This window comes from Pongo pygmaeus, chromosome 19, assembly GCF_028885625.2.
Source record: "Pongo pygmaeus isolate AG05252 chromosome 19, NHGRI_mPonPyg2-v2.0_pri, whole genome shotgun sequence".
NCBI lineage: Eukaryota > Metazoa > Chordata > Mammalia > Primates > Hominidae > Pongo > Pongo pygmaeus.
In genome coordinates this window covers 51,859,422-52,000,882 of record NC_072392.2, presented here as the reverse complement: position 1 = coordinate 52,000,882, position 141,461 = coordinate 51,859,422, and the positions used below count along the sequence as shown (strand labels likewise).

General features: G+C 44.4%; 7 protein-coding genes and 3 pseudogenes across 14 annotated transcripts; all 10 read left to right on the top strand.

The window, feature by feature from the left end:
* Nucleotides 1–15,975: 15,975 nt before the first annotated feature.
* On the top strand, nucleotides 15,976–21,236 carry CCL23 (C-C motif chemokine ligand 23). 2 transcript variants are annotated; one of them, XM_054455866.1, is made up of 4 exons: nucleotides 15,976–16,126; nucleotides 19,904–19,963; nucleotides 20,438–20,552; nucleotides 20,987–21,236. In XM_054455866.1, the coding sequence occupies exons 1-4, from the start codon at nucleotides 16,051–16,053 to the stop codon at nucleotides 21,096–21,098; spliced, it is 363 nt and encodes a 120-aa protein (XP_054311841.1). In that variant the 5' UTR covers nucleotides 15,976–16,050; the 3' UTR covers nucleotides 21,099–21,236. The 2 variants fall into 2 exon arrangements, with proteins under 2 accessions (XP_054311841.1, XP_054311840.1); XM_054455865.1 differs by having other exon boundaries at nucleotides 20,387–20,552.
* An 11,329-nt stretch (nucleotides 21,237–32,565) lies between these two features.
* CCL15 (C-C motif chemokine ligand 15) lies at nucleotides 32,566–37,461 on the top strand. 3 transcript variants are annotated; one of them, XM_054455863.2, is made up of 5 exons: nucleotides 32,566–32,820; nucleotides 34,973–35,032; nucleotides 35,507–35,618; nucleotides 36,037–36,176; nucleotides 36,970–37,458. In XM_054455863.2, exons 1-4 carry the CDS (start codon nucleotides 32,745–32,747, stop codon nucleotides 36,128–36,130), a joined length of 342 nt encoding a protein of 113 aa, XP_054311838.1. In that variant the 5' UTR covers nucleotides 32,566–32,744; the 3' UTR covers nucleotides 36,131–36,176; nucleotides 36,970–37,458. The 3 variants fall into 3 exon arrangements, with proteins under 3 accessions (XP_054311838.1, XP_054311837.1, XP_054311835.1); XM_054455862.2 differs by having other exon boundaries at nucleotides 32,567–32,820; nucleotides 36,916–37,461; XM_054455860.2 differs by lacking the exon at nucleotides 36,970–37,458 and having other exon boundaries at nucleotides 32,578–32,820; nucleotides 36,037–36,270.
* Nucleotides 37,462–47,402: 9,941 nt separating this feature from the next.
* On the top strand, nucleotides 47,403–50,216 carry CCL14 (C-C motif chemokine ligand 14). The gene is made up of 4 exons (XM_063655424.1): nucleotides 47,403–47,481; nucleotides 48,255–48,302; nucleotides 49,566–49,680; nucleotides 50,129–50,216. The coding sequence occupies exons 1-4, from the start codon at nucleotides 47,403–47,405 to the stop codon at nucleotides 50,214–50,216; spliced, it is 330 nt and encodes a 109-aa protein (XP_063511494.1).
* Nucleotides 49,566–56,685, top strand: CCL16 (C-C motif chemokine ligand 16). Of its 2 annotated transcripts, none has more exons than XM_054455858.2 (6): nucleotides 49,566–49,680; nucleotides 50,129–50,498; nucleotides 51,672–51,794; nucleotides 52,468–52,689; nucleotides 55,773–55,893; nucleotides 56,378–56,685. In XM_054455858.2, the coding sequence occupies exons 4-6, from the start codon at nucleotides 52,614–52,616 to the stop codon at nucleotides 56,541–56,543; spliced, it is 363 nt and encodes a 120-aa protein (XP_054311833.1). In that variant the 5' UTR covers nucleotides 49,566–49,680; nucleotides 50,129–50,498; nucleotides 51,672–51,794; nucleotides 52,468–52,613; the 3' UTR covers nucleotides 56,544–56,685. The 2 variants fall into 2 exon arrangements, with proteins under 2 accessions (XP_054311833.1, XP_054311834.1); XM_054455859.2 differs by lacking the exon at nucleotides 49,566–49,680 and adding an exon at nucleotides 49,706–49,786 and having other exon boundaries at nucleotides 51,672–51,786.
* Nucleotides 56,686–90,005: 33,320 nt separating this feature from the next.
* Nucleotides 90,006–99,240, top strand: LYZL6 (lysozyme like 6). Its single transcript, XM_054455857.1, has 5 exons — nucleotides 90,006–90,279; nucleotides 94,386–94,612; nucleotides 95,847–96,005; nucleotides 96,929–97,007; nucleotides 98,893–99,240. The coding sequence occupies exons 2-5, from the start codon at nucleotides 94,474–94,476 to the stop codon at nucleotides 98,960–98,962; spliced, it is 447 nt and encodes a 148-aa protein (XP_054311832.1). The 5' UTR covers nucleotides 90,006–90,279; nucleotides 94,386–94,473; the 3' UTR covers nucleotides 98,963–99,240.
* Nucleotides 99,241–102,916: 3,676 nt separating this feature from the next.
* RDM1 (RAD52 motif containing 1) lies at nucleotides 102,917–115,675 on the top strand. Of its 4 annotated transcripts, XM_054455854.1 has the most exons (7): nucleotides 102,981–103,132; nucleotides 103,510–103,689; nucleotides 108,160–108,282; nucleotides 109,018–109,186; nucleotides 111,115–111,213; nucleotides 113,482–113,567; nucleotides 115,305–115,675. In XM_054455854.1, exons 1-7 carry the CDS (start codon nucleotides 103,037–103,039, stop codon nucleotides 115,404–115,406), a joined length of 855 nt encoding a protein of 284 aa, XP_054311829.1. In that variant the 5' UTR covers nucleotides 102,981–103,036; the 3' UTR covers nucleotides 115,407–115,675. The 4 variants fall into 4 exon arrangements, 2 of the variants coding, with proteins under 2 accessions (XP_054311830.1, XP_054311829.1); XM_054455855.1 differs by lacking the exon at nucleotides 111,115–111,213 and having other exon boundaries at nucleotides 102,917–103,132; nucleotides 115,305–115,668; XR_010124499.1 differs by lacking the exons at nucleotides 109,018–109,186; nucleotides 115,305–115,675 and having other exon boundaries at nucleotides 102,991–103,132; nucleotides 113,482–113,565.
* A 61-nt stretch (nucleotides 115,676–115,736) lies between these two features.
* Nucleotides 115,737–116,722, top strand: LOC129017562 (leucine-rich repeat-containing protein 37B-like; annotated as a pseudogene).
* An 847-nt stretch (nucleotides 116,723–117,569) lies between these two features.
* Nucleotides 117,570–119,535, top strand: LOC129016526 (leucine-rich repeat-containing protein 37A3-like). The gene has a single exon (XM_054455853.2). It carries the CDS (start codon nucleotides 117,586–117,588, stop codon nucleotides 118,174–118,176), a length of 591 nt encoding a protein of 196 aa, XP_054311828.1. The 5' UTR covers nucleotides 117,570–117,585; the 3' UTR covers nucleotides 118,177–119,535.
* A 356-nt stretch (nucleotides 119,536–119,891) lies between these two features.
* Nucleotides 119,892–121,138, top strand: LOC129017561 (leucine-rich repeat-containing protein 37A2-like; annotated as a pseudogene).
* A 2,516-nt stretch (nucleotides 121,139–123,654) lies between these two features.
* Nucleotides 123,655–132,020, top strand: LOC129017560 (leucine-rich repeat-containing protein 37A2-like; annotated as a pseudogene).
* Nucleotides 132,021–141,461: the final 9,441 nt, after the last annotated feature.

Sequence of the window (141,461 nt, the reverse complement as noted above, 5' to 3'; positions counted from 1 at the left end):
GAAGAGCTTACACAAGAGAAATGGCAGATTCCAGTGGCTGTAGGTAATTTAGTGTTTTGGCTTTAGGTGTGTTTCTTATGTGAGTGAAAGGCATTGCCTCCCATTCTTGGTGCACAGAGTAGCATGTCTGAGTCTCCTAGAGCATGGCTTAGCCCTACTTCCACCTTCTTCTTTCCAGATATGAATGACAACATCAGTAGGTGCTGCTACATTACCTGGAGGATCCCATGCAAGTCTGTGATACATTATTATCTGTCTAATTCATGAAGTGTGTCCCAAGCCCACCATCCTGTGAGTTTCACTCCATTAATCAGATTCAATGGGATGGTGACTGTTGAAAGAAGCACCAACCGTCAGAGCACCTGCCAGGTGTTGCAGACACAGGGAGAGGCAGTGGAGGGCCATCCTGGGGGCTTTCTGGCCTGGGCTGGAGTCTTCCAGGTGGAAGCAGTTCCCAGTAAATGAAGCAGCATGGTGGGGAAGGGAAGGAGAAGGCTGAAAGGAGGCTGCTAGAAGTGGGGTGGGGTGGACTTGGGAGTCCAAGTGAATGGAATCAGTGCTGCATTGCCCAATAGGCAACCGGCAGGTGCTTAGGGAATCAACAAATAATGCTTTTGAAAGAATACAATATTTGCAACATCATACATATACACAATGATCAAAGTGGCTGTTATTTAAAAAAATCAAAAGTCGCTTATACATTCTTATCATTAGTTTTCAGTTAGTATTGGGTATTTGAAATTACATGCTGAAACACAGAATAACCCTTTTAGAGCCTAGGACCTCTCAGGTCTTGCTCTGACCCTGGTTGGAGCTCATCCCTCGGGAAGGAGACAAAAGCCCCCAAATTGATCAGAGACTGGAAGAAAGATGGGATGATCCCTCCTCAGCTTTTGCATTCCTCCATTTTTGATCCTTCTACCTCTTGACTCATAATTTAGACACAAGTAAATGTCTCGCCTGCTTGGGTTTGAGGCAAACGTTAGTTCAGGGTTAATTGGATGAGCTGAAACACTCAGAGCATGGAGAGAAAGGCTCTAGTCATGGCCAACCGCTAATCCCACAGCCCCAGCCACTGCATGGTAGCTGTCCTGCCTTGAGATTAATCCCCAATGATAGTTTTTTCCTGATCTCCTCCACTGTGCTGAATTCCATTCTATTCTGAAGCTTTGCTCTCACACCCTGTCTTTGGGGTATGTGGAGGCTCAGGGACCCAGTGAGCTGTTGGTAGCAATATTAGACATTGACTTGTGAACATGTTACTTGAGCTTTGGAGAAAGTAAAGAAGGATGTTGGAAGAAAGCTGTATTGGACCCAGCTGAATCACTGGACTCCAGCAAGTCAGGCTGGAGAGGAGGGAGTTCGCACGTGAAGCAAAAAGCTTAGAAGGACCCACGAGGTGGGGACTAGGGCCCCTATATATGGACTTTGGGTGGCCTTGAAATAATATGCAGCATATTAGATATTGATCATTCTGCTCCTTGAAAGTTAGATTGTATGGCCAAACCCCAAACCCAAATATGGATTTCTTACTTCTAGGCATTTGTCTGTCATGGTTCTTTCTATCCATGGAGTTTGCAATCTCCACTTTCTCTTCTGCTTTCTCTCTCCTGCTTTCTCTGTCTGCTTTTCAAGATTTCTGTCAAATGCTACATCTTCTCCAAAACCCCACTATCCTCCCAGACCAAAGTGGAGCATCTCTACCTCTTCTGACACACCACAGCCTGTGACACCCTCATTCCACATTTATTAGGCACTGCTCCCAGTGCCAAATACTGGGGTAACCTAGACATGTACCATCCCAGCCCTCAGGAGCTTACCTTCTAGGGGGTGGAATGGGAAAGGGGGAAATGATCCTCAAGCGAACAAGTATACAAAGTAATTTCCAATGGTAACCAATGCTTTGAAAGACCTTAAACAGGCTATGGTATGTGGGTTCTTTAGGAAAGGTCAGAGAGGCCTCTCTAAGCAGGTGACAGTTAATCTGAGCCCTACAAGATGAGGAAGATTCAGCCATAAAACAAGCCAGAGGTAGGAAAGCATCCAGGCAGAGAAACCAGAAAAGGCAAAGGCCCTGGGGTTGTTGTGTTCTCCAAATGAAAGAAGGCCAGTGTGACTGGAAGGTCAGAGAGAACAGTAGACCTGTCAGAGCCTTGTAAGCCAAAGGTTGTCAGTAGACGGGCATGGCCCGATTTGGGTTTTAGAAAGAGTACTCTGGCTTCAGGACAGAGAACGGGTTTGAGGGGAGCAAGAATGGAAGCAGGGGGACCAATTAGGAGACCATTGCAATAGTCCAGGTGAAAGACTGAACTAAGGCAGGGGCACTGAGAATGGAGAGGAAGCAATAGATTGCAGATAATCTTTAGAAAGAACCAACTTATTAATGGACGCATGAGTGCAGGGGGCAGAGGGGTGCGGCTCACTTGTCCTCCGTCCCTCATTGCCTGGTATGGCAGACACTCAGGGCTATTTTGTAAATTTCAATCCCAACTGCAGTTAGCTCAGGGGCAGAGCCTGTGCAGTATTCCTCTCCATGTGTCCAGGCAGTCACCATATTCTTTCTAGCTCCCTGGGTTGCCTCATCTCTAACAGGGTCCTGCTCCCTCAGATCCTGCCTGGCTGCCAAGGGAGAAGTATAGATCATAAAATTCAACCTCATCCCTCCCCTCCAGATCCTGAGGCTTGCCTTTTACCCTATGGCTCTGTGAAAAGCAGAAGCAATAATCCAACCACATGTCTTCTTAACAAGGAAGTATTTTACTTTTAAATGGAAGTGCGCAGTTATTAAAGGGTCAAAGACCAATTCAAGGCAGGGATGGGCTGGGTAAGTTAGGGACTCTATTCTTTGAATCTTCAGAGGCCTAAATACAGGAAATGTCAGGGTAAAGAAAAGAACAGGAAAGAAAAGGTTGGTAGGAATTTGACAGGTCTGTTTGTGACTGCTTAAGATGATGCTAAGGCCTTTTTGGAAATAACATTTAAAATTCTAAGGAAATTGAACACTTAAACAAAGGATTTTTAGCAAAGCAATTTTACTTTTGCGCAGAGGGGTGTTTCTCCTTGGCCAGTCACCATGAGAGCACACTTGAATAAAGGGCACGAAAGCCTTTATTTCTGACGCAAGTCTTGCTTTTGTATTTTTTCCATTGGCCAGGATCGGGTTGTACGCTTTAAACTAATTCTTGTTGGCTAAATATTTGAACTTTTTTGTTTCAGATAAGGTGGGCATGTAAGGGAGAGAGGGGAAAGGGGAAGGGATGTCTGTAATGAGCTGGAGAGTTACTCTTTTTTTTTTAATAAGGAAAGGAATGTGAGCTGGTACTGCTAACACCTGGTATTGTGGCATGTCTGGGCATGTAACAAAGGCAGAAAGGAAGAAAAAAAGACAAAAAGGAAAAAGGGGTGGGGAGGTACTATTAAAGAATAAAGGATTGATTAGGTTATTTGAAGAGAAATTGATTAGGCTATATTGAAGAGAAACTTCATCATATCTTATAGCCTGAAGCTGACCTGGCCATGCTTTAAAGGAAATGAATCCAAAGAAGGGCTTTGGATTTAAAGGAAATGAACCCAGAGAAGCCTCAAAGGGGGCTTCTCTATCTAGTGCATTCCCAGGAGCAGCCCTAGATGAGGCCACACTGCAGACCACCGCTAAGCTTTTGGCATGAGTCTCACACTCCCAGGAAGAGAGACAGATGCCTCATGATAGGCATAAATCACAGCCCCTGCGTATAGCTGATAGCTTGAACGAGGACAACTTTGGGAGGAAATTATATAGCAGCTTTCATTTTGGTCTCCCGTTGTGTCTTTAATTTTGAGGGCTGGTTCTTCCTCTGCCCCTGTATAAAACTCAAGGCAGGGCCCATGATTTTTCTAGTTGCTCTCAACTAATACCAACCAGTCCCTGATATGTGCTAGTACCTCCTGCCTCAGGACCTTTGCACAAACTACTTCCCTTACCTTTGTCTCCCTTTTCCTCACTTGTCAACTTAGCAAACATTGCTCATTTTATAATTATCAGCTTAAATGCTACTTTCTCAGAGAGGCATTCTCTGGGCCCCCAATATATTCTTTTCCATGGTGTTGCTTATCACCGTGTATAAGTATGTTTATTTGTGTGATTATTTAATTTTGTCTCCAGGAGGAAAGGAACATAATCTTTTTGGCTCTTTGTGTGATACTCTTGGTGCTGAGCAGAATGCCCAGCACATGGTAGATGCTCAGTAAATTTATATTAAATGGATGGACGGATGGATGGATGGATGGATGGATGGATGGACGGATGGATGGATGAGAGGTGGATGGGTGGATGAACAGATGGATGGAGGGACAGATGGATGGATGGATGGGAGATAGATGGATGGATGGACAGATGTATGGATAGATGATGAACGGACAGATGGATGGATGGATATTCTAACAGGAAGCTCCCATTGATTTTACCTTTTGCCTCAAGTTCCAATATGGCTCGGCACAGCACTGTTACTGATCCTGTCTTTATCTAAATGTTTTTGTGTTTTGTTCATTGTGATTTTTTCAGTAGCAATTTTGATTTTTTAAATAGTTCACTAAAATATTACTTATTTTTATTACTGAACTTTTTGGTGTCCCCTTGGGTTTTCAACACAAGGCTAGTGCCTCATTTACCACAATCTGGTCCTGACCTGCCCATAGTAAGCACTTAATAAATGATAATGATTGTTAAAAATAATCACTGTTGTAACAAGAAGAGCAAGATATAATAAGACAATCACAGGCTTTAGAGTCAGGCAAACTTGGGCTCCAACCACTGACCTTGGGGAACTTGGGTTCCAACTGCTGACCTCGGGGGTGAAAAAAGCCAGCAGGGCCTGACAAGAGGAGGAAGGCTGGGTACTTCCCAAGGGAGAGGAAGACTTCTGGACACCTATCGGATGTGCAGACACAGAGAGAAGCTGAGCGCATTTTGGCCTGGGCTGAGCCTTCAAAGAGATGGAGGAGGTGGTTCCAGTGGGTAGAGAGGGGCCAAGTCTGGGACAAAGAAGGAGAAAGAGGGAACTGCCTGAAAGGACTGCATGAATCACAGTGGAGGACACTGGCTCAGGTGTGTATAGGGTCCTGGGGAATAGGGAGCAACCCCTCGGAAAGGAGACTTGCCCAAAGCCAGAAGTCTCCAGGATTCCATAGGGAAGGTAGGAACTTGTACAGAGTCTCAACTCCTCAGCCTCTTGAGCCTTATCTTCATCATCCAAAGGGTGCAGTACATTAGTGACAACTCCACAGGCCTGAAGCCATGACTACACAGGACCCAGTGCAAAATGAAAGTGTGGGGCCCCTTGTTAAAAAACTACTGACTCCTAAACAATGACAGCAGCAGAGCCTGAAACCAAGAGCAAGGCCCTGTGTAATTGCACGGGTCACACGCCCATGATGCCAGCCGTGATCTAGAGCTCACAGCACAGTAGCCACACTGCATTTGAGGTATCCCAGTTCAGGACGCAGCAGGAGCAGAGCCTGAGGCTCCTACCCCATCCCCTCACCTCTGCCAGCCCTTGGGAATTTCTCTGCCCAGGATTTAACCCCAGGCCCACTTTCTCTCAGCTCTCGCTCATTGTGCCAAATTATGACTCCCAGCCCTCTGGGGGCCCAAGGAAGCCATGGGCTCCAGGTCTCAGTGTAGATTTGGTATCAGAGCCTTGGAGAAAACACCAAGGGCCATTCCATGAAAATTGTGCTGGACACGGCAAGAACTTGAGTGGTTTCTTTGGGCCCTGACAGTAGGGACCTCAGAACTGAAGGAGAGGAGAGTCAGAACCATGAGCACGAAGCCAGAAAGAGCCCCAGGAGTGGGGAATGAAAGATTCTTTATACTTTGAGTCTTGTGTGACAGAAAGCTCTCTCAAAATTTCCTCGAGCAAAACCAGGAATAGTTTATTAGCTCATAAATTCAGAACGGATGGCAGGCGTACAGCTCAGGGAAAACCAGCCTCAGGGCATGCAATTCCACAGGATCCTGGTATCAATGGCATTGCTCTTCTGAAGGCAGACCACAGAACCTTCACTTCCTGAAGAAGCTGCTGCTTTTCTGTCATTAGAATCTGAAAAATCCCTGGGAAGGACCCCAATTGTCTGACTGGGGAGGTAGGTGCTCATCTATTGCAAAGGAGGAGGTACTGTGATGGGCAAGAGCCTCACAGAACCTAATAGCTACATGGGCAGTTCCTCAAAGAAGAGGGCATCTTTCCAGAAGAAAGGAAGGTGCTGAAAAAAACAAACACATGCCCCCTACTTTACTTAAAAAGAAAATACTTGATCACAGAACTTGTCTTAAAGTATTGATAGCCATGCTAAATGTTAATCATACCCTTGAGCATTTATCCTAGAGAATGAAGACTTACATTCACACAAATAAAACAGTACATGAATGTTTATTGCAGCATTATTTATAATAGCCCAAAACTGGAAACACCCAGATGTCCTTCAGTGGATAAATGATTAAACAAACTCTGGTTCAACCATATCATGGAATACTATTCAGCAATAAAAAGAATGAACTATTGGCACATGCAACACCTGAATGAATCTCCAGAGAATTCAGCTGAGTGAAAAAAGCCAATCCCAAGAGGTGACATACCATATGATTCCATTTACATAACATTCATAAAATGACAAGATTATAAACATGGAGAACAGATTCGTGGTTGCCAATAATTGAGGAAGGGGTGGGGTGGGCGGGGGGGAGATAAGTGTAGCCATACAAGGGTTATGTGAGGGAGCCTTGTGGTGAAGGAACTGTTCTGTATATTGACGGTATCAATGTCAATATCCTCTACTATATTGTACTATCATTTTGCAACATGTCGCTTTTGGGAGAAACTGGTGTCAAAGTCAAATAAAATATAGAGATGAATCTCTAAATTTAAAATGTCTTATTTGGGATGCAAGAATTGCAATTCAAGACATACACACTGTCTGGATAGTCTTTAGTATGTCCAAAGACCGAAGAGTAAGCTAGAGGTTTTATTAAAAAGAGAAAATTTACATATTGTTTTGCAAGAAAGTTCATTGGCACTAGTAAAGTTTTAGGAAACTAGCAAGTTGTGATTGGTGAGTGATAGCAGTGGGTAAGACTAGTCTTAGAACCACAGCAGGCTGTTTCAGTAACTATTAGATAAAATGGGTTTCAGGATAGCACAGGCTGAAACTTCAGCAGCCAGGTTTGCAGAGGACTACATTCTTGGAGCAATGTTATATGCCCCAGACAGGCTTGCATGCAGAGAATTACATTATTAGACCAATATTGGTGTGTTTTTTTGGTTTTTTTTTTTTTTTTTTGAGACAGTCTCGCTCTGTCGCTCAGGCTGGAGTGCAGTGGTGTGATCTCGGCTCGCTGTAACCTCCGCCTCCCAGATTCAAGCAATTCTCCTGCCTCAGCCTCCTGAGTAGCTGGGATTACAGGCACACACCACCACGCCCAGCTAATTTTTGTATTTTTAGTAGAGACGGGATTTCACCATGTCTATTGGGCTGGTCTCAAATTCCTGACCTCGTGATCCACCCTCCTTGGCCTCCCAAAGTGCTGGGATTACAGGCGTGGGCCACCGTGCCCGGCCTAGACCAATGTTATATGCCCTCAGTGCTTTCTTCCCCTGGCATCTCAACTCTGTTTTAGTTGGGTATAACCAGAATGACCCAATTGTATGGTCAACTTTTACACTGGGTAAAGAGTACACTACCCAGGATCTCTCTGTATTATTTCTTACAATTGCATGTGAATCTACAATTACCTCAAAATAAAAAAGTCCAGTTTAAAAACATTAATGATCATGCTTATGTGTACATTATTTGTATACTATAAACACATCCAAAATTTGCCTCAATTTGATCATTTCCATGCCTTTGTCTTAAATAGTGAGGTCTAGTATTAGAGAGACCTTGGTTCAAATGCCAGCTTTGCCCTTTACTACCCATGTGGGTATATAGCAAATACTAGCAAATTACTTTATTGCTGTATGTCTCCATAGCCTCATCTGGAAAAAGAGCTAATGACTGTACCTGTTTCACAAGGTTGTAGTTAAGATTTAATTATATAATAATTGTAAAACATAAAACAGTAAGTAGCCCATATCTCATTGCAACTATTTACTATTCTTATTTGCAGTTGTAGCTGACTAGGATCTTCTTCCTCCCTTCCCTGCCTTTTGAAGCAGTATACAGTCTCTGTCCTATTTCTGAGACCTGCATAAAATGCTATCCCTTTCAGAAATGTTTCTCTTCATCCCAGTCCAAAGGGATGTATCTGGACCTCCCTTGAAATCCCCAATGGGCACAAAGGCTCCACAGCTCTGGATGGCAGAAACTTCCTCAATCCTCTATCCCTACCCTAACTAGAATAAAGCATCTTTACTAAGATTTATGTAGTCCTTCTGTAACAAGTACCTAGTTTAATTAAAAGCAACAAGCCTCAGCCGGGCACAGTGGCTCACACCTGTTATCCTAGCACTTTGGGAGGTGGAGGTGGGAGGATCACTTCAGCCCAAGAGTTCAAAACCAGCCGGGGCAACATAGCAGGACCCCATTTCTACAAAAAAAAAAAAAATTTAAGTTAGCCAGGCATGGTGGTGCATGCCTGTAGTACGGCCTACTTGGGAAGCTAAGGTGGGAGGAGCACTTGAGCCTGGGAGGTCAAGGCGGCAGTGAGCAATGATTGTGCCACTGCACTCCAGCCTGGAGAACAAAGGAAGACCCTGTTTCAAAAAAATTTTAAAAATAAAGCAACAAGCCTCTTCTTAAATAAGGAACTATTACTTTTGCATTCAGCAAATTTATAAAAAAGATAAATCTATCCTTATGGCCCAAAAGGAGGATTATCAGTTAGCTTTTGCTGCATCATAAATCACCACAAAATGTAGTGACTTAAAATAGCAAACAGCTATTCTCACAATTCTGTAGGTTGGATGGGTAGTTCTCCTTGTCTGAGCCAGCTCAGCCAGGGTTTGAAGGCCTAGGATAACCTCTCAGCTGGGACAGCTGGGATGTCTGGGGACCTTTCTCTCCTTGTGGTTTCTCCTCCTTTGGGAGGCTAGCATAGGCTGGCACACGTGGTGGTATAAAAGTTCTCAGCAGCGAAATATTAATAATGCAAGTATCAATGCACCAGCACTTTTCTGGTCTCTGTTTTCATCACATTTTCTATTGTCTCATTGTCCAAAGACAGTCACATAGCAAAGACCAGATTCAGTAGGGGAAGGGACTTCCCAAGGGTATGCACACTGGGTGGCAGGAATTATTGCACCCATTTTTGCAAACAGTCTATCAAAGGAAGGACTTAGTTAAATATTTAAACCAAGATCTAATTTCAGATAACCAGTGTGAGTTAGGAGAAACGTTTGGCACAAAACTGAAACCAATTCATTTGACTTGGTATCACCAAATACACATACAGTGGCTGGTATACAGGAATGGTCAGAAGATATTTAAGGGACTCCATCTCTGTGCAACCCTAGAGCAGTTTCAATTGCATGGCATACCGTGGACTTTAGCTACAGGCCTCTTTAAGGAGATATTGTTTGGATTGGTTTTGTTTCTCTAAAAAGGACCTGGGCCCAGTCTTACACAAGAAACAAGAAGATGAGTTGGCATGCTCTGTTATTCCCCTTATCACTTAAGAAGAAAGTTTTTCTCATGTAATAGGCCATTTAAGATCATGCACAAGGATTCCCAGGCAAGATGCCTGAATAGGAACAGCTCTGGTCTGCAGCTCCCGGTGAGACCAACCCAGAAGGCAGGTGATTTCCGCATTTCCAACTGAGGTACCCAGTTCATCTCATTGGGACTGGTTAGACAGTGGGTGTAGCCCATGGAGGGTGAACAGGAGCAGGGTGGGGCATTTCCTCACCCTGGAAGCACAATACAGTCTTACAAGCCTACTCTGGACCAAGCAGCTGACCCCTTCTTCCAACCCCCTTCTCACTATCTCTTTTGCCTAATAAAGATGGAGGGCTATGTAAAGCTCAGGGCCCTTGTCCACTAGAGGCAAAGTGGCCCCTGACCCCTTCTTCCAAATATACTCTTTTATCTCTTGTCTTTTATTCCCACGTTCACCCCCTTTGTTCAATCCCCTAGGTCTGTATAAATTACACAAGGGGTCAGGGAACTCCCTCCCCTAGCCAAGGGAAGCCATGAGGGACTGTGCTGTGAGGGATGGTGCTATCTGGCCCAGATACTATGCTTTTCCCATGGTCTTCACAACCCACAGACCAGGAGATTCCCATGGGTGCCTACACCACTAGGGCCCTGGGTTTCAAGCACAAAACTGGGCGGCCATTTGGGTAGACACTGAGCAAGCTGCAGGAGTTTTTTTGTACCCCAGTGGCACCTGGAACACCAGCAAGACAGAACAGTTCACTCCCCTAGAAAGGGGGCTGAAGCCAAAGAGCCAAGTGGCCTCGCTCAGCGAATCCCACCCCCACAGAGCCCAACAAGCTAAAATCCACTGGCTTGAAATTCTCGCTGCCAGCACAGCAGTCTGAAGTCTACCTGGGACATGCAAGCTTGGTGGGGGGAGGGGTCCCCACCACTACTGAGGCTTGAGTAGGCAGTTTTCCCCTCACAGTGTAAACAAAGCCACCTGGAAGTTCGAACAGGAAGCAGAACCCACCTCAGTGCGGCAAAGCCACTGCAGTCAGACTGCCTCTCTAGATTCCTCCTCTCTGGGCAGGGCGTTTCTGAAAAAAAGGCAGCAGCCACAGTCAGGGACTTATAGATAAAAGTCCCATCTCCCTGGGACAGAGCACCTGGGGGAAGGGGTGGCTGTGGGCACAGCTTCAGCAAACTTAAACATTCCTGCCTGCCAGCTCTGAAGAGAGCAGCAGATCTCCCAGCACAGCACTCAAGCTCTGCTAAGGGACAGACTGCCGCCTCAAGTGGGTCCCTGTCCCCCATGCCTCCTGACTGGAAGACACCTCCCAGCAGGGGTCAACAGACACCTCATACGGGAGAGCTCTGGCTGGCATCTGGCGGGTACCCCTCTTGGATGAAGCTTTCAGAGGAGGGAGTGGGCAGCAATCTTTGCTGTTCTGCAGCCTCCACCAGTGATACCCAGGCAAACAGGGTCTGGAGGGGACCTAAAGCAAACTCCAGCAGACCTGCAGAAGAATGGCCTGACTGTTAGAAGGAAAACTAACAAACAGAAAGCAATAGCATCAACATCAACAAAAAAGATGCCCACACAAAAACCCCATCCGAAGGTCACCAACATCAAAGACCAAAGGTAGATAAATCCATGAAAATGAAGAAAAACCTTCGCAAAAAGGCTGAAAATTCCAAAAACCAGAATGCCTCTTCTCCTCCAAAGGATCACAACTCCTCGCCAGCAAGGGAACAAAACTGGATGGAGAATGAGTTTGATGAATTGACAGAAGTAGGCTTCAGAAGGTGGGTACTAACAAACTCCTCCAAGCTAAAGGAGCATGTTCTAACCCAAAGCAAGGAAGCTAAGAACCTTGATAAAATGTTACAGGAACTGCTAACTAGAATAGCCAGTTTAGAGCAGAGCATAAATGACCTGATAGAGCTGAAAAACACAGCATGAGAACTTCGTGAAGCATACACAAGTATCAATAGCCGAATTGATCAAGCAGAAGAAAGGATATCAGAGACTGAAGATCAACTTAATGAAATAAAACGTGAAGAAAAGATTAGAGAAAAGAGAATGAAAAGGAATGAACAAAGCCTCCAAGAAATATGGTACTATGTGAAAAGACCAAACCTACATTTGATTTGTGTACCTGAAGTGACGGGGAGAATGGAATCAAGTTGGAAAACACACTTCAGGGTATTATCCAGGAGAACTTCCCCAACCTAGCAAGACAGGCCAACATTCAAATTCAGGAAATACAGAGAACACCACAAAGATACTCCTCAAGAAAAGCAACCCCAAGACACAAAATCCTCAGATTCTCCAAGGTTGAAATGGAAGAAAAAATGTTAAGGGCAGCCAGAGAGAAAGGTCTGGTTACCCACAAAGGGAAGCTCATCAGACTAACAGTGGATCTCCCTGCAGAAACCCTACAAGCTAGAAGAGAGTGGGGGCCAATTCAACATTCTTAAAGAAAAGAATTTTCAACCCAGAATTTCATATCCAGCCAAATTAAGCTTCATAAGTGAAGGAGAAATAAAATCCTTTACAGACAAGCAAGCCTGCCTTACAAGAGGTCCCGAAGGAAGCACTAAATATGGAAAGGAAAAACTTGTACCAGTCACCGCAAAAACATACCAAAATGTAAAGATGATTGACACTATGAAGAAACTACATCAACTAATGGGCAAAATAACCAGCTAAAAATATAATGACAGAATCAAATTCACACACAACAATATTAGCCTTAAATGTAAACAGGCTAAATGCCCCAATTAAAAGACACAGACTGGCAAATTGGATAAAAGAGTCAAGACCCATCAGTGTGCTGTATTCAGAAGATCCATCTTAAGTGCAAAGACACACGTAGGCTCAAAATAAAGGATGGAGGAACACTTACCAAGCAAATAGAAAGCAAAGAAAAGCAGGGGTTGCAATCCTAGTCTCTGATAAATAGACTTTAAACCAACAAAGATAAAAAATGACAAAGAAAGACATTACATAATGGTAAAGGGATCAATGCAACAAGAAGAGCTAACTATCCTAAATATATATGCACCCAAAACAGGAGCACCCAGATTTATAAAGCAAGTCCTTAGAGACCTACAAAGAGACATAGACTCCCACACAATAATAGTGGAAGACTTAAACACCTCACTGTCAATATTAGACAGATCAACTTGACAGAAAATTAATAAGGATATTAAGGACTTGAACTCAGCTCTGGGCCAAGCAGACCTAATAGATATCTACAGAACTCTCCACCCTGACAGAATATACATTCTTCTCAGCACCACATAGCACTTATTCTAAAATAGAACACACAATTGGAAGTAAAACACTCCTCAGCAAGTGCAAAAGAACAGAAATCATAACAGTCTCTCAGACCACAGTGCAATCAAATTAGAACTCAGGATTAAGAAACTCACTCAAAACTGCACAACTACATGGAAACTGAACAACCTGCTCCTGAATGACTACTGAGTAAATAACAAAATTAAGGCAGAAATAAATAACTTCTTTGAAACCAATGGGAACAAAGACACAATGTACCAGAATCTCTGGGACACAGCTAAAGTAGTGTTTAGAGGGAAATTTATAGCACTAAATGCCCACATCAGAAAGTGGGAAAGATCCAAAATTGACACCTTAACATCACAATTAAAAGAACTAGAGAAGCAAGAGCAAACAAATTCAAAAGCTAGCAGAAGACAAGAAATAACTAAGATCAGAGCAGAACTGAAGGAGATAGAGACACGAAAAACCCTGCAAAAAATCAATGAATCCAGGTGCTGGTTTTTTGAAAAGATTAACAAAATAGATAGACTGCTAGCCAGACTAATAAAGAAGAAAAGAGAGAAGAATCAAATAGACACAATAAAAAATGATAAAGGGGATATCACCATTGATCCCACAGAAATACAAATTGCCATCAGAGAATACGATAAACACCTCTATGCAAATAAACCAGAAAATCTAGAAGAAATGGATGAATTCCTAGACACATACACCCTCCCAAGACTAAACCAGGAAGAAGTTGAATCCCTGAATAGACGTTATTGGTAACAAGTTCTGAAATTGAGGCAGTAATTGATAGCCTACCAACCAAAAAAAGCGCAGGACCAGACGGATTCACAGCCGAATTCTACCAGAGGTACAAAGAAGAGCTGGTACCATTCCTTCTGAAATTATTCCAATCAATAGAAAAAGAGGGACTCCTCCCTAACTCATTTTATGAGGCCAGCATCATCCTGATACTAAAACCTGGCAGAGACACAACAACAACAACAAAAAAAAGGAAATTTCAGGCCAATATCCCTGATGAACATCAATGCAAAAATCCTCAATAAAATACTGGCAAACCAAATTCAGCAGCACATTAAAAAGCGTATCCATGGCTTCATCCCTGGGATGCAAGGCTGATTCAACATATGCAAGTCAATAAATGTAATCCATCACATAAATAGAACCAGTGACAAAAACCACGATTATCTCAATAGATGCAGAAAAGTTCTTCGATAAAATTCAACAACACTTCATGCTAAAAACACTCAATAAACTAGCATTGATGGAACATATCTCAAAATAATAAGAGCTATTTATGACAAACCCACAGCCAAAGTCATACTGAATGGGCAAAAGCTGAAAACATTCCCTGTCAAGAAATGACAATATGTTGTGTAATCAACGTACCGATTGGTGAATATTGTGAAATCTATTCCTTATTTTCTTTCACTAAAAAAATATGCATCTAATACTGTGTCAGACACCTCTGTACACCACTTCCATTCTATCAGCTTCATCTCTGACTCTAGCCACCACTACAGCAGCCAGTTGCACACAGGCTCTGCCCAGCTCAAGATGGTATAATCTGACAGCACCTCACCTTGTCCATCATGCACACCCCTCTTTTCCTGCACTGGGGATTCTCTGATGCTGAGGTATAAGAAGCACGTAAGGATCTGCTCAATACTCAGGCACGTACAACCTGGAAGTCTGGACAAGTACTTCCTACCACACCTGAGTTTATGTCAATGAAGTGACTTTTGGAAAGCCTTAGGGATGAGGGCTTGTTGCCATGGGAGCCAACCATGAGAGGATTGGAAATTTCAGCCTCTACCCCCAAACTCCAGGGAGGGGAGAGAGGCTGGAGATTGATTTGATCACTAATGGTTAATGATTTAATCAATCATGCTTATGTAATAAATCTTCCATAAAAAACTAAGAGAATAGGGTTTAGAGAGTTTCCAGGTTGGTGAACTTGGAACAGTGTTCAGTGGAGGCACTGAGAGGATGGCACACCTGGAGAGGACACAGAAGCTCCAAACCCACTCCCCATGCCTTGCCCTATGCATCTCACTGACCTGGCTGTTCCTGAGTTGTATGCTTTATAATATAACCCTGTAAGTAAACTGTTCTTCTGAGTTCTGAGAGCTACTTTAGTAATTATGGAATCTGAGGAGGGGGTCTTGGGAAATTCTGATGTGTAGCCAAGTCAAACAGAAGTTGTGGGTAACCTGGGGACCCACTATTTGAGATCGGCATCTGAAATGTTGCCAGTCTCACGGGACCGAGCCCTTAACCTGTGTGGTCTATGCTAACACCAGGTAGTCTCAGAAGTGAAGCATTGAGAATAGTAGTAGAGAATAAATGGGAGTTTTCTTTTGAAGGAATAATAAGATTCTGGCTATATTTTTGAAAGTAGGGCCAAAAATACTTATTAATGAATTAGATATGGGGTATGAGATAAAGAGAGGAGTCAAGGATATCTCCAGACACTGGACGAGGAATATTCCTTTCCAGAGACTAAGCGCAGGGCTGAGAAGGAAGGCAGGCTACCCCCACAAGGGGACATTTTAGCTCCCATGTGCTCATCCTTGCCTTACACTCTCCCCATTATATTCTAGAGTAGCTCAGCTTATGCTAGACGATCATGTTGTGCAAGTACACATCATGGGCTGTACATCACGGGATGTCGTATGAGCTGTGTTTACTGGCAGAGATAACAGCTCTACAAGTTGAAGTGTTCTCTCTGGTGGTCCCCATGTGTACAGGCTATTTGAGCATCTGAAGGTGGTTAGCTCCTGAGGAAAAAAACTCCACTGCTTAGAGGATGAATGAATCCCTCAGAGGGAAGGATCCATCATAAAGTATTTGCTCTCTCTACCTGTACTTATTGGGACAACTCGGGAAGTCCACAAGGACAGTCGAAGTCATCTTTGTCGTCTACTTCCTGTTGCATTCTCAGCCTTGTTTCCTTTTTAGAAACAGCCTGTTAACTATCATAAGTCAAAAAACAGCATTCTGACCTCTGCCCTGTAACTTCCTCATCCTCCTTTTCTTATAAATGCAAGGGCAGAACTGGCATCCCGGGAAGCCAGGAAGCAGTGAGCCCAGGAGTCCTTGGCCAGCCCTGCCTGCCCACCAGGAGGATGAAGGTCTCCGTGGCTGCCCTCTCCTGCCTCATGCTTGTTACTGCCCTTGGATCCCAGGCCCGGGTCACAAATGGTGAGTCCAGTGAGCTTTCTCTCAGATGACCAGGTTCACGGTAACTCAAGCTCTGCGGCAGAGACACATTGCCCTCCTGTAACTACTCTCCATCCCAGACATGGTCATGGTACTCATTTAAAAGCAGCGCCAGAGTATAGACCTGGTTCTCTCTGCAGGCTTTGGACCCTGGGAGGGGAATATACACATATGGCTGGTCCAATGTGGGGCCAATTATTTCCCTTTTCACAGCAAAAATTATTTGCTACCTTCCCTTAGCAGACATAGGACTATTAAGTGCTAGATTAAAAGAAGTGTAGTAAAATTACAAATTTGTAGAAAGAAGCATAGAATTGTATGATGCTAAAACTGTTACATACCATCTAGCAGTATCTATAATATCATTTTGGAGAAGAAATGGAACCAGCCACACAAATGACTCAACCAAGGTCACCTAACCATCGTATTTTTTTAACAAATGCACTTCTAGTACTTCCTATGTACAGAGCAGGCACTGTTCTAAGTGTCTTACAGATATTAACACATCAATTCCACCTAACAACCCTGTGGGATACATATTAGATTTCAAAAAAATGCAAAGTTGTTACTTTTGTAGGGAAAAAACAAAACATCAATTTTTATATAGTTTTTCATATTATTATTATTGACATTTTACAAATGAGAAAACTGAGGCACAGAACCTTAGATAACTTGGTAGATCACACAACCATTAAGTGGTGGAATTAAAATATGAGCTAATTAGGAAGTAGTTATGGAAAGACAAGGCCATTTAAGATCTTTTTTTACCTTACCCAAACCATATTGAGCATATTAAAATATACCCACGTCTCATTACATATAATTCATTTAACGTAACCATATAAGAAATAAGTTGAAAACACTGGAAAACAATTGGGGGACTAATTTGGCAGCTGAATTGTTATTGCCAAGTCTTTATGTTTCAAAATGTTAAGTAAATATCAACTTTAAAGCCAGCTTTAAAATTATTAATAGTATATTTAATATAATTGTTATATTAAATGCATATTTAATGTAGTTATTAAATTATATTGAAAGTATATTTAATATCATTATTAAATTATATTAAGATATTTAATATAGTCATTAAATTATATTAAAAGTATATTATTTTTTAAATATATGAAAAGTACACTTATATTAAAAGACACATGCACATGTATCTTTATTGCAGCACTAATCACAATAGCAAAGACTTGAAACCAACCCAAATGCCCATCAATGATAGACTGGATAAAGAAAATGTGGCACATATACACCATGGAGTACTATGCAGCCATAAAAAAGAAACAAATTCATGTCCTTTGCAGGAACATAGATAAAGCCGGAAACCATCATCCTCAGCAAACTAACACAGGAACAGAAAGCCAGGCACCACATGTTCTCACTCGTAAGTGGGAGTTGAACACTGAGAATGCATGGACACAGGGAGGGGAACATCACACACTGGGGCCTGTCGGGGGGTGGAGGGTAAAAGGAGGGAGAGCATTAGGACAAATACCTGGTGCGTGCAGAAGCCCTAGATGATGGGTTGATGGGTACAGCAGACCACCATGGCACATGTATACCTATGTAACGAACCTGCGCATTCAGCACACGTATCCCAGAACTTGTAAAATAAAATTTAATTTAATTTAATTTTTAAAAAAGAAAAAGTCTATTTAATAGTTATGACATTATATTTAAAATATATTTAATAGTTATTAAATTATATTAAAAGTAAATATTTATTTTATTTTATTTTATTTTGAGATGGAGTCTCATTCTGTGGCCCAGGCTGGGGCACAGTGGCACAATCTCGGCTCACTGCAACCTCTACCTCCCGGGTTCAAACGATTCTCCTGCCTCAGCCTCCCTAGTAGCTGCGATTACAGGCACATGCCACCATGCCTAGCTAATTTTTGTATTTTTTTTTTAATTTTGTATTTTTTTTTTGTATTTTTATTTTGTATGTTGGCCAGGCTGGTCTCAAACTCCTGACCTCAAGTGATCCGCCCGCCTTGGCCTCCCAGAGTGCTGGGATTACAGGCGTGAGCCACCGCACCCGGCCAAATTTTAAGGCTAGCTTTATTCTGTGATATAGTCAATTGTGGAAATAAACTAACTTTAAGGATTAAAATTAAAAAGAAAGGAAAAACGCTTAAAGCTTATTTTCACTTGCCTAACAAGCATAAGGCAGCTCCACAATCCCATTTCCAAAGCACTTGGCGCTAGATGAATTTTGGAATGCAGAATTTCTCAGGTTTTAAAAAGTTAATATGATATGATGCAGCAATTCTATTTCTGGGTATATATCCAAAATAATTCAAAGCAGGTACATGAAGAGATTTTTGTACACCCATATCCATAACAGCATTATTGATGACGATAGCCAAAAAGTAGAAGCAAACTAAGTGCCCATCAAAAGATTGGTAGATAAACAAAGTGTGGTTCATACATACAATGGAATCTATTCATAAAAAATGATGAGTTCACGTCCTTTGTAGGGACATGGATGAAATTGGAAATCATCATTGTCAGTAAACTATCACAAGAACAAAAAACCAAACACCGCATATTCTCACTCATAGGTGGGAATTGAACAATGAGAACACATGGACGCAGGAAGGGGAACATCACACTCTGGGGACTGTTGTGGGGTGGGGGGAGGGGGGAGGGATAGCATTGGGAGATATACCTAATGCTAGATGACGAGTTGGTGGGTGCAGCGCACCAGCATGGCACATGTATATATATGTAACTTACCTGCACATTGCGCACATGTACCATAAAACCTAAAGTATAATAATAATAATAATAATAATAATAATAAAAGAAAAAAAAAAAGTAAGGAGATTCCCTTGAATGTTGAAGTAAGAAAAAGTAAAAATTTAAGTAAGGAGATTCTGATACATGCTACAACATGGATAAACATCAAGGACATTATGCTAAGTGAAATAAACCAGTCACAAAAGGACAAATAGTGTGTGATTCCACTCACATGAGGTACTTAGAGTATCAAATCCACAGAGACACGACACAGATAGTGGTTGTCAGCAATTAAGGGGAGGAAGAATGGGGAGTTGTTGTTCAATGAATACAGAGTTTCAGTTTCACAAAATGAATGAACAGCCATGAAAATTGCATAGTTATTTGAATGTATTTGATGCTATTGAACTGTATACTTAAAATACTTCAAATGGCAAATTTTATGTTTTATATATATATATCTATATAACCACGATTTAAAAATGATTTAGTAAAAAACTTAAACATATATTGATGGTACTTATCCCTGATGAGGCCTGGGAACAGTATTTTAATCAAACACAGCAATCTCCTGTAACAAACACATGAATATTTCTACTAACTGGGATGAATAATGACCATAATAGCATCACTTCACTTAAAGGGATACTGTGCCACCATATGCGCTGATGAACACCTCTCTGTTTCCAGAGCCCTGTGGATTCCAGAAATGTGTAGAGAGACTTGTAGACTGTGTCACATCATGTAGACATTCCATTAACTGAACCATGTTAGTATTTCAGAGTCAACACAGTGTTTTCATGTCTACATTTTCAAAAGGTCCCTGAAAAATCTCAGGGCCCTAAAGGAATAAATGGGCCAGGAGTCAGGCCTAGAGCCCAGACAGGTGGTGGTGGTCCAGCTTCAGAGCCTTTCTGCCTCAGGAGGAGGATGAGCAATGGGGTGGGTGGAGATGCTGAAACAATGCTGCCGCCCAGTGATTTCCTTCCCTGTCCTGTCTGTTTCTTCCAGATGCAGAGACAGAGTTCATGATGTCAAAGTTTCCACTGGAAAATCCAGTACTTCTGGACAGTAAGTGATCAGATATGGCATATATTTAAAAGCAGCCAGCAGGTGCAGGTCTGCACTATGGGATCCATTGTCCCTGTTTACAGAATGGGAGGAGAATGAGAGTGTCCTGAGGGTGGTGAACATCTCCAAGGAAGATCAGGATGGGTTATGGGAACCCCTCCATAGATGCCTTCTCTGTTCCCCTCTGGCTGCCCCAAGAGTCTGCTCCTTTGGGGCAGAAGGTGCTCTCTGAGGCCTGCAGGTGTCTGCAGATGCCTTCCCTTTCTGGGGGAAATGCTCTTGGTCCTGCTGTGGCCCACCCTGAGTGCCCTCAGACACACAGCTCAACTGTGGTGAGGGTCTGAAGCAGGGAGATGCCAGCAAGTGCTGGCCACAGAGGAGGAAACATCTCTTCTGAGCCATGTGCCTTCTCACCCTCCACAGTGCTCCGGAGGAGAAAGGTTGGTCCTCAAACAACCCTTTCTCTTGCTGCAGGATTTCACGCTACTAGCGCTGACTGCTGCATCTCCTACACCCCACGAAGCATCCCGTGTTCACTCCTGAAGAGTTACTTTGAAACGAACAGCGAGTGCTCCAAGCCGGGTGTCATGTAGGTGCCAAGCTCACCAAACATGTGTTGAGGGAGAAGGACTCTGTAGCATCTTGCAGGGAGGACCTGATAGACGGGTGTCCATCAGGGCCCACCCCCTGGATCCTGCCAGGTATGGGGCAGCTGTGTCCTTATGAGGATCCTGCAGGGCATCAGGGATGAGACACTCCCAGGGGAAAAAGGGTGGGGAAGGAAGAAGAAAGCAGGCACAAGTCTGCCCAAGGATGCTCCCATGAGTCACTAGGGAGTTCCACAGACTGAGGGGGGTCTCAAGAGGACACTGGCCCTGAGCTGCCATCAGCAGAGAATGAAAAAAAAGAAAAAATAACTGTCTATATTGACTGGGAAATCTGAGGGGCAGGGAGGATGGGGACCCCTGTCCCCATGTGCTGGACACACCTCAGTTTGTAACCTTTCTCCCCCTTGTTCCCTAGCTTCCTCACCAAGAAGGGGCGACGTTTCTGTGCCAGCCCCAGTGATAAGCAAGTTCAGGTTTGCATGAGAATGCTGAAGCTGGACACACGGATCAAGGCGAGGAAGAATTGAACTTGTCAAGGCAAAGGGACACAAGTTGCCAGCCACCAACTTTCTTGCCTCAACTACCTTCCTGAACTATTTTTAAAGAAGCATTTATTCTTGTGTTCTGGATTTAGAGCAATTCATCTAATAAAGAGTTTCTCACTTTTTTTGTGTGATCGGGTCTCTGTCACCCAGGCTGGAGTGCACTGGTACATCTTGGCTCACTGCAGCCTAACCTCCTGGGCTCAAGTAACCCACCTACCTCAGCCCCACAAGTAGCTGTGAAACAGGATGTTAGGACAGAGAAAAGAGACATACAGGGTGGGGAAGCTCGACAGCAACATAGGTTTTTTGGACAGAGAAACCTGTGGAGGGGGAGTACCAGCAAGTGCTGGAACCCCCGTCCTGCGTACAGACTGGGGCAATTATAGGTCTGGATAGGGGAGGTGGGACAGTGTGGCTAGCTGCCTGGCAGGATGTAATAAGGGAGGCATTTCCTGCAGTCAGGCAGTGTGGCCTGGGATCTGCTTGGCAAAATGCTTTTCATGGCCTGAGCCCCCATGGAAGTTTCCTCCCTGATCAGGGTGTACAAAATGGCAGGGGTTTACTTGATGGCACCACTTGGGTTAACACAGGAGAGTTCCCTGACTCCCTCACAGGACTTGTGACAGGGGTGTGGCTCATTTGCAAGGCTGCTGCACATTCAAATCCCCTATGGGAGGGGGAACATGCAGTCAGGCAGGTGCAGGAGCCAGGGCGAGCTCTTTTGGGCTCCATCCCCATGGTAGCATCTAGGGGTGTGTTACAATTAATGCTCTTTAGCAGTTGCTTTTCGTGGATGGCTATTCCACTCAGTGGAGAGTCAGGGTGACAGCCTTTTATATTCTGCTGTCTTGATATCCATCTTTGTATGGCATCTAGGAAGAATCAGGTCACATCAACTTGAAGGATGGTGAAGGTGGGGATTTTACTGAGTGATGGAGTTGGCTCTCAGAGGAATGGATGCAGGGCTGGAAAGGGGATGGAGTGGGAAGATCATCTTCCCCTGGAGTTCAGCCATCCCCGCGGCTTATCTACTCTCCGACCGTCCTCAGCCGAGCTCCTCCTGACATTCAGATGCTCCTTTTCTTCTCTCCTCTGCCATGCCATTTTGCTGCTCTGCTGCTCTTCTGTTCCTCTGCTTGTAGAGCTTGGGGTTTATATGGGCACAGGATAGGGGTGTGGCAGGCCAGAGCGGTCTTGGAAAAGGCAACATTTGGGCATGAAAATAGGAATGCTTGCTCCCACTTAGGGCCATGGATTTCCAGGCTTCAGGGCAGGCCTTTGTTGGGGAACTGCCCTCTTCTACCCAGTATTTCCTTGCCTGTATCTGTATCATTTCCCCCCTCTAAGAGGTCCATCTAATTGCCAATAGAATATGGACAATGACCAATCTTAGCTACTTCCTGCTGACAGGGGGCATTGTTTTGGGGAAAACAGAAGTCAGATTCCGCCCAGAGGTGTATCTGAGGGTCCCTGGGGAAAGGGAGTCATCATCCAAGGCTCCAGTTGCCTGACCATTTGCAATTTGATGACCTCAAACTTGAGAGAAAAAAACAAGTTTTATAAGGTGTTAAGTATGCATGGGTTAAACATGTGTATTATACAAGGAAATAATCTAGTGCCAAAGATTACAGAAATAGGAAATGTAATATACTCACAACATTGTACCCTGAGCTGTTTCACCCTGGTGAAAGAAATTAAGACTTGTATGGGTGTGGTTAAATTTTAGAAGAGAGATAACTGTTCTTGCCACATCTGTAGGAGTTAACAGATGCACGTTAGGAATTCTGGGGTTTGTGGGTTTGCATGGTGGCCCTTAAAGCTTCTGCCTCTTTCTTGTGTCTCCCTATCTATACTGTAAAAGACCAAGGTGGCCACTTTCAGGAGGTCTCCTAAAGTACTCCCTGATGCCAGGGCCCATTTCTGCAACTTCCCTCTGATATCAGGGGCTGCCTGAGTAATACATTTATCATTTAGGATTAGTTGTCCCTTGACAGAATTGGGACACAGAGACCTATGCTTTACAAAGGCCCCTCTTAGCCTCCCCAAGAAGGCAGTGCGATTTTCATTAAATCCCTGATCTATCATGGATATCTTGATATAGTGGAGAGGCTTACTTCTAGTCCTACATAAGCTCTCTATTATGCACACCTGAAACTCTCCTCTTCCTTTCCCCCATCTTGTCATTGGGATCCCATTTAGAGACTTTCATTGATACTGCTTCTCTTCCAGTTGGATAATATTCACCCCCTTTCCTGGGTGCTACATATGATACAAACCTCATCCCCAGATCTCTCTGTCACTTGCAGAGTGGCCTGCTTCTCAGTGTTAGTCAGGGTTTGGTTCAAAGTAACATGACATCTTCTTAGGAGAGTTCAAATACTTGGATTAAGTTCTGGAAAGCCTCTATATATCTTTCAGGGTCATCTGAAAACTTGCCAAGATCCCCCTCAATTTGCTTCAAGTTCTGTAGAGAGAAGGGCACCTAGACTTTACTGGGGCAAATTCACCAGGCATCTGTTGGAGGGGAAAGAATGAGACTGGGGCTTGTCTAGGGTGAGAATTTCTAGGAGGCGGCAAGTGAGAGACTGAAGCTGGATAGGGAGGATGGGGTGGACATGGAGGAGCAGGGCTGGAGGGAGCTGGCTCCTCTGCTGGGGATGCCTCTGGGATTTGTTTGTTTAGTTCCCTGGGATTGCCCCTTGCAGCCTCTCCCGAGATGGCAAACCAGTCTGGATTAACTCTGCATTGTCAGCAAAGGTCTGGATTGCCCTGCAAGGTATAGAAAGCCTGCACATATGGGGCCTCAGAGCATTTGCCCTCACGTTTACAGAAAAGCTCCAACTGCTGGATGATATCGAAATGAATGGTTTCTTCCTGAGGCCAAGCCAGTCCTTCATAATTTGCCCAAACCTTTGTGCAGAGGGCTAAGAGCCATTTCCTCCAGAGTCTGAGGGTCAAAGCAGTCCCAGTGGTTCAGGATACACTCTAGAGAATAAGCCGGGGGTGGTGAAGACAGCTGATCCCCCATTCTGAAAGACAAGAAATAGAGGTGACCCTCATTTCCTTCCCTTCTTTTAGTGATAACTCAGGGTTTGATGGAGAGAAAGCAGGCATCCCCCTTTTCTGTCTTTTTGTCCCCATGTCCCAGTGACCTTGGCAGATGCCACCCATGGGTGCCGAAGCAGCTTTTACTCATGTTAACAGGGGGGCCTGGGGGGGTGAGAGTATCCACTCTTACACATTATGCCCTATTTCCCTTGCTGCCAACAACCTTTGAGTTCCCTGGGCCTCATCTATGTCATGGAGCATGGCCTCCTTTCATGAAGCAAGGTTTTAGCAGGAATTGGACCTTCCCATTTACATTGTGCCCGTTGCCAGGCTTTGGATCCCTCAGATCTGGTTTTCCTTTCTAGGGCCTCAGCCTGAAGCCTGGAATTGAGTTTCAGACAAAAAAGGTGTTTCAGACAAAAAAGGTATTTCAGGGGCTGCATGAATCTGTTTAGATCAAGTCTCAAAGGGGCCCTGCCGAATTTGCAGCTATCGGCCAGCAGTGGTCGCTCCTCTGTTATTTTCTCTATTAAAAGCAGAGTGCTGGGGAAAGGAACCCTCTCACTTAGAAAAGAAAAAGGAAACAGCTTATACTACTAAAAAAGAGGGAAGGAACTTCTTGCTCTGTGCAAATGGGTCCCTTTATTGTATTCCGCCCCTGGTTCAGACCAGTAAGGACCCCTCAACCATGGGAGGAGAGGCTCTGCTGGTGCAGTGAGTGGGAGGCACTGGCCAGCCAGCTGCACTAGGGCCCCAGCGGCAGCCAAGGTTTTCTCCCGCCCCTCGTGGCCACTGAGTGCAGCTCATGTGCCGAGCTGGGAGGAGAGGGGAGAAGGCGGGGAGGGGAGAAGGCGGGGAGGGGAGAAGGCGGGGAGGGGAGAAGGCGGGGAGGGGAGAAGGCGGGGAGGGGAGAAGGCGGGGAGGGGAGAAGGAAGGGAGTCACTCATGCACTGCACACACCTGCGGCTGGGGATGGCACCTCTAAGAAGAAACAGAAACTCCATTGTTGTGAATTGCACCTCTGATGGCTGAACCAAGCATACCTTGTTCTTAGTAACATCTCGGTAGTTGCAGCAAAGCCTTAAATACTATAAAAGAAGAGATAGGAGCCATTTCAAGCCGTGAAAGAAGATACCACAGCAAAGTCTGGGGGTCTTGGCCTACAGAGTTCAGTCTTGGAGCCTTCCAGCAACAAAAGATGCCTTCTGTTGCCCCAGGACTTTATTCCATCCCATGCAACAGCTAGACCTCCATGAAGAGAAACAGAGCCAATATTCCTTTCACCCAAAGGAAAAAGAGAGGTGGCAGAATCTTGGAAAAGAGGCAGATCCGACAGTTCTAAATCTGTACTCATCCTTGTGCTGGATCCCAGACGAGCCCCCAGATGAAATGGGAGAGTTCCCTGACCCCCTCACGGGACTTGCGACAGGGGTGTGGCTCATTTGCTCCACTGTCACACACTTTACCCCTTACAAGTTGGAGAAACACACAGATGGGAAGGTGCAGGAGCTGGGGCAAGCACTTTTGTGCTCTGGCCCCATGGTGGCATCCAAGGGTGTGTTACAATTAATACTCTTTTAGCAGTTGCTGTCTGCAGACGGCTATTTCGTCTCAGTGGAGAGTCAGGGTGACAGCCTTTTATACCCTGCCCTCTTGGTACCCAGGTCCTCGTCTGGCATCCTGGAAGAATCTGGTCATCGTTCAAGACCTGAACGATGGTGAATGTGGAGGTTTTATTGAGTTATGGATGTGGCTCTTATGGGATGAATGGGGAGCTGGAGAATGGATGGAGTGGGAAGATGATCTTCCCTTGGAGTTCAGCCATCCCGTGGCTGATCTCCTCTTCAGCTGTCCCCAGCCGAACTTTTCCTGACATTCAGACGCTCCTTCTCATCTCTCCTTCTCTGCCACTGCCGTTCTTCTGTTCCTCTGCTCATGGAGTTTGCAGTTTAAGAGGTAAAGAGGCAGAACTGTTGGATCTGCCTCTTTTCCAAGATCCTGCCACCTCTATCTTTCCTTTGGGTGAAAGTAATATTGGCTCTCTTTCCCTTCATGGAGGTCTAGCTGTCGTATGGACACAGGATAGGAGCATGGCAGGCCAGAGTAGTCTTGGAAAAGGCAACATTTGGGTGCAAAAACAGGAATGCCTGTTCCAATTTAGGGCTGTGGGTTCCCAGGCTTGAGGGTGGGGCATTTGCCAGAGAACTGCCCTCTTCTACCCAGTATTTCTCTGCCTCCTGTCCATATCAGCTGGGACTACAGGTACATGCCACCATACTCCACTAATTCTTATTTGTTGAAGAGACAGGATCTGATTATGTTGCCCAGGCTGGTGTTGATCTCTTAGGCTCAAGCGATCCTCCTGCCTCAGCCTCCCAAAGTGCTGGTATTACAGGTGTGAGCCACCATGCCCAGCCTTTACTTGAATTTTAAGAGGAAAAAGAAACTAAAGGAATTACTGAACTTTGGATAAGCATTATCTTCAAAACAAGAGACATCATAATACAATTTTTACAAAGCTAAAAATATTACTCATCCAATTTAGATTGAATATGCATCAAAGATGTGTTTAACTCATTAGTGAGAGAACTATTAAAATAATTCAAAGATCCTTTGAGTAACAGAGATTTGTGTAGTTTACTGGGGATGACGTTCTGAAATAAGTTTGTTAAATTAGAGCACACATTAATATCCTGTGGATAGGGCAATAAAAAAATCTGTAACCTGTAGGATTATCTTTTTTAATAGACAGAAATCTTTTGCATCTGGCTACACACAAGTTTACAATTTAACATGTACTTTCTCAGAATATGGGGCCTGATCAGTGATAAACAGAAATCAATCAAAAGTTCATTCCCCTACAGATTTAAGGAATCCCGGGTTGGGCCTGTTAGTCAACATTGTAATATGACCTTGAAAACCATGCAGTCATCCTTTTACCTATTTCTTTTTTTTTTGAGATAGAGTCTTGCTCTGTCACCCAGGCTGGAGTGCAGTGGTGCAATCTCAGCTCACTGCAACCTCCGCCTCCTGGGTTCAAGCAATTCTCCTGCCTCAGCCTCCCTAGTAGCTGGGATTACAGGCGCATGCCGCCATGCCCAGCTAATTTTCGTATTTTTAGTAAAGACGGGGTTTCACCGTGTTGGCCAGGCTGGTCTCAAACTCCTGACCTCGTGATCCGCCCGCCTCGGCCTCCCAAAGTGCTGGGATTACAGGTGTGAGCCACTGCGCCTGGACCCTTTTATCTATTTCTAAGTTTTTTATTAGATATAAATTTAGTTAGCAGGGGAAGTTATTCGAGTTACTGGTGGCAAATCTGTACAGGTCTGCAGCAAACTCAATTCTTCCCTCCTCAGGAAAAAGAATTCAAATGAGGGGCCTAAGTGAGAAGAGACTGAGGCAAGTGTTAGAGCAGGAGTGAAAGTTTATTAAGAAGCTTTACAGGCCGGGCATGGTGGCTCATACCTGTAATCCCAGAACTTTGGGAGGCCTAGGTGGGAGAATCACTTGAAGTCAGGAGTTCGAGACCAGCCTGTTCAACATGGTGAAACACCATCTCTAATAAAAATTAGCTGGGTGTAGTGACAGGTGCCTGTAACCCAAGCTACTTGGGAGGCTGAGACAGGAGAATTGCTTGAGCCCAGGAGGCAGAGGTTGCAGTGAGCCGAGACCACGCCACTGCACTCCAGCCTGGGTGACAGAGTAAGACTCCATCTCAAAAAAAAAAAAAAAGAGAGAAGAAGGTTTAGAGCAGGAATAAAAAGAAAGTAAAGTACGTTTGGAAGAGGGCCAAGCAGACATTTTGGAGGTCAAGTGTGGGGTGTGACCATTTGAATCGGGGTTTTACATGTTGGCATACTTCTGGGGTCTTGGGTCCCTTCTCCCCTGATTCTTCCCTTGGGGTAGGAAGCACTAGCGCAATGCCCTGCTTGGGAGGGGAGCATGTGCAGTGTGTTTACGGAGTTGTATGCATGCTCACTTGAGGTGTTCTTCCCTTTACTGATGGAATACCCCCAGAAGGTCCTAGATGAGTTAAACTCCATTTTGCCTCCTGATGTACATGCATGAGCTCACTCGCCCAACTCCTGGGATCTTACCAGGAAGATGCTGATGACCAGTTTCAGATTTTTTTCTGTCTATAGGCACATTGCCTTTCCCTGGTGCTGGCTGCAACCAATTATTATTCTGAGAGACAGTTAACAACCCCCTGACCATCGCCTGATGGTCGCCTGACATTCCTGGTTGGGAGGAGCCTCTCCTGCCCTGTTTATGTATGACTAGCTACCTACAGTAACAATTTCTAAGAGATTTCACCTCTAAACTTAAAGAACATTAAGAAAAACATTTAAAGATGTAGTTAATATTAATTTTATATACATCTCTATTAAAGTGTATAAATTTATATGTATAATTAGTACACCTTGGAAAACTGTCTCATAAAATTCAAAAGACAGCACTGAATTCTAAACAATTCTAAACAACAACAAAACATTTTTTATTTGAAAAAAAAGTTTAAGCTCTATGCTTACTTTTAGTGTGATTTGTCTAAGAAATCAATAGGAGAAAACTGATCAATAACCAAATAACTTTTATAACACTAAATCACAACTGTGTTAGAAAAATGCCCTGAGAAGATGATAAAAGCTTAGAATTATTATAACCTAAAGAAAGTAAACACAAATTCGTATTACATCTTATCTCCTCCCTACTAAAAGAGATAATCTTGAAGTTTTAACTACAGTTTAGGAAACAGTGTTTTGGCTGGGTGTGGTGGCTCACATCTGTAATCCCAGTACTTTGGGAGGCTGAGGTGGGAGGATCACTTGAGCCCAGGAGTTGGAGGTTACAGTGAGCTATGATCAAGCCACTGCATCCAAGTCTGGGTAACAGAGCAAGACCTAGCTCAAGAAAAAAATTTTAAAAATAAAAATAAAAACTGTATTTTATCATTTGCCCAGATAACACAACATTGTCACTTACTTAATATTTAACCCATGATAACCTCGTGTAGATTCTTATTTTCCAGCAATTTTTAATTGACCTTGTTAAATCAACTTTAGCCTAAAACTGCCTTCTCACTTATTTTAAGTTCAGCCTAATCTGTACATAGTGAACTATAACCTCAATAGAGGTGTAAACAGGCTGTAACCTACTTTTGTGCCGATCACTGAGTTTTGGCCAATCAAAGGGGGCCACCTATTCAAACCATGTTTGAATAAGGTAAATACCCAGCTGTAATAAATTCAGCTGTTTCTGTACCTCACTTTCATTTTCTGTGATCACTTTTCTTTTTCTGTCTATAAATCTTCTACCACGTGACTGTGTTGGAGTCTCTGTGAACCTACCTGGCTCAAGAGGCTGCCTTATTCACCAATTGTTCTTTGCTCAGTTAAACTCTGTTAAATTTAATTTGGCTAAGGTTTTTAGCAACCTTTTTTCTTATTAACCAAGAGAGTAATACTTGTCTTCCTTTCATCATCATCATTCTGCATTTGTACTTGCAGACTCACACCATTTGTTTTATGGTAATGAAACCAACTTTGCAAAAATTATAACAGTGAGAAAATTATGACAATGGGAAGATCTGATCTAGCCCACTGCCTTCTTGCCTTTAGCTTTCAAGCTGCCAGACATTTAGTTTATAGTTTAGATGATTAGCCCTTCCCCAAAACTCAACCACTTTTGTAAAGCTAATGAGAGACTACCAGGCTAGGAGGATAGAGGAGCCTGAATTTTGCTAAGGTGAAAATGTAGACATAAATGATTGCCAGCCATTATTGTGGAGGTCACAAGATATGCAACTTCCCCAATTTCTCCTGCAGATAACATCACTATTGTAGAACCTAAGATTGGCCTTCTGAGATATCTTTTCAGGTTTTTTTTGCATTGAGACACTGATGATGGCTCCACCTGGACCCACCAACAGCTCCTGTGGCACCACCCAGAAGCCATTCACCCTACAGGAGGTGAATTTCCCACACCTCTATGATTGCACCCCCCAAGCAGTCAGCAGCAAGCAACCTTTGCCTAGCCACATTCATCCCCTCCCCCAAACTACCTTTCAAAAACCTTTAACCTGTGAGCCTTCAATGAGATTGATCTGAGTAATAACTCTTTACTGCAATGAGATGGTTTTTGTGCAGCAGGTACAGTAACTATCTTATCGTTGGAGACATTCTTCAAGGACCTTGTAACTGTACACCTGGAAGTTTGTTAAGGGGGTAAATCTCATGTTATGTGGCTGATTTGTTTTGTTTTGACACAGGGTCTCACTCTGTCACCCAGGCTGGAGTACAGTGGCGTGATCATAGGTCACTGCAGCCTGCAGCATGCCCAAGCACAAGAAATCCTCCTGCCTCAGCCTCTCAAGTAACTGGGACTGCAGGCACGTGCCACCAAGCCTGGCTTTTTTTTTTTTTTGGAGAAACGAGGTCTCACTATGTTGCTTAGGCTGGTCTGGAACTCCTGAGCTCAAGCTTAAGTGCTGGGATTACAGGCATGAGCCACTGCACCTGGCCATGTTTTTTTTTAATGTTTCTCACACACACACACACACACACACACACACACACACACACAGCCTGTTGTATGGGGGCAGGGGAATGAGGAGAGCCATTAAATAAATAAGCATTTAAAATAGAATGTGACTGGTGCTATCGTAGATTTAAGTACCAGATAGATGCTGTGGAAACACTGAAAAGGGACACCTGGCCCAGCCTCGTGGGAGCGAGAGCCAAGAAGTCTTTCTGGCAGAGCTGACTGCTGAGTAGAGTTAATGGGTTGCTAGGAATTAGTATTGCACAGGGCCAATTTATCCATTAGGCATTTAGTATTGGGGTCCTGAAAAAAAATTCACTCCAAAAGAAAAAAGTATAAAATCTAAATTAATAGGTGCATCACTATTTAAACTTAATATGCATTTAAATGCCATTACATTAGAAAATAGAGGGGTTGTGCATATAAGGAGAACCCTATTCTGAAGGACTTTCTACACTCACAAACCTTGGAGTTGACTCAAGTCCATGAGAAGCCACTGGCAGATTCTGTTTGAAAAATCACAGCCAAGTTCGCAGATTAGAGACTTCCCTCTGGCGGTCACCCTTTATCATAGGCTTTGGAGGCACTTGAAGGTCCAAGATGGGGTGGTTAGAACTTGACGTGGCATCATCAGTGCCTGGGAAGGTCTTCTAGCCTCTAATCTTGAGACTTTCCACTTCTCCATTTTGGTGGCCAGCTTGACTCGTTCTTACCTTTGAAGTCCCTTTGTTTGGGAGGCCGAGGCAGGTGGATCACCTGAGGTCAGGAGTTTGAGACCAGCCTGACTAATATGGTGAACACCCCCGTCTCTACTAAAAATACAAAATAAGCTGAGTGTAGTGGCACATGCCTGTAATCCCAGCTACTCGGGAGGCTGAGGCAGGAGAATCACTTGAACCCGGGAGGTGGAGTTTGCAGTGAGCGAGATTGCACCACTGCACTCCAGCCTGGGCAACAAGAGCAAAACTCCATCTCAAAAAAAAAAAAAAAAATCCCTGTTTTATAGTAGGTAGTTATTCAGACATGAGCAGGGCAGGAGAGCCCCCTGCCCCACCAGGAATGTCAGACAACCATCAGGTGATGGTCAGGCAGTTGTTACACTGTCTCTCTAAAATAGTAATTGGTCAAAGCCAGCACCACAAAGGCAGTCTCCCAATAGATAGAAATATCTCAAACTGGTGATCAACAGTTTCCCAATAAGATCTCAGGAGTCAGGCAAGTAGGCTCAAATATGTGCACTAAGAGGCAAAATGGCGGAGTTCAACTGGTATGTGACCTAGGAACACTTGACTGGTCAAGAAGGAATGCCTCAAGTGGGCAAGCGTACAACTCCAGTAAACACACTGTGCATGCAGCCCCTCCCAAGTGGTGGCAGACCACTGCGCATGCAGAATGCCAGCATATAAAACCCCAATCCAAAGGTCAAACCCTCTCTCAAGTCACCTGCTTGGCACTTTTCCAAGTGTTCTTTACTTTCATTCCTGCTCTAAATCTTGTCTCGGTCTCTCACTCTGCCTTATACCCCTCAGTTGAATTCTTTCTTCTGAGGAGGCAAGAATTGAGGCTGCTGCAGACTGATATGGATTCACCACTGCTGACACCTCCTGGTTGGAACTACAGGAATAGAACTGGAAAGGGAAAAAAGGGCAGCATTCACCACATCCCAATCCTGAATCCAAGAGTCTAAGATAGTCCCCCACTCCTATCCCAGGCTTAGAGGATTAGATTAATCTCCTGGAGAGAAGACTCTTCCTTGAAACATTTCTTTCTATCTGCCTGTAGCTATTGGGATAATTCAGGAAATCCACAGGAACAGTTCAAGTCATCCTTTTCCTCTACTTTCTGTTGCACTCTCAGCCTTGTTCTCTTTTTGGAAACTGCATGGTAACTATTATATAGTTAAAGAAGAGCATTCTGACCTCTGCCCTGGGACTTCCTGGATCCTCCTCTTCTTATAAATACAAGGGCAGAGCTGGTATCCTGGGGAGCCAGGAAGCAGTGAGCCCAGGAGTCCTCGGCCAGCCCTGCCTGCCCACCAGGAGGATGAAGGTCTCCGTGGCTGCCCTCTCCTGCCTCATGCTTGTTGCTGTCCTTGGATCCCAGGCCCGGTTCACAAATGGTGAGTCCAGTGAGCTTTCTCCCAGGTGACCAGGTCCATGGTAACTCAAGCTCTGGGACGGAGACACGTTGTGACTACTCTCTAGCCCAGACATGGTTATGGAACTTATTTAAAAAGCACCAGCAGAGTAGAGACCTGGCTCTGTCTGCAGCCTTTGGACCCTGGGGGGGAAATGTACACAGATGACTGGTCCCATTTGGGGCCAATTATTTCCCTTTTCACAGCAAAAATTATCTGATTCTTTCCCTTAGCTGATATTTTAGCTGGAACAAAAGAACTGTAATTAAATTGTAAATTTGTAAAAAGAATCATACAATTTTATGGTGCTAGAACTGCTATCTACCATCTGGTGTAAAACTATGATTTGGGAGTGGAAAAGGAACCAGCCAGGTAATTCACCCAAGATCACCGTCTCACTTGTTCCTATGGAATCTTAATTTGCGGAGGTGAATGTCAACACAAAGAGGCCAATGACATTGAAAAAAGAATGTATTATTTACATTTCCCAAGAGAAGGAGGTACACCGTGCCACACAGGGCCCCAAGGGAAGCATCCAGGGCAGGAGTCACGGGCAGGGGTCACAAACAGGAGGGAAGGGACAACCTATGCCAGAACCTTTATTGGGGTTTCTGGGGGGAAAGCAAGGCAGCACAGAGCATACACTTTAGGGCTGAGTAGTCTGAATAAGCCTTTCAGGCTTTGGGATATAGGGATAGTCTCTAGCTGTCTAGTACTCATCCTTAGGATGATTTAGAACAGTGGAAATACTGGATTGGTGTGTGAGAGTTAGCAAAGGAGGTGGCTGGGCATATGGGCTCAGGATTTTTTGATTTGTATATGAAAGGTCTAAACCCTTTGCTATCTCTATGAATTGGTTAGCCGTGCAACGGTCAGTCTCTCCCAAGCTGTCAAGATTTTTTTTTTTTTTTTGAGATGGAGTTTCGCTCTGTCTCCCAGGCTGGAGTGCAGTGGTGCGATCTCGGACCACTGCAAGCTCTGCCTCCCAGGTTCACGCCATTCTCCTGCCTCAGCCTCCTGAGTAGCTGGGACTACAGGTGCCTGCCACCACGCCTGGCTGATTTTTTGTATTTTTAGTAGAGATGGGGTTTCACCATGTTAGCCAGGATGGTCTCAATCTCCTGATCTCGTGATCTGCCCACCTTGGCCTCCCAAAGTGCTGGGATTACAGGCCTGAGCCACCACGCCTGGCCGCATTTTTCTATTTAGCATAATACAGGTATGCAATCCCTTATCAAAATCCTATCAGGCTAGATGTATTTTGGAATACAGAATTTCTCTGGTTTTCAAAAGGTAATACACGCTAGGCATGGTGGCTCACCTATAATCCCAGCACTTTGGGAGGCTGAGCTAGAAGAATTGCTTGACCCCAGGAGTTCAAGACCAGCCTGGGCATCACGGCAAGAACTCATCACTACAAAAAGTTAAACTATTAGCTAGGCATTGTGGCTCGCACCTGTAGTCCCAGCTTCTCAGGAGGCTGAGGCAGGAGGATCACTTGAGCCCAGGACCTCGAGGCTGCAGTGAGTTATGATCATACCGCTGTGCCCCAGCCTGGTTGACAGAACAAGACCCTGTCTCAGCTAAAAAAAAAAAAAAAAGTAATACATACCTAGATGGTACTTGTCCTTGGTGGGGCCAAGGAAGACTATTTCAATCAAACACAGCAATTTTTCTGTAGCAAACACATGACTATTTCTGCTAACTGGGATGAATAAAGACCATAATAGACTCACTTCACTTAAGGGGATACTGTGCCACCATAAGCGCTGATAAAACCTCTCTGTTTCCAGAGCCCTATAATAAAAAATTATTCCAGAAATGTGTAGAAAAACTTGTAGACTGTGTCACATCATGTAGACATTCCATTAACTGAACCATGTTAGGTTCAGTTGCTTTTAGTATTTCAGAGTCAATACAAAGATTTCATGTCTACATTTTCAAAGGTCTCTGAAAAGTCTCAGGGCCCTAATGGAATAAATGGGCCAGCAGGCAGGCCTAGAACCCAGACAGGTGGTGGTGGTCCAGCTTCAGAGCCTCTCTGCCTCAGGAGGATGAGCAATGGGGTGGGTGGAGATGCTGAAACATACTGCTGCCGCCCAGTGATTTCCTTCCCTGTCGTGTTATCTTTCAGATGCAGAGACAGAGTTAATGCTGTCAAAGCTTCCATTGGAAAATCCAGTAGTTCTGAACAGTAAGTGATCAGATACGGCATACATTTAAAAGCAGCCAGCAGGTGCAGGTCTGCACTATGGGATCCATTGTCCCTGTTTACAGAATGGGAGGAGAATGAGAGTGTCCTGAGGGTGGTGAACATCTCCAAGGAAGATCAGGACAGGGTAGGCGGACCCTCTCCATAGATGCCTTCTCTGTTCCCCTCTGGCTGCCCCAAGAGCCTGCTCCTTTGGAGAAGAAGATGCTCTCTGAGGCCTGCAGGTGTCTGCAGATGCTTTCCCCTTCTGGGAGAAATTTTTCTGGTCCTGCTGTGGCCCACCCTGAGTGCCCTCAGACCCATGGCAAAACCCTGGGGAGGGTCTGAAGCAGGGAGAGGCCAGCAAGTGCTGGCCGAGGAGGAGAAACATGTCTTCAGAGGCTTGTGCCTTCTCACGCTCCACAGTGCTTTCGAGGAGAAAGATTGGCCCTCAAATGACCCTTTCTCTTGCTGCAGGCTTTCACCTTGCTGCTGACTGCTGCATCTCCTACGTCTCACAAAGCATCCCGTGTTCACTCATGGAAAGTTATTTTGAAACGAGCAGCGAGTGCTCCAAGCCAGGTGTCATGTAAGTGCCAAGCTCACCAACCATGTGTTGGGGAAGAAGCAGCCCACAGCATCTTGCAGGGAGGGCACGACGGATGGGCGTCCATCGGGTTCCAACCTCTGGATCCTGCCAGATATGGGGCAGCTGTGTCCTTATGAGGATTCTGCAGGGCATCAGGGATGAGACATTCCCAGTGGAGAGGAGATAGGGAGGGAAGAAGAAAGCAGGCACAAGGCTTCCCAAGGACACTTCCGTGAGTCATTAAGGAGTCCCACAGGCTGAGAGGGTCTCAGAAGGACACTGTCCCTGAGCTGCCATCAGCAGAGAAAGGAAAAAACAGGCTGTGTTGACTGGGAAATCTGAGGAGCAGGGCGGATGGGGCCCCTGTCTCCATCTGCCCACACCTCAGTTTGTAATCTTTCTCTCCCTTGTTCCCCAGATTCCTCACCAAGAAGGGGCGGCAAGTCTGTGCCAAACCCAGTGGTCCGGGAGTTCAGGATTGCATGAAAAAGCTGAAGCCCTACTCAATATAATAATAAAGAGACAAAAGAGGCCAGCCACCCACCTCCAACACCTCCTGTGAGTTTTTTTGGCCTGAAATACTTTAAAAATATATATTGTTGTGTCTGGTAATGAAAGTAATGCATCTAATAAAGAGTATTCAAATTTTTAACTTTGCTTGAGTTTTAAGAGGAAATAAACTAATATAAAACTGAAGCAACTGCTGAGCCCCAACATGATTAAATACAAATTCACCTTATATCTCATCTTCTCCCTTCTACTGAAATAGCTAATCTTCAAAGGGTTGGCTACAATTTCAAGAAAGTTTATTTTACTCCATCATTTGCCCAGTTCACACAATTTTCTAGTTTACTTAACATTTGATCCATTATAATCCCATAACAATTCTTATTTTTCCCATAATTTCCTTTTGATATTTTTCTATTAACCCAAAGAGAAATGCTTTTTGTTTCCTTATCATTCTATATTTGCACTTGCATATTTACACCATCTGTTTCGTGGTAACTACTTCATTCTTCGAGACAGTCTTCAAGGACCTTCTAACTTCCTATTCCAACTTGCAGAAATGCTTTCTGGACCTGCCAAAATAATAATAATAATAATAATAATAATAAGTCATACTGGGATTTCTTCTCATCACACACCTGAGTTCATTCCACCATGACAGGTAGCCCACAACTTCCTTTTCCTCTTCCTTCCTTCCTAAAAGGGTTTATTTTTCATTTTGCTAGAATATCTTTGAACTGCCTTCTGCTTTAAAAGATGACAAAAGCAAACACTCTCCTTTGCTCTATAGGTGCCAGGGCAGGCATCCCCAACTCAGGCTTGGCCAATCTATGCTCCCTTTCAGAGATCTGAGCCTGGAACAAGTGTTGCAGAGAAGCAGAAAAAGAGAGGACTCCATCCAGGTGACACTGGTGGTGGCAACAGCTTCCAGATTCTGGAAGCAGCAGTGCCAGCACACGTACCCCATGACCAGTGCTAGAGGTCAGCAATGCTAGCTGCAGTGCCCAGCAGCAGTGGCAGCATTCACACCAGTTGACTCTTCTGGCATGATTTTGGATGTGGCATTGGAGTTGGTCTCTCTAGGATTCTACCTCCGCCTCCCAGATTCAAGCAATTCTCCTGCCTCAGCCTCCCTACTAGCTGGGATTATGTGCCTGCCACCACACCTGGCTAATTTCTGTATTTTTAGTAGAGACAGGGTTTCGCCATGTTGGCCAGGCTGGTCTCAAACTCTTAACCTCAGATGATCCACCCACCTCGGCCTCCCAAAGTACTGGGATCACAGGCATGAGCCACTGCACTCAGCCTCTACCTACTTTTCAAGCCTTCCTGATACTACCCAAAATCTTTGCAGTAAAGTCCTTTTTGCTTAATCAACCAGAGTCAGTTTGTATAGCTTTCCAACAAAAAACTCCAACTGATATGAGCAATAAACTTTCTGGGACTTTGAAGGTCTGAAAACTTTGGTCTTTAAGTTTGAAAATGGTTCAACTGAATATGAAAGTTCATGTTGAAAATAATTTTCTCTCAGAACAATGTAGACATTCTTCAATTGTCTTCTAGCATCTCAGACAGGGCCAAAATTCCAAAGCCAGTTGATTTCTTATTCCTTAGTAAGAAAAAAATTTTTAGACCCTCTGGGAATTTTTAGAATTTTTTTCTTTTTCTATTGTCTTTATTTTTATAATTTCAACATTTATTTTGGATTCAGGGGTTACATGTGCAGGTTTGTTGCCTGGGTATATTGCATGAAGTTTGGGGTACAATTGATCCCATCACCCAGGTACTGAGCATAGTACCCAATAGTTTTTCAACCCTTGCCCCCTTCTCTCCCTCCCTCCTGTAGTAGTCCCCAGTGTCTATTGTTGCCATCTTTATGTCCATGTGTAACCAATGTTTAGCTCCCACTTATAAGTGAAAACATGTGGGATTTGGTTTTCTGTTCCTGCATTAATTCAGTTAAGATAATGGCCTCCGACTTCATCCATATTGCTCCAAAGGAATGATTTCATTCTTTTTGTGGCTACATAGGAAGTAGCTCATGGTGTATCTGTACCACATTTTTTTATCCAGTCCACATTGATGGGCACCTAGGTTGATTCCATGTCTTTGCTATTGTGAATAGTGCTCTGATGAACATACAAGGGCATGTGTCTTTTTCTGTGCAATGATTTTTATTAATATATACCCAGTAATGGGATTGCTGGGTTGAATGGTAGTTCTGTTTTAGGTTATTTGAGAAATCACCAAACTGCTTTTCACAGTGGCTGAACTAATTTACATTCCCACCAACTGTGTATATCTGTTCCCTTTTTCTCTGCAGCCTCACCAGCATGTTATTTTTTTGACTTTTTACTAATAGCCATTCTGACTGGTGTGAGACGGTAACTCATTTTGGGTTTGATTTGCATTTCTCTGATGATTAGTGATGTTGAGCATTTTTTCATGTGTTTGCTGGCTGCTTATATGTCTACTTTTGAGGAACGTATGTTCATGTCTTTTGCCCATTTTTTAATGGGGTTATTTGTTTTTGGCTGTTCAACTGTTTAAGGCACTTATAGATTCTGGATATTAGACCTTTGTTGGATGCATAGTTTGCAAATATTTTTTTCCCATTCTGTAGGTTTTCCGTTTACTCTGCTGATGAGTTTCTTTTGCTGTACAGAAGCTCTTGAGTTTAATTGAGCACTTGTCAATTTTTGTTTTTATTGCAATTGCTTTTGGGGATTTAGTCATAAATTATTTGCCAAGGCCAATGTCCAAAATGGTGTTTCCTAGGTTTTCTTCTAAGATTCTTATAGTTTGAGGTCTTATATTTGAATTTTGAATCCATCTTGAGTTATTTTGTGTATCTGGTGAAAAATAGGGGTCCAGTTTCATTCTTATGCACATGGCTAGCCAGCTATCCCAGCACCATTTATTAAACAGGGAGTCCTTACCCCTTTGCTTATTTTTATTGACTCTGTCAAAGATCAGATGACTGTAGGTGTGCAGCTTTATTTCTGGATTTTCTATTCTGTTCTACTAGTCTATGTATCTGTTTTTGTACCAATACCATGCTATTTTGTTTACTGTAGCCTTGTAGTATACTTTGAAGTCTGGTAATATGATGCCTCTAGCTTTGCTTTTTGTTTAGGATTGATTTGACTATTTGGGCTCTTTTTATTGGTTCCGTATGAATTTTAGAATAGTTTTTCTAGTTCTATGAAAAGTGACATTGGTAGTTTGATAGAAACAGCATTGAATCTGTAGATTGCCTGGACAATACAGCCATTATAATGATATTGATTCTTCCAGTTCATGAGCATGGAATGTTTTTCCATTTTTTCATGTCATCTATGATTTCTTTCAGCAGTGTTTTGTAATTTTCATTGTAGAGATCTTTCACCTCCTTGGTTACATGTATTTCTAGGTTTGTGTGTGTGTGTGTGTGTGTGTATGGCTATTGTAAATGAGATTGCATTCTTGATTTGGCACTCAGCTTGAATGCTATTGGTGTATAAAAATGCTACTGGTTTTTGCACATTGATTTTGTGTCCTGAAACTTTACTGAAGTTGTTTATCAGTTCCAGGAGACTTTTGGCAGAGGCTTTAGGATTTTCATATCATTGGTGAGGTTGTCAGCTTAATGTCTGGCAGACAGAGTAAGGGGATAGGGATGGGGTTAGGTTTTCTTGTCCTTGACCGGAAGTTATCCAGGGCACTTCTCAATTCTCCCTCTGGCCCACTGTCCCCTCCGAGAGGTTCCCATAGCAAATATCCTTTTTTATTTTGAGAACTGTGCTTGTAGCTTTATCCTGGGGCAAATGCCCTACCTGACTATCCTGAATGGGAACTAGCAAGGTCATAGCTTATTCACTCAATGCAAATGTCTTCTCCCAGTGCCCACTGACTCTGATCTTCACATTATCCAGGGTTCTGTTGGGAAAATCCTCTTTTTCTATGATCTTCACCTTCACCTATATGAGGATACGTGTTTTTTCAGCCTTCTTGTGATCTGCTATCAAGCTGACCCATGTTCTTTTTTTGTTCTTTCTTTTTTTTGAGATGCAGTCTTGCTCTGTTGCCCAGGCTGAAGTGTAGTGGCGTGATCTTGGTTCACTGTAACCTCCAACTCCCGGGTTCAAGCAATTCTCCTGCCTCAGCCTCCTGAGTAGCTGGGATTACAGGTGCCTGCCACTATGCCTGGTTAATTTTTGTAGTTTTTATAGAGATGGGGTTTCACCATGTTGACCAGGCTGGTCTCAAACTCCCGACCTCAAGTGATCTACCTGCCTCGGCCTCCCAAAGTGCTGGGATTGCAGGTGTGAGCCACCGCACCTGGCCCCATGTTCTTTATATAAAACAGAAATGTCTAACCTTATGGTAGACCAATGTCATATTTTCTGACTCCTTACTGCTACTATGAGTTCTATTTATTTTTCTATTTCTTCTGTCATTTCAACAGGATTTACAGAGATGAAAAAGACAAACATAGATGCTCAGAGTTCTGGCTTACTTTGTTTTGTTTATTGAGACAGGGTCTCACTCTGTCACCCAGTCTGGGGTGCAGTGGCACAATCTTGGGTCATTCACCTTGGCTCAACCTTCTGGGCTTAAGTGATTCTCCCACCTCAGCCCCTTGAGTAGCTGGGACTACAGGTGTGCACCACCCCACACCCAGCTAATTTTGTTTATTTTTTGTAGAGACATGGTCTCACTTGTTGCCCAGGCTGGTCTTGAACTCCTGGGCTCAAGTAATCCTCCTGCCTCGGCTTCCCAAAGTGTTGGGATTACAGGTGTGAGCCACCACACCTGGCCTCTGGCATACATTTTGATCCAGTTATGATCTTTTAAGTCGCTCTCACTGCTCCACTGAATGCTGTTGAATTCAGAAGCTTTGAGTTGAAAGCAGCTCACTGGTACCTAAATATATAACTAGGGGAGGCAATCCGGAAGCTTCTGGATTCTCCATGGAGATTTTGTCTCAGAGCCTTAGAAAAGAATTTAAACAGCTATTCAATTAAAAATTGTCCTAGACCTAAGTAGGATTCATGTGGTTTCAATGGTTCTCTCTGACAGGTCAGGTTTTTAGCTTAGAAGGATGAAATGAGGAGGGAGAGTGTCTGGGCAGTGTGGATGCCAAAGGGCCACTTATGAAGGTGTTGTGTCATGACAATGGCAACTCAACAGAAATGAGGGATGAAAACCAAGACTTTCCATTCTTCTTTTCTCTCTCTTTTTTTTTTTTTTTTTTAGATGGAGTCTCATTCTGTCACCCAGGCTGGAGTGCAGGGGTGCAATCTCGGATCACTGCAACCTCCACCTCCTGGGTTCAAGTGATTCTCCTGCCTCAGCCTCCCGAGTAGCTGGGATTACAGGGACCCACCACCACACCCAGCAGATTTTTGTATTTTTAGTAGAGATGGGGTTTTTCCATGTTGGCTGGGCTGGTCTCAAACTCCTGGCCTCAAATGATCTGCCTGCCTCAGCCTCCCAAAGTTCTGGGATTATGGGCATGAGCCACCCACCAGACCCAGCCCAAGATTTTCCATTCTAACCAAGCATCTAGCCACTCACAGAAGGTCTTTGAGGTCTTGAAGGGGACAAAAACATGTTATGTGCAGGTTAATTGCATAATACATACTCTGTTCTCGCAGTTCCTCAGAAACAGCATGTTCTTTTTTGCTTTCTTGCTTTGTGTGGTGCCCTCTGCCAGGCATGCCCTCCTCTCAACTCTGCCCAGCAAAACTCAACCCTTAGATTAGATGCTTAGATGCTACCATAAAACCTTCCCCCTTCATCCCAGCCAGAAGGACCCACCTCCATTTCTCTGGAATCTTGAAACATACATTTATTGCCGCTCAAAAAGATTTTTATTGAGTGGCTACTTTAGGTTATGCATTGTGCTAGGCATTAGGAAAACCATGAAAACCAAACAAAGTAGACTATTGCCCTTCAAGAATATGTCAGTCCAGGGCCGGGCACAGTATCTCACGCCTGTAATCCTAGCACTTTGGGAGGCTGTGATGGGCAGATCACCTGAGGTCAGGAGTTCAAGATCAGCCTGGCCAACATGGTGAAACCCCGTCTGTACTAAAAACACAAAAATTAGCCAGACGTGGTGGTGCACACCTGTAATCCCAGCTACTCGGGAAGCTGAGGCAGGAGACTTGCTTGAACCTGAAAGGCAGAGGTTGCAGTGAGCCGAGATCATGCCACTGCACTCCAGCCTAGGTGACAGAGTGAGACTCTGTCTCAAAAAAAATAAAAATAAAAAAGAATATGTCAGTTTATAGAGAAGACTGAAAATAAGAATAAGAATGATGCTTGGGTGCAAAAAGTCATATCTAATTCATTGCTAAGTCTCCAAATTTTTATGCAACATTGGAGCAAAAAGAGAAGGACATTTATACTAGAGGCAACCAACCTGGGACTCAAGTATCTCCAGGCCCTAGTTGGACTGGCCAGTGACTGAAGTGACCAACATAAGATTGAAGCACAGCATTTAGAAAGCTGTGTGATAGATAGGGCTTCTGAAACTTTAGCATGCATAAAAGTCACCAAGAAGGCTTGTGAAAACACAGATTGTGGGCTCCCACCCCTAGAAATCTGGTTCAGTAGGACAGGGGTAGGGCCAAAGAATCAGCATGTTTAACAAGTTTCCAGGTAACGCTGATGCTGCAGAATGCAGTGGAAATTTGAACAGGACTTTGTAACTTCACCATTGTTTGCAGTATTCTGAAAGGCACATATTTCTTTAGTAATCAAAAAATAAAAGAGTTGAAAAATGCGTCTTCATTGTCTTTTCAAGGATGTGTAACAAAATGGGCCAGCTCTTCACTTGTGTTGATATTTGATTTTTTTATTTTGCTCATCAAAGCTGTTTAATTATAAAAGAAATATAAAATTGGAAAAAGTTTTAAACATGGTTAAATAGTCTGATAATCAATTTGGAATTTTTAAAAGTAAAAATCTTAAGCTGGGTGCAGTGGCTCATGCCTATAATCCCAGCACTTTGGGAGGCCTAAGTGGGCAGATCCCTTGAGGCCAGGAGTTTGAGACCAGCCTGGCCAACATAGCAAAAACCTCCTCTCTACTAAAAATACAAAAATAAGCCAGGTGTGATGATGCGCACTTGTAGTCCCAGTTACTTGGAAGGCTGAGGTGGAAGGATCACTTGAACCCGAGAGGTCAAGGCTGCAGTGAGGCAAGATCACACCACTGTACTCCAGCCTGGAGTGACAGTGACAGAGTGAAACCCTGTCTCAAAAAATATATATATATATGGGAAATTGTAAAAAACAGCTAGAAAAAAAAGTGCATAAAAGTCATCTTAAAAAATCTAAATAGAGGGCTGGGCAAGGTGGCTCATGCCTGTAATCCCAGCACTTTGGGAAGCCAGGAGTTCAAGACCAGCCTGGCGAACATGGTGAAACCCCGTCTCTACTAAAATACAAAAATTAGCCAGGTGTGGTGGCAGGTGCCTGTAATCCCAGCTACTCGGGAGGCTGAGGCAGAAGAATCACTTGAACATGGAAGGCGGAGGTTGCGGTGAGCCGAGATCACACCACTGCACTCCAGTCTGGGCAACAAAGCAAAACTCTGTCTCAAAGAAAAGAAAAAAAATCTAAACAGAGCTTCACAGAAATCATCAAGACATAAAATAGGAAATAGAAACATCCATATTTTTATTCTTTTTAGAACCAGAGACAAGATTTAAAAGTAATATAACTCATCCCCTCAACTGAGGGCTCAACCAGGGCCAGGGCAGAGAAGATGATGCACATGGTTGAGGCCAGTGGGACCAGAGGCCAGAATACAGCCAGTGTGGCCAGGAGATTTGTTACATACAGGGAACTCAGCAAATAAGAACATACATTGAGGTTAATGGGAGCAGGAGTCCCCATTGTTAGAGGAGGGAGGGAAACATAGAAACGGGAAAGACTGAAATAACTCTGTGGTGTTTACTTGGAATTGGACATAATGGTATAAACTTTTGTTTTTTCATATAGCTAGAAAGAGGATATAGAAATTGCTAATAATAGGCTGAGCGCAGTGGCTCACGCCTGTAATCCCAGCACTTTGGGAGGCCAAGGCGGGTGGATCACCTGAGGTCAGAAGTTCAAGACCAGCCTGGCCAACATGGCGAAACCCCATCTCTAAAAATACAAAAATTACCTGGGCATGGTGACCTGTACCTGTAGTCCCAGCTACTCCGGAGGGTGAGGCAGGAGGATCATTTGAACCCCAGAGGTAGAGGTTGCAGTGAGCTGAGATTGCACCATCTCACTCCTGGGTGACAGACTAAGACTCCATCTTAAAAAAAAAAAACAAAAACAAAAACAAAAAGAAATTGCTAATAATATATGAAATAGATATACTTGAAATAGACATAAATTTAAATACATACTTATACACATATGCTTACATATATTTCCAAGTTCTAGCCACTGAAAGCTCAGATCTCAAAGTGACGCCATTCCCATAGCAATGAACAAACCAAGAACTCAGATTTTGGTTTCTCAAAATCATTTTTCAGTAAAAGAAACTGAGACTCATGGAAGAAATGGCTAATGCCAGAGCTGGGCCAAGGAAAGTACAAGATGAGTCTGGAACATCTATTTGTGCCAAAAAGTAAGAAAACAAGATTAAAGAATAAACCCTAAAACTTTCTAGAAAGGGGAAACACCAGATCACCACAAACGAGTTTCAGAAGAAACATATTCTTATATTCCATTGTAGAATTCTATACCCAACAAAAATATCAATCAAGTATGAAGGCTAAATAATGACTTCTTCAGACAAGCATGAACTCAGAAGGTTTATGTCCTACAGATCCTTCCTGTACTATTCAATTTTTTAAACCAATATATGTATGTGTTACTTTGAAAAACATTTTAAATTTTTTAAAATAGGCTCTTCATACTCAACAGGGGGCAACGGAAGGACATTTAAGGTCTCTAATTATGTTGCCATCAAATTTCATTCTTCTGGTTGTATTGCAATTCTGCTTTACTTTTTTTAGTCCCTCTTTGAGTTCTGAGACCTCTGGGATCAGGGTCATCTTCATTCCCTCCCTCCAAGCCTAGCCCAGGACTTGGTATATGATACCATGTCAAAGAAGTGATGTGGTCACAAAACCTATTCCTTTCTCTTCCTAAGCATACAGATGATGTTTATTTTCCATCCCTTTGTCATTATGTTGGAGCCAGGTTACTTGATGCTGGCCATGGAATGTGGGTGAAAGTAATTTGTACCATTTTCAGAATTGATCCACAAAAATCTCCCAGTCCCCCTCTGCCTCTCCCTTTTTGTATCAAGCTTGGAGGCCTTGTGCTGAAAATGGTGGCGTCTAAGGTAGAAAAAGGCCTAGTTCCTGAATGAGCACATGGAGGATCCCAACACACACACCATCATCCCACTACTGACCCACACTGGACTGTAACATGAGCAAGAAATAAACTTTTATTTAATTAGTCTGCTGGATTGTTGATGACAGCAGTTGGCATATACAGACTAATGTAGATAGGAACTCAATACTTGCTGGAAAAGTACAGGAACTTCCTGTAAGGCTGCTAGAAACAACTTGGCAAGTTGGCTAGTTTCCACAAAAACAAGAAGTAAGCATTATTTCTTTCCAACTCACTTTTCCCATAAACAACTTGTTTCCTGAGATTGTTCCTAATAACAATCGTTATCATTTAACTTGAAGTGTTTACATAATGTTGTTATTGATGATAAGAAATATAGAAAATTTTTAATCAATGACTGTCTCCACAACTAACCATGAGATTTCAGCCATTTCCTATAAGATGCACATATGTAGACCTGGCTCAATTTGTTTATTCATCCTTCTTTTAAAATGTATATTCATAAAGCACCTGGTATACACTAGGTTCTGTGTGAATGGGCAAAGATAAATAATAGATGTTCTCCATCCTGATGATTCAGATGAGGAGAGGAGATTAAATAACCATCTAACCACATCAGCAAGCAGAATGGGGGATGTGCCTCCAAGAACAGCATGGTGAGGGCACTAAGCTGAGAGCCTGCAGAGATGAGATCTGTCCTGCATCCAAATCACTGTGTGAACATGAGCAAGTCACTGGTCCTTCCTGATTCCCAGCTTCCATTCAGTAAATGGCCAGTTTAGACGAATCAAATGGCAAATACATAGCATGCAAGCTGCACTGCAACAGAAACTGCACGTCGGTCACAGCGTATCTTCCCAATGTGCCTGGACATGACCTCAGAATCATTTTCAACACAGAGCTCCAGTCCACCACTAATCAATGAAACCTACTAGCTATCCCTGAATTAGACATTTTCTGAGGTTCACACCAAGCTTCTTTGTAGCAAAAGTCAGAGAAACCAGGAGAAGGTCCCAAAGAGATCCACTATCTGATTTCAGAAAGGACTAAGACTAAAGGCTTTATAGAAAACCCATAAGCTTTTACAGAGCTCCATTGGGAGTCCCATGTTTCTTTATGGCATAATGGGTGAGAACACAGACTTGGAAGCCAGACCACCTGAATTTGAACCCCAGTTCCATTTACCAACTTTCAAAAGCTTAGGCTTTGATTCTGAGCCTGTTTCCTCAACTGCTGTTCTAAAGATTAAATAGGCTAATATTCATAAGGCATCTGGGACAGTGGCCTGTGTGTATAGCAACCATTATATAAGTGAATTATCTACTGAGCACCACAGCACTTCTTCACCCCATGGTGTGGTGACCAGAGTGGAGATGAGACTGAGAACTGCAGGTTCTGCTTCAAGTTTAAGTTAGGATTTCCCAGCCTTGACCAATGAGACCTGACTTGGAGGAGTCCAGGCCTCATTCCATTACCCCAAACACCCTCTAGTCTCTAGATGAACAGATCCTGAATGTCCAGGCCCCATGTGGTCTGTTCTAAGGCCTGGGATGGAATTGGATACAGGACACATCCAGCCTTGAGATCTTTTGCTAAGTGTGAGACAGTGCCCCCAGCCCTGTGCTCATGTTCATGCCTAGGGAAAGGCTTATATCAAAAGAGCTGAACTTCTTCCCACTGGGGATGGCAGACCATTTCCTCCCTTAAACCTTGGCTCTCCCTGCTTCCTTCAGGCCACCGACAACACATGTGCAGGATATGAAATCACTGAGGCATCACTGCTTTCCTACTTCCCTTCCAAATCTCAGCTCCCTTATTTTAAAAAATATTTGGCCTCAATGATCATTTCTCAACAATTCCTCACCGCAGGAGCCTCTGAAGCACCCACCAGGCCAGCTCTCCTCCAGCAACAGCTTCCCACAGCATGAAGGTCTCCGTGGCTGCCATTCCCTTCTTCCTCCTCATCACTATCGCCCTAGGGACAAAGACTGAATCCTCCTCGCATGAGTGCAATGCCTTGTCTTCCTTCCAACCTAGTCCCTGCAGGGAAATAAGCAGGAGTAGGGTTGGGGCTGGGGGAAGACCAGGAGCAGGGACTCTAAAAGGAGGGCTGGTATCTTCTTGAAATTGTGTGTATAGCAACCTTTATATAAATGAATTATCTACTGAGCACCACAGCAGTTCACCCCATGGTGTGGTGAGCAGGATGGAGATGAGACTTAGGACCGTAGGTTCTGCTTAAGAGTTTAAGTTGGGATCTCCCAGCCTTGACCAATGAGACTTGACTTGGGAGACTCCAGGCTTCATTCCACTACCCCAAATCCCCTCTAGTTTCCAGATAAACAGATCCTGAACCTCCAGGCCTCACATGGCCTTCATCTCTTATCATTGCCCCCCAGGACCAGTCCCCCCTTGCCCTCAAGGACATGGAGTGAGACCAGCCTGCCTCTCTACTCCCTCAATTTCTCTCTCTTTGCCACTAAGCAAGAGTGGCCCACCCCATTTGGGGGATATTTCCTCAGGGAGATTAGGAGCAGTGTCTTGAGCCCCTCAAGGGCATTTTTCTATTGGCCTCCTGAGGTTTGGGCCCAGCCTGCTTCCAGCATCACCTGTGCCCAGTGAGTGCAGCATTGCTTGGGTATGGGCTGGGGGGAAACACGACAGTGTGGGCTCCATCCTAGGCCCCCTTTTCTCAGCTGATTTCTTAGAATAAGCTGCCTTTAGAGATAACCAAAACTATTTATCACTCTTGCATTTTACCTACTCTCCTTTTCAGAAACTGGGGGGAAACACAAGGTTGTTAAAATACAGCTAAAGTTGGTAGGTATGTGCACAGTTTGACTTGCCCTCTCCGATGTCATTTGTCAGCTCAGAGGAACAAGGTGGGAGAGTATAGGAGCTCTGACTGGGTCTCAGGAAACAGGAGCCCCTTATGCCGTTCTTTGGATCATAAGGATGCTGTCTGGAATGGAGCTGGAAAACAGGACCAGGTGTTTCTACCCAGACATCTGGCCACCCTAAGTGACCTCTGAGGCCATTGTGATGCACACCCATGATTCTATTCAACAGGGTCACATAACATGCACACACCTGATTTCTCCACTCCATAACCACAACATGCGCCTGTTTGTACAGGGCTCTCGGCCTACAATGTCCTTCCTGCTACCTCTATAATTCAAGCTTGGGGTGACTGCTGTCACCTCCTTGCTTCTCCTATAAGAGCCATGAAACTTCTCAATCAGAAAATAGATGAAAAATCACCCAATCCAGTGATTTTTAAAACTTTTTAGACCACAAAACCTTTTCTTCAAGCAAAATCTTCCACAGAGGCCCAATATGTAAAACAGAAAAAATGCAGCAGGGCCTCTGCAATAGTCCCTGAGGCCCCCAGAGCTCCAGGGAGCTCAGTGTAAAAACCACTGATGCAGTCCAAGGGCCTCATTTACAGAGGAGGGAACAGGGGGAAAGTAAAATGGCCACAGTACACAGGAAGCACAGGCAAGGTTAGGTTAGGATTTTGGTGTCCTGACTCTGTGGCCATTGTCCTTGGGGCTTGCTGTGGGCATCCTGCTCTCTCTGCAGGTTGTCAGTTCAATGGGGACATGGGCAGGGTGGAGCACTAGGAGGGGCTGGGTCTGCATTCCCAAATGGCATGTCTCCAAATCCCTATTGGAATTTCTTCCAAATATTCCTCCTATTTGGAGCACCTTTCCTGAATAAGGCATGAAGGCTGCATGATATTGGCCAAGTCCCTAGCCTTCTCTGCCAGTCGGCCCCCAGAGATGGTGTAAGAAGATCTGAGTGTGCTGTTCTTCAACCCTGGAGTTGAAAGTCATCCACCAGTCTTTCCAAGAGGGGTTTAAGAAAAGGAGGAAGGGTGATCGCTGATGAGGGAGGAGAAAAAGAAGAGCCTGGGAGTACTATGGAGAAGGAGAAGAGAAGATGAGAAAAGCCTACTCTCCTGTCCAAGTTCTGCGGGGCTGTCTCCTCCTTCCTTCCCTCCTCCATGCCCTCAGCTTGCAGGAGCAGCCAACGGTATGGCCTTTAACAAGGGGCCCCTCCTGAGCATCTGATACTCTCTCTTCAGGGGGACCTTACCACCCCTCAGAGTGCTGTTTCACCTACACTACCTACAAGATCCCGCGTCAGCGGATTATGGATTACTATGAGACCAACAGCCAGTGCTCCAAGCCCGGAATTGTGTAGGTGGCACACACACATCACACTGTGGGGAGAGGGAGCCAGCAGGGCCTCCTGGAGGGAAGCAGGGAGTGGTGGTGGAATGGGGACCCCCAGAGTACCTCCCAGGTGTGACTAAATGGGGAGAGGCAGCTGAGGGGCAATCTGGGCACTTTCTGGCTGGAGCCTGCAGGAGCCATGGGGAACCTGACCCCATGGATGGGGAGGTGACAGAGAAGGGAGAAGAAGGCAAAAGGACACTTCCTCAGGGGGACACAGAGACTAGATGGGTCTAGGGGTCCTAGGAACCCAAGAGTATGTCTCAGAAGGAGACTGGCTCTAAGCTGCCTCTATGGAAGAACAGAAAAGCAGTCTAGGTCAGGCGGGGAATTTAGGAGGGAGGGAAGACAGGCTCTCTCTTCCGGCCCCTGGGCCCCTCGGTTTGTGATCCTTCTCCCTCTTGCTCCACAGCTTCATCACCAAAAGGGGCCATTCCATCTGTACCAACCCCAGTGATGAGTGGGTCCAGGACTATATCAAGGACTTGGAGGAGAATTGAGTGACCCAGAGGGGGTGGCGAAGGCACAGCTCAGAGACCTAAAGAGAAGATGCCAAGGCCCCCCCCTCCACCCACCCCTAACTCTCAGCCCCAGTCACCCTCTTGGAGCTTCCCTGCCTTGAATTAAAGACCACTCATGCCCTTCCCTGGCCTCATTCCTTTATACTGGATTTACTCATTGGCCATGCACTGAGGAGACCAGGGAGTCCAGCCTGGGTGTGGCACCCTTGGCATCAAGCCTCGCTCTGCAGAAGTTTCGCTGGAGACTGGTACAAAAAATAGGTCAGGCCCGCAATGCAGGTAGTGAGAAGCAGAAAGTGAGAAAGAAAAGCAGTGTAAAGACTGTCTCCTCCTCAACCACATCAGTAGCAGACCCCATTTTCTTAATGCTTTCTATACTCCAAGCACTCTGCTAGGCAGTCTGTATGCATTATCTTATTTAAGCTTCATGACAAGTGTAAAAGCTAGGAATCATCATTTGATTTTTTAGGTAACACTTCACAAAGGGCTCTCTATAGCATTCAAACTCCATAGTCCTTTCTTTCTGTGCTGTTTCCAAGGCCTTTCTTCACTGCTGTCTGGAATAGGAATGATTCATGAAGACATTTTACCCAATCCCTCCTCTTCGCTTACATACACCAGATTATACTATATTGTTTTACTAATTTTTTTATCCCCTAGAAGGCTTAGCAGAGAGCCTGGCCCATACCAGGTGTTCAGGAAATGGATGGATGGATGGATGAAGGAAGGGAGGAATGGGTGGATGGAAGGATGAAGGGAGGGAGGGATGGAGAGAGGGAGGGATGGAGGACGGTAAGGAGGGAGGGATGAAGGGAGGGAGGGAGGGAGGAATGGATGGATGGATGGATGGATGGATGGATGGATGGATGGATGGATGGAGAGAAATAGGGAGGGAGGGAGGGAGGGACAGATGGAATAAGACAGGAATCAAGAGGAGGTCTATGCTCCAAGAATAAGCTCTCAAACCCATCTTCAGGGCCCAAGGAGGAGCTCTGTGTGCTTTGAATAAGAGCTTGCCCAGAGTAGGGATTATGACCACCCTTTCCTGGCCTCCAGCTTTCCACAGATAAGGGCTTGTGAGCCACAGTAAGGGCCATATGGGGGCCTGCATGCCAAAGTTACAACCAGGCTTCTCAGGCCTTGTCACCTCCATAAAGAGAGGTCAAGAGGATGCCCCATATACGTACCTCACAAAAAGCCACAGCTTCACCACAGGTGAAGCCTTGAACCCACCAGGACCAACTGCATTATATGGTTAACCTATCTATGAGCAGTCATGCCAAGCAGAAAGCCCCATAAGGATCTGCACAGTCCCTGTTTCTGCCCCTGCCTCCCACTGCCCTCAACGCCTGAAACACATCACCTATGCCTCTAAAGCTCGCTGTCCATCAACAGCAAAATCCCTTATATCTTTGATCTCTTCTCTAAATGCAGCTTTCAATGTGGAAAAGGGTCCTGAGGCACCTGAAGAGAGAGGAGGCTGTGGGACAGGTCCAGCCAGAGCCCAGGCCAGAGGGGCGGAAGCTGGAGTTCTGGAGCACAGACGCAGGTTGTCAGGTGCACAGAGTTGGAGTGTCCCCTGCTGGTCATGGTTGGCCACGGGGGCACCCAGGAGGGATCAGCGGGCTGGCTACACCTAAAAATCAGTCCAAAGTCTGAGGTCCAAAGAGATGAATAAAAACATTGACAAATAAGTCAAATGGTCCAGCAACAAATGGGGACCCAAGGATCAGGCACATTTTTTTTTTTTTTTTTGGAGTATTAGCATACGCTGTGACATGAAAGAGTGTGAGTTCAATCATGTGGCCTTGGACTGGGAGGGGGCATATCCTTCTTAGAGGCAACTAAGCCCTACGCTTGCCTCAGTCTGGGCTCTGTAATCCTGCTTTGTGCTCATTCTCCCCAAGACTGATCACCTGGGGGAAGCTGGGATGGTTCAACCCTGCCTGTCCTTCCCCAACATACAGATGGTGGCAGGTAACATGGTGAAATCAAACAGATCTGGTTTTTCATCCTGCCTATCCACCCAGGTGACCTTGGACAATTTATTTAGCCTCTAAGCCTCAGTAGTCCCAGGGAAGTAATAATCACTACTTCACTATTTTAAGGATTATATAAGACAGGGCATATAAGGTAGCTGACACACGTTTGCCCATTTCTTCACGTGAATTCAGATTCTACTGAATTCAATTCTGCACCAAGTCCCATCCTCTGCTGCCCTCTGTTTCAGCAAACACTGAGGCCTGTTGTTTCTCCTCCTCTACCGGCTCTGATGTGGTCAAGGTCCAGAGAGCTGAGTAGTTGGCAAGCGGACCACCAGCAGCAGACAACATCTTCATTCGGCTCTCCCTGAAGCTGTACTGCCCTGCTGAGAGGATGAAGGTCTCCGAGGCTGCCCTGTCTCTCCTTGTCCTCATCCTTATCATTACTTCTGCTTCTTGCAGCCAGCCAAGTGAGTCCACTTGTCTCTGTAGGGCAGGAACGAGAAAGGGGGATGGAGCAGCTGGCAGGGAGGTGGTGCCAAGGGCGCTGTGGGGTCTCTGGCCTCATAAGACCCTGTGGGCTCTCCCCACCTTCATGCATAGCTCCTGACCTCCAATTCTCTCCTTTGTAAGTAGAGCTGGGGTTGGTCCGGATCTTTCTGGGGTAAGTAGTTCCAGGAAACTGGGTCACCATTTCCTCAGGAGTCCCAAGCGTGGTGAGCAGGAATGATCATTCAGGAGGAGAGGCCAAGAAAGCAGCAGAAAATGCAACAAGAAGTGCATGCAATGAAAGGGATGGGGAGGCACGCGGATGAGAAAGAAAAGTGGCAGGTGCCCTGGAAGAATGAGTGGCGAGAGGAAGGAAGGTTCAAACAATCATGTGGGTCCAAGCCCAGGAACTGGGAGTCTGAACCGAGACACCCCTTCCTCAACATGGCTGGCACAGGTTCCTGGGACTATCAGACAACCAAAATGAGTCCCAGTGGAATGGCTGCTTGGGAATCTATGGTCTCCTTCTCCATCCCCCAGCCTATGACTAAATAAAATCTGCAGAAAAGAGGAAAGGGGTTGAAAGGTTTTAGAGCTGTGGGGAAAGGGAGAATTGGGGCCTATGGAGGATGGGGTTTGTTTTGCCCCTCCATATCTCCACCCTCTATCATCGTTTATGAGGACCTGGTGATGGGTGTGGGGGCACAAAGACGTGTACCTGCCCTAGGCTGCCCCAGCCATTCTTTTCTCTTTTGTTTTTTTTGTTTGTTTGTTTGCTTGTTGTTTTGTTTTGTTTTGTTTGTGATGGAGTTTCGCTCTTGTTGCCCAGGCTGGAGTGCGGTGGCGCGATCTCAGCTCACCACAACCTCCGCCTCCTGGGTTCAAGTGATTCTCCTGCCTCAGTCTCCTGAGTAGCTGGGATCACAGACACACACCACCACACCCAGCTAATTTTTGTATTTTTAGTAGAGACGGGGTTTCACCATGTTGGTCAGGCTGGTCTCGAACTCCTGGCCTCGTGATCTGCCCAACTTGGCCTCCCAAAGTGCTAGGATTACAGGTATGAGCCACCATGCCTGGCCTCTTTTCTCTCTTAAGGTCACCCTGGCATGTAGTCTGGCCTGACTGCCTGTGTAAACACAAAGGAGCAAGGGTCAAGTGCACCATGTAATCTGCCCACATACTCTCAGGATGACCCTGGTCTTTGTAAACTTTGCTTTGAGGACCAGTGATATGAGCATCACTTATAGAGGGACTGTGTGGGAGGGGAAAACAATACTCTTTGGGAGAGTCAATGAGGCCAGTGCAGTGGGTTCAGGCTTCAAGAAAGAGAAAATGGCCGACCCAAAGCATGGATCAGCAAGATGGTGCTCTCAAGATGTCCCAAGCTTTGCCACTCACTGGAGGCAAAGGGGTGAAGCTACAAAAAGATTTGCACGCTGAAGGTTTGGGGGCTGGGAGAGATCTCTGGACTGACCTCTTGTGTAGTATCCCCAGTTGATGGGTAGTCAGGACAGCTCAAAGGAAACACAGCGACAATAACCAATCAAGTCCAGTATCCTGCATACATCAAAGAGATGGGGGGGCAGGGAGGGAAGAGCCATTTCCAAGGCAAGAAGAGCAGTCATTACTACCATTGGCTCTTAATTATAATAAGCACTGATTGAGCCTTTCTGTGTGCCAGGCTCTGAGTTAAGGGCTTTCCAATCATTTTCTTACCGAATTCTAACCATGATCCTAGGATACAAGTATCATTTACCCCCACTTAATAGATTAGGAAACTGAAACCTAGGGAGATTAAGAAATTTGCCCATGATTCAAGTCAAAATTCAAATCAAGTAAAAATTCCAACCCAAGCTGTCTGACCCCAAAGCCTAAATCATATACCTTTTCCTCCTGCTCTAACTTCTGTCTCTAATGGCTCTACTCTCTCACTCTTCCCCCTAACCTCCGTCTCTCCGATACCTCTAAGATAGAGTCCAAATTCCTCAGTAGCTCAGCACGTGTGTGACCAGACCCTTCTCTCTCTCTAGTTTCATCTCTGCCCATTCATTCCTTCCTGCCTTGCATGCCAGCCACCCAAAATGCCCAGCACTCCCAAGACACACTGAGCTTCCCCTACCTTCAGGCTTTCCTGCATTTCTTTCTTCCAGATTCTACCAGTCCTTTGTGTGTCTAAACCCTTTTTTTTTTCTTTTGAGATGGAGTCACTCTTTCGCCCAGGCTGGGGTGCAGTGGCGCAATCTTGGCTCACCGCAACCTCTGACTCCCGGTTTTAAGTGATTCTCCTGCCTCAGCCTCCTGAATAGCTGGGATTACAGGCATGCGCCACCATGCCTGGCTAATTTTTGTTAGTAGAGACAAGGTTTCACCATGTTGGCCAGGCTGGTCTCAAACTTCTGACCTCAGGTGATCCGCCCACCTCAGCCTCCCAAAGTGCTGGGATTACAGGCACGAGCCACCACATCCAGCTGTGTGTCTAAATCCTACTCATCCTTTACGAATCAATGCAGGCCTCACTTGCTTTGAGACTTCTTCCTCAACCACCAAGAATGGGTTAGGGGCCCCTCATTCTGTTCCCATAGCACCTTATGCCAAAGTCTGTTCTATCCTGGACCACATTCTATGGTAGTGTTTGTTTAACTTTTCAATTTCTCTTTCAACCCTGACTAGTCTGTAAGTTACTTAAGGGTAGTGACTGTATCTTCCTCATGTTTTTACCCCCATAGAGCCCAGCATATAATACTAGCTCAACATATGTTTGCCAGATCAAGTCACTAATAAACAAAAGAGTGAGCCAGCTTCCTCCTGGTCCCTTGGCAAGTGTGAATAACCAAGTCATTTGTAGTTGACACTCAACTCAGAAGCTAAGGGTTCTAAATGTATGTCCCCCAAAGGGATTCATCTCTTGCACTTTCTCCATTACCAGTCAAGCTATCATTGGTCTCCTCTAACAGACGGCTTTGCTGTCAGAGGAGTGAAACACAAATGGTGGGAGACAGAGGTGGGCAGCTGTGGTGTCCCCTCTGCTTCCCTGGCTCAGCTTGCAATGTGATTCCTTCAGAAGTTCCTGAGTGGGTAAACACCCCAGCCACCTGCTGCCTGAAGTATTATGAGAAAGTGTTGCCAAGGAGACTGCTGGTGGGATACAGAAAGGCCCTCAACTGTCACCTGCCAGCAATCATGTAAGCACATCCTTGTAGATATTTCTGTGGAGAGGGACAGGGAGCCCAGGGGCAGGAATGAGATACATGGGACCAAGAGGTCTCCATGCTAGAAGCAGCGGAGTAATGGCTAAGGTCTCCATGCTAGAAGCAGTGGAGTAATGGCTAAGGTCTCCATGCTAGAAGCAGTGGAGTAGTGGCTAAGGGTTTGGCCTTTGGCTCTCAGGGGCCTGGGATTAATTCCTAATTTTGCCACTTTTAGCTATGTGGTCCATTATGAAACCCAAGCTTGAGGGTCAAGGCTGAGTAGAGAAGGGACTGAGAGAAGGGATGGTAAGGTGGTTCTGAGGCCAGAGAGAGAGTCTGTCTGAGGGAACCCACTCAGGAGAGGCCCAGGGAAGCTTTAAAGAACATAAGGTGAGCTCCATGTGAACCAGAGGTGGGGGTGTGCACCGGACCCCTGACCGAATCTGCAGCCCATGACGGTCTAATTCTGCCTCTGCAGCTTCGTCACCAAAAGGAACCGAGAAGTCTGCACCAACCCCAATGACGACTGGGTCCAAGAGTACATCAAGGATCCCAACCTACCTTTGCTGCCCACCAGGAATTTGTCCACAGTTAAAATTATTACAGCAAAGAATGGTCAACCCCAGCTCCTCAACTCCCAGTGATGACCAGGCTTTAGTGGAAGCCCTTGTTTACAGAAGAGAGTGGTAAACCTATGAAAACAGGGGAAGCCTTATTAGGCTGAAACTAGCCAGTCACATTGAGAGAAACAGAACAATGATCAAAATAAAGGAGAAGTATTTCGAATATTTTCTCAATCTTAGGAGGAAATACCAAAGTTAAGGGACGTGGGCAGAGGTACACTCTTTTATTTTTATATTTATATTTTTATTTTTTTGAGATAGGGTCTTACTCTGTCACCCAGGCTGGAGTGCAGTGGTGTGATCTTGGCTCACTTGATCTTGGCTCACTGTAACCTCCACCTCCCAGGCTCAAGTGATCCTCCCACCCCAGCCTCCCGAGTAGCTGGGACTACAGGCTTGCACCACCACACCTGGCTAATTTTTGTATTTTTGGTAGAGACGGGATTCTACCATGTTGCCCAGGCTGGTCTCAAACTCCTGTGTCCAAGCAATCCACCTGCCTCAGCCTTCCAAAAGTGCTGGGATTACAGGCGTGAGCCACCACATCCGGCCAGTGCACTCTTAATACACAGAAAAATATCTTTCACATCCTTCTCCTGCTCTCTTTCAATTCCTCACTTCACACCAGTACACAAGCCATTCTAAATACTTAGCCGGTTTCCAGCCTGCCAGATGATTTCTGCCCTCTGGGTCTTGACCCAATAAGAGCCCCATAGAACTCTTGATTTTTCCTGTCCATCTTTATGGATTTTTCTGGATCTGTATTTTCTTCAATTATTCTTTCATTTTATAATACAACTTTTTCATAGGAAGTTGGGATGGGAATATTCACATTAATCATTTTTGCAGAGGCTTTGCTAGATCCTCTCATATTTTGTCTTCCTCAGGGTGGCATGGGTACAGAGAGTGCCTGATTGGGGAAAAAAAAAAAGAGAGAGAGAGAAAAGAAGAAGAAGAGAAACAAATCTCTACTTCCCATGTTAAGCTTTGCAGGACAGGGAAAGAAAGGGTATGAGACACGGCTAGGGGTAAACTCTTAGTCTAAAACCCAAGCATGCAATAAATAAAACTCCCTCATTTGACAGCTTGATTCCTAACTTCCTACTTTTTTTCTGCTAGGGTGAAAGAAGCTTAATCTCAGTTTTTTTCAGGGGCTTCTCCACATTTCTTGAGACTTTTGTCAAGATTGGGGGCCATTTATATTCAATCTCCCCCCTCTGTCTCCAGCTCAACAGCAGACAGCTGACTCAGCTCCCTTGCATTCAACATTCTCCCAAAACGCTGTTGTGAAGACAAAACAAAAGCCAGGTAATTAAGACCGGATGGTTAAGAGAAACAAATAAATGCGGTGAAGTGTCAAGCTGAAAACGCGCCAATGAATTGGATTCTGGTAAACTGACTCATAACTGCCCCCCAGTGGCCATGTTGTTAAAACCCGAGCCTCCTCCCTTGGCCGGCGCTGTGGCTCAGGCCTGTAATCCCAGCACTTTGGGAGGCCGAGGCGGGCAGATCACGAGGTGAGGAGATCGAGACCATCCTGGCTAACACGGTGAAACCCCGTCTCTACTAAAAATACAAAAAAATTAGCCGGGCGTGGTGGCGGGCGCCTGTAGTCCCAGCTACTTGGGAGGCTGAGGCAGGAGAATGGCATGAACCCGGGAGGCGGAGCTTGCAGTGAGCCGAGATGGCGCCACTGCACTCCAGCCTGGGCGACAGAGCGAGACTGTCTCAAAAAACCAACAAAAAAAAAAAAAAAAAAAAAAAAAAAACGAGCTGCCTCCCCGGCCCAAGCTCGTCTTCCCAGGATGGCCATCTCATCTAGCTGGCCAATCAGACTCTCAGAGAGATTTGAAATTTGGACCTGAGAAACTCAGTCTGGTTGCTGCTAGAGCAGAAGTGAGTTTCTGGCAGTGTCCCAAGGAAAGAGGTCTATGAACTTCTGTCCTGAGGTTCCTGGAACTGCCTCACTTCCTGCCCCAGCTCCAGGCTGGGAGCTTCAGCTGGTCTTTCAGTTCCATGAGATGTCCCAGCATCTTTCCTTTAAAAAAATTTCTAGGCCAGGCGCGATGGCTCATACTTGTAATCCCAGCTCTTTGGGAGGCCAAGGCGGGCAGATCACTTGAGGCCAGGAGTCTGAGACCAGCCTGGACAACATGGCCCATCTCTACTAAAAATACAAAAATTAGCTGAGCATGGTGGTGCTCGCCTGTAATCCCAACCACTCAGGTGGCTGAGGCATGAAAATCGCTTGAACCCAGGAGGCAGAGGTTGCAGTGAGCTGAGATCATGCCACTACACTCCAGCCTGGGCAACAGAGCGAGACTCCATCTCAATTAAAAAAAAAAAAAAAATCCTAAAGGGCCATGGTGGCAATTTAGCACCTCAGGAATAACTTATTTGTTTAGGTGAGTTCTTGGTGGGGGATGGGGGATGTATGTGTGTTAAAATAGACATAACAGGGGCTGGGCAAGGTGGCTAACGCCTGTAATCCCAGCACTTCCAGAGTCTGAGGTGGGCGGATCACTTGAGGCCAGGAGTTCGAGACCAGCCTGGGCAACATGGCGAAACCCCACTTCTACCAAAAATACAAAAAAAAAAAATTAGCCGAGCATGGTGGCCTGCGCCTATGGTCCCAGCTGCTCAGGAGGCTGAGGCAGGAGGATCGCTTGAGCTGGGGAGTCAGCTGAGATCGTGCCACTGCACTCCAGCCTGGGTGACAGAATGAGACCCTGTCTCAAAAAACGTGTGTGTGTGTGTGTGTGTGTGTGTGTGTGTGTACACACATAACACGGCCACGCACAGTGGCTTATGCCTGTAAACCCAGCACTTTGGGAGGCTGAAGCAGGAGGATTATTTGAGTCCAGGAATTTGAGATCAGCCTGGGCAGTATGGTGAGATCTTATGTATTTTTTATCTCTACAAAAAACAAGACAATTAGCCGGGCATGGTGGTGTGTGCCTATGGTCACAGCTACTCAGAAGGCTGAGATAGGAGGATTGCTTGAGCCCAGGAGGTTGAGGCTGCACTGCAGTGAGCCATAATATCACCACTGCACTCCAGGCTGGATGACAGAGCAAGACTCTGCCTAAAAATACATATATATATAGACAAAATTTACCATTCTAAACATTTTTATGTGTAGAATCCTGCATTCACTTTGTTAGGCAAACATCACCACTATCCATCTCCAGACTTTTTTCATCATCCCAACCTGAGACTCTGTATCCATTAAATGCTAACTCACCATTCTCTCCTCCCCCAGCCTCTGGTAACCACTATTCTTCTTTCTGTCACTATGAATTTGACAGCTCTAGGTATTTCACGTAAGTGGAATCACATAGCATTTGTCCTTTTGTGACTGGCTTATTTCACCAGCATAGTGTCGTCAAGGTTCATCCAAGTTATAACATGCTTCAGAACGTCATTCCTGTTAGTCATTAGGCTAACATTCCATCGTATGTATCTGCCACATTTTGTTCATCCAGCTATCTGCTGATGGAAGTGTGGGTATCTCTCTTTTCTTGCTAGCCAGAGTTTGCAAATCTTGGTTTCTGTTACTTGCACCAAAAGCACCTGAGCTTGGGCAACAACCCATCAATCACCCGGCCATTGACTCAGAGGAGCCCCATGTGCTTGCTGTTCTTGCTCCTTCACAAGGGCAGTGCTACCTGCTTTGGTCCCTCCCTGGACTGTGAGTCCCTGCTCATTGATTCAGGAATTTCTCTCCACCCTCCTTGCTATCAGGGGTTACAGCTAAATATGATCAAACTCCTTCCTCCAGGAGCTCCCAGCCTGGGGATGACAGAATTACTAACATACAATGTAGTCAGGCCCAGACCTTTGCTTGCAGAGGCCAAAGCAAACATGGGTGTGGGAGTGAGGCCTAGGTTGACAGAAAAGTCAGAACAACATCAGATGCGGCAAGAAGTTTCAAAGTCCTTAGCCAGCACCAGGGTCAAAGCCAGGGAGTCAGAGTTCAAAGGCCTAAAAAACAGAACAAGGCTGAAAACAGGAAGCTCAGGGCCGGGGTTCTGGCAAGCTGGAACAGAATGTCGTTGTCTTGTGCTTTGTTTTGTTTTGTTTTTAAATTCAGGAGCACTGAGGTGTCAGTCTGAAACTGACTAATCGAGACTCTATATACACAAAGTCAAATCCCTACCTAGCACATAATAAAAAGCTTGCCAGAAACTCCTGATGGTTCAGAACTAGAAGAGCTTTTCTCACATGCATTCAGTTGCTTTTCAAGAAGGATATTCCTAGTCTTTTCAAGGTAGGCAGATAGATGGCTGACCTTAAAAACACACAAATACAGAAAGGACTTCGGTCATTCTGATATACAGAGTTTTCCAGCTGTGGTCATCCTAAAGCAAATAAACCTTTTCTTGAACAACTTGTATGACTGATCATTTGCCTTGTAGAATACAGGTGGCTGGGTACATGGGGGAACCAACTGGAACAGGAAGGGAAGAAAATGAGAGACAACTCTGGATAGTACAAAGAGCATTTTACTGGGAGTCACAGAGGACGGCTCACATGTCCTCTTTCTACACAGCCGTCTTAGACACCATGAGTCCTTGAAGCAGATGACCAGATGTCCTGCGGCTGGTTTCAGCAGGCCTGTTTGAAATATTATTAGTCTTTCTCGGATGGGCCGCATGAACACATATTTCTCGGATGGGCACATGAGAGCATATATGTGCTTGCACATGTGAGAGCAACTATTGAGAGTCATCAGCAGCCTGAGCTGGCACTTGGGGACACAGCTGATGCAACAGTTTAAAAGCACTGTCTCCAAGCCAGGTGCAGTGGTGCATGCCTATAGTCCCAGTAACTCAGGAGGCTGAGGCAGGAGGATCACTTGAGCCCAGGAGTTCGAGGCTGTCATGTGCCATGATTGTGCCTGTGAATAGCCACTGCACTCCAGCCTGGGCGACATAGCAAGAAGACCCCATATCTTTTATTAAAAAAAAAAAAAGTATTATCTCCAAACTCAAACTCTGACAGGCCATCTATGTTTGAGTCCCAACTCTGTCACTCACTGTGAGGTCTTGGGTAACTACTAATCCTCCTAAGCTTTGGTTTCCTCATCTATAAAATAGATTAATTATAATACCTACCCCCCAGTGTTGAAAGGACGAAAAGGCAATGTGAGAGAGTGCTTAGAAGATAAGTGCTCAATAGGCCTTATTGTTCCAGTATCTGACTTTTCTCTAGGACCATAGAACGTAAGACAGAAAGGAGCTTTCTGTCATTGTGAAGATAAGGGAATTAAAGCCCAGAGATGGAAATCGATTTAGCGAAGGTCATGCTACAAATTACAGCAGATCTGGCACTAGAACTGGAAGCTATACTTTAAAAAGAAGAAATCTCTGATCTACACAAGCCTGAGGCTGGTATGAATATGTGAAAGATTGGGGTCATCTGACTAAAGAAGCAATAGTTCAAAGCCTGAGACCTCCTTTTGCATGACCTGGTCTCCCTGGAGAGCCTGGCCTCCATTCATGTATCTTTGATTCCCGCCAAGGAGACTTTGAAGAAGGAATGGGCAAATGCAGAAAGGGACCTCAAATCTCTCCAGAGCCTGGTATTTATGAGCAATAGCCTTAACCTTTCTGAGCCCAGTTTCCTCTTCTGCAAAATGAAGCTGATACCTTACAGGGCTGCTGTGACAACTGCCAGCTTCTGGTACAGGATCTGGAACAAACATCATAATAAAATGGAAAACAGTATTAATCTCTTAGCAGCTAAAGCAGGAATTCATATCATGGAGGAAATAACCTTTGTTAAGAAAATGAATTGGCAACCCTGGTTAAGGAAGGACACTCCCCCAGGACATGGAGCTGAGACTTCACAGGAAGGGCTGAAGTTGTTCCAAGCAAACCAGGAGAAACAGCTTTGCCCCTGAGAGCCAGAGGGGAGGGAGATAGAGGGCTGGAGAAGGGGATAGAGGCTGTGCAATGAGCAGCAGGACTGCCCTCCTTCCTGGAGTCCTCAAAAGTGCCATCAATTATTTTGCTTCCTGGCCATCGCAGTGGCTCTTGTTTGTAACCCCAGCACTTTGAGAGGCCGAGGTGGGAGGATCACCTGAGGTCAGGAGCTTGAGACCATCCTGGCCAACATGGTGAAATCCCATCTCTACTAAAAATACAAAAATTAGCTGCGCGTGGTGGTGCATGCCTGTAATTCCAGCTACTTAGGAGGCTGAGGCAGGAGAACCCTTGAACCCAGGTGGCGGAGCTTGCAGCAAGCTGAGATCATGCCACCGCACTCCAGCCTGGGTGACAGAGCGAGACTCCATCTCGGAAAAAAAAAAAAAAATGGAGATGGAAACACCAGCAATTACAGGTTATTGGGAGAATTACACTGGTTAACATAAGTAAAGTGCCTAGTATTGGGCCTGGCTCACAGCAGAGATTGAGTACTTATGGGTTCCCTTGCCAGAGAAACGCTGCTTCTGTCTTGCAAGTTCTTGCTGGAAGAGGCAAGACAGAGTCAGATGACACTTATCGGTTCCCACAACTACAACACAAAAGCTGATGGAAAAAGAATCATGTAATGAGCAAAAGAATCAAGAAATCACTTGAATCAAGAAACAGTTATTTCCACCCCTAGCACACACTGAGAACTTCCCCCTCACTCCTCCCTTGCATTCGGATCAAAAAATGAGTCTTAGCCGGGCGCAGTGGTTCACACCTGTAATTCCAGAGCTTTGGGAGGCCGAGGCAGGCAGATCACCTGAGGTCGGGAGTTCAAGACCAGCCTGACCAACGTGGAGACAACCTCTCTCTACTAAAAATACAAAATTAGCCAGGCGTGGTGGCACATGCCTCTAATCCCAGCTACTCAGGAGGCTGAGGCAGGAGAATTGCTTGGACCCAGGAAGTGGAGGTGGCGGTGAGCCACGATCCCACCATTGCACTCCAGCAGCCTGGGCAACAAGACTGAAACTCTGTCTCAAAAAAAAAAAAAAGTTCAAAGAGATAGTAAAAAACCATAGTAATTTTTTGCTTTACTGCAGTTTTCAGATACTTTTTTTCCATAATGTGGCACCTCTTCAATGTTGGCAGAATTGTCTTTTGCAGGGAATTCCAGGAGACTGCAGATAACTAATTACAGTGAGAAGGCAGTCATAAATATGGTTAATGTCTAACTGGTCAGGACTCTTAACATCAGTTTCAGTCAACTTGCTACAGCAAATGTAATCTTCCTATGATATCTCTTAAGTTCTCCATTTCTATTTAGCCAGGAGGTGGAGGTTGCTGTGAGCCAAGATTGCGCCACTGCACTTGAAACTCCGTCTCCAAAAAGAAAAAAAAAAAAACAAGGAATCCTCCCTGTCCCCTCCAGATCATATGTGTGAGGTTTCTCATCCGAGCCACAGAACACAGACAACTTGTGACTGCTTTCTCAGTTCTCCTAGGATGATACATAACCAACACCACTCTGGATGCACAGGAGGGAGGTTAATCCATTACATCTACTGCTTATCTTAAGCCAGTTCAAAAAGCCTGTCTCAGGGCAGCGGCCACGTCTTCGAATTTACCCTGTTCCCATCCAGGGCCCTTTGCACCTGGGGGGCCTCACTAAATGTCTAATCATGAATTTCACACAAAGGCATGGGGGCAGGGGTTGGAAGTCAATGTGATGAGGCCCCTTGGCTGTGAGTGAGGGGATCAGTGCAGGGATGTGTCTCCACCGAGATGGCAGTTTAAGCTGGGTCCTGGAGTGTGGACTTAGGTCCTGGAGTTCTGGATTGAGTTGCTGAAAAGCTAGTGTTGGCTGACATGATTTTAGGAAAATTGGTGAGCAGCGCCACCCAGTGGTTAAAAGTCACAATGACTAATCTCTCTGTGTGCTCATTGGGCTGGCTCGTACATAAGCCTGGTTGCTGAGATAGCCCCTCCTGGTGTGCACACCTTCCACCTTCCCACCTCTCCTTGTTTTCTCCCCTTTTGAAGAGAGCTGAGGTATTCAGTACACAGTGAGGGCACAATGCTTTCAAGGAGCTTTCCTTCCCACTAAAAGTGGGAAGAGAGACCCCGCACAAACATACACATCATCAGGTTCTATAATGAAGAATAGAGCAGAGTAAAAGTGATGGCGAGGAGTACACAAAACACCTTTGTACTGTTTGATAGGACCCACCAAGAACAATTTTCTTTGGGAGGCAGAGGTGGGTGGTTCATCTGAGGTCAGGAGTTTGAGACCAGCCTGACCAACATGTATACAACATGGCGAAACCCTGTCTCCACTAAAAATACAAAAATTAGCTGGGCATGGTGGTGGGTGCCTGTAATCCTAGCTACTTGGGAGACTGAGGCAGGAGAATCGCTTAAGCCTGGGAGGCGGAGGTTACAGTGAGCCGAGATCATGCCATTGCACTCCATCCTGGGCAACAGAGCAAGACTCCCTCTGGAAAAAAAAATTAACAAGAATCTGATTAAAGTTCATATTAAACTTGTCACTTCCGGCATGGGAAACTGAGCCCCTCACACACTTTACAAACTGACCATTCTGCAAGTCAAAGCCATCAACTCTAGACAAAAATTTAAAATATAACTGAGAACTTGGATGACTACACAAAAATGGACAGATGTCAGAGGGACACTGAAAACTGGAACCAGCAACAGGCATTTAGGGAGTTCCTATTTTTTGTGGCCTTGGCCTAAGGGACGATGCCACAGGGTTGGCTAAACCTAACAGAAAGTTTGTGGGCTAGGCACCGTGGCTCATACCTGAAATCCCAGCACTTTGAAAGACTGAGGTGGGCAGATCACCTGAGGTCAGGAGTTTGTGACCAGTCTGGCCAACATGGTAAAACCCCGTCTCTACTAAAAATACAAAAATTAGGCCAGGCGCAGTGGCTCACGCCTGTAACCCCAGCACTCTGGAAGCCTGAGGCAGGCAGATCACGAGGTCAGGAGATAGAAATCATCCTGGCCAACGTATTGAAACCCCGTCTGTACTAAAAAAAAAAAAAATACGAAAATTAGCTAGGCGCGGTGGCCTGTGCCTGTAATCCCAGCTACTCAGGAGGCTGAGGCAAGAGAATCGCTTGAACCTGGGAGGCAGAGGTTGCAGTGAGCAGAGATCGTGCCACTGTACTCCAGCCTGGTGACAGAGCGAGAATCCATCTCAAAAAAAAGAAAAAAGAAAAAATTAGCCAGGTGAGGTGTCTCTACTAAAAATACAGAAATTAATTGGGCCTGGTGGTGCATGCCTGTAATCCCAGCTACCCAGGAAGCTGAGAGATGAGAATCGTTTGAACCTGGGAGGCAGAGGCTGCAGTGAGCCGAGATTGCACCATTGCACTCCAGCCTGGGTGATGGAGTGCAATGGAGGGCAACTCTGTCTCAAAAGAAAGAAAGGAAAGAGAGAGAGAGAAAGAAATTACCATTACCCGGCTTTCCTCCACATACAGGAGTTAGTCCTGTGTAGCAAATAGTTGTAGTTTGCATTTTGATGTAGACATAACTGTTTCATTTTTCAGAATTCTCAGTGAAAATTCTTTGACTGAATTACATAAGAATTCATCTGAAGGCCTGCTATCCCTCCAGGATTTGTAAGTTAATTAGTTAATCATATTTACGAGTTTACGCGTTTTCAGTCATATTATCTTTTTTTTTCTTTTTTTTTTTTTTTTTGAGACAGAGTCTCACTCTGTCGCCCAGGCTGGAGTGCAGTGACACGATCTCGGCTCATTGCAAGCTCCGCCTCCTGGGTTCCCGCCATTCTCCTGCCTCAGCCTCCCAAGTAGCTGGGACTACAGGCGCCCGCCACCACGCCCAGCTAATTTTTTGTATTTTTAGTAGAGACGGGGTTTCACCGTGTTAGCCAGGATGGTCTCGATCTCCTGACCTCGTGATCCACCCGCCTCGGCCTCCCAAAGAGCTGGGATTACAGGGGTGAGCCACCACGCCCAGCCTTTAGTCATATTATCTATAAAATTAATAAGGGATTTAAATTAGATAATCTCTAAGATTTCTTCCAGCAATAAAATTCTGCAATTCTTTAAGTTTCTACAGGGTCTCCACCCATCTCTAGCATTAACTACCTCCTATGCATTTTCAATTTTTAAACTATATAGACAAAATACAGAGAACTATTTCACATGGTAATAAGATCTGAACAGTGATTGACACCCATATGAACCTTGTTTTATAAAAAGTGTTCACGTACCATCTTCTTATATTCACTCTACAACCAATAGAGCAAATCTAATTTATGGTCTATTTTTAAATAGCCCATTAAGAATGGTTTTTACATTTTTGAAGGACTGTGATAGAAAAAGCAAAGAAACAAAGAGAAATATGCAACAGAGACCACATGTGGCCCACAAAGCCTAAAATATTTACTATCTGACCTTCCCAAAAAAAGATTTGAAAAAGTTGGTTTAGTAGAATGAAAGGAATTAAAGTTAACTCTGGATTGTTGCCAAAAGGAGAAGAAAATACAGGCCACCCACATTAATTTCAACATCATTAATCCAGAATTTTTTGGTAATTTAATCTGAATTACATTAACGTTTAAATATTAAATAGGCCAGGCCGAGTGGCTCATGCCTATAATCCCAGCACTTTTGGAGCCAAGACAGGTGGATCAGAGGTCAGGAGTTTGAGACCAGACTGGCCAACATGGTGAAACCCCATCTCTACTAAAAATACAAAAATTAGCCAGGTATGGTGGTGCACGCCTGTAATCCCAGCTACTCAGGAGGCTGAGGCAGGAGAATTGCTTGAATTTGGGAGGCGGAGGTTGTAGTGAGCTAAGGTCATGCCACTGCACTCCAGCCTGGACAACAGAGTGAGACTCTGTCACAAAATATAATAATAATAAAATAAATAAATAAATATTGAAGACTAAGCAGCTGAAATATATAAATAATATTAACGCTACCAAGAGAATAGACTGGTATTAAGGATTTCATTTCAGGAATTGTTATATTAAAACAGATGTTTAAAATGATAGTTAAGTGGTATAGCTTGAAATGTTTACACTAATTAAGCACATATCAGAAATGCCCCAACTCTTCACTAATTACAAAATAACTATCTCCCTAACCCTGTTAGCAAGGAAGGGATACCTGCATAGTATTTCTGTCTGTTTAGAGATAAAAAGATACTATGTTCATTGCTATCAAAGCTTGATTTTTATCCTTTGTCCATGGTCCAGGGGCATGTATGTCATTAATCCTTATTAAGCTTATTAGTGATGCTCTTTTGCAAACAATATAAGCAGTACGGGTGCAAAGACACTGAGTGAAGGCCTGCTTTCTGCCCGACTGCTTAACATGCTTAAGATCTTTTAAACCATCAGAAACTTGTAAGGTCTTTGCTACTCTTAATGATTTTTAAAAATACCATCCATGAACTTAAAGGAATTACTGTTCTCATTGGTGTTTTTAAAGAAACAAACAAGCCTCTCTATACTGCTTTCTTCAGAACTGATTTTCAACTGATATATACGGGTATAGCCATATTGGTTGTTAAATACCGAAATATGTTCTTACTAGTTGGTAAAGAGCTGCCTTTGTAAGCTGTCTGCATGCCTGCCACAGCCTCACCTTTCCAACAGGAACTTCACTGCTGTACCTCCCCACAATCCAACAATTAAAAGGTTATCCCGAGGCATAGCAGGAGGCCTTTAGGACCCTTCTTCTTCACTAGGCTTGCATCCATACTGATTGCTGGTGCTTGGGTCATCCCTTCCATGTAACGATTTTGAATATCACCCTGACTTTCTGACTAATAGAGTAAATCGTTACTGTTTTATCAATGTTTGTGTTCTGCAATCTAGAGTATCAAATTGCTCTAGCTCACCTGTGTTACTTATCTGTATAGAATCAACATTCAGAGTTGCATTATTTCTGGATAAGCCCAGGATGCCATCATACTATAACACACTGCATTTTTTTCTCTATTTCTCTCAATGTTGACAGTGTGACCTAAGTTCTGTATTCTCTTGTTCCTTTCAGTTTGCTTTGCACCTCATAGGCCTCCAGATATCTCCTTGAAACCTTTGCTTTTTGAAGTACCAGCATCACTACAGAGTCAGTGTCTGTTGGCCAAGATTGGGTTTTCCACGAAATAGATGCTCAACTTCAACGTCCAAATGCCAGCGTGAACCACAGAGTAGTGACTGTGGGAAACACTGGATTCTGCAAAACTGCCACCATCTCCAGACTGGTGGCCCTCAGCTGCCATGGTACAAGGATGAGACAGATCACCTCAGACAGCCCACATGCCTCCCCCAAATGTATGTTTCCTTTTCAAATAACTCCCTGCTTCATTGGCACTGAAGTTTTTCTGGCATATTTATATTAAGTCGTATATCCTTTTATTTTCTGATCTGTAAAACCTGACTTCCATGTGAGGACCTTTTTTGTTTTGTTTTTTTTTTTGAAACGGAGTCTCGCTCAGTCACCCAGGCTGGAGTGCAGTGGCGCGATCTCGGCTCACTGCAAGCTCCACCCCCTGGGTTCATGCCATTCTCCTGCCTCAGCCTCCCGAGTAGCTAGGACTACAGGTGCCTGCTGCCATGCCTGGCTAATTTTTATTTTTATTATTTTGTATTTTTAGTAGAGATGGGGTTTCACTGTGTTAGCCAGGATGGTCTCAATCTCCTGACCTTGCGATCCGCCTGCCTCGACCTCTCAAAGTGCTGGGATTACAGGTGTGAGACACCGCGCCCAGCCCATGTGAGGACTATTAATTCAGAGGTGAAGACAGTAATTACCCACAAAATCAAATACCAGATAAAGGGGAATCGAGTAGGAGGAGGAAGTGAACAGCAGAAATAATACGTGACATACGATCACTGAACTTCACCTCAACTCAAAATGTCACACATTACTTTAGGCTTTTTTCCCTGCCATCTCCCATATCCACCCCCTTGCAGTTATCCAGAACTCTATTCAGTGACCAAGGAATTTACTGTACCAGTTGAATGAAAGAAGCCTAAATTCACTCCTACTGGTAGGGAGTTAAACGAGGACTACTTTTTCCTATTCCTCCTTCTTTTCAATAGCTATTAGCCATCAAATAACAACTTCTAATATTTACTTTAGTATCCATTTTTAAAGTATGATCTTATTCACAAATATAGTCTATAATTTCTACTAGTAAGAATACATTTTCTAAATAACAAGAACAAATTGAATTTTTAAAAAAACTTCAACAGTTTTATTGAGCTATAATTCACATACCATGTAATTCACCCATTTAAAGTTTCAATTCAGCATTTTTAGTATAATTCACAGGGTTGTACAGCAATCACCATAATCTAGCTTTAGACCATTTTCATCCCCCTAAAAGAAACTCATGCCTGTTAGCAGCCAATCCCCATTCTCCTCTTAAACCTCTATTTCCAGCCCCAGGTAACCACTGATTTACTTTCTGTCTCTATGGATTTTCCTATTCTGGACATTTCATATAAATAGAATCATACAAGATATGGTTTTTGTTTGTTTGTTTACTGGCTTCTTTGACTTAGCATAACATTTTCAAGGGTTATCCCCGTTCTAGCATGTATCGGTATCTTATTTCTTTTTATTGCTGAGTAATAGTTATTGAGTGGATATACTGTGCTTTATCTAGTCATCAGTTGGTGGGCATTTAGGTTGTTTCCACTTTTGGCTATTATGAATCATTCTTCTATGAATATTTGTGTACACGTTTTTGGGTGGACATTTGTTTTTACTTCTCTTAGGTATAGTCTTAGGAGCAGTATTGCTGGATCATAGAACAAATGGAATTTAGTCATTTTTCCTTTAAAGTTTTATGATTATCTGATGCAACCATCTAAATCTTTTTAATCCAGATGTGGATGCCAACAGAGAGCTGCAACTCACACAGCCACCTTCAGCCCACTCATCTATCACCAGCGGAAGCTGCCCAGGAACTCTGGAAATGCGCAGGAGGCTATGCAAAGACTAGCCTCACAAGTATGATACGATTCCCATGTTGGGGACATGGTAGTTCCATTTTAACATTAAGGAAGCAAAGATAGGGAGACCTTTGGCAAAGTGAACAAAAATACATAAAGGTACACCATGAGAGTGTGGAGGAAAGTTTCTCTTTCTTTACTATACCTAGAAAAATATTATGTTGGGATCAGAACCTTAGAGTTGGAAAGACCCTTAGAAATAAAATATTCTAGTGAATAAATAAAGAAGTTGAGACCCAAAGAAGTGGGTTGGTTGGTTTTGAGACTGAGTCTTGCTCTATTGCCCAGGCTGGAGTGCGGTGGTGCAATCTCGGCTCACTGCAACCTCTGCTTCCCAGGTTCAAGTGATTCTCGTTCCTCAGCTTCCCGAGTAGCTGTAGATGGAACTACAGGTGTGCGCTACCATGCCAGACTAATTTTTTTTTTTTGAGATGGAGTCTCGCTCTGTCGCCCAGGCTGGAGTGCAGTGGCATGATCTCGGCTCACTGCAAGCTCCGCCTCCCGGGTTCCTGCCATTCTCCTGCCTCAGCCTCCCGAGTAGCTGAAATTACAGGTGCCTGCCACCACGCCTGGCTAATTTTTTTGTATTTTTTAGTAGAGACGGGGTTTCACCGTGTTAGCCAGGATGGTCTCGATCTCCTGACCTCGTGATCCACCCGCCTCGGCCTCCCAAAGTGCTGGAATTACAAGCGTGAGCCACCGCGCCCGGCCCCATGCTAGACTAATTTTTGTATTTTTAGTAGAGACTGGATTTTGCCATGTTGGCCAGGGTGGTCTCAAACCCCTTACCACAGGTGATCTGCCCGCCTCGGCCTCCCAGAGTGCTGGGATTACAGGCATGAGCCACCGCGCCTGGCCAAAAGGGATAGTTTTACCCAACATCAGGGTATAAGTAATCAACAGTTTTTAATTTTCATTCCTAACTTAAAACTCTTCCTGCTATACTACACTGTCCATAATATCTTTTATACATTTGGGTTTGAAATTCATATTTTTCTCAAAATAACATAAGCACATAGAAAACCAAATAATGCTCAAAACCAGCAATTCTCTTCCTGTACCTCACCCAACTTCTCCCCAAAGGCAGCCACTTTTAACTCTTAAGGAAGTTTCTCTGATTTTCACCTCGATATTTCTAAATTCTACTTGTATACTGCTAAAACTTTTATCAATTTACATATTAACTATTGCTTCTTATTATAGATGATGGGAATTATAGCTCTTTTACCTTCCTTCTTCCTACCACCATCCCAATACAATTATTTCATGATTTTTGGCTGAACCATATTATAGTATTTTCAGTATTAATACTATGCAAATATAGTTCTCCCTGGAGCCAAGGGTAACATTTCCTTCTTAAACGACTTTGTTTTTCCTAGGGGTTTATGAAATGCCTCGTTTTAAAATTTGCTTATTTTTCTTCACACCATTGGCTAAGTCATTTCATAACCCTAATGTAGTTTTGTAAAATGTCTCTCAATACAATTTTCCACATTACCAGTTGCTTTTTTTCTTTTTAACCCGGCAGGCATCCATCTTTTTCTTTTCTTTTCTTTTTTTTTCCTTTCTTTTTTTGACAAGGAGTCCGGCTTTGTCGCCAGGCTGGAATACAGTAGTGCGATCTCGGCTCACTGCAAACTCCACCTCCTGGGTTCAAGCGATTCTCCTGCCTCAGCCTCCCGAGTAACTGGGACTACCACGCCCAGTTAATTTTTTTTTTTTTTTTTTTTTTTTTTTGTCTTTTTAGTAGAGATGGGGTTTCACGAGGCTTCCGTCTTAGAGCCCTCCGTCGAGCTTAGTCTGGACCGAGGACACTCTGAGGGCTTTCCACCTTGTTCTCCTTGAAGTTCCTGTCAGGAAACTTCTGTGTTTCATCTATGTCATATTCTTTCTCGATTTGATTCTTCATTTTGGTGGAACATATCCTCCAGTAGCTTCCTAACAAAAAAATGCATAGGACGTAAGTTTTTTGAGACTCACTGTTTCTAAAAGCATCTTTTTTCTATGCTCATACTTGCTTATTTGTTTGACACAGTATATCATTCTAGGGTAAAAATTATTTTTTCTCAATTTTGAAGGCATTGCTCCATTGTCTTGAGCTTCCAATATTGCTATTAAATACTCTGGTACTATTCTTATTCCCAATCTTTTATATATACCTTGTTTTCTCTCCGGAAGCTTTTAGAATCTTTTTTTTTTTTTTTTTTTAGACGGAGTCTCGCTCTGTCACCCAGGCTGGAGTGCAGTGGCGCGATCTTGGCTCGCTGCAAGCTCTGCCTCCCGGGTTCACGCCATTCTCCTGCCTCAGCCTCCCAAGTAGCTGGGACTACAGGCGCCCACCACCACGCCCGGCTAATTTTTTTGTATTTTTAATAGAGACGGGGTTTCACCGTGTTAGCCAGGATGGTCTCGATCTCCTGACCTTGTGATCCGCCCCCACCCCCGGCCTCCCAAAGTGCTGCGATTACAGGCGTGAGCCACCGCACCCGGCCTAGAATCTTATTTTTATCACCATTGTTCTTGGGTCTTTTTTCATTTATTCTGTTGGTACCTAGCAAGCCTTGAGGATATTCTTTAATTCTGAGTAATGCTTTTGTATTATTTATGATAATTTCCTCACCACCATTTCCTCTATTTTCTCCTTCTACAACTCGTATTAGTCAAAAATTAGATTTCTGGCTGGGCACGGTGGCTCATGCTTGTAATCACAGCAGTTTGAGAGGCCGAGGTTGGTGGATCATCCGAGATTAGGAGTTTGAGAGCAGCCTGACCAACATGGCAAAACCCTATCTCCAAAAAAATACAAAAATTAGCCAGGCGCAGTGGCAGGCGCCTGTAGTCCCAGCTACTCAGGACGCTGAGGCAGGAGAATCATTTTAACCTGGGAGGTGGAGGCTGTAGTGATCCAAGTGGTTTCTCTAGGTTTTGAATCCATTGCTACCCTGTGGGAATACACACAGAATTCACAAGACAAGGAGAACTTGGCTTCTGTCTACAGAAGAATTAATGTGTATTATGGCTTAGTGCTACTTACATTATATTTGTTATATCATTTCTTCATTTTTACCTTAACCCTATGAGGTACATTATTATCTCATTTTACAGGGAAAGAAACAGTGGCTTCAGTGATTAATTTTTTCAAAGTCATACTGTTAATAAATGTCCAAGTGAGGATTCAGAGTCAGTATTCTCCCCTGTAAGGTGAATACTATTGTTATCCCCATTTTACAAATGAGGAAACAGAGGCTCTGAGATTAAATAACTTGCTTGAAACCATAAACTAGTACATGACTGAGTCAAGATTTAAACTGAGGCAGGCAGCCTCCAAGTCTATACTTTTAACCACTACGCGATGCTGCCTCTCTAGTGTGGCAGGAAGGATTTTTGTTTAGTGCTATTCTGGAAAATCCATCCATCATTGATTGTGGCTTCAAAGCAAGAAAGTTATAATGAAGGTGTACCTTCCAGTCATTTTGCTGACCTAAAGTTCTTCAAAAAAGGTTTTTATGCAACTAGAAGCTCCCAACACATTAAACAAGTTATCACTGATTTACTGCTTAGATTAAGAAGCTAATGTATCGAAATGAGCTCATTTGAGGAAACAGCCAATTTTAAGAAGTGTCACAGAGATACAAAAAGCAAAGGTTTTTTTTCCCCCCAAGGAAACCTATGTAAGAAAAAATTAAATGTCATCCTTGCCAAGAGACAAGTTCTGTACTATACTGGGGGGTGTCAAATGATCATGGTTCCCAAAATTGTTGCTGTCACTATTAAAGCTGTCAGCCAAAGAAGTAATCATTTCAGTAATCCTATAATATTGAGCATTTTGAACATAATGTGGAAAAGTAAGCCAGAAATGCACACACATACATACACAGAAAATGAAGAACAATAATGAAGAACAAGATTTTATTTGTGTTGTGGCGATTTTTTTTTTAATATTTACATTTAGGAGAAATGAGATCCAAACTAAACAACAAATACCCCATAGATGATGTTTTATAAAATTTGTCTAGGGCTTTTCTCTAAAAATTAACACTGAAGTTTTATTTTCAGACCCAGATTTCATCTACATTTGGGATACTGAATATGGGAAAACAGCCTTGTTGTTTATCGTTAATTTCCGTATTATTTTTATTTTCTACCTCTTCCACTAGAATAAGTCAGTGATTAAATGTTCACCACTGTATCCCCAGCTCCTACACAATGCATGACACATAAATATTTGAATGAAGAAACTCTGGTCAATTCTCTGTACTGAGTAATCTTTCAAAACATTTGTTTTTGCTACGTAAAGCCAGCAAATAGCTCCTCCTTGCCCTTGAATGAAATCCAAACTCTCTTCTTAAAATATCATATGAATTGTAATGAAAGGACCTTTGCTTTTGCCAGGACCAGATATTTTAGACCACATAATTCTTTGTGTGTGGGGGCGGGGGTGAGCGGGGCAGGGGCAAGGCGGATGTTGTCCTGTCTACTGTAGGATATTTAGAAGAACTATCCTTGACCTCTGTCTACTACCAATAGCACTCTCTCTACCCCTAGTTAAGACAACAAGAAATGTCTCCAGAAATTGCCAAATGTTTCCTGGGGAGCGAAACCAGTGCCAGTGGAAAACCCCTACCATGCCCTATCTTCCACCACTCCCCACTCACTTATACTCTAACCACACTGAAATTGATTTTAGTTCCTTGGAAGTAACAAGCTATGTCTTGCCTTAGGGCCTTTGCACACACAGTTTTCCTCTGCCTGGAAAACTACCACACCTTGGTTCACTCCTTGTCCTCCTTCATGTCTCAGCTTAAATATTGCTGCTTCTAAGAAGCTTTTTCTGACTCTCCTAAATTACCTTAAGGTGCTCCAGCTGTGTGTTGCCCCAGCACACTATATTTCCTCTCTTCTAGTACTTATCACACTATTATTATTACTTGTTTAATTGCCTCTGTTTCCTGCTAAACTGTGGAGGGCAGACAAGGGTCATAACTATATTATTCATTGTTATAGCTCCAGAACCTAGCACAATGCCTGGCATACAATGTTCAATTAATATTTGTAAATGAGTGAAAATGCCAGTATTTTCCATTAGGAAATCTTGCAGCATTCAGCTGGGTGCTTATACATAATAGTAGTTCTCGACCAATTTATAAGGTCAAATCAGAATCAGATTCATGTGCCCCAGGAATGAATCTTGTTAGAGAATATGGAATTCCACCAATCCTCTGAGACAGAGTTTCATAAACTGGGGATTGAATGTACGTAGACTGTTTATATTGTGCCAGATCTGCTTCTCTAGGAATGCCAGATGAACTAAACAAATTAGCCACTTTTCTTTAAAATTTGTATTTGGTATTGGCCCTAACCTCCTTTGGCTCAAGTAATCAGTAATCTATACTTGAATAGTAACAATCAGCATACAGCTATTTAGATCTAGAATTATAACAAAGCTAAGCATTACTCTGAACTCTGCTACAGTTAAACAACAGGGCTCTTACTACCAGCCACTGAAGCTTACTATAAAGCCTAAATCAAAACAGTGTGTTACTAGTACACAAATAGACAATAGACAAGCGGAATGGAACAAAAAGTTCAGAATTAGACCCAAGGACATGCAACACTTAGTGTATGACAAAGGTGGCATTTCAGATCATTGGGATAAAGGCGGACTTTTTAATTAAATGAGCTGAGACAACTAAGTAGCCATACAGATAACTCGTATCTCACACCATGCTCAAGAATACACAAATGGATTGAGGATCTAAAGGATCTAAATATCTAAAAATAAAACCATGTAACTAATGGAAGAAAACTCAATAAATTTTTCTTTAACCTTGGTGAAGAGAAAAGCTTTCTAAGATCTAAATCTAGAGGAATAGAAGAAAAGATTGAAAAACTTGGCCACATGAAAAAATTTTACCAGCCTGGACAACATAGTAAGACCCTGTTTCTACAAAAAAAAAAAAAAAAAAAATTAGCCAAGCGTAGTGGCGCATGCCTATAGTCCCCAGCTTCTAGGGAGGCTGAGGTGGAAGAATTGTTTGAGCCCAAGAGGTAGGGGCTGCAATGAGCCAAGATCATGCCACTGCACTCCAGCCTGGGTGATAGAGTGAGACTCTGTCTCAAAAAATAAAAAATAAAACTTTTAATGTTGCATGACCAAAAAAATACCATAAACAAACTCAAAAGACAAAGACAACTGATAAACTGAGGTAAAATATTGACAAAATATCTCAAAAGTACAGGCAACAAAAGGAAATACAGACAAATGGGATTACATCTAAACTAAAAACCTTCCGCACAGCAAAGGAAACAATTAACAAAGTGAGGAGACAATCCACCGAATGGGAGAAAATATTTGCAGACCATACATCTAATAAGGAGTTAATATCCAAAATGTAAAAGAAGCTCAAACAATTCAACAGCAAGAAAACAGCTTGATTAAAAAATGGGCAAATGACCTAAACAGACATTTCTCAAAAGAAGGCATACAAATGGCCAATAGGTACATGAAAAAAATGCTCAGCGTAACTAATCATTAGGAAAATGCAAATTAAACCACAACGAGATATAATCTCACACCAATTAGAATGGCTTTTACCAAAAAGATGAAAGATAAGTGTTGGCAAGAATGTGGAGAAAAGGGAACTCTTTACTTTGTTGGTGGGAATGTAAATTAGTACAGCCATTATCGAAAACAGCATGGACATTCCTCAAAAAACTGAAAAAAGAACTATCACATAATCCAGTAATCCTGCTTCTAATTATATATCCAAAGAAACAGAAATCAATGTCAAAGGGATACCTGCACTCCCATGTTCATGACAGCATTATTCACAGTAGCCAAGCTATGGAACCAACCTGAACCAACCAAGCTGAATGGATTTTTTAAATGTATTATTTTTTAAAAAGCAGTTTGGAAATTTCTCAAAGAACTTAAAACAGAGCTACCATTCAACCCAGCAATCCCATTACTGGGTGTATACCCAAAGGAATATAACTTGTTCTACCATAAATACATGTGTGCATGTGTTCATCACAGCACTTTTCACAATAGCAAAGCCATGGAATCAACCTAGATGCCCAACAGTGGTGGCCTGGATAAAGAAAATGTGGTACATATACACTATGGAATATTTTGCAGCCATAAAAAAGGAATGAAATCATTCATGTCCTTTGCAGCAACATGGATGCAGCTAGAGGCCATCATCCTTAGCAAATTAAAACAGGAACAGAAAACTAAATACTGCGTGTTCTCACTAAGAAATGGGGGCTAAACATAGAGTACCCATGGACACAAAGAAGAGAACAACAGACACTGGGGCTCACTTAAGGGTGGAGAGTAGGAAGAGGGTGAGGATCAAGAAACTACCTATCAGGGGCCGGGCACGGTGGCTCACGCCTGTAATCCCAGCACTTTGGGAGGCCCAGGTGGGTGGATCATCTGAGGTCAGGAGTTTGAGACCAGCCTAGCCAGCATGATGAAACCCCATCTCTACTAAAAATATAAAAATTAGCCGAGCGTGGTGGTGGGCGCCTGTAATCCCAGCTAGGCAGGAGGTTGAGGCAGGAGAATCTCTTGAACCTGGGAAGCAGAGGTTGCAGTGAGCCAAGATGGAGCAACTGCACTCCAGACTGGGCGATGGGGCAAGACTCCATCTCAAAAAAAAAAAGAAAGAAAGTAAAAAGCAACTACCTATCAGGTACTATGCTTACTACATGGATGACAGTCATTTGTACACCAAACCCCACACAATGTACCCATGTAACAAACCTGCCCATGTACTCCCTGAACCTAAAATAAAAGTTGGAATAAAAAATAAACAGAATTTTAAAATGTGATATGTGTATGGATATGTGTGTGTGTGTGTGTGTTAGTAATGAACAGACTCCACAATAAAGGACTCAAAGTGAGTAATCAGCATCTAACTTGGCACTGTTTCTTGGGTCTCCTTTGCAATCAGCCCTACTGTATTCAGAAATGCCAGCAGCCATTTCACAAACCCAGGTGGTCACACAGGCCCCACTGCCTCCATTCCCACCACTATGGCCAGTTGAAGTGACACACGCAACACATCTTCCCTGGCCAGGGCCGTCGGAGAGCAACAATAGATGTTCAGTGTAGACAGAACAGCCTTCTATGGGAAGATGGTGCCATCTAGGACTTTTATTGCTAGAGAGAAGTCAATGTCTGCCTTCAAAGCTTCAAAAGACAGGCTGACTCTCTTGTTAGGGGCTAATGGAGCTGGTGACTTTCAGTTAAAGCCAGTGTTCATTTACCACTCCAAAAATTCTAGGGCCCTTAAGAATGATGCTAAATCTACTCTATCTGTGCTCTATAAATGAAACAACAAAGAACAGCACATCCATTTACAGCATGGATTACTGAGTATTTTAAGACCACTGTTGAGATCTATTCAGAAAAAAGGATAACTTTCAAAATACTACTCCTCATGGACTGTACATCTAGTCACCTAAGCGCTCTGATGGTGACGTACAAGGAGATTATTGTTGTTGTCATGCCTGCTAACACAACATCCATTCTTTAGCCCATGGATCAAGGAGTAATTTTACTTTTAAGTCTTGTAATTTAAGAAACACATTTCATAAGGCTAGAGCTGCCATAGATAGTAATTGTTCTGATGGATCTGGGCAAAGTAAATTGAAAAGGAGTTTCTTTTTTTTTTTTTTTTTGAGACGCAGTCTTGCTCTGACACCCAGGCTGGAGTGCAGTGGCATGATCTCAGCTCACTGCAACCTCCACCTCCCGGGTTCACACCATTCTCCTGCCTCAGCCTCCCGAGTAGCTGGGACCACAGTCACCCGCCACCACGCCTGAGTATTTTTTTTTTCTTTGTATTTTTAGTAGAGACAGGGTTTCACCATGTCAGCCAGGATCGTCTCAATCCCCTGACCTTGTGATCCACCCACCTTGACCTCCCAAAGTGCTGGGATTACAGGCGTGAGCCACCGTGCCTGGCCTGAAAAGGATTTTCAAGATTTTCATCCGGAAAGGATTTACCATTCTAGATGCCATTAAGAAGATGTGATTCATAGGAGGTCAATATCAACATTACTAGGAATTTGGAAGAAATTGATTTCAACCATCATGGATGACCTTGAGAGGTTCAAGACTTCAGTGGAGGAAGTAACTGCAGATGTGGCAGAAATAGTAAGAGAACTAGAATTACAAGTGGAGCCTGAAGATGTGACTGAATCGTTATCATCTCATGATACAACTTGAATGGATGTGGAGTTGCTTCCTATGGAAGAGCAAAAAAAGTGGCTTAAGATGGAATCTACACTTGGTGAAGATGCTGTGAGCATTGTAAAAATAACAATAAAGGATTTAGAATATTACATACTCCCTGGAAAGGGGGCTGAAGCCAGGGAGCCAAGCAGTGTTGCTCAGCGGGTGCCACTCCCACAGAGCCCAGCTAGCTGAGAACCAATGGCTTGAAATTCTCACTGCCAGCACAGCAGTCAGGAGTCTACCTGGGACAATGGAGCTCAGTTGGGGGAGGGGCGGTCACCATAACCAAGGCTTCAGTAGGCAGTTTTCACCTGACAGTGCTAAGGAGACTAGGAGGTTTGGACTGGGCGGAATTCACCACAGCGCAGCAAAGTGGCTGTGGCCAGACTGCTTCTCTAGATTCCTCTTCACTAGGCAGGGCATCTCTGCAGGAAACGTGGCAGCTCCAGTCAGGGGCTTACAGATAAAACTCTCATCTCCCTGGGACAGAGTACCTGGGTGAAGGGGCGGCTACAGTCACAGCTTCAGTGGACTGAATCTTTCCTGCCTGACAGCTCTAAAGAGAGTGGCTGATCCTCACAAGGGGGATTCTCCCAGCACAGCGCACCAACTCTGCTAAGGGACAGACTGCCTCCTTCAGTGGGTCCCTGACCCCCGTGCCTCCAGACTGGGAGAGACCTCCCAACAGGGGTTGACAGACACCTCATACAGGAGAGCTCCGGCTGGTATCAGGCCGGTGCCCCTCTGGGATGAAGCTTCCAGAGGAAGGAACAGGCAGCAATCTTTGCTGTTCTGCAGCCTCCACTGGTGATACCCGGGTAAACAGGGTCTGGAGTGGACCTCCAGCAAACTGCAGCAGACCTGCAGAAGAGGGACCTGACTGTTAGAAGAAAAACTAACAAAGAGAAAGCAGCAACAACAACAACATCAACAAAAACAACCCTCAACAAAACCCCATCCAAAGGTCATCAGCCTCAAAGATCATAAATCCACAAAGATGAGGAAAAACCAATGCAAAAACGCTGAAAATTCCAAGAACCAGAATGCCTCTTCTCCTCCAAATGATCACAACACCGCTCCAGCAAGGGCACAAAACTGGATGGAGAATGAGATTGATGAATTGACAGAAGTAGGCTTCAGAAGGTGGGTAATAGCAAACTCCTCTGAGCTAAAGGAGCATGTTCTAACCCAATGCAAGGAAGCTAAGAACCTTGATAAAAGGTTACAGGAACTGCCAACTAGAATAGCCAGTTTAGAAAGGAACATAAATGACCTGATGGAGCTGAAAAAAACAGCACGAGAACTTCGTGAAGCATACACAAGTATCAATAGCCAAAGTGATCAAGTGGAAGAAAGGATATCAGAGATTGAAGACCATCTTGCTGAAATAAGGCATGCAGACAAGATTAGAAAAAAAAAGAGTGAAAAGGAATGAAAAAAACTTCCAGGAAGTATGGGACTATGTGAAAAGACCAAACCTACAATTGATTGGTGTACCTGAAAGTGGCAAGAAGAATGCAACCAAGTTGGAAAACACACTTCAGGATATTATCCAGGAGAACTTCCCCAACCTAGAAAGACAGGTCAACATTCAAATTCAGGAAATACAGAGAACACCATAAAGATACTCCCTGAAAAGAGCAACCCTAAGACACATAATCGTCAGATTCTCCAACATTGAAATAAAGGAAAAATGTTAAGAGCAGCCAGAGAGAAAGGTCAGGTCACCTACAAAGGGAAGCCCATCAGACTGACAGCAGATCTCTCAGCAGAAACCCTACAAGCCAGAAGAGAGTGGGGGCCAATATTCAACATTCTTAAAGAGGCCAGGTATGGTAGCTTACGCCTGTAATCCCAGCACTTTGGGATCACCTGAGGTCAGGAGTTCGAGACCAGCCTGGTCAACATGGTGAAACCCCGTCTCTACCAAAAATACAAAAAACTAGCCAGGCGTGGTGACTTGTGCCTGTAGTCCCAGCTACTTGGAGGCTGAAACATGAGAATCGCTTGAAACACGAGAATTGCTTGAACCCAGGAGGCAGACATTGCAGTGAGCCAACGTAGCGCCACTGCACTCCAGCCTGGGTAACAGAGCGAGACTCCATCTCAAAAAAAAAAAAAAAAATCTTAAAGAAAAGAATTTTCAACCCAGATTTTCACATCCATCCCAACTAAGCTTCATAAGCAGAGGAGAAATAAAATCCTTTCCAGACAAGCAAATGCTAAGGGATTTCATCACCACCAGGCCTGCCTTGCAAGAGCTCCTGAATGAAGCACCAAATATGGAAAGGAAAAACCAGTACCAGCCACTGCAAAAATACACCAAAATATAAAGACCAGTGATACTATGAAGAAACTGCGTCAACTAGTGTGTAAAATAACCAGCTGGCATCGTGATGACAGGATCAAATTCACACAACATTCAGCCAAGAGCACAGATGGTTTTTTAAATGAAACAGTAAAAGAATGCTTTGTCTAAATATCACAATTTTTTTTTTTTTTTTTTTTTTTTTTCTTGAGACAGAGTCTTGCTCTGTCACCCAGGCTGGAGTGCAGTGGTACGATCTTGGCTCACTGCAAGCTCCGCCTCCTGGGTTCACGCCATTCTCCTTGCTCAGCCTCCCTAGTAGCTGGGACTACAGGCGTCCGCCAGTACGCCCCACTAATTTTTTTTATTATTATTTCTAGTAGAGACAGGGTTTCACCGTGTTAGCCAGGATGGTCTTGATCTCCTGACCTCCTGATCCACCGCCTTGGCCTCCCAAAGTGCTGGGATTTTAGGCGTGAGCCACCGTGCCCGGCCTAAATATCACCATTTTTATCTTTAAAATGATATCTTCTTACTTTAGGATTTTACAGCTGATTTGCTCAGCTGTGCTTAGCCTCAACGTGTGGAATCAACTGAAGTGAAACATGATGAAAGTTTACATTGATTTAGAGGTTCACTGTTTGCTTTTTAGCAAGGGAGATTTGTACCCAGGTAGACATACCCCGTGGCATTCACTGTTCATTGAAACGACAGATCAATTGCTGACAAGCTTTCTCTTTAGGTTCCTTACGTTGTGTTTAAGATAGGTAAAATGAAATAGGTAAAATAATCACCAATCTATCTAAAGAAGAGAGTGGAGATTTTTAAAATGCAACCTCTGATTTCCAGTTTCCATATGGTGCTCAGACTTCACTGCTTCGCTCACAAGCAATTCCTATCTTCAGCTTTATATATGTAGTAACATTTTCTGTGGTGTTTTTTTTTTTCCTCTTTAATGAGAAGGATTTCAGGTGTTTATGCATGATGTGGCTTATTCAAGAATAAAGGGAAAAAGAGAAAGAGGAAAGAGGAATCCATGGATTAAAAGATTTAAAAGACATCGACTAATCATAATATGTGCATCTTATTTCGATCTTGATTTAATCAACTTTAGAAAATGCTTTTTGACATAAAACAGTAGAAAATTTGAACACTGACTGAATATATAATGATATTAAAGAACAATTGTTTTAATGTGTGACCAATGCTTGATAAAGAAGAACCCAACAGCAAAATCTATTATTAGAGAAGGCTGTGGAATATGAGAGAAACAGACTGTGCTGGGAATCCTAACCCTGGCGCGGCCATCAGTGTGCTGTGGCCTTGGCTGAGTCCCTTTCCCTGCCCAGACCTTGGTTTTCCCATCTATGAAATGAAGGAGGGGACTCAAGGGGCCTGTTTAACTCTGGCTTTCTTATGCTTTGTCCTCCTGTCATGGGCAGCCATGGAGCCTTTAACTCAGGGCCTGTATCAATGCCACCGTGCATCCGCGAGAGTGTAAAATGGGCAGAAGACGGCTTGATGAGCACAAGCCCAGAGCTGTTGGCTTCTGCAGAACCCAGAACAGGAAGGGTCACCTCCCTGAGGCACCTGGCCTGGAGAATCAACGGCCTGATCCCAGGTGAGCCAGGTCAAAGCCAAGGGGAAGGAGAGAAACTGCTGGAGGACTTCCTCTCACAAACCGTGGGCATGTGTTATCTGCTCACCAGGATGCTTTGACTGTGTTCTGATGCCTGAGAACTTCTGGTGAGTTTCCTGAGCCTCCATCCTGGTCTGGTCACCTTCTCAGGACTCCAGCTGAGTTGGGCTGCATGTGACAGACCTCTGTGTGTGCAAATGAACAATGTCACTGGATTGCTACATCACTGACCCTTCAATTCCTTGTTGCTGGCCTCTGCCCACCTGCCTTTCAGATACCGTCATCAAGTATCATCCTTAACACAGAACCTCACACATTGTAAGTGCTCCATGTAAAGCAGTGAAGGGGTGGAGAGGGGAACCTCCCTCCTGGACTATCATAGATGCTTAACATTCTCTTGAAGCCTGACAAGCTTTCTCCAGAAGGCTGAACTACAATGGTCACCATCTGCTACCAACACCAACCAGTTTAACACATGAACTAAATAACCAAGAAAGAAAAACACTTCCGTTTAAGTGGGTACTAGAGAGCAGTAGCTAGATCCATACGTTAGTGTCAAATCTGGATTCAAATCGTGCACTGCCTCCTATCAGCTCTGTGACTTTGGGCGTTTCTTTACTTCTCTGCAGCTTATTCAGTAAGAATGCTGTGAAGATGAGATTATTTCCTTCATACAGTGTTTGGCATTGTGCCTCACCCACTGGGAGGGCTCAGTATGTGTCCACAATTGCTTTTCTTTTTTTTTTTTTTTTTTTTTTTTGAGACTGTGTCACTCTCACACCCAGGCTGTAGTGCAATCATAGCTCACTGCAGCCTCAAACTCCCAGGCTCAAGGGATCCTCTTGCCTCAACCTCAGGAGTAGCTGCGACTACAGGCCACCACACCTAGCTAATTTTTGTAATTTTTTGTAGAGATGGGGCCTCGCCATGTTGCGCAGACTGGTCTTGAATTCCTGGGCTCAAGTGATCCACCCACCTTGGCCTCCCAAAGTGTTGGGATTACAGATGTGAGCTGTGCCTGGCCCTTTAGGCATTTGTTAACCTCTCTGAAATTTATTTTGTTTCTTGTTGTTGTTTTTTTTTTTGAGACGGAGTCTCGCTCTGTCTCCCAGGCTGGAGTGCAGTGGCGCGATCTCGGTTCACTGCAAGCTCCGCCTCCCGGGTTCACGCCATTCTCCTGCCTCAGCCTCCCGAGTAGCTGGGACTACAGGCACCCGCCACCACGCCCGGCTAATTTTTTGGATTTTTAGAAGAGACGGGGTTTCACCATGTTAGCCAGGATGGTCTCGATTTCCTGACCTCGTGATCCACTTGCCTCGGCCTCCCAAAGTGCTGGGATTACAGGCGTGAGCCACCGCGCCCGGCCACCTCTCTGCAGTTTATTTACTAAGAGTGCTGTGAAGATGAGATGACTGCCTGCATAGAGTGTTCTGCATCATGCCTCACACACCGGGATGGCTCAATGTATGTTCACAATTTGCTTTTTTTTCTTTTTCTTTCTTTTTTTCTTTTTTTCTTTGAGACGGAGTCTTACTCTGTCACCCAGGCTAGAGTGCAGTGGCGTGATCTCGGCTCACTGCAACCTCCGCCTCCCAGGTTTAAGTGATTCTCCTGCCTCAGCCTCCCAAGTAGCTGGGATTACAGGCACACGCCACCACACCTAGCTAATTTTTGTATTTTTAGTAGGGATGGGGTTTTGCCATGTTTGTCAGGCTGGTCTCGAGCTCCTGAGCTCAAGTGATCCACCCGCCTCAGCCTCCCAAAGTGCTGGGATTACAGGCCTGAGCCACAGCGCCCAGCCCACTATTGCTTTTTTCGGGGAAGCTTCCATTGCAGCACCCTAAGGGGGCTCCACCATCATATTTCCCTACCCCTCAATTGAACCTTCTCTCCTTTCCCTCTATCTTATAAAAATGACCTTTCAGTGTGTCGTTTTCTCAGTGACATGCTAACCTGTGATGTTGCAGCGTCTGATGATGCAACTTTGACAGGCTTTATAATCGTGGATTTCAGGCAAGCTGGGAGGCCTTCCAAAGGCCCTTGAGAACCACAAGTTTTTGTTTGTTTGTTTGTTTGTTTTTTGAAACCAAGTCTCACTCTTGTCGCCCAGGCTGGAGTGCAGTGGTGCGATCTCAGCTCACTGCAATCTTCACCTCCTGGGCTCAAGCAAATCTCCTGCCTCAGCCTCCTGAGTAGCTGGGACTACAGGCATGTGCCACCACGCCCAGCTAATTTTTTGTATTTTTAGGAGAGATGGGGTTTTGCCATGTTGGCCAGGCTGATCTCGAACTCCTGACCTCATGTGATCCCCCTGCCTGGGTCTCCCAAAGTGTTGGGATTACAGGCGTGAGCCACTGTGCCCAGCCTGAGAACCACAACTCTTTGGTGACATCTGCAATCCTCCACATCAGCCCTGCAGATAACAGACAGGGAACTATGGCTGCTGCCTCACAGGAGTCAGGATATCCTTTTAAAAAGAAATGGTATCGCCGGGCACCATGGCTCACACCTGTAATCCCAGCACTTTGGGAGGCCGAGGCAGGGCAGATCACCTGAGGTCGGGAGTTCGAGACCAGCCTGACCAACATGGAGAAATCCCGTCTCTAATAAAAATACAAAATTAGCCGGGCTTGGTGGTGCATGCCTGTAATCCCAGCTACTCGGGAGGCTGAGGCAAGAGAATCGCTTGAACCCAGGGGCGGAAGTTGCGGTGAGCCGAGATCGTGCCAATGCACTCCAGCCTGGGCAACAAGAGCGAAACTCCATCTCAAAAAAAAACAAAACAAAACAAAATCTGGGAGCACAAGGAGCTCTCCCAGTGTTGGGGGACCAACAAGGTGGAATCAGGAGCCAGAGACCAGGGCCCAAGTCCCAGCTGTAACTGAGTATTATGGGGGTATTAACGCCCACCGCCCACCGCCCAGGTTAGGGAGCACCGAGCAGAGAATTCTAAGTATTCAAGCCCTGAAACGCCCACTTCCTCTACCTGAGTCCCTGCTGTCCTCTAGCGTCCACTGGATAAATTGCACAGCACGCTGGCCTGAAGAAGGGGAAGTGGGAGATGCTTTTCCCCACTTCTGAATCCACCTGATGCTGTGGTTCTCAACCATACCCACCCATAACTTCCTTTTCATAAAATATATTTTGTATAATTACAGTAATTTTTAAACATTTTAGGCAGGTGTATTGAGGTATTGACATATAATAAACTGTGCATATATAGAGATTACAATTTGGTAACATGTGACCCTTGGTATACACCTGAAATCATTATCACAATCAAGATAGTGAAGATATCCATCCCCACAAAAAGTTTCCTTGTTGCCGTTGGTGATCCTGCTTCCTGCTCTTTCTACCTCCCCACCCCCAAGCAACTACTGATCTGCTTTCTTTTTTTCTTTTCTTTCTTTTTTTTTTTTTTAAGATGGAGTCTTGCTCTGTCTCCCAGGCTGGAGTGCAGTGGCATGATCTTGGCTCACTGCAACCTCCACCTCCTGGGTTCAAGTGATTTTTGTGCCCCAGCCTCCCGAGTAGCTGGGATTACAGGTGCGTGCCAACAGGGCTGGCTAATTTTTATATTTTTAGTAGAGACAGGGTTTCACTCTGTTGACCAGGCTGGTCTGGAACTCCTGACCTCAAGTGATTCGCCCACCTCAGCCTCCTAAAGTGCTGGGATTACAGGTGTGAGCCACCGTACCCTGCCCTGATCTGCTTTCTATCATCATAGGTTAGTTTATATTTTCTAGTGCTTTCTAGAAATGGAATCATACCGTGTGTACTCTTTTTTGTCAAGCTTCTTTCACTCAGTATAATTATTTTGAGATTTATCCATGTTGTTTTGTGTGGCAATAGTTCATTACTTTTAAAAATTTTAGTTGTAGTTTTTGTGGGTATATAGTAAGTGTGTATATTTATGGGGCACCTGAGATGTTTTGATACAGGCATACAATACATAATAAAGACATCATGGAGAATGGGGTATCCATCCCCTCAAGCATTTACCCTTTGTGTTAAATATTTCATGGCAAACTTATCTTGGGGTAAACACTGCAGCTGCAGGTGCCACCAGTGAGTATTCTCTGGGCAAACAGAAAAAGGGTTAAACAAATCACATTACACATTACTCTAAAATTTGTATCTATGTCTAGCCCTCAGACAAACCATGATGCCTATTCTTTACATTGGCAACAAGGTAGTCACTGAATGCTAGAATTATGAATTTAAATTTAATAAAAATTAATCAAGTTTTCAAAAATCAAAATAAAATGGATTATTTCAATCATTTTGATGTAAAAATTTGACTAATTCTAATTTGTATGTTGCCTTTTGGTTTAATAGATACTTTTCAATATTTGAAAAGAAAACTAACTTTTGGGAAGACATTCCTGATAAAATTAAATTTTTTACATAGACATAATTTTGATGAAAATATTAAGATATTTGTACTTTGAATATGATTGTTTTAATCCTCACATGTATTTTCAAATCTTGATAATAATAACATAATGACCGATTTTGCTGAAAGAAAGATAAGAAAAATACATTTCATGGAATAGTTTCAGTAATTTATAAATTCCATATATCTTTATTACTCATCCCAATATTGTCAACCCATCAACAGAGCACCCAGACGTGTGCAATAACCATGAAATTTCATGATATTTGACATTTTGCTAACTTTCTGTCATATACAAATCATAGCTCCATACATATTTTAAAATTTTATCCTTTTAAAGGCATATTTGTCAGAGGATGAGGATAGGACATACTTTAACATACATAACATAACATAGTCAGCCGGGCATGGTGGCTCACACCTGTAATCCTAGCACTTTGGGAGGCTGAGGCAGGCAGATTGCCTGAGCTCAGGAGCTCAAGATCAGCCTGGGCAACAAGGTGAAACCCCGCCTTTACTAAAATACAAAAAAAAAATTAGCCAGGCATGGCGGCATGCACCTGTAGTCCCAGCTACTCGGGAGGCTGAGGCAGAATTGCTTGAACCCAGGAGGCAGAGGTTGCAGGGAGCCAAGATCACTCCAGAGTGAGACTCCATCTCTACAAAAAAAAAAAAAAAAAAAAAAAAAAGTACAAATCATAGCTTCATACACATTTTAAAATTTTATCCTTTTAAAGGAATATTTGTCAGAGGATGAAGGTAGGACATACTTTAACAGTCTGTTAGTTTAATTTATAACTTGCAAATATTGAGACAGATGGCCTATGGCATCCATCTGTCCTCTTGCCCTGAGCTGACTTGACTCATGGGTCCCAGCTTGGGTTTTCCAGTTGTTTGAATGGGTAGGAATCTACCCATGTTTGCCACAGCTACGGGGCTGGAGGTGGAGGGTCCCTCTGGACCCCCTTTGAATGCCACAGAGACCATCCTCTCTCAGATCTTAAGTTTCAGAGATCAAATTTCCAAGCATGTGGTCCTCAGCTATGGAAACCTTTCCTCCTGCCCAGGACTCTCACTCTATAGAGACGAGTTCATTCAGGTCATCTGAAGCCCATGTAGATTTTTGGCCACAAATGGTTTCTCATAAAGTGGTGCCCCCAGCATGTTCAGCCTCCCCTCTGCCCCTGCAGGCCTCCTATCCCAGGGTGCCATGCACTGCTGCCCTGCTGGGAAGAGAAGTCTGGAGGGGCACGGGGCAGCACTGCCCACTTAGAAGCCCCTTGTCCTTTTTTTCTGTCAGATCCTGCCTCCCTGTTTCAGAGGGAAGAGTGAGCCGTCAGTAACAAGATGTTTTCTCCCTTGCCTCTTTTTTGCTACAGTTGGTAGAAATTTCTCCCAGACTTCCTCGGTGACTAATGATGTTGGGATGTTGTGGCTTTCACAGGGAGGGGACAGGGTGTCAGGTCACTGTATCACAGATGGTTGACCCGATGCCAACTACAACTGGCTCTTTTGGCTGCAAGTGACAGAAACCCAACTCAAACTTGTTCTGTGAGTGGGGACATTTACTGAATCTCAGAATTGAAGGGAGGGGAAGAGTGTGTTTGGGTCTCAGAAAGGGTGGACCCTGGGGCTGGAATCCCGTCCAGACTCCACTCCCTCTTCACGGAGGCTTAGCGCCTTAGATGGGCTGTGTCCTCTGGCCCTGGACACACGGGCTTCCTGTTGGAAGATGAGCAGCTCCACCAGCTTCCATTTACAAATATGGTGACGGGCACACAAGCATTCCTATGCTTATGGGTGGTGGTGGGGGGCAGGACCCTAGGACTGGCAGCCCCCACTAAAACCCCATGAGGGAAGGAGCCCCCCCCAAAGGTGGTGCTGTTCCCAAAAAGGAAGAAAACAGCCGGTGCTCTCCACCCTGTCCCACCCGGCCATTTTCCTCACAGATGTCACCTGTCCTCCCAGGCCCAGCTGCTACTTCTGCCTGATGCTTGGCCAATTTGCCTGGTTAAAACCAGTGTATTTCCAGGAGATGGATGACGTCACAGAACTGGGGTTCCAGAAGCCTTCTTTAGAACATGGAAAGCTGTTAGTTGGGCAGGGCTGAAGCATATGTGGTGAGGAAGAAGAGGCTCCTACTGTAGACGGCCTTGTTCTACAGATCCTCCCAGAAATCCCTGGGCCAGCTGGAACCTGGGGTCAGAGAGGGACGGGAGAGAGGTAAGCTGTGGAAGGGGTGAGAACATACCTTCTGGAACCACTGTCTTCCTTGAGGGGACCCTGAGAGGGGTCTTAATGGGCAGGGATGGAGCTTCCTGCTTCCCGAGGCTCAGTGACATCTATCTCTGAGGGACCCTCCTGAGTCAGTGTGGAGTAGATTGTTGTTTGTCTGAAATTCTAATTTAACAGGGCATCTTGTAAATTTTATTTGCCAAATCTGTCAGCTCTGGGGGTAGGAAGGTGGGAGAAGCAAAAGAATGGCCCGAAGCTCAGGCTGGTGTGGAATGAGTCTCAGAACAAGAGACAGAAGCAGCCCCGTCGTCTGGAGTAAATATCAAGGTTCATGGTCTCATGTTTAAGGAGATCAAGGTCGCAGACGCACACACACACAGAGTGAGTTTGGAGCAGGAGTTTAATAGGCAAAAGGAAAGAACAGCTCTCTGTCACAGACAGAGGTCCCAGGCAGGTTGCTGGGTGGTAGTAAAAATGTCAGGGTTTTATAAATGGGCTAGAGAGGGGGCATTTGTGATGAGGGGATGTCTTATCCTCCTAGAGCCCGATGGTTCAGTTGGGACCAGGTGTGCTATCTGTATAGAGCAGAGTTTTTAATAGGCTCTCACCCCATTCCCGACCACATCAACTTTTAGTATGTGTCTCTTTGTCTTGCTTATCTGGGAGGGAGAGTTTCTGTGTCTGTTCCCACACATCTTGCAGCTGTAGGCATACCCCTAGATTCTGCTTTTAGCTTCCCTATCTTAGCGCTCCTAAAGAGAAAGGAATGTGGTTATTAAGGCCCACTGTTTTACTGGGGCCCATTGTATAAGTGTGAAGTTTGGTGATTACCCAGGAGACTTCCCCCATCCTTCTGTGCCTGAGCTCTTATCTGTTTTACTCTTTGCTCTTTCAGGCTGCTTGTTGTTAGAAGAAAGGTGATTTCCTTGAACTGCGTGAGGTTAGAAAGGGAGCTATCTTTGAGCTGCTTTGTGTTAAAAGGAAAGTTCTGCTGGGGATTCACTTTACCCTAACTGTCTACCTAAGTAGTTTCTTTCTGCCTCCTATAACAAGACTGGAGAAGAAACAAGCTCACCAGTGTAGCCATCTTGTCCAAGCAGAAGCTGCCTGACACTTGAAGGCAGCGGGTGGAAGAACTCAGGCTTCTGCCCCCTCAGCAACATATACCTAATTTAAGGGGAAAAACACACCTTCCGTCAGTGACAGAAATAGTCCCAGGTTTTCAGATTTATTGGAAGTATTATTTCTTTTTAGTGTAGAGATGAGGTCTTGCTGTTTCCCAGGTTGGTCTCAAACTCTTGGCCTAAGCAATTCTCTCACCTCAGCCTCCCAAAGTGCTCAGATTACAGGCATGAGCCACCATGCCTGGCCAGTCTTTCAGTTTTCATGGCATTGGCCATTTTGAAGAATACAGGCCAGTTATCTTACAGATTTTCAGTGAGTTTGGCTTTGATGTTTCCTCAGGATTAGACACAGGCTATGCATCCCGGGACGGAATACTGCATAAGTGATGTATCCTCCTTGGGAATCACATCTGGAGGCACACAATGTCCCTCTGTCCGTCTTTGGAGATGTTAATTTTGATTGCAAGGTCAAAATACTGTCTGGTTATCCACTGTATCCTGTTTTGTTTTTTCTTTCTGTGCAACTAATAAGCAATCTGTGGGGAGATCCTATAAGATCATGATATATCCAGTTCTTCAGCAGCCTTCCCACCACCTCAGATTTAGCATGCAATGATGATTTGTTCTCAAACGAATCTATGATGGTTGCAAAATGGTGATTATTTTTCAACTCCATGACTTCCTCCACACTTATTGGTTGGCCTTTTATTGTCAGGAAGAGGTCTCTGCTTCAGCTCCACACAATGTATCTTTTTGTCAATTTATTATTATTATGGGCTCATGGATTCCTATTGCATTTAATGTATAATCTGTTACTGTCATTTATTTTGATGGTCTAATTGTCCCAGATTACGTTGGAAACCATTATGCAATGGTTTCTTAGATATGACACCAAAAGCACACGCAACAAAAGGGCAAATAGATAAATTGCACATCATCAAAATTAAAAACTTTGGGGCTTCAAAGAACACCACCAAGAAAGTGAAAGGCAACCCACAGAATGGGGAAAAAAAATCTGCCATATATCTGATGCTGGTCTAGTATACAGAATATATAAAGAACTCTTCCCACTCAGTAATAAAAACACAACTCAATTTGAAACTGGGCAAAGGTTCTGAATAGACATTTTCCCAAAGATATACAATGGCCAATAAGCACACAAAAAGATGATCAACATCAGTAGCTATCTGGGAAATGCAAATTAAAACAACAGGGTGATACCAGTTCATACCCACTAGGATACCTTTTGTCAAGAAGACAGATAATAACCAGTGTTGGTGAGGACGTAGAGAAATTGGAACCTTCATACACTGCTGATGGGAATGCAAAATGGTGCAGCCACTTTGGAAATCTGGTAGGCCTCATAAGCTTAAGCCTAGGGTTACCCCATGACCCAGCAACTCTACTCCAAAGAAATAAAAACATATATCCACACAAAAACTAGTATGTGAATGTTCATAGTGGGATTATTCATGATAGCCAAAAATAGAAACAACCCAAATGTCCATCAACTAATGAATGGATAGGCAAAGTATGGTCTATTCATACAATGGAATATTATTCAACCATAGAAAGGAATGAAGTATCATTACGTGCTCCAACCTGAATGAACCTTGAAAACATTACGCTAAGTGAAAGAAGCCAGATACAAAATGCCATATTTTATGTAACTCCATGTGTATGAAATGTCCAGAAGAGGCAAATCCATAGAGATAGAAAGTAGATTAGTGGTTGCCAGGGGTTGGGAGGAGGGGGATGGGCAGTGACTGCTAAATGGGTGCAGGGTTTTGTTTTGGATTGATGAAAATATTCTAAAATCAAGTGACAACTCTGCAAACATACTGAAAACCATTGAATTGTACACTTTACCTGAATTAATTGTATGATACATGAATTATATCTCAATAATGCTGTTACCAAAAAACATCGTTCCAGATCTGGCCAGTTGGTGCCCCTTTGAGCTAGCTCTTGTGTCCATTTGACATGCCCCAATCCATATTTTGAGCACTTTTTAAATTTCTTGTACAGCAAGATAATCCAGACATCTCATAACCCTTTCCTGCTCTAGCCTGGGAATCAGCCATATTTCCTAGAGTCCTGGTTCCCTTTTGTGTGGAATGTGAACCAAGATCTGGGCATTATTTCATTTAATCATCAAAACAACCCTTTTAGGTAGGTATTAGCTTATCTTCATTTTACAAATGAGGCCCAGAAAGGTTGAGTATGTTGCCCAAAGTCACATAGCAGCCCAGGATTTGAAAGCAGGCAGTGTGAATCTAGGGCCCTTGCTGTTCAACACACACACACACACACACACACACACACAATGTGAAAGTGAAGGTTATGTCTACAGCCAGCCCACCAAGAATTGTACCAGGCAGGGTATGCCCTTGGGAAAAATCATGTGTCATGTGTCTGGGGAAGTGGGGTTGTGGGGAGATTAGCACCCAGTGTCCTGGCCCTCTTTCTAAAAGCACATGCTCAGATACACACACACATATGCTGCTGAAGATAGTCTTCAGTAATCTCCTTTGCCAACCTCACTCCCCATCCCAATACCCAAATACTACCCATAGCTGGGTGCCCATATAAGAGGACCTATGGAAAAAATGAGATTGGCCAGGTGTGGTGGCTCACACCTGTAATCCCAGCACTTTGGGAGGCTGAGACGGGAGGATCACTTGAGGCCAGGAGTTCAAGACCAGCCTGGTCAACAGAGTGAGACCCCCATCTCTAAAAAATAAAAAACTAAAAAACAAACAACAACAAAGAAAGATTGGCCTTGGTTTTTAAATGTTGAAGCTCAGAAGTGGGTATATGGAGGTTCGTGATACTATTCTCTTTCCTTTTTTAAATGTTTAATTTTCCATGATAAATAAAAATCTATAAAATAATAAACAAGAGAAAAGAGATTGGAAACAGCCAGGTTGGAGCAGTGAGTGAGTAAGGAAATCTGGCTGCCCTCTCCAGATTCCCCAGGCTCTCAGAGAAGATCAGCAGAAAGTCTGCAAGACCCTAAGAACCGTCAGCCCTCAGCTGCACCTCCTGCCCTCCAAGGATGACAAAGGTGCTACTCATCTACTTGGTCAGCAGCTTTCTTGCCCTAAATCATGCCAGCCTCATCAGTCGCTGTGACTTGGCCCAGGTGCTGCAGCTGGAGGACTTGGATGGGTTTGAGGGTTACTCCCTGAGTGACTGTGAGTACCATCAGCCCCTCCCCTGCCATTTCTCCTCCTCTGCTAGTCATGTCCTATGTGGCCAGCTTCTTTCTCTCCTGTTCATCTTTCAAAGCCAAGTTCAAAAAGCAGCACCCTTCAAAAAAGCCTTTCCCAACACGTTGTATTCACTCAAGTTATTATCTGAGCACTTATTATGTACCAACAACTGTTTTAGACGCTGGGGATGTAGAGATAAACAAATTCCCTTCCCTTGTAATGTTCACATCCTAGGGGAAGAGAGCAGAAACAAACACACTCATAACGTACTGCCTGGTGGTGATCAATGCTATGAAGAAGAATAAAGCAGGGGGAGCAATGGTGACACTCTTTAGATGGGGAAGTCAGGGAAGGCCTCTCTGAGGAGGTGACATTAAGCAGCACTGAATTAAATGAAGGACCTGGTCACCCAAATGTCTGGCGGAAGAACACTCTAGGCAGAGGGGACAGCTAGTACAAAGGCTTTCTCCTCCTGCATGGAAGGGATAACTCGCTTTTGCCCAGGATTTGTGTGCACCTGTCTTGCAACACTTTTGTCCTTTAATCTTGCTTTGTGGGTTTTTTAGGTACTTTTTTTTTTTTTTTTTTTGACAGAGTCTCACTCTATCATCCAGGCTGGAGTGCAGTGGCACGATCTTGGCTCACTGCAAGCTCTGCCTCCTGGGTTCACACCATTCTCCTGCCTCAGCCTCCCCAGTAGCTGAGACTACAGGCACCCACCACCACACCCAGCTAATTTTTGTATTTTTTGTAGAGACAGGGTTTCACCGTGTTAGCCAGGAGGGTCTCGATCTCCTGACCTCGTGATCCACCCGCCTCAGCCTCCCAAAGTGCTAGGATTACAGGCGTAAGCCACCGCGCCCGGCCTTAGGTACATATTTTTAAGCTTGTAATATAGGCCCCTTGAAGGCAGCATCTGTGTTTGCCCCAACTGAAATGTCCCTCACTAGGCTTTGCACAGTTCCTGGCACACAGTAGGTGCTCAGTAAGTGCAAAATACATGAATAGATGGACAGATGAGTGGTTGTACTTATGAGTGGGTGGATGGACCACAGGATAAGAGGGCAAGTCAATGGAGGTTTCAAGCCCTCTAGTCCTATCTTGCCTCCCAGGCCTTGTTCCTTTTGTCTGATACCTTGCCTCCCTTTCTTCTCCATCTCCCTTCTCACTCAGCTTGGTCCCCTCTAAATCCTGACCTTCTTCTCCCTACTCTAAGGGCTGTGCCTGGCTTTTGTGGAAAGCAAGTTCAACATATCAAAGATAAATGAAAATGCAGATGGAAGCTTTGACTATGGCCTCTTCCAGATCAACAGCCACTACTGGTGCAACGATTATAAGAGTTACTCGGAAAACCTTTGCCACGTAGACTGTCAAGGTCTGGCCAGGGCCCCAGGGTGGGAGAGATGAGAGCGGCAACCAGGCTCTGCTCACAGAACTTCTCTTCCCACCCACAGCCTGGGAATGGCCCCAGAGATATGGTTCAAAAAATCAGGGAATCCCTTTACTGAGCAGAGGGCTGGAGTAGTGTCCCTAATGCCCATCCAGTTAGGAGATTCTATAGAGTCCCTGAGTAGGATCCAGGAAGGCTCCGTATACAGCTGGTAGTAGTAGAACAGTTGCAGCGGCCAATGTTTATTGAGAGAATATTATACACTAAGCGCTTTACATACTTGGCTTATTTCATCCAACTTTCACGCAGTAGAAACCATTTATGACCCCCACTTTACAAAACAGCAAACTGAGGCTCAAAAAGAGAACCAGCATTGAATGCCAGACTAGTGGCCTCACAGGCTCTTAACCATTCCGGAGTACCCTCTTCAGCTAATGATCTGACCAAAGGCCAAGTGCAAACTCCTTACCTCAGAGCTGATCCAGGAGGCTCGACAGGGCCCATGACTCTGCCCCTCACCTCTGCCTTCGCACACTGACTGATGTCCCTGGGCTCCTCACCTGAAGACCCCCACTCACTAGGCGGGACATACCTCTGTGGTGTTTTGGCATTTCCTCTCCCTAGAAACCTCCCACAAACTTTGAGTGAACCACTATCTACCCTGGTTAGGAAGAATAGTAGTAAACAGGCCCAAATCTCAGGCCTCTTGCCCCTTCTGCCCACACCCCCTTTCACCTCGAACCTCTAGCAGCTATTGTAGGGATGTCTAAATGGGCCCCTGGGAAAGAGCCTTTGCCTCAACTGGAAGCCCCTAGGTGGCATAGGCCTGTCCAGGGAGGGCTGGTGTCTGCCTCCATCTTTGGGACTGTCTTCTGTGCCCTCACAGGTTTTCTCTTCCTCCCTTTCAGATCTGCTGAATCCCAACCTTCTTGCAGGCATCCACTGCGCAAAAAGGATTGTGTCCGGAGCACGGGGGATGAACAACTGGTGAGGAGGACACGGTGGGACTCAGCGGGCAGAGCCCCACGAAGGGGGACGTGACAGAGAAAAGGGCAGTAGGCAAGGACTCACGGGCACGCCCTTGCAGTGTCTAGAAAGATGTGGGATAGCGGACGGTCTTGGAACTCTGAGATCTGGTTCTTCTATGATATTGTATTAAACAAAACTCTTCTGGTTGCAGTAACAGAAAACAACTTGAGCTAGCTGGGAGAAATTTATTCTGAGAGGCCCAGATGTCTCACTGAGCCCTCTCAAGGGCTGCAGCTGGGCCTCAGGAAGAGCATGGAACCAGGGCTGGAAATTGTCAGCACACTGTCCATGGCAGGTTTCAGCTTCTCTTGGTGCATTTACTTCACTTCTCTCTCCGCAGACTAACTTTCTCTGCTCCACAGTCTAAAGGACAAAGGGTGCTGCAAAGTTAATAGGCTAAAGTCCTAAGCACCCATAGGGACTGGCTAGGCTCAGTCCCAGTCCAAGTTCCTGGGATAGAGAATCTGATTGGTTCCACTTGGACCATGTGTGCCCCCTTGGTCCAATCAACTGTAGGGATGGGAGGAGTTAAGCAATACAATTATGGCTGCCGCACGGGCCCTGTGGCCGTAATTGACAATATTTTTTTTATTTAAAAATGTGAACTGGGCATGGTGGCTCACGCCTGTAATCCCAGCATCTTGGGAGGCCGAGGCAGGTGGAGGTCAGGAGTTCAAGACCAGCCTGGTCAACGTGGTGAAACCCCGTCTCTGTTAAAAATACAAAAAATTAGCCGGTCATGGTGGCGCCTGCCTGTAGTCCCAGCTACTCGGGAGGCTGAGGCAGAAGAATCGCTTGAACCTGGGAGGTGGAGGCTGCAGTGAGCCGAGATCGCGCCACTGCACTCCAGCCTGGGCGGCAGAATGAGACTCTGTTTAAAAAAAAAAAAAAAAAAAATGTGCCGGCTCGGCGCGGTGGCTCACTCCTGTAATCCCAGCCCTTTGGGAGGCTGAGGTGGGTGGATCACAAAGTCAGGAGTTCGAGACCAGCCTGGCCAATATGGTGAAACTTTGTCTCTACTAAAAAATACAAAAATTAGCCGGGCGTTGTGGTGGGCGCCTGTCCCAGGCTGCTTTTTATGTTATGTGGGGATGAGGCACTGACCCTGTGGGCCAGGATCTCTCTGGGGACCCTTCCCTTGCTTTGTGTCCATGCTCCTTAAGGCAAGCTGCTTGGGAGGCTGAGGCAGGAGAATCGCTTGAACCCGGGAGCCAGAGGTTGCAGTGAGCTGAGATCGCGCCACTGCACTCCAGCCTGGGTGACAGAGAAAGAATCCGTCTCAAAAAAAGAACAACGACAACAAAAAAAATGTGGCATTCATCAGCTGGGCAGACACCCACATAGCTGTGAGCTCACCAACGGTGGACATTCAGATAGTCACCTTTTCTGAGCTTCAAACTAGTTATATAAGTAACACAAATGGCTGCCTCTACAGGCGACTGGGGAAGGAGTCAAATCCCTTGCATACTCAAAACACCACAGAAAAGAATTGACAGCGATGATTATGCTGATCCTTTCTGGAGGGAGAATCAATGGTTGTACCTGGGACTTTTTTTTTTTTTTTTTTTAATAAGTAACTCTCAGCCCTGTAAAACAGTGCTCACCCCTTCAGGGAGATATGAGGATTTTAAAATGTGGAAACATTGATCCAGGAAAGCAGGCAAACACCAGAGATGAGAGAGTTTTACAGGATTCGTCAGAGGGGACAGTGGAGGACAGACCAGAGGGCTAGCAATGACGGGGATTCTGGGCATTGCTCCACATGCGAGACTCACCAAGAACTGGGTCGTGTGTGGAGGAGTTACTGAGTGTGAGGCAAGAACCATGTCTTTTTTCTCCACAGGGTAGAATGGAGGTTGCACTGTTCAGGCCGGCCACTCTCCTACTGGCTGACAGGATGCCGCCTGAGATGAAACAGGGTGCGGGTGTACCGTGGAGTCATTCGAAGACTCCTGTCCTCACTCAGGGATTCTTCATTTCTTCTTCCTACTGCCTCAATTTCGTGTTATTTTCTTCCCTTCCCATTTATGACTAAAACTGACCAGAGCCCCAAGAATAAATGATTTTCTTGGCTTCCTCCTTACTCCCATCTGGACCCAGTCCCCTGGTTCCTGTCTGTCATTTGTAAACTGAGGACCACAATAAAGAAATCTCTATATTTATCGAAATATTAAAGCACTCACTCTGCAAAGACTGTGTCCATTTATTCATTAGTCTATGTATATTTGAGTACCTAAGACAGTGGGAGTGTACTAGGTACTAGAAGGAAGACAAAACACAACTATTGCTCTTTAGATGTTCATAATCTAGGTGGAGAAGCAGAGACATCCACAAACATTACAATAGGTAATTAAATGTACAATAAAATCCATAATTATTGCTTTGAAACAGTATCAGCATCCAAGTAATTCCTCCAAAGAACAATTTTTGAAGTGAAAGAGAAAACTCAGAAGTAGGCAATGGGTGGGGTCTGGTATTGATGTGGAGAAAGTAGTGATGGGATGGCGAAATAGTGGCAGATACCAATAATTTGGGGGTGCTTTGGGAGAATAAGCTAGGATCTAGATGATTTTAAAAAGCTGCTCTGGACAGGATCTGGTTTGCCTGGAGGGTGCTGATGTGGAGTAGAACATGCTTAAAGAAAAGGCAAAATCAGAAAAGTGACAGTTGAAGGAATGTCCTACACATAGCCACCGTCAGTAGTGTCTGACCAAACTGGGGTTTTATCTTGGACCACTTATTTCTCTACCACTGAGCCTTAACTGTTTCTACTATAGAAGGAGGGATTTGACTATTCAGTAGTTGCCAGACTTTTGTATTTCACAGGTGATAAAATGTAAAAAATAATTAAACCTGAGATTTCTAATTTTTTTTTTTTTTTTTTTTTGAGACAGAGTCTCACTGCGTAGCCCAGGCTGGAATGCAATGGCAGGATCTTGGCTCACTGCAACCTCCAACTCCCAAGCTCAAGCAATTCTCCTACCTCAGCCTCCCAAGTAGGTGGGACTACAAGTGTGTGCTACTGCATCCAACTAATCTGGTTTTTTTTTTTTCTGAAATGGAGTCTCACTCTGTCACAGGCTGGAGTGCAGTGGCATGATGTCCACTCACTGCAACCTCCGCCTCCTGGGTTCAAGCAATTATCCTGCCTCAGCCTCCCCAGTAGCTGGGATTACAGGCGCCCCCGACCACACCCGGCTAATTTTTGTATTTTTAGTAGAGACGGGGTTTCACCATGTTGGCTAGGCTGGTCTCGAACTCTTGACCTCAGGTGATCCACCCACCTCAGCCTCCCAAAGTGCTGGAATTACAGGCATGAGCCACCATGCCCAGCTATTTTGTATTTTTAGTAGAGACAGGGTTTCACCATGTTGGCCAGCCTGGTCTCAAACTCCTGACCTCAAGTAATCCATCTGCCTCAGCCTCCCAAGTTCTGGGATTACGGATGTGAGGCACCAGGCCCGGCCGAGATTTCTAATTTTTAATTTTAATGTCCAAGTAAGAGCATTAAAGCAACTATCCTCTATTAGCATCTTTTCATAGAAAAAATTTTAGTATCAACATTATAGGGAGGTCATACTTGTAGAAGAATGGAGTGGAATCTATTTTATTTTATGAAATTATAAAAAACCTGATTATATTTTCCATATGGTCCTCATTTTGTAGAGTAGGGTTGAAAACTTTATCACAGCATGAATCTGAGGATCATTATTCAGAAACCACAAGAGACTTGTCCTGCAGGGTCTCTTCTGGCTCTGACATTCTAGGATTAAAATAAACAGTGGTAGGACTCGCTTTACTTCTTGTGTTACTGAAACTGCCTTTATAAAAATTATGAGAAATCTGACCTAACTGATTCCATTTTGCTTCTAACCTCCAAGCTGCCCTTGCTCATTCCTGGGCACAGGCCAAGCTAACTATGAGAGGAATTTTTGCTGCTTAACTTTGAAACAAAGATAATAGTCCCTTCCTGAAATAAACCACCTCCCTGCTTGGGAATCAATCTCCTCTGTAAAACTAACAAATTAGCCACAAGATTAGAAATTATGGCTCAGAAATTATGTAGCCAGAGGCCACAAGATTCCTAACCTCTCCAGTTGCTCCTATACAAAACACTGTTGTAGTCTCAGCAACGCATCAAGATATAACAGTCTGTAGTTGTCTGATATAACCCCCGGAGTTCTTTGTCCTACCTCCAAGATGATTAAGGAGCACATCTTAAGGAGCACATTTGTGGACACAAAGGTGGGGTTACAGTGAAAGTTTAATAAGCAAAAGAAGAAAGCTCTCTGCTAGCAGAGCGTGGGGGCCAGAACGGGTGTCCCCTGTGAGGCTGGGGTCTTTATGGACTGGAAAGGGGAAGCAATGTGCTTAGTCCGCCAGCTGTCTTGGAGAACTCAGCTTGGCAAGCAGCCTTGGCCCAGGACCAGTCAGGAGCTGAAATGATTCTTAGATGCTGCTTAGCTTGGCCCAAGACCTATCAGGGGCTGAAGTGATGATTCATAGAGGCTGGACTTACAGGTCCAAAAAGGAAAGTAGAGTGCCCACTGGAACCCACCGGAGTCCACTATGCCCATGCCTACAAAAGTAGAAGCAACTTCATCCTGGGAGCCCACTGACTATACAAAGGACAAAAGCATTTCTATGCCAGGCCTTGTTCTTTTGTCTGAGTGAGCTGAAGTTTTGCGCAAGCTTTTATCCAAATGGGCCAGAGGTTTTTCCATGTCTTCAGGCACAACACCCTATGCTAGTTCTCTTATGGGTGCCGGTAGCTTGAATTTTTTCCCAGGCTGCTTTTTATGTTATGTGGGGGTAAGGCACTGACCCTGTGAGCCAGGATCTTTCTGGGGACCCTTCCCTTGCTTTGTGTCCAAGCTAACTAACTCCTTTCAACATTACTATTGTAAAACCTAATATTGGCGTTCTAGGTATTTTTCAGACCCTTTATTCTGATGGACCAGCTGGCACCACTCACATGGGCAAACTGGCTCATCTGGTCTTGCGGCCCCCAACCAGGAATTCACTCAGCACAAGAACACAAGCTCTGACTCTCTCTGATTTCATCCTTAACCCAACCAGTCAGCATTTCCTATTCCCTGGCCCCCTGACTGCCAAATTATCCTTTAAAAAACACCAGCTTCCAAATTTTCAGGGAGGCTAAGTTGAGTAATAGTAAAACTCCGGTCTTCTATTTAGCTGGTTCTGTGCTTGTGAAACTCTTTCTCTATTTCAATAACACTGTCTCAGTAAATCAGCTTTTCTGGGCAGTGGGTATGATAAACCCACCAGTTGATTACACTCCTCCACCACGTAGCTGATTATGACACCTACCCTTCTCAGACACCATCAGCTCCAATGTTGGTGCCCTATTTGGACTTATTCTTTGTGGGTTTTCTTGTTTGTTTTTCTTTTTTCAAAATTAATCTCTGCTTCTCACTCGTACCTCCAACCTCTCACATCATCTGACCCCCACAAGTACACATACACGATTCACCAGAATGACATAGGAAAACCAGGGAATTCTTTTTAAAGATTTCATGCCAGACTGTTAATCGTTTAGTGAGTTATACTTTTATTTGCAATTTTAAACTCTTAAAAAAACCTCTTAAGTCAAAAGAGTGCATCTTTCGTGGTTATTTCCCACAAGCTCAGTAGATAGTGCTAATACTTAGTACCCTAATCTCCTTCAGGAGTGATGATGAAGCTGGCTACTATAAACACGTCCCTACCCTTCCATCCTGTCAGCCTATTTTGGGACTTTACCCTAAACATGCATTGAACGGAAGCTCTAAACTCAGGGATCTTGGGGCTGTGACTGGAGGAGGGGAACAGACTCACAGGCCGGCCCTAGGTAGGAGGGGCAAGGGAGCGATCCGAGCCCCGGCCCCGCCCCTCGCATGCGCCTCTTTTTTAAAAAAGCGCGGGCGTGCCTTGCGCAGGCGCAATGTTGGGGCGAGGGTTAGCCGCGCAGGTGCGGTGAAGGGAGGATGGCGGAGTTGGTACCTTTTGCGGTTCCCATCGAGAGTGACAAAACCTTGCTAGTGTGGGAGCTGAGCTCCGGACCCACGGCCGAGGCTTTGCATGTGAGCCGGGGCCAGGATGGAGGGAGGGATGGAGAAAGCTGCCCACCCGCTGACTGGGAGTTCCGGAGTCCTGCCACAGACCCTCACCTGCCTCAGCCTCCGCTGAGGGACTCTTAATTATAAAAGAGGATCCCAACTGACAACTAACGACCCCCAACAGATTTTTAGAGTCCCAGAGAGGTATCTCTCCACCGTCAGAACGTTTTACCTTCCAGTGCTTCTTAAAGTTTAGGATTTTAAGAGGAAAACCTGTTGATTAAGTGGGGAGTGTTTTGAATCGCATCCTTCGCGAAGAGAGGTTTGGGGAATATGAGGGCATGTGCGGTTTTATTTTCTGAGCGTGAGATTTCATGCACTTACTTGTCCCACCCCCACAGCATTCTCTGTTCACAGCATTTTCCCAGTTTGGCCTTCTGTATTCAGTCCGGGTCTTCCCAAATGCTGCCGTGGCCCATCCTGGTTTCTATGCCGTCATTAAGTTTTATTCTGCAAGGGCTGCCCACAGAGCCCAAAAGGCATGCGACCGGAAGCAGCTTTTTCAGAAATCTCCAGTCAAGGTGGGTCAAAATATGGAATTCCTAGCTCCGCTGAAATGAAGTGCTGAATTCAATAATAGGTTAGCATTTGTCTAGCACTCTGGTTTACAGAATATTTTCAGATGCATTGCCACACTAATCTTCCAGTTCTCTGGGTTTTTTAGATGAAGAAACTCAAACTCAAGATGGTTGAGTGACTTGTTTAAGGTTCCTGACAAGAATTATGGAAACTTGAGATTGAACTAAAACCTACTGATGCTAAACCTCATGTCATTTTATGCTGTCCCTTTTTAAGAAATCTCAGCTTGGGCAACAAAATGAGACCCCATCTCTATAAAAAATTTTTAAAGATAAGGCTGGGCACCGTGGCTCATGCCTGTAATCCCAGCACTTTGGGAGATCGAGGCGGGCTGATCACTTGAGGCCAGCAGTTTGAGACTAGCCTGGGCAACATAGCAAAACTCCATCTGTACTAAAAATACAAAAACTATCCGGGCATGGTGGCATGCGCCTGTAGTCCCAGCTACTCGGGAGGCTGAAGCATGAGAATTACTTTAACCCAGGAGGTGGAGGCTGCAGTGACCCGAGATTGTGCCACTGCACTCTAGCCTGGGTGACAGAGTGAGACTCCATCTCAAAAAAAAGAAAGAAAGAAAAATAAAAAATTAAATATCAGCCAGATGTGGCATGCACCTGTAGTCCCAGCTACTTGGGAGACTGAGGTGGGAGGATCGCTTGAGCCCAGGAGTTTGAGGGTGCAGTGAGCAATAATTGCATCACTGCACTCCTGGCTGGGCCACAGAGTGAAACCCTATCTCTAAAAAATGAGTGAATGAATGAAATCTTCGCCAGAAGACTTCTGCTTATATTTACTTTTTAATTTTTTTAGAGACAGAGTATCCCTGTGTTGCCCAGGCTGGTCTCTAAATCCTGGCCTCAAGCAGTCCTCCTGCCTCAGCCTCTTAAGTAGCTAGGTACAGGCCACCATGCCCAGCTACATTTACTTTTTATTTTTATTTTTTGAGATGGAGTCTCATTTTGTCACCCAGGCTGGAGAGCAGTGGCATGATCTTGGCTCACTGCAACCTCTGCCTTCCGGGTTCAAGTGATTCTCCTGCCTCAACCTCCTGAGTAGCTGGGACTACAGGCGCCTGCCACCACACCTGGCTAATTTTTGTATTTTAGTAGAGATGGAGTTTCGCCATGTTGGCCAGTCTGGTCTCAAATTCCTGACCTCAAGTGATCTGCCCGCCTCAGCCTCCCAAAGTGCTGGGACTACAGGTGTGAGCCACTGCGCCCAGCCATATATTATATATTTACTTTTTTTTTTAAAGACGGAGTTTCGCTCTTGTTGCCCAGGCTGGAGTGCAATGGTGTGATCTCAGCTCACCACAACCTCCGCCTCCCGGGTTCAAGCGATTCCCCTGCCTCAGCCTCCCAAGTAGCAGGGATTACAGGCATGCACCACCACGCCTGGCTGATTTTGTATTTTTGGTAGAGATGGGGTTTCTCCATGTTGGTCAGGCTGGTCTCGAACTCCTGAACTCAGGTGATCCACCCGCCTCAGCCTCCCAAAGTGCTGGGATTATAAGTGTGAGCCACCGCGCCCAGCCTATATATTTACTTTTATGTGAATTTAAAATGCGTGGGTGTGACCAGGTCTTCTGCCAGCTGTTACATAAAGGAGACTGTATCATCATCATCACATCATCATCATCATCATGCTCATCATGGCTCACAAACTGCCTGTTTGAAACTCCCTTCAGTTCTGAGAGGATGGGAACATTCTTCAAGCGGTGTTGTAGAAACCCTATTCCATATTAGCATGCTAACCAATTTTACTTTCTCAGAGCCACAGAATGATATCTCATTGTATGCCTCAATTCAGTCATCTTTCCCTTTTCAAGGACCATTTCAATTCCTGATTGGCTACTTGATCTGACTGCTTCCTACTAATCTTGCTGCCTATTCTTCTCTATATTCCATTCCTCATTGAATTAACCTTGATCAAATCTGAGAACTCTGCTTAATAATGACTCCAGGTATACTACTGCCACTTCAGTAGCCTGTTCAACGCCCTCTTAGCCTGTTGAACACCCTCTTCAATCCTGGTTCCACTTCCTGTGACTGAAATGATTACCTGTGAGATATTATTTAACTTTTGAACTATGGTCTGTTTCTAATCTGTGACCATTTCACATAGCCACTCAAATATTATAAAGGTACAACTAAGATTATGAAACATTTACTTGGTATCATTTTGCAAGTAATGAGTTTTTAGTGCTCTTTGGACATTGAGACCATTTCATAAGCTTTAGGTTTTGAGAATTTCACAGCATAAAGCCTATCACTGAGACAGTAATGAAGGAAATGTTCTACAACTCAATAGATAGGTGAGACGAGAGGGCGTTCATACTAGATTTATTACTAAACTCAAAGCTTTCCGTTACTACTCGCCCCCCACTGTAATCTAGTTTAAGTGTTCTTTTCTACTTTAGCACATACACTTAGTTCCTGTGTTTTTTGCCTTTCTAAATATGGAAAAGAGAATAATGTTTTAAAATAAAATCAAGGAAAGGCCTAAGGCACCTGAAAGGGTTTTGTTTTTGCTTTTTGGGTTTTTTTTGTTTGTTTGTTTTGTTTTGTGTTTTTGAGATGGAGTCTTGCTCTGTCACCCAGGCTGGAGTGCAATGGCATGATCTCAGCTCACTGCAGCCTCTGCCTCCCGGGTTTAACTGATTCTCCTGCCTCAGCCTCCAGAGTAGCTGGGATTACAGGCATGCACCACCATGCCCAGCTAATTTTTGTATTTTTGGTAGAGACAAGATTTCTCCATGTTGGCCAGGCTGGTCTTGAACTCCTGATCTCAAGTGATCTGCCCGCCTTGGCCTCCCAAAGTGCCGGGATTACAGGCGTGAGCCACCGCGCCCGGCCAAGAGGGTTTTTTGTTTTTTTTTTTTTTTTTTTTTTTTTTGGTGAAATGAAGGAAAACGGTTGCTGCCAAGAACTGTGGCAAAGTTATCCAAGCTGACAGCTGTCTGTGCCACCCGGGGCCTCAGAGTTTTTCTGAAGCTTCCTGGTTGTCCAGAAAGGCTCCACTGTGACTCATGATACAGGCCAGTCTCGCCAGTGGCACTCAACGTTTAAAAATTGGTCTTCATTTCTTTCCCAACAGGCATTTCTCCTTCTTTTCAGTTGGAGAAAGTAATTTCATTTTTTACTTGCTCATTGTTTTATTCATTCAATCGACAGATCATCTGTGCTCTATTATAGGCCAAGAACTATGCTTAGTTCTGGAAATGAAAAAAGAATAAGCTATGGTTTCATCTGGGACTTAAGGAGCTTATAAACCAGTGATAGAGGAAGGTGCATAAACAAATCAATAAAGAATTAACTTTACGGCCGGGTGCGGTGGCTCACGCCTGTAATCCCAGCACTTTGGGAGGCCGAGGCTGGCAGATCACGAGGTCAGGAGATCGAGACCATCCTGGCTAACACAGTGAAACCCCGTCTCTACTAAAAAATACAAAAAATTAGCCAGGCGTGGTGGCAGGCGCCTGTAGTCCCAACTACTCGGGACGCTGAGGCAGGAGAATGGCGTGAACCTGGCAGGCGGAGCTTGCAGTGAGCCAAGATCATGCCACTGCACTCCAGCCTGGGCGACAGAGCGAGACTCAGTCTCAAAAAAAAAAAAAAAAAAAAAGAACTTTACTGTTAATTCTTATTAATTTCTAATACAAATAAATTTGACTTTATTTGTATCATTTGAATTTCATGAATATAATATACTACACTTAAAAAATGAAATAGACATATAGGAAAGAACTTGTGATGTAAGAAATCCACAAAAATGGATAAAATGTTTTAAGAATTAACAGTAGACATTTGCGTTCTCAAAGAAGCATATAAATGCAGATAAACCTCTAGTTGTTTCAGTTGCTTGTAAAATTTATAGAAGTATTTGTATTTCCTTTTTTTTCTTTTTTTTTTTTTTTGAGACAGAGTCTCACTCTGTCGCCTAGGGTGGAGTGCAGTGGCACCATCTCGGCTCACTGCAACCTCTGCCTCCCAGGTTCAAGCGATTCCCCTGCCTCAGCCTCCCGAGTAGCTGGGACTACAGGCATGTGCCACCATGCCTGGCTAATTTTTAGTATTTTTAGTAGAGACGAGGTTTCACTATGTTAGCCAGGATGGTCTCGATATCCTTACTTTGTGATCCACCTGCCTCAGCCTCCCAAAGTGCTGGGATTACAAGTGTGAGCCACTGCACCCTATGTTATTTCATCTTTTAACGGGTTAGTAATTTGGGGAGGGGGATGGGTGGTGGGTTCATCTTATCTATATTCAGGTCATATTCTCAAGCAGGAACTACTGAATGGGAAGACCAAAACAATTTTTTGTTGCATGGTTGGTATTGACAAATCTCAGATGTATCCAAAATAAAATCTCTAGCGGTTGTGATATTTATGGGTCTATCTCTTATGATTTTAGGTTTGTCTTGGCACCAGACATAAGGCAGTTCAACATCAAGCCCTTGCCCTGAAGAGTTCCCAATGCCAAGAACTGGCGAATTACTACTTTGGTTTCAATGGGTGGTCCAAAAGGATCATCAAGGTAAACCTTGTAGATTTTTTTTCACTAACCACACTCTCCTTTCAACATTGAAATCCTAGATTTTAGACAGAAGTATTGAACTGGATTGTAGGGAGGAGATGTGAGAGGCCTCTACCATTGAGGATAAATTGACATGTCTGAATTGGCCTGCTACCTAGAATTAATAATCTCAGTCACTTGAATGGTGGTATTCATAATTTTCTCCACTGTTTTTGTGGCATATAATAAAAAATGGTTGTCTCTATCTAGCAATTCATTTGCAAATCTAACTTGATTTTGAAGCCATAGGACACCTCAACTGTTAGCCTGAATGACTGGAGTGTACTTGTTTTTTGGGTTTTCTTTTTTTTAATTGGTTTTTTTTTTTTTTTTTTTGAGACATAGTCTCGCTCTGTCACCAGGCTGGAGTGCAGTGGCGCTATCTCGGCTCACTGCAAAATCTGCCTCCTGGGTGCAAGTGATTCTCCTGCTTCAGCCTCCCAAGTAGTTGGGACTACAGGCGCCCACCACCACACCCAGCTAATTTTTGTATTTTTAGTAGAGATGGGGTTTCACCATGTTGGCCAGGATGGTCTCAACCTCTTGACCTCGTGATCCGCCCACCTCGGCCTCCCAAAGTACTGGGATTACAGGCGTGAACCACCATGCCCAGTCAAGTTTTTACTTTTAATAACAAAACATTTTGAAGCCTACATTAAGATCCCAGGAAGGACCTTACATTAAATATCCTTACAGCTTCAGGAGCTTTCTGACCTTGAAGAAAGGGAAAATGAAGATAGCATGGTGCCACTTCCGAAGCAAAGCCTGAAGTTCTTCTGTGCTTTAGAAGTGGTGTTGCCATCCTATGATTGCAGGAGTCCTGGCATTGGCTTGGTGGAGGAGCCTATGGATAAGGTGGAGGAAGGTCTGTTTTCACTGGGAGTGGAGGAGGGTAGGGATTTGGAGTGGAAAGGATCTTTCTTTTTTCTTACTTTCCAAAACTCATCTTTTCAGATACATATCAAGCCCCTCCCTCTCTGAGCTACTGAAGTCCTGGGCAGAGTTTTTCTGTCTTACAATATAGGGTTTTACTGTAGGCAATACCTGATTGAACCTTTAAATTTAAAATCGTACAGCTGACTTCCTGCCAAGAAGCTTAGGAGGAAGAAGGAAGTAATGTTTTTACAGTTTTTGGTTAAGAACTTGCTTCAAACTAAAATAGTCCTTCAAATACGTGTCTCTTATAGCTCTCGGTTATCCCAGCAAAACCATCTAAAGATTTCTTTTTTATCTATTTATTATTTTTTAGAGATAGGATCTTGCTCTGTTGCCCAGGCTAGAATGCAATAGCATGATCATAGCTCACTGTAGCCTCCAACTTCTGAGTTCAAGGGATCCTCCTGCCTCAGCCTCTTGAGTAGCCAGGACTACAGGTGTACACCACCACACCTGGCTAATTATTATTATTATTAATATTATTTTTAGAGATGGAGTCTTTCTGTGTTTTCCCACCTGGTCTCCAACTCCTGGCCTCAAGTGATCCTCTTGACTTAGGATCCCAAGTTGCTGGGGTTATAGGCATGAGCCACCATGCCAGGTCACCATCTAAAGATTCACATAAACTTTTGTGTAAACATTCAGTTCCTTTTTTTACTCATAAAAGGGTTTCAGCAGAAAAAGAGTCTAATATAGATATCTAGAAAGGGTATTCAATTGATACTGATGTTGAGTATTTTTTTAGTATTCATGGCCATCAGGCTTAGGGTTTGAAGTCAGACGCAGGGCTGTAGGCTAATGGAGTGGAGTAGGCTCCTGGGGGTGATGCCCAGGGAGGAGCCAGATTGTCTGTACCAAAGTTTTTTCTCTTTTGAGATGAAGCCTCACTCAGTTGCCCAGGCTGAAATGCACTGGCGTGATCTCGGCTCACAGCAACCTCCACCTCCCAGGTTCAAGCGATTGTCCTGCCTCAGCCTCCCAAGTAGCTGGGGTTATAGGTGCCTACAACCACACCTGGCTATTTTCTTGTGGTTGTATTTTTATTAGAGACAGGGTTTCACCATGTTGCCCAGACTACTCTCAAACTCCTGACCTCAAGTGATCTGCCCACCTTGGCCTCCCAAAGTGCTGGGATTACAGGCGTGAGCCACTGTGCCTAGCATCTTTTTTTTTTTTTTTTTGAGACAAAGAGTCTCACTCTGTCACCCAGGCTGGAGTGCAGTGGCATGATCTCGGCTCACTGCAACCTCCGCCTCCCAGTTCAAGCTATTCTTGTGCCTCAGACTCCCAGGTAGCTGGGATTACACATGTGTGCCACCACACCCAGCTAATTTTTGCACTTTTAGTAGAGACAGCGTTTCACCATGTTGGCCAGGCTGTTTTTGAACTCCTGGCCTCAAGTTTCACCACATTGACCAGGCTGTTCTTGAACTCCTGGCCTCCACCTGCCTCAGCCTCCCCAAGTGCTGGGATTACAGGCATGGGCCACCAGGTCCAGCCAACCAAACCTTTTTTGATGAGTGATTCCAGCCCTTGATGCATAGGAGGGTAGGGTCTGTAGGAGTGTAGCCTTAACTGATAAATTTGAAATCTCTGGGTGATGTGAGACATGTGCCAGGTTCTTGGCTCTTATCTCCCTTCTAGTACTTCAGGAACTTCCCTACTAGATGGAGGTAGTAAAAATGGGCCCTGCCAGGATGTACCTATAACAGAGCCATTCAACCATACTCTTGTGCTGTCTGCCCTTAGTCATGAAGGTTATGAGCTAAGAACCGTGGATGCTTTTTTATTTTTTAAACATATAGCAATTATCATTCAAATAGGCATCTTAAATCCATTTGTTTTGGTTGGATTTAGGACCGTTATCATTCCTTATGAAAAGGAAGACAGCCCAGAAGCTTGCTATTCAGAAGGCTTTGTCAGACGCATTCCAGAAACTGTTGATTGTTGTTCTAGGTAAGACTGTCTTGATCGTCCTTGAAGTACTTCAGTTTCAATGAGCAAATAAACTCATTTTGAAAAGTTAATTGGATAAAAATATTGATATCTAAAGCACTCTATAGTATGCTTTCATTTGCTAAATTATTTCACACCAACAGGCTCAAATTTGTTCTGTGTGACATTTGTGAAAAAAAATGACAGCAAATATTGTCCCTCGTTTACAGATGTGAAAAGACTTGCCTCAGTTCCCACAGAAAATGTTTAAGCCAGGTCTTCTTTAATTGCTTGCCTATCATACAGAATAGTGATTATAAGTTTTGGACACATGGATTTGAGTCCTAACTCTGTCTCTTAGATTTTTAATGAAATTAGGCCGGGCACGGTGGCTCACGCCTGTAATCCCAGCACTTTGGGAGGCTGAGATGGGCGGATCATGAGGTCAGGAGATGGAGACCATCCTGGCTAACACGATGAAACCCTGTCTCTACTAAAAATATTAAAAAATTAGCCGGGTGTAGTGGCGGGCACCCGTAGTCCCAGCTACTTGGGAGGCTGAGGCAGGAGAATGGCGTGAACCTGGGAGGTGGAGCTTACGGTGAGCCAAGATCGCACCACTGCACTCCAGCCTGAGTGACAGAGCGAAACTCCATCTCAAAAAAAAAAAGATTTTTTAATGCAATTTTAGGTCTTATAGCCAGAGAGATTTGAAAATACTTAATATCTCTAAGCTGCAGTCTCTTCATCTACAAACTGGGGTTAGTAATTCAGTCAGCCTTATGGAGGATATTGTAAGAGTAAATGAGATGACAAATGTAAAAACTCAGAGCTACACTTACAAGATAAGCAGACATATTAACTATTATTGTCATTGTTGATTTCTCTCTGAATAAATAAACTCTCTGCTGAAGAGTTTATTAGATTATGTTTCCTGAATCGAGAATTCAGTTTTAGCTTTCATTTCTGGCACTGACACATTGGGCAAGTATGATTCTTATACAACAATCAGCTGCTTTGCTGTGAGCCTTGGAATTGGTCATGCTATTGAATGCCATTGCTTGTATTCCCTATTGAGTTCTACAGTGGCACGAATCTTATAGGCTGTGCCCAAAGGAAGCCTGATGATTAGCAGAGAGTCCCTGAACAGAGTTGCTCTTCTGCTTCACAGCCCTAAAGGCTTAGAGACTGAGAGATCCTAATTAAGTTACCACAGACCTTTATTTTCTTGTAGGAGGTGGCCGTGATTGCTCTCAGCTTTCCAACCTGGGCAACAGCCATTCTAGTGAAAGTCTTACTTCCTTGGTCATCAACTGTCAAGTCTGAGTAACAACCTTTAAGAACCAAAGGAAGTGTGTAGGTTGTTTACCTCTCCCTAGTATATAAAGGTATCTCTTGCACACACTGAAAGCTTCTTAGACCAAAAGCCTTATGGCTCTAGTTTGACTTGAAGGTAGTTCTGTTGTCTATAAGGGTATGTGGGCCTGTGTCTGCCAATAAAATGTTCAAATGTTCTCTCTCTCAGAAGCTTTGTTCATTGTATCTGGTGGAATGAATTTTGTTCAAAAGGAGTAGACACCTGACCCTTGCTTCTAATGTGAAGTGTCTACTAGCCCAGTGGTCTCTATTCCAAATTTGAACTTGCTTTGACCCCCATCTGATGCCTTACCATTTAGTCATATTATGATTGAACATTTTGGTTTCCACATTTTTTATTTCTTATGTTATTCCTTAGTTCCTGTCTGTAAGATCATAAAGTCCTTTGTACCAAATATGGTTGATATTTCATACATATGTTAAAAACTGAGGTGTGAGGCCAGACATGGTGACTCACACCTGTAATCTCAGCATTTTGGGAGGCCAAGGCAGGAAGACCACTTAAAGCCAGGAGTTCGAGACCAGCCTGGGCAACAAAGCAAGACCATGTCTCTAAAAAAAAAATTAGGCAGGCACAGTGGTGTGTACCTGTAGTCCCTGCTACTCTGGAGGCTGAGCCAGGGGGATCACTTGATCCCAGGAATTCCAGGCTGCAGTGAGCTATGACAGTGCCATTATACTCCAGCCTGGGTGACAGAGTGAGACCCTGTCTTCTAAAAAAAAAAAAAAAAAAAAAAAAGGAAAGAAAAAACTGAAGTGTGAGATGAGGAGATAAGGAAACTTCCAGGAAAATGCTCTTATTTTCTGCTTTTAGAAACCAAAACAATGTTTCATCATGGGGTGCTACCATTATATGCAGGAAGTTTTAGAATGAAAAAGATTCTGAACTGATCCTCCCTAACTTTATTTCAGAAAGTGGTAAAATAGCTGTGGAGTACAGACCCAGTGAAGACATCGTAGATGTCAGATGCGAAGAAGAACTACACGGTTTAATTCAAGTATGTGAAGATAAAAACTTGGGTAACATAGCCAGTGTAACCATAATTCAAAAAAAGCAGCATAATTTGGAGGATAATTTGTTTCATTCTTAGGAAAATGTGAAACTGATACTACTTTTGAGTGCAGAGTATTTCTGGGGCTTTTCCTGAAGTCTTGACCTTTGGCTCTGACCCCTTATTTGAAGTGTGGAGAGCAGAACTGAGGACTATTAGAGTATTACTACAGTTGTGGACACAGGAGAGGGATTAGTCTTCCCCCAGGAGTTAGGGATGCCGGGCTGCTTGAACACAGGCCTTTTTAGAACTTTCTTCAAACAGGATCCCAGAGATATGGGGAGAAAGTAACTGGCCTTAAGAATGATCGTGCTACAGCTTTCGAAAACTATAATGCCTTTCAAATACAGTTTATTACCTGGATCTCAATATCTCCCGTATATCTTGGGTAGAATATTTTGCTGAGATCTTTCTGTAAATCAATTACAATCATGTGCTACAAAATGATGTTTCGGTCAACAATAGACCACATATATGATGGCGGTTCCATAAGAGTATAATGGAGCTATCCCTTACAGCTATACCATTTTTTATTTTTAAACAGTATTTTTACTGTACATTTTCCATTTTACATACACAAATACCTGCCATTATGTTACAATTGCCTTTGGTATTCAGTATAGTAACATACAGTACAGGTTTATAGCCTAGGAGCCATAGGCCATACCATATAGCCTAGGTGTGCTGTAGGCTATACCACCTAGGTTTATGGAAGTATATGCTATGATGTTAGCACAAGGGTGAAATCACCTAATGACATATTTTTCAAGCTTCTCCTCACATGGCAAGCAACGCATGACTGTATATGAAAGCTCTTAAATAGGGATTAAGTTTCTAAATTAATCTCTGAAAGAAAACAGTCATTATTTACTACATATGGAATGTTTTTTTAAAAAGTAGCAAAAGTGTTTTATTTCAGTAGGAACTTAATTTGGGGCTAGTGTTTTATTTAACTTTTACCCCAAAGTTGCAAAGCGTTTTGTTTTGAAGTTTTTCCCTGTAAAATAGTTATTTTAATTCAATTTAAATACAACCCATCAAGGAAACTTCAAGCTTTAAGAAGTCTAGCTTCCTGTGAAATGTGAGAGAAAGTCAGCACTGATTTCAGAAATCTGATTATAACAATAGATCTATCCCTAAATGAGGCAAGTCTTGGAATCCCTTCCATTGTAAAACCATTAATCTGCACCATATACCTATGCTAGGCACTGGCATAAGATGAAGCACGTTCTTAGAGTTCACATGCTGGTGATTGTGCCAGACAATGAGTAATAAAATAGGTAACAATGGCTGTGGAGGAAGTCAGCTGGATTCCAGTTATAGTCGCATTTCAGGAAATTATTTAGCAGCTGACTTTAACAACCTAAGCCTCTTCTCCATGTGTGCACACAGGGTAGACCTCTGAAGAGTGGCGCTGTAATTTCTAGGGTAATGGCTATGTTAAGTCAAGGCAGGATGACAGTTCAAACTTCTCTCCCAGACTGAATTGCCCACCTCCCAAAACCCCTCCTACAGAAAATTTGGAGTCCTCACTTATTCCCTGGCAGCCCCTACCTAATAGAGTGGTGAATTATCAAACATGCAACAAAGGATATGGAAAGTTTAGCAAAAACGGCAACATTTTGGAATGAATGACCGTAATGTGTGTTCTGCCTGCCACCCTAACTAGCTCACATTTTGCAGGTCCCTTGCTCTCCCTGGAAGCAGTATGGCCAAGAGGAGGAAGAGTATCTCTCAGATTTCAGCTTGGAGGAGGAAGAGTTCAGGCTGCCAGAACTTGACTAACATTTCTGAATATCTCAAGGCGAGGTCACGTAACTTCCTTGGGAAGCTCTGCCGTGCCCCTACCCCACCCCGCCCCACCACTATAGGCTGCTGGAGTCCTGGAACCACCTGGGTCGGCCGCCCAAATCTTTCGTGGCGAAGGGGAGGGAAGGGGTGTTCTGGTGGAGTGGGAAGGGAGGCTTGGGTAGGATTGTGGGATAAGATCGCCCTGGTGACGAGGAGGGGATCTGGAACGGAACTTAATAAAGGTTGCCTAGATAAAGATATGGTAAATAACGGATGAGGCGGGGCCGCGGTTGCTAAGGGCACCGGCATCTGGGGGCTGCCATAATGGCTTCCACTCAGTGCCCGACGCCAACTTCTGTCATGTACCGGCTGCGTCTCTGGTCCCTACGGCCCCTCTTCACGTGACAACTACTGTGGCTACTAGTCCAGGAGGCTCAGCCTCTGGAGTGGGTCCAGGGCCCACTCCAGCTGACCTCCGACCCCCTGAGGCCAACTGAGCCCTGGGCTTGGAGCTCCTCCGATCTCCCCCCGGAATCTCCCTATGCGCTTATCCACCCCCACCCCCATACAGACCCGAGGGGCTTTGATAACCTGAGGCCCTCTACTGCCACCCAGATGTCAACCTTGCCTCAGGAACCGACTGAGACTTTGGTTCCATTTCTGGACACAGATTCAGCTGGAGAGCTGCTCCTGGGGCCAGAGAAGTTTGCTGTTGCACACCAGGATCTGAATGATAAGCTGACTCACAAGAAAGGCTCCCAGAGTTGGTTCCAATGCTAGACTGGGATTAGAACCAGATGCTAGCTCGGCCTCTTTGCCTCAAAAGTAAGGTTCAAACTGTAGGTCTAGAGCAGGCTGCAGATCATCAGGCATATGAAATACTTGTTCCACCTCTAGATAGTCAGAATTCAAAAGCAATGAAGATTAGTGTTTCGCCCAAAAACCTGAAGAAAGATCTAGCTAAGCATCAGAGGCTTGCTAAGGTTTTTGTTGGAACTCCACACCGATTTGTATCAAAACCTCAGTGTCAGAAACAAACTTTACAAGTATTTAGTATTTAGATTCAGGTATGGATATACTGTACCTGGGCAGCCGTCCTCCAGAAGTCTAGGTGACAGATGAGCCTCCAGGGCCCTCTGAGCAAGTTGGGCTCTCAATTCCATCTAGAGCCTGAAACTCAAAATCTAGAGACCCTTGAACAGATCCGGTCATCTTCACTCCAGCAAAAAGCCCCAGTGCAGCTTCCACAGCTCCCTGAGGAGGTAGAACCTTCTTCAACCCAGCAGGAGGCCCCAGCTCTGCCTTCATAGTCCCTTAAGGGGCTCCACTCTTCAACAGAGCAGGAGGCCCCAGCACAGCAGCTACCTGCCTCAGAAGAGACTGTAGCTCAGCCATCAATACATCATCAGGTAAATGTTCCATTAAAAGTTGGAGTGAAGCTCAGCAGTCACACTTGCCCAGTGTCACAGTCAAACCTGCGGATGTGGAGCTTACAGTAACTCAAGAGCCAGGTAAGGAACTTACATCAAGCCAGGAACAAGCTGCAGCTCAGCCTCCAGAGTACCCTGAGGAGGTGAACTCTTCCTAAACCCAATTAAAGGCCCCAGCTCAGACATCAGACCACCCTGAGGAGACAAAGCCGTCTGTAACCCAGCAAGGAAACCCAGCTGAACCTCCAGTTCCTCCAGTGGAGGCTTAACCTTCTCCAAGTGAACAGGAGCAGCCAGCTCAGCCTTCTGAGTTTCCAGGGAAGGTTGAACCTTCTCAGACTCAGCAGGAGGCCCCAGCTCATCCTCCTGAGTCCTCTGTGGAGAATGCAGCTCAAACTCCACCGAATCTTGAGGTGACAGTTCAACCTCAGGGTAAGGATCAAGCTCATTTTACCTTGCCCAACATTACAGGTAAACCTGCAGATTTCAAGATTACCATAACTTCAGAGCCTAACAAGGAGATAGAATCCTCTGAAGCCCAGCAGGAGGTCCTAACCCTGCCTCCAGAGGAGGTGGAACGTTCTGCAACCAAGAAGGAGACCCCAACTGAGCTCCCATGTCCTCCTGTGGAGGCTGAGCCTTCCCCCAGTGAGCAGGAGCAGCCAGCTCAGCCTTGAGTTTTCTGGGGAGGCTGAACCTTCGTAGACCCAGTAGGAGGTCCCAGCTGAGCCTCAGAGTCCTCTATGGAGAGTACAGCTCAAACTCCACTGAATCATGAGGTGACACTTCAACCTCCAGTTGAGGATCAATCTCATTATAACTTTCCCAATGTTGCAGTTAAACCTGTAGATGTGGAGACTATCATAACCTCAGAGCCTGTTAAGGAGGCAGAATCTTCTCAAGCCCAGCAGTATGCCCCAACCCAGCCTCCAGAGCAGATGGAACCCTTTGCAACCCAGGAGGAGACCTCAACTGAGCTTCCAGGTCCTCCTGTGGAGGCTAAATCTTCCCCCAGTGAGCATTTGCAGCCAGCTCAGCCTTCTGAGTCTTCTGGGGAGGTTGAATCTTCTCCAGCCCAGCACGAGACCCCAGCTCAGCCTCCAGAACATCATGAAGTAACAGTTTCACCTGCAGGTCACTATCAAGCTCAGCATTCAGATTTGCCCAATGTCACTGTTAAGCCTCCAGTTATGCAGCCCATCATAGCAACAGAGGCTATTACAGAAATGGGAACTTCTCTAATCCACCAGGAGGCTACAGCTCAGCTCTCAGGGGCAGTTAATGATGTGGAACTTTCCATGACCCAGCACGGGGGCCCAACTCTGCCTCCATAGTCATCAGAAGATGACTTTACCAGTTCAACAGGAGACTTCAGTTCAATCTCCGGCTATTAAAGATGAGAACCTCTCTCCAGCCCAGCAGAAGGCTGCTGCTGAGTATCCACAGATGCCTGAGGAGGTTGAGTCTTCTCCAACACAGCAATAGACCCCAGTTCAGCCTTCAGAGATCCCTAATTAAGTTATAGCTAATCTCCAGTGCATCATGAGGTAACAGTTTCTCTAAGTCATGATCAAGTTCAACCTTCAACATTGCACAATGACACTGTGAAACCTGTGGATCACATGGTAACCATGACTCCAGAGTTCACCTAACAGGTTGAAATTTTAACCAAACACAGGGCCCCAGCTCAGTCCTCAATGTCCCCTTAGCAGTTTCAGCAAGACATGATTATTCAGCAGCTAAATGCCCCTGAAAATGATGAACTTCCTCCAGTCCCTCAAGACCCCACAACTCAGTCTCCAACTCAGACTTTGTAAGGTCATTGAATGATGAGATGGTATTTTCACCTCTAGATCTATCTTTAGTATTCAGAAATAATTCAACCTTCCCTAATACCACATTTAAAAATATGGATATGGACCTCACCATACCTACAGAAGTCACTATGGAGGTTGAACCTTCCCCAGTCCAGCAGGACAATCCTCCCATTCCCACTGAGTAGGCTGACTTTTCTCAAACCCAGCATGATACTCCTTCCCCACCTCTGGATTCTCCTGAAAAGATTGAATCTCCATCACAGCAAGAGGCCACAGCTCAGACCCCAGATTTCCCTAAAGGGGTGGAATTTTCTCCAGTCTAGCAAGAGTCCCCAGCTGAGGCACCAGAGCTCCCTAAGGAGGTTGAACCATCTGCAACCCAGCAGGAAGCCTCAGGTCATCCTCCAAAGTCCACTGCAGAGGTCAGTCCACCATAGCTGGAGATACCAGCTCAGCCATCAGCCACCTGAGAAGGTCAAACCATCTTCAGTCCTACAGCAGGCCTCAACTCAGCTTTTAGAGCCATCTGAAGAGGTAGAATCCTCTCCAGTCCAGTAGACAGTGCCTGCTCAGTCTTCAGAGCCCCTTATGGTGGTAGAATCCTCTTCGACAGAGCAGATGGCCCCATCTTTGCCTCCAAATTTCCCTCAGGAGGTGGAACCATCTCTGACTCAGCAGGAGGTTCCAACTCAGACTCCAGAGCCCCCTATGGAGATAGAACCTTCTCCAGCTCAGCAGGAGACCACAGTTCAGGCTCCAGAGCCTCCTAAGGAGGCAGAACCTTCAAGTCAGCAGATGGCCCCAGCTCAGCTTCCAGAGCCCCCTAAGGGGGTTGCAGCTTAACCTCTAATGCATTATGAGATGACAATTCCAACAGCAGGCCAAGACCAAGCTCAGTATCCCGTATCACCCAGTGTCACATTTCAACATTTATACCTGGAACTTACCATAACTCCAGAACCCACTATGGAGACTGAGCATTCTATAATGCTGAGGATGACTACAGCTCCTCCAAAACACCCTGAGGTGACCCTTCCACCTTCAGACCATGTGCAGGCTCAGCACACAAACCTGAGGCCACAGTGCAACCTTTGGATCTGAAATTTACCACAAATCAACAACCTACTACAGAGAGTGTATTTTCTCTAACCATGGAGAATTCAACTCAGCTTCCAGAGCCACCTATGGAGGTTGTAACTCAACCTCCAGCTCATTATGAGGTGACAGTTCCAATACAAGGTCAGGATCAAGCTCCGCATTCAACACTGTCCAGTGTCACACTTCAATCTTTGGACTTGGGGCTTACCATCGCTCCAGAATCCACTACAGAGGTTGAACTTTCTCCAGCCATGCAGGAGGCCGCAACTTAGCATTCTCAGGAAGTTATACCTTAACCTCCAGTATTTCAAGAGGTAACAATTTCAACACCAGGTCAGGATCAAGCTCAGCATTGAATATCACCCATCATTACAGTTAAACCTCTGGACCTGGGACTTAACCATAACTCCAGAACCCACTACAGAGGTTGAACATTCTACACCCCTGAAGAAGACTATAGTTCCTCCAAAGCACCCTGAGGTGACACTTCCACATCCACACCAGGTTCAGACTTAGCATTCAAACCTGACTCAAGTCACATTTCAACCTTTGGATCTGAAACTTACCTTAACTCCAGAATCCTCTATGGAGGTTGAGCCTTCTTCAACCATGCATAAGACCCCAACTCAGCCTCCAGAGCTACCTAAGGAGGTTGTAGTTCACCCTCCTGGGTATTATTATGAGATGCCTCTTCCAACAGAAGGCCAGGATCAAGCTAATCATCCAACATCACCCAGTGTCACAGTTCAACCTTTGGATCTGGGGCTTACCGTTACTCCACAATTCACTACAAAGGTTGAACCTTCTAGAGCCATGATGACTACAGCTCCTCTGCCAAAGCACCCTAAGGTGACACTTCCACCATGAGACAAAGGTCAATGCTCAGTATTCAAACCAGACCCAAGTCACAGTTCAACTTTTGGACTTGGAACTTACCATAAATACAGAACCTACTACAGGAGTGAACCTTTCCAACCACAGAGGAGACCTCAACTCAGCCTCCAGACCTGGGGCTTGCCATAACTCTAGACCCCATACAGACATTGAACATTCTACAGCCCTGGACAAGACTACAGCTTCACGTCCAGACCAGGTTCAGACTCAGCATCAAAACCTGACTGAAGTCAGAGGTCCACCTTTCAACTAGAACCTACTCAGGATTCATTGGTTCAGTCTGAAAGTTACACCCAAAATAAGGCTTTAACTGCACAAAAGGAAAAGAAGGCCTCCACAAGCACCAACATATGTGATCTCTGTACCTGCGGAGATAAGACACTGTCATGTATTGACATCAGCCCAAAGCAGAGGCTCCACCAAGTGCCTGTGCCAGAGCCTAGCACCTACAATGGCATCTTCACCATCTTGTAAGAATCACCTTTCCTCAATTGTTCTCTGTGTCCTGCCTGATATAGCAACTTTTTCCTGGAGGCCTTCCTGGGCCTTCTTTATCTCACCAAACCACATGGACAACTGACTTTCTGCTTTTGCCTTTGCCTGTCATCTCTTCCTTCTCCTCATTCTCCTTTACTGTTAGGCCCCTTCCCTGGTCTTTTACTTGTGATTGCTCTTAATCCTTTTCTTATCCATTTTTCTTTAGCCTCATCACATCATTTGCTTAACTGCTGCTGTCCTCCTATTTACACTTCACCCTCTTTACAGCAGTCTGTCTCTCTCTCCATCTCAGTGATAGTGCTCTAGGTGGTTAAGAGTTGATTCTGAAGCCAGATTACTGGGTTTGAACCCAGGTCTGTCATTTGTTAGCTTGGTTACCTTGAACAAGTTATTTTTCTCTGTGACTCAATTTCCTCATCTTTAAACTGGGGATTATTCTAGTTACCATTTCACAGGATTGTTGTGAAATTTAGGTGAGTGAATACCTGTAATACTTGCATCAGTGCCTAGTATATGTAAGAGTGGTGGCTGTTAATATGATTACTTAGCTCTTTAGTTATGTCCAGAACTCATCTTTGTCCCTGACTTTCTATATGTAGCACCCGTTTTGTGTCCAACCCAGGGACAAGTATGACACTGTCTCCGGAACGTGAAAATGATAGAAGAAAAAGAATAAGCATACAAATGGAGGTGTAAATAATAAAGTACTAAAACATAATGCAGACCATCAGTGCTAGAATTCACCAGAATCTGTGATCCTTGAATTATGGAGGTCAGGGGAAACTGCATCAGTAAACTAACACTTTACCTGGGGCTTAAAAATTAGCTATAATTTGTTAAATAAGAAAAAATAGGAGTACAGTCTAGGCAAAGGCATGGTTACAGGTATGGTCGAAATTGAGTAGAACGACCCACAGCTCAACCTCCAGAGAAACCCGAGGAGGTGGACTCTTCCTCAACCCAATTAGAGGCCCCAGCTCAGATACCAGAGCACCCTGAGGAGATTAAATCTTCAGCAACCCAGCAAGGGACTCCGGCTGAGCCTCCAGGTCCTCCTGTGGCAGCTGAACCTTCCTCCAGTAAGCAGGAGCAGCCAGCTCAGCCTTCTGAGTTTCCTGTGGAGGTTGAACCTTCTCAGACCCAGCAGGAGACCCCATTTCAGCCTCCAGAGTCTTCTATGGAGAGTGCAGCTCAAACTCCACCGAATCATGGGTGACAATCTAACCTCAGGGTGAGGATGGAGCTCATTATACCTTGCCAAGCATTACAGTTAAGCTTGTGGATGTAGAGATTAGCATAACTTCAGAGCCAAGGATAATGAATCTTCTCCAGTCCAGCAGGAGGCCCCAACCTAGCCTCCAGAGGAGGTGGAAACTTCCACGACCCAAGAGAAGGCCCCAACTGAGCCTCCATGTTCTCCTGTGGAGACTGATCCTTTTCCCGGTGAGCATGAGCAGCCAGCTCAGCCTTCTGAGTCTCCTGGGAGGTTGAATTTTCTCCAGTCCAGCAGGAGATTCCAGCTCAGCCTTGAAAACATTATGAGGTGACAGTTTCACCTCCAGCTCACCATCAAGCTTAGTCCTTAATGTCCCCTGAGAAGTTTAACCATTTGAAAGATGAGCAAGAGATTATCATTCAGCAGTTAACTACCCCTGAAAATGATGAACTTTCTCCACTTGTTCAAAAGCCCACAACTTGGTCTCCAGCTCAGCTCTCCTCAGACATTGTAAGTCCATTGAATGACGAGATGGAATTTTTCACCTGAAGATCTGTCTTCAGTATTCAGAAATAATTCAACTTTGCCTAAAATCACGGTTAAAAATGTGGATATAGAGTTTACCATACCTACAGCAGTCACTATAGAGGTTGAACCTTCTCCAGTCCAGCAGGACAACCCTCCTATTTCCAGTGAGCAGACTGACTTTTCTCTAGCCCAGCCTGATTCCCCTTCCCTACCTCTGGAGTCTCCTGAAGAGAGTGAATCTTCAGCCCAGCAAGAGCCTACAGCTCAGACTCCAAATCCCCCTAAGGAGGTAGAACCTTCTCCAGTCCAGCAAGAGTTTCCAGCTGAGCCAACAGAGCCTGTTAAGGAGGTTGAACCATCTGCAACCCAGCAGGAAGCCTCAGGTCATCGTCTGAAGTCCACGAAAGAGGTCAATCCTCCACCGAAGCAGGAGATACCAGCTCAGCCATCAGAGCCACCTAAGAAGGTTGAACCATCTCCTGTCCTACAGCAGCCCCAACTCAGTTTTAGAGCCACCTAAAAAGGTAGAATGCTCTCCAGTCCAGCAGGCAGTCCCTGCTCAGTCTTCAGAGCCCTCTATTGTGGTAGAACCCTCTCCAGTCCAGCAGACAGCCCATCTTTGCCTCCAGAGCTCCCTCAGGAAGTGGAACCCTCTCTAACTCAGCAAAACTTTTCAGCTCAGACTCCATACCCCCTATGGAGGCAGAGCCTTCTCCAAACCAGCAGGAGGCCACAGTTCAGGCTTCAGAGCCCCCCAAGAATATAGAACTTTCAAGCCAGCAGATGGTCCCAGGTCAGCTTCCAGAGCCACCTAAGCGGGTTGCAGCTCAACATCCAATGCATTATGAGATGACAATTTCAACAGCAAGGCAGGACCAAGCTCAGTATCCAGTGTCACCCAGTGTCACATTTCAACCTTTAGACCTAGGGCTTACCATAACTCCAGTATCCACGAAGGAGGCTGAGCATTCTACAACCCTGAGGAAAACTACAGTTCCTCCAAAACGCCCTGAAGTGACTCTTCCAACTCCAGACCATGTGCAGGCTCAGCACACAAACCTAACTGAGGTCACAGTTTAAACTTTGGATCTGAAACTTACCACAACTCCACAACCTACTACAGAGAATATATTTCCTCCAACCATGGAGAACTCAAATCAACTTCCAGAACCACCTACGGAGGTTGTAGCTCAACTTCCATCTCATTATGAGGTGACAGTTCCAACACAAGGTCAGGATCAAGCTCAGCTTTCAACACTGGCCAGTGTCACACTTCAACCTTTGGACCTGGGGTTTATCATCACTCCAGAATCCACTACAGAAATTGAACTTTCTCCAACCATGCAGGAGACTCCAACTCAGCCTCCTAAGGAAGTTGTACCCCAACCTCCAGTATATCAAGAGGTGAGTGTTCCAACACCAGGTCAGGATCAAGCTCAGCATCCAGTGTCACCTAGCATTACAGTTCAACCTCTGGACCTGGTGGACTTACCATAACTCCAGAACCCACTACAGAGGTTGAACATTCTACACCCCTGAAAAAGACTGTAGTTCCTCCAAAGCACCCTGAGGTGACACTTCCACATCCATACCAGGTTCAGACTCTACATTCAAACCTGATTCAAGTCACAGTTCAACCTTTGGGTCTGGAACTTACCTTAACTCTATGGAGGTTGAACCTTCTCCAACCATGCAGAAGACCCCAACTCGGCCTCCAGAGCTACCTAAGGAGTTTGTAGCTCAACGGCCTGTGTATTATTATCAGATACCCATTCCAACACCAAGCCAAGATCAAGCTCTGCATGACTACAGCTCCTCCTCCAAAGCATCCTGAGGTGACACATCCACCTGCAGACAAGAACCAGGCTCAGCATCCAAACCTGACTCAATTCACAGTTCAATCTTTGGACCTGGAGCTTACCATAACTACAGAACCTACTACAGAGGTTAAACTTCTCCAACCATGGAGGAGACCTCAACTCAGCCTTCAGACCTGGGATTTGCCATAGTTCCAGAACTCATCATAGAGACTGAACATTCTACAGGCCTGGACAAGACTACAGCTCCACATCCAGACCAAGTTCAGACTCAGCATTGAAACCTGACTGAAGTCACACATTTCACCTTCTGAACTAGAACCTACTCAGAATTCAGTGGTGCAGTCTGAAAGTTATGCCCAGAATAAGGCTTTAACTGCACAGGAGGAACAGAAGGCCTCTACAAGCACCAACATATGTGAACTCTATACCTGCAGAGATGAGACACTGTCATGTATTGATCTCAGCCCAAAGCAGAGGCTCCACCAAGTGCCTGTACCAGAGCCCAGCACCTGCAATGACACCTTCACCATCTTGTGAGAATCATCTTTCCTCAGTTGTTCTCTGTGTCCTGCCTGACCTCACAGCCTTTTCGTGGAGGCCTTCCTGGGCCTCCTTTATCTCACCAAACCGAACTGACAACGGACTTTCTGCTTTCACCTTGCTTGTCAAGTCTTCCTTCTCCTGGTTCTCCTTTACTGTTAGGCCCCTTCTCTGGTCTTTTACTTGTGATTGCTCTTAATCCTTTTCTTATCCACTTTCCTTTTCCCTATCACATCATTGCTTAACAGCGGCTCTCCTCCCATTTTCACTTCACCCTCTTTACAGCAGCCTGTCCCTCTTCCCATCTCAGTGATGATGCTCTAAGTGGTTAAGAGTTGATTCTGTAGCCAGGCTGCCTAGGTTTGAACCCAGGTCTGTCATTTATTAGCTTGGTTACCCTGAGCAAGTTATTCTTCTCTGTGACTCAATTTCCTCATCTTTAAACTGGGGATTATGCTAGTTACCATGCCATAGGATTGTTGTGAGATTTAAGTGAGTGAATACATGTATTACTTACATCGGTGCCTAGCATATGTGGGAGTGTTGGCTGCTAACGTGATTACTCAGTCCTTTAGTTATGTCCAGAACGCATCTTTGTCCCTGACTTTCTATATGTAGCAGTCATTTTCTGTCAACCCTGGGCCACGTGTGATACTGCCTTCAGAACATGAAAATGATAGGAGGGAAGAAAGAGAATAGGCATGAAAAGGAGGTATATATAATGAAATACTACAAGATAATGCAGACCATCAGTGCTAGGATTCACCAGAATCTGTGATCCTTGAGGTGTGGAGATCAGGGAAAGCTACATCAATAAGCTAAAACTTACTTGGGGCTTAAAGTGTAGCTATAATTTGTTAAATAGAAAACAAATGGGAGTACAGTCTAGGCAAAGTCATGATTACAGGTATGGTCGAAATTTTGTAGACAAGGCTGCAGCTCAGCCTCCAGAGAACCCCGGAGAGGTGGACTCTTCCTCAACCCAGTGGAGGCCCCAGCTCAGACACCAGAATGCACTGAGGAGATGAAATATTTTGCCCCCAGCAAGGGACCCCAGCTGAACCTCCAGGTCCTCCTGTGGAGGCTGAACCTTCCCCCAGTTAGCAGGAGCAGCCAGCTCAGCCTTCTGAGTTTTCTGGGGAGGTGGAATTTTCTCAGACCCAGGAGACCCCCCAACCCTGCCTCCAGAGTCTTCTATAGAGAGTGTAGCTCAAACTCCACTGAATCATGAAGTGACAGTTCAAACTCAGGGTGAGGATCAAGCTCATTATACCTTGCCAAGCATTACAGTTAAACCTGCAGATGTAGAGATTAGCATAACTTCAGAGCCTACCAAGGACACTGACTCTTCTCCAGCCCAGCAGGAGGCCCCAAACCAGCATCCAGAGCACAACAGGAGGCCACAACTGAGCCTCCAGGTCCTCATGTGAATGCTGAATGTTCCCCAGTGAGCAGGAGCAGCCAGGTCTGCCTTCTGAGTTTTCTGGGGAAGTTGAGTCCTCTCTAGCCTGCAGGAGACCCCAGCTCAGCCTCCAGAACATCATCAAGTAACAGTTCCACCTCCTGGTCACCATCAAGTTCAACACGGACATTTGCCCAATGTCACTGTTAAGCCTCCAGATACGCAGCTCACCATAGCAACACAGCCTACTGCAGAGGTGGGAACTTCTCCAATCCATCAGGAGGCTACAGCTCAGCTCTCAGGGCCAGTTAATGATGTGGAACATTCCGACACCCAGCATGGGGCCCCGCCTCTGCCTACAGAGTCATCGGAAGAGACTGGACCTTTACCAGTTCAACAGGAGACTTCAGTTGAATCTCCAGAACCTACTAAAGATGAGAACCCCTCTCCAATACAGTAGGATGCTGCAGGTGAGCATCCACAGACCCCTGAGTAGGTCGAGTCTTCTCCAACCCAGCAAGATGCCCCAGCTAAGCCTTCAGAGCTCACTAATGAAGTTGTAGCTCAACCTCCAGAGCATCACAGGGTAATAGTTTCTCCTATAAGTCATGAGGAAGTTCAGTCTCCAACATTTCACCATGTCATTGTTAAGCCTGTGGATCACATGGTTACCATGACTCCAGAGTTCACCTATCAGGTTGAAATTTTAACTCAACACAGTTGAGCAGTTAAACTGAGCAGTTTAAACATTTGAAAGACCAGCAAAAGATTATCATTCAGCAGCTAAATACCCCTGGAAATGATGAACTTCCACCAAATCTATCAAGAGCCCATGACTCCATCTCCAACTCAGCTCTCCTCAGACATTGTAAGTTCGTTTAATTGTAAGATGGTATTTTCACCTCTAGATGTGTCTTCCGTATTCAGAAGTAGTTCAACTTTGCCTAATACCACAGTTAAATATGTGAATATGGGCCGGGCATGGCGGCTCACACCTGTAATCCCAGCACTTTGGGAGGCTGAGGCAGGCAAATCACGAGGTCAGGAGATCCAGACCATCCTGGCTAACACGGTGAAACCCCGTCTCTACTAAAAATACAAAAAATTAGCCAGGGGTTGTCGCAGGCGCCTGTAGTCCCAGCTACTCAGGAGGCTGAAGCAGGAGAATGGCATGAACCCAGGAGGCAGAACTTGCAGTGAGCAGAGATCGCACCACTGCACTCCAGCCTGGGCTACAGAGTGAGACTCCGTCTCAAAAAAAATAAATAAATAAAATAAAATAAAAATGTGACTATGGAGCTTACCATACCTACCGCAGTCACTATGGAGGTTGAACCTTCTCCAGTCTAGCGGGACAGCCCTCCTATTCCCACTGAGCAGGGTGACTTTTCTCTAACCCCACCTGATCCCCCTTCCCCACCTCTGGATTCTCCTGTAAAATATTAAATCTCCAGCCCAGCAAGCAGCCACAGCTCAGACCCCAGATCCACCTAAAGAGGTAGAACTTTCCCCAGTTCAGCATGAGTCCCCAGCTGAGCCATCAGGCCCCCTTAAGGAAGCTGAACCATCTGCAACCCAGCAGGAAGTCTCAGGTCATTTTCTGAAGTCCACTGAAGAGGTCAGTCTTCCACCACAGCTGGAGATACCAGCTCAGCCATCAGAGCCACCTGAGAAGGTCGAGCCATCTCCAGTCCTACAGCAGGCCCCAACTCAGATTTTAAAGCCACCTAGAGAGATAGAATCCTCTCCAGTCCAGCAGGCAGGCCCTGCTCAATCTTCAGAGCCCCCTATGCTGGTAGAACCCTCTCCGACCCAGCAGCTGTCCTCATCTTTACCTTCAGAGCTCCCTCAAGAGGTGGAACCATCTCTAACTTAGCAGGAGTTTCCAGCTCAGACCCCAGTGCCCCGAATGGAAGCAGAACCTTCTCCAGCCCAGCAGGAGGCCACAGTTCAGGCTCCAGAGCCCCCCTGAGGAGGTCGAAACTTCAGGCCAGCAGATGGTCCCAACTCAGCTTCCAGAGCCACCTAAGGAGGTTGCAGGTCAACCTCCAATGCATTATGAGATGACAAAGGCATGACTACAGGTATGGTCAGACTTTAGTAGTCCAGTCTGGCTGCAAATAAGTAGTTGAGGAAGCAATGAAAATATGATTATGTAGAACCTTCATTATCAAACAGGAATTTGAAGGCCACACAATGAGATATGGAAAGCCATTGAAAGTTTCCAAGCCAGAGAGATTAAATTATTATTAAATCAGGATTTTTTTTTTTTTTTTTTTTTTGAGATGGAGTCTCACTTTGTCACCCAGGCTGGAGTGCAATGGTGTGATCTCAACACACTGCAACCTCTGCCTCCCAGGTTCAAGCGATTCTCCTGCCTCAGCCTCCCGAGTAGCTGGGACTACAGGCACCCGGCCTCATGCCTGGCTAACTTGTATTTTTAGTAGAGACAGTGTTTCACCATATTGGCCAGGCTGGTCTCAAAATCCTGACCTCACGATCTACCTGCATCCACCTCCCAAAGTGCTGGGATTACAGGGGTGAGCCACCGCGCCCGGCCAGGAGGATTATTTTATTTTATTTTTTGCTTTATGTTCAAGTGGAGACATACAGAAGATTATTTTAGAATCCATATGTAGAGTGCTCTACGAGGGAAAGCTTTTTTCTTTACAAAATATTTTTTCTTTACAAAATAGAAAGGTCTAGCAAAATCTAGGTGTAAAGTGAGAAGGGGGTTAAATCAGATCATTTGTGATAGGAGTGGAAAGAAAAATCCTAGTGTGTTTTAACAGACAGCATTGAGCCCAAGCTTTGGTGTTACCTGGCATAGGGTTTCTTTCTTCTTAGTTGTTTATAATAATAAGCTTATGCCTATTTTTCTGTTGAATTATCTACCATTTTTGTATTGATTTGTAGAAGGAGTTTGTTTAGACACATAAATGATTTTGGATAAAATACTTACATTCAAAGTAATTAACTGCCATTATCTGTCCAAGAGATTGGATAGATAGGAAGTTATGCTTTGGGGAGATGCCTCATCATTTTTGCCAGTGGCTCCACATTATTTCTTGATTAATTGTGCAAACTGGGAAGCTTATACCTCTGGAAATTAGAAAGCAGGTGTTATTTTCTATATCTAAATATTTCCCACAAGGTTGCCATGATTCTTTTACTTATCCTGTTTATTCTTTTCCTACCTATTCAAGGATATAAACTGTGTTTCTTCACGGACATTTTCAAGGAAACTGTATTTCTTACATTGATGCAAATGTATGGAAAGCATACAGGTGGACTGAGAAACTGTGAGTATATTCTCTCCAAATATGACAAAAAACTATCTGTATTGCAAGGCCCTTTTTGGTCCAGAATTTTGAGGTTGGTACCTCTGAGAAAAGACATTTCCCCTCCATACCCCAAATCAACCTCTGTTGATTGCAATCCTATGGTTATTTTTAAATTAAATTTGGTACACTGTCTTTAAAATAAGAGGCAATTTAAATTTGTTTTTTATTATACAAGTAATACATGGTTATATTCTTTTATTTTCTTCTTTTCATTTTTCAGAGAAAGGGTCTTACTCTGTCTCCCAGGCTAGAGTGCAGTGGCACAATCATGGCTCACTGCAGCCTCCACCTCCCAGGCTCAAGTGACCCTCCCACCTCAGGCTCCCAAGTAGCTAGGACCACAGGTGCATGCCACCACACACCCACCTAATTTTTTATTTTTTGTAGAAACAGGGTCTCCCTATGTTGCTTAGGCTGGTCTGGAACTCCTGGGCTCAAGAGATCCTCCCGCTTTGGCTTCCCAAATGTTGAGATTACAGGCATGAGCCACCGCATCCAGCCCATGATTTTTATATATATATATATTTTTTTTTCTTTTCTTTTCTTTTTTGAGATGGAGTCTCGCTTTGTCTCCCAGGCTGGAGTGCAGTGATGTGATCTCGGCTCACTGAAAGCTCCACCTTTCAGGTTCACACCATTCTCCTACCTCAGCCTCCTGAGTAGCTGGGACTACAGGTGCTCGCCACCACGCCTGGCTAATTTTTTGTATTTTTTTAGTAGAGACGGCCTATTTCATTTTTATACATTAAAAATATAGGCTGGGCGTGCTGGCTCACGCCTCTAATCTCAGCACTTTGGGAGGCCAAGGTGGGCGGATCATGAGATCAGGAGATAGAGAACATGCTGGCCAATAAGGTAAAACTCCATTTCTACTAAAGACACAAAAATTAGATGGGCGTGGCAGCACATGCCTGTAATCCCAGCTATGCGGGAGGCTGAGGCAGGAGAATCGCTTGAACCTGGGAGGCAGAGGTTGCAGTGAGCTGAGATAGCGACACTGAACTCCAGCCAGGTGACAGAGCTAGACTCTGTCTCAAAAAAAAGAGAAAGAACAGATATAACAAAAACCATCCTTGTGCCATACTCCCTCGTCCCTAAGGTAACATCACTCTGCATTTAGTATATATCCTTCTCCTTCCAGACTTTTTTCATTTGCCTACATACATGTTTACTTATAGCAAAATAAATTTGTTGTATGATTTTTAAAATATTTTTTCTTTACATAAATGGTAACATCTTGCAAGTTGATTCTTTCACTTCACGATATGTCTTAAGTTTCTTTCCTTCCCAGTACTTAAAGGGTTACCCCATTCATTTAAACTCCTGCATAACATTCCATAGTATGGATATATTATAGTTTTTTTAATAATTCCCCCACTGTTGGATGTTTAGATTATGTCTAGTTTTCTCGTTACATGCATTGCTGCAATGAAAACCTTGTACATCCTTCTTTGTAAACATGGGCAAGTATTTCTGCAGAATAGATGTCTAGGGCCCAGCATGGTGGCTCATGCCTATAATCCCAGCACTTTGGGAGGCCAAGGCAGGCAGATCACGAGGTCAAGAGATTGGGACCATCCTGGACAACATGGTGAAACCCCATCTCTACTAAAAATACCAAAAATACAGGTGCACATCTGTAGTCCCAGCTACTCGGGAGGCTGAGGCAGGAGGATCCCTTGAATCTGGGAGGCGGAGGTTGCAGTGAGCCGGGATTGCACCACTGCACTCCAGTCTGGCAACAGAGCGAGACTCCATCTAAAAGAGAAAAAAGAAAGGATCTGTAGAAATGGAATTGTTGGACTGGAGACTATGAAATTTTAATTGCACTCAAAAATGTTGTGCCAACTTAACTCTATCCTCGACAGAATGTGACAGCATTCATTTCCCCACACCTTTTCACTGCTGGGTATTCTCCAACTTTTTGTTGATGTTATGGGTGAATAAAAGGGATCCCATCTAAATTTCCATTTTTCTGATTACTCATGAATTTAATTAAATATCTTTATGTATTTATTGAACATTTATGTTTCTTCTCTGAGTTTTATTTCCTTTGTTCATGTTCCTGTTTAATTGTTTTATCATTTTCTTATTGATTTATAATAGGAATTAGTTTAGACACATAAGTGATTTTGGGAAAAATGTTTACATTCAAAGTAACTGGCATTTTTCACAACAGTTTGTGTGTCACATCATTAGTTCAACTTATGTAGACAGGTCATACATGAGTTCTAAATTTAAAATAAAACACATGACAATCATAGTAATCTAAAAAGAGGAATTATGACCACTTTGAAAGAGTTTTACCCAATCCCGAGTCTGATATCTTATTGATAAGAAAAAAAAAAAAGCTAGAACCAGATGGTTCTGTTTTCCAGCTCTAGAGGAGGGGTGGGATTCTGGGGCTTGTGTTCCAGATCCATCTTCTGAGAATAAGGAAGTTGTGGGAGATGGCTAGTAAGGGAGTGTACACCCTTCATCCAGGGTTTCAGGACCCTGCCTCCTTTCTAACACCAATTGTTCCTGCCTGTAAGAAAACACCTTTTGCTGCCTGGCCCAAGGAAGAAGGATATCAGATTGATGTGCCTCTGGCTTCTCCTAATGCCCTGTCCCAACCAAGAACTTGTAGGTAATTCCAGGGTATTTCTGACTGGGGAGCATTTGTAGAGCTGCTTCCACATTTTGAGCTAAGGTTGTGGATTTTTAAATGATTTCTGTTCTATAATTTCCAGGGATTTGGTAAAGATCGGATGGGTAGAGACATGGCATGCTCTCAGTCGGCCAACTTGAAATAGCACAACTTCTTAGGAAAACAATTGTGTACCCTTATATCCTAGAGAAACTCAAGCAAAAGCGTTATCAGGATACAGGTATAAGAATGTTCAAAGCAGCATTGTTTGTAATAATTAAAAACTAGAAAAATCTCAGTGTCCATCCACAGTAGATGAATTAATACATTGCAGAATCATTGTACAGTGGAATACTTTAAAGCAGCGTTACTCATTAGAAACATAATGCAAGCCACAAACATAATCTTAACTTTTCTGGTAGTCACTTAAAAAATAAAACTAAAAAAGAAACAGGTGAAACATGTTAATATATTTTATTTCACCCACATATCCAATATATTATCATTTCAACATGTAATTATTATATGTGTTATTAATGAGATATTCTATTTTCATACTAAGTCTTCAAAGTATCCAAAGTGGTATCATTTCTGCATGTAATTAGTATAAAAATTAATTGGGGAGTATACATTCTTTTTTCCATACTAACTCTTTGAAGTCTAAATTTGTTTGCTAAATTTTTATCAAAATTACTTAATCTGTTCTGCTGAGCAATCTAGGGAGAAAAGTAAAATAAATAATAATAATACTTAATCTGGCCAGAGGTAGCTCATGCCTGTAATCCCAGCATTTTGGGAGGCCTAGGCAGGAAGGCTGCTTGAGCCCAGGAGTTCCAGACCAGCCTGGCAACATAGTGAGACCTCATCTTTACAAAAAATTAAAAATATTAGCTGGACATGATGGTGTGTGCTTATAGTCCCAGCTAATCAGGAGGCTTAGATGGGAGGATCACTTGAGCCTGGGAGGTCGAGGCTGCAGTGCACTGTGATCATGCTACTGCTCTCCAGCCTGGGCAACAGAGCCAGACCTTGTCTCAAAAAAAACAAAACAAAACAAAAAAACAAAGCTTAATCTATATTTAGATTTCATAAAATTTGCAGTTGAAAATGTAGCCATCACATACCCAAGTTGTTGCAAATATACTTTTTTGTGTATGTGTGTGACAGGGTTTCCCTCTTGTTGCCCAGGCTGGAGTGCAATGGCACAATGTCAACTCACTGCATCCTCTGCCTCCCAGGTTTAAGCAATTCTCCTGCCTCAGCCTCCCAAGTAGCTGGGATTACAGGTGCCTACCACCATGCCAGGCTAATTTTTGTATTTTTAATAGAGACAGGGTTTCACCATGTTGGCCAGCCTTGTTCACCCACCTCAGTCTCCCGAAGTGCTGGGATTACAGGCGTGAGCCACCGGGCCCTGCCACAAACATACATTTTCTAATAACTGCATCAAGTATCAGCTTTTCAATGTAAAAGTAATTAAAATGAATGAAATTAAAGATTCAGTTCCTCAGTCACATTAGCCATTATCAGTGGCCAAATGTAGATAGTGACTACCTTATTGGAAGCACAATGCAGGCCTTGAAATGAACCAACTTCAGCAACGTACGTCTTAAATATACAAGCAGATTATTGAGTGAAAGAAGTGATACAGAAAATAATATGTATAATATGATTTCATTTATATAATGTTCAAGGAGGCAAGACTAAACTATGTTGTTTATGACTGACATATAATAGGTAAAACTACATTTTATTTTATTTTATTTTTGAGACAGGGTCTGGAGTGGTACAAACACGGATCAGTGCAGTCTGGACCTCCCATGCTCAAGCGATCCTCCCATCTCAGCCTCTCCAGTAGCTGAGACTTCAAGGTGCAGGCTAACATGCCCAGTTAATTATTAAATTTTTGTAAAGAGGAGGTCCTGCTGTGTTGCTTAGACTGGTCTTGAACTCCTGGGCTCAAGCAATCCTCCTGCGTCAGCCTCACGAATTGCTGGGATTATAAGTGTGAGCCACCCTGCCCAGCCAGAACTACAGTTTAAAAGCAAAACAATTATTACAAAAGTCAGGATATTGGTTACCTATAAGGGTTAGAAAGACGATTGCGATTGGAAAGGGGCACACTGGGGGCTTCTGGGATGCTAGCAGTGATCTTTCATAATGATATTACATGTGTATCTGGTTTATAATTATTAAACTGAATATTTGGCCAGGTGCAGTGGGTCATGCCTGTAATTGCAACACTTTGGGAGGCTGAGGCAACAGGATCACTTGAGCCCGGGAGTTTGAGACCAGTCTGGGCAACAGAGTGAGACCCTGTCTCAGAAAAATTAAATATAAACAACATTTATATTATGTGTACTTTATGAACATTGTAGTTCTTGAATTTTTTTTAATGGGGAGAAAAGTCAAATAGCTTCACGTGCAGCCCTGACATAGTTCCTTGTGGGGCTTTCATAATAAGGTTTGGGAAAAGAGAGGAAGAAATGGCAGCTCTGCTGATCATGGTGCCACCTAGAGTTGGATTCTAACAGGGACTTTGTGATCTAGAGAGGAGGCGTTAAATAGACAATTTGGTGGGATGTGTGGGTAAGGGGGTGTGTGTGTGTGTGTATGGTGGTGGAGAGAGATGGACACAAAAAGGAAAATGTGAGAAAAGGTTTTAATAAAAGCAGAGCAGATACCACCATCTTGAAATTACCATTACCCAGCTTTTGGCTGGGTGCCATGATTCACACCTATAATCCCAGCATTTTGGGAGGCCAAGGCTTGTGGACCCCTTGAGGCCAGGAGTTCAAGACTAGCATGGCCAAAATGGCGAAACCCTGGTGGAACATGCCTGTAATCCCAGCTACCTGGGAAGCTGCTGTGGGGAATCTCTTGAACCCGGGAGGCAGAGGTCACAGTGAGCTGACATGGCACCACTTCACTCCAGCCTGGGCGACAGAGCCAGACTCCATCTCAAAAAAAGGGAAGGAGCCTGAGGCAACAGTTATCACTCAAGAGGGAGCAGGAAGCCCAGAAAGGAGAAAATCGGTAAGGGGGAGTCCCAAATTCTTTATATAAACTTAGTTCAAGTTTCTGGCTGACTCCTGAACCATACATACTTGAGGAAACATGAAAGCAGCTTGTAGCTAAAACTTCCAGAACTGAACTAAGATTTGAGTTGTCATCTACTACAGGCATGAAAGTTTGCTGTTTGAATCTAAGTTAACAGCCTGCTAAAATAAAAACAGCAAAACTCTTCAGACCAGTATAACAGAATCTAGAGTCTCTACAACGTAATATTCACAATGTCTAGAATACAATCCAAAATTATTCAACAGGAAAATGTGACCTAATCTTAAGAGAAGAGACACCCAATAGATGCCAGCCTTCAGATGAGCCAGATAACAGCATTACCAGACAAGGACTTTGGAGCAGTATCATAACTCTATCTAGTGAGGTAATGGAAAATATGTTTATAATGAATGCAAAGATAGAAAATCTCAGCAGAAAAACAATTTTAGAGCCAAAGCTTCTCTTTAACACTAAAACATATCTAAAATTTTTAAAAATCACTTCATGAAATTAATAGCAGAATGAAGATGACAGAGTAAACAGTCAGTGAAATTGATATGTTGATAGAAATTTACAATCTGAGTAAGAAAAAGAAAAAATGATTACAAAAGAACGAACAGAGCCTCAGAGGCCTGTGGGATAATTTCAAAAGATCTAGCATAAGTAGGCCGGGCATGGTGGCTCACGCCTGTAATCCCAGCACTTTGGGAGGCCGAGACGGGCAGATCACGAGGTCATGAGATCGAGACCATCCTGGCTAACATGATGAAACCCCGTCTCTACTAAAAATACAAAAAAAAAAAAAAAATCAGCTGGGCGTTGTGGCAGATGTCTGTAGTCCCAGATACTCAGGAGGCTGAGGTGGGAGAATGGTGTGAACCCAGGAGGCGGAGCTTGCAGTGAGCTGAGATCGCACCGCTGCACTCCAGCCTGGGCAACAGAGGGAGACCATCTCAAAAAAAAAAAAAAAAATGATCTAGCATAAGTATGGACTAGTTTTTTTTATCTTGCCTAAATTCCTATCTAAGGGGTCTGAGGAGTCATGCCCTACAAATCGTAAATTCTCATCAGATGGGTCTTATTTAACCCTATATATCATGATTTACTTTCCAGCCTGACTGTGTCATAACGTCACAAGACAAAGAAGAAAATCAAAATATTTTACCCCAAAACATGTTATTTTGCCATATTTTTAAATGGCCCTGCAAAGCTTTTCTTTGTGGGAGAAATTTTGTATCTGTAAAGCATCTCTAGTAACGTAGCTAGATCTTTTTCTTCTAGAATCTCCCAATCCTAAAGAGATTCACTAAGATCTGAATAGGAAACATTTGTCACCTATTGTCTCTAAGGGCAGCCACTATAAGACTTCAAAAGAACTTTGGTCTCCACAATCTTTATCTTAACCTGAACATTCCCTTTCTATCTATCCCAGGTCTTGAGACAAACTCAACCTTAATTGTCAACCAGAAAATGTTTAAATTCACCTATAGCCTGAAAGCCCCCGACCCCACTTTGAGTTGTTCCACCTTTCTGGACCAAACCAATGTATTTCTTAAATGTATGTGATTGATGTCTCATGCCTCTCTAAAATGTATAAAACGAAGCTATGCCCTGACCACCCTGGACACATGTTCTCAGGACTTCCTGAGGGCTGTGTCATGGGCCATGGTCACTCATATTTGGCTCAGAATAAATCTCTTCAAATATTTTACAGAGTTCAACTCTTTTCATCGACATATGGACACTTGAAGTGAAGAAGCAGAGGAAAGAGAATGAAGTGGGAAAAATATAAAGAAATAATTACAGAAAACTTCCCAAATTTTCTGAAAGGCTTGAATTTACAAATTCAAGGTCAGCAAACCCCATATAGGATTGATCCAGAGAAACCTATACTTAGTCATATCAAAGTCAAACTGCTGAAAGCAAAAGATAAAGAGAAAATTTTGAAAGCAGGAGAGAAAAGTGGCACAATACATATAGGAAAACAACTATTTGAATAACTGAAGACTTATTATTATTTTTTTTTTTTGATGGAGGGCCAGATAGGTGGATTCAAAGATTTTCTGATTGGCAATTGGTTGAGTTATTACCTAAAAACCTGGAATCATTAGAAAGGAATGTCTAGGTTACCATAAGGGGTTGTGGAGACCAAGCTGTTATCATGCAGATGAAGCCTCCAGGTATCAGGCTTCAGAGAGAGTAGATTTTAAATATTTCTTATCAGACTTAAAGAGTCTGTTCTATCAGTCTTAAGATCTTTTTGATGTTAATGGTAACAAGGTGTGTCTGACTCCCCCCTTCCAATCATGACCTGAACTAGTTTTTCGGGTTAACTTTAGAATGCCCTTGGCCGAGAGGAGGTGCCCATTCTGATGGCTGAAAGGCATCAAATTTTATTTTTGGTTTACAGCCCATTCTTCATCAACCCTAAGCATAAAAAACAGCAGTTTTCCCCTGGGTATTTGTGTCATTTCTGAAGGTTCCAGTGTCATGCAAGACTTTGATTTTTAAAATTAAATAAATTTGTTATGCTTTATTCTTGTTAATCTGTCTTTTGTTATAAGGGTGTCATCCATGAAACAATGGGTGAGGAGAAGATAACTACTTTTTCTCCTCTACAATACCACACTGTCTTCAAAGCTCATGCTTTTTTGCTCCCCTCTATCATTTCACAATGAAGTCACAGGCTGGGATGGCTGGGGTTTGGGTTGAAAAGTAGTCTGGGGCCAATTTGTCAAGACTTGAATGCCATACAAAGGAGTCTGCATTTTATTTTTTATGAAATAAGGAGTTATTGGCCAGGTGTGGTGGCTCACACCTGGAATCCCAGTACTTTGGGAGGCTGAGGTGGGCAGACGGCTTGAGCCCAGGAGTTTGAGACCAGTCTGGGCAACATGACGAAACCCTGTGTCTATAAAAAATACAAAAATTAGCTGGGTATGGTGTCGCATGCCTGTAGTCCCAACTACTCAGGAAGTTGAGGTGGGAAGACCACTCGGGCCCAGGAGGTTGAGGCTACAGTGAGCTGTGATTGCACCACTGTACTCCAGCCTGGGGTACAAGCAAGGCCCTGCCACAAAACATAAAAATAATAAGTAAATAAATAAATAAGGAGTTATTGAAGGAGATCTCTGCAGTCAGAAAAATCTGGGCACAAATTGTAGGGGAGGAAATGTAATATCTTTTTCTCACCCATCGCGAGTTTCATGGCTGAGGCCCCTATAACAAGACAGATTAACAAAAGAAAGCATACAAATTTATTTATGGTAAGTTTTACATAAAACAAGAGACTTCAGAAATGAAAATCCAAATACTAAAGAAAAACTACTTTTATGTACAGTCATGCAGAAGTATGATTAGAAGACAAAAGGGTATATTCTAATGGTAATAAACTGAGGGAGGGGAAGACTTATCAAGGCCTGTTTGCTCAGATTCTTCTTGGCCTCCAGGGTTGGGGAGGACCTCTCTGGAATGAGGATCTTATGACCTATTTTCAGAGGAGGTAGGTCAGAATTCTTTTACGGCCTGCTTCAAGGGAGAAAGGTGGGAGGAGGTCAGAGAGTGACCTCCCTGTTTCTGTAGTTTTCTCAGTTTCTTTCAGCTTAAAATACTCAGTAGGCCAAGGTACCACATTTTGGGGTAGTGCGCTCCATACCCCATCAAGATCATGTTCCAGTAATCAACTTCTGTACAGAAAAATCACCCCAGAACTTTAAGCTTAATACAATAACCATTTCTTGTCTCTTATAATTTTTGTGGATTAGGAATTCAGGAAAGGGTTGGCTGGGAGGTTCTGGTGTGGGGTCTCTCAGGTAGTTACAGTCAGACATTAATTCTCTCTCTCTCTCTGTCTGTCTCCACATGGTCTCTCCAGCATGGCAGTCTCAGGGTAGCTACACTTCAAAGGCTTCCTGAGCCAGTATTTCAAAAAGAATAGCAAGCATCTGGGCAACATTTTCTAATCTAGCGTTGAGAGTCATTCTGATCCATCTATTGAGAATGTTGCAAAGATCCAAGAACAAGAGGACATACTTTCCACCACTTGATGGTACAAATATCATAGAATTGTAGACATGTTTAAAACCACCACTTAATTCATCTATAGAATATAAAGAATAATAACAATATCCTGAGAGGGTTGATCTGAGGCTAAAATAAGATAAGGTATACCTCATTTCCCCATTTCCCTTCTGGAGCTTCCTGAGATCACCTCTCAGTAAACTACTTGCACTCGGCCGGGCACAGTGGCTCACGCCTGTAATCCCAGCACTTTGGGAGGCTGAGGCAGGTGGATAACCTGAGGCTGGGAGTTTGAGACCAGCCTGGCCAACATGGTGAAACCCCGTCTCTACTAAAAATACAAAAATTAGCCGGGCATTGTTGTGCATGCCTATAATCCCAGCTACTCAGAAGGCTGAGGCATGAGAATTGCTTGAACCCAGGAGACAGAGGTTACAGTGAGCTGAGATCACATCACTGCATTCCAGCCTAGGTAACAGTGAGACTCTGTCTCAAAAAAGAAAAAAAATACTTGCACTCAAATCCATCTCAGGTTCAGCTTCTGGAGGAGCCCAACCTAAGAAAGATGGGAAAGAAAGAAAAGTCAACTCCTACGTTGTTGGCCTGACCTGTTGAGCTTCATCATTTTAGCCTAAACAGCCACATTTATGGAGTATCTGCCAAGTACCATGTTACATATTTTAGGCCAATTCCTAATCATAGCCACATTGTATAGTGTATAGCATCATCCTCATATCTCCAATAAGAAAACAGCCTTGGAAACGTCAACCAGCTGCCTAGAATTAGACAGCTAGTAAGTGGTGGAGCTGATTTGTAAAGAACAGGAGATGAAGGAGGCAGAAAGTCCACACTGCTTTTTGGCGTGGCTGCCCAAAATGTGGGGTTATGACAACTCTTATTTCCATGTGCCCCGCCTCCCAACTGGAAAGTTCCTATTTCCTCATAGGGGGATTTTTTTTTTTTTTTTTTTGAGACGGCGTCTCGCTTTGTCTCCCAGGCTGGAGTGCAGTGGCGCGATCTCGGCTCACTGCAACCTCCGCCTCCAAGGTTCAAGCGATTCTCCTGCCTCAGCCTCCCAAGTAGCTGGGATTACAGGTGCCCACCACCACGCCCAGCTAACTTTTATATTTTTAGTAGAGAAGTGATCTCACCATGTTGGCCAGGCTGGTCTCAAACTCCTGACCTCAGGTGATCCACCCACCTCGGCCTCCCAAAGTGCTGGGATTACAGGCGTGAGCCACCGCCCCCAGCCACAGCAGGGATTTTTAATGGTACTATCATTCAACTTGTCACTGATGGAGAAAGTGGAAGAGATGGAGAAAGAAAAAGAAAGAGCAAAAGTATAGACGATGAGAGAGAAAGTTTACAATGTGCCAAATACCGTTCAATTCTTTAATCTTCCCAACAAGGCTCAAGGGACGCATTAGCTAATATTATCTTTTACTTTTCAGAACGGGAAAGGCCGAGTTCTATGGAGTAAAGAGAAAATCCAGCCACCCTGATACCCAGTCTGTCTAGGTCACGCCCTGCCTCACTGTGACTCAGACTGTCTCTATGTTTTCCATTTCTTTTCTTTTTTTTTTTTTTAACAAAACAATTCCATGTCCTACTTTCTGAGCATATCCTGGCTGGTCCCTGCAGGGAAATTAAGCCTTCTTAAGGGGTTAGAGCAATCAAAAAGCAGCTGCAGGACAGAAAAGTGAGGGTGTGAGCTGTCAGTGGTTCTCTCCTGTTTTCAGAAGCACTGACAGGA

Coding starts and splice junctions, on each gene's coding strand:
- CCL23 (XM_054455865.1), top strand. CDS start 16,051: ATGAAGGTCTCCGTGGCTGCCCTCTCCTGCCTCATGCTTGTTACTGCC. Junction 16,127..19,903: donor CCAGGCCCGGGTCACAAATG/GTGAGTCCAGTG, acceptor TGTTTCTTCCAG/ATGCAGAGACAGAGTTCATG. Junction 20,553..20,986: donor TGCTCCAAGCCGGGTGTCAT/GTAGGTGCCAAG, acceptor CTTGTTCCCTAG/CTTCCTCACCAAGAAGGGGC.
- CCL15 (XM_054455862.2), top strand. CDS start 32,745: ATGAAGGTCTCCGTGGCTGCCCTCTCCTGCCTCATGCTTGTTGCTGTC. Junction 32,821..34,972: donor CCAGGCCCGGTTCACAAATG/GTGAGTCCAGTG, acceptor GTTATCTTTCAG/ATGCAGAGACAGAGTTAATG. Junction 35,033..35,506: donor AAATCCAGTAGTTCTGAACA/GTAAGTGATCAG, acceptor CTCTTGCTGCAG/GCTTTCACCTTGCTGCTGAC.
- CCL14 (XM_063655424.1), top strand. CDS start 47,403: ATGAAGGTCTCCGTGGCTGCCATTCCCTTCTTCCTCCTCATCACTATC. Junction 47,482..48,254: donor AAAGACTGAATCCTCCTCGC/ATGAGTGCAATG, acceptor TCTCCTTTTCAG/AAACTGGGGGGAAACACAAG. Junction 49,681..50,128: donor TGCTCCAAGCCCGGAATTGT/GTAGGTGGCACA, acceptor CTTGCTCCACAG/CTTCATCACCAAAAGGGGCC.
- CCL16 (XM_054455858.2), top strand. CDS start 52,614: ATGAAGGTCTCCGAGGCTGCCCTGTCTCTCCTTGTCCTCATCCTTATC. Junction 52,690..55,772: donor TGCTTCTTGCAGCCAGCCAA/GTGAGTCCACTT, acceptor TGATTCCTTCAG/AAGTTCCTGAGTGGGTAAAC. Junction 55,894..56,377: donor TGTCACCTGCCAGCAATCAT/GTAAGCACATCC, acceptor CTGCCTCTGCAG/CTTCGTCACCAAAAGGAACC.
- LYZL6 (XM_054455857.1), top strand. CDS start 94,474: ATGACAAAGGTGCTACTCATCTACTTGGTCAGCAGCTTTCTTGCCCTA. Junction 94,613..95,846: donor GGGTTACTCCCTGAGTGACT/GTGAGTACCATC, acceptor CCCTACTCTAAG/GGCTGTGCCTGGCTTTTGTG. Junction 97,008..98,892: donor GCACGGGGGATGAACAACTG/GTGAGGAGGACA, acceptor TTTTCTCCACAG/GGTAGAATGGAGGTTGCACT.
- RDM1 (XM_054455854.1), top strand. CDS start 103,037: ATGGCGGAGTTGGTACCTTTTGCGGTTCCCATCGAGAGTGACAAAACC. Junction 109,187..111,114: donor TATGGATAAGGTGGAGGAAG/GTCTGTTTTCAC, acceptor GGTTGGATTTAG/GACCGTTATCATTCCTTATG. Junction 111,214..113,481: donor ACTGTTGATTGTTGTTCTAG/GTAAGACTGTCT, acceptor ACTTTATTTCAG/AAAGTGGTAAAATAGCTGTG.
- LOC129016526 (XM_054455853.2), top strand. CDS start 117,586: ATGGAGAGTACAGCTCAAACTCCACTGAATCATGAGGTGACACTTCAA.